Source organism: Schistocerca serialis, chromosome 1 (assembly GCF_023864345.2).
Source record: "Schistocerca serialis cubense isolate TAMUIC-IGC-003099 chromosome 1, iqSchSeri2.2, whole genome shotgun sequence".
Lineage (NCBI taxonomy): Eukaryota > Metazoa > Arthropoda > Insecta > Orthoptera > Acrididae > Schistocerca > Schistocerca serialis.
In genome coordinates, this window is record NC_064638.1 from 1,175,754,424 (window position 1) to 1,175,898,602 (window position 144,179).

At 41.6% G+C, this 144,179-nt stretch overlaps 2 protein-coding genes across 2 annotated transcripts in view; both read right to left on the reverse strand.

The window, feature by feature from the left end:
* Positions 1 to 1,285: 1,285 nt before the first annotated feature.
* On the reverse strand, positions 1,286 to 71,944 carry LOC126456386 (uncharacterized). Its single transcript, XM_050092143.1, has 3 exons — positions 71,870 to 71,944; positions 13,122 to 13,274; positions 1,286 to 1,584 (listed from the first exon to the last, which is right to left on the reverse strand). The coding sequence occupies exons 1-3, from the start codon at positions 71,928 to 71,930 to the stop codon at positions 1,286 to 1,288; spliced, it is 513 nt and encodes a 170-aa protein (XP_049948100.1). The 5' UTR covers positions 71,931 to 71,944.
* A 43,642-nt stretch (positions 71,945 to 115,586) lies between these two features.
* LOC126456397 (uncharacterized) overlaps positions 115,587 to 144,179 on the reverse strand; it is a 438,969-nt gene continuing 410,376 nt past the window's right edge. Inside the window, exons 19-20 of the mRNA XM_050092153.1 lie at positions 136,360 to 136,637; positions 115,587 to 116,072 (exon numbers count right to left, since the gene is read on the reverse strand). Coding sequence (XP_049948110.1) covers positions 115,950 to 116,072; positions 136,360 to 136,637 — 401 coding nt within the window. The 3' untranslated portion in view covers positions 115,587 to 115,949. The remainder of the gene's footprint in view (positions 116,073 to 136,359; positions 136,638 to 144,179) is intronic.

Here is a 144,179-nt window from a genome sequence, read left to right on the forward strand (position 1 = left end):
AGTAATGGTCAACAGCCACTGATGAATGCTTCACCCTTCTGTACCATCGCCATTTCTCCCGCTAGTGGTCAGTGCCCCATCACCGTGTGCACATCAGTCTGGGTTAGGTACGTTAGATGATCATCATTATTTACAAAATATCGATGACGGGTGTTTGCAAATTAGTTTCAGCATCGATAATGAAGTCTTTGAAAGAACATAACATTGACATCAAAGAGAAAAAAATCGACCTTCGATACTGCCACTAAGACTTAACTTTTTCAACATTTAAACGAATTTTTTTCTGAACATGTCCCTTAACAACTCCAGTGCAACGCCTTTTCGACCGTGGGGTGTGTCATTGGGGAGCTGTATTTCAACATTTTCGAAGGAAAAAAGGCAGGAATATGGACTACTGATGTAAATAAGTGTGGAATAATGTCTTTCATCCATTCAGTTCATGATTCCATGGTGGCAACTAGAGTGCCCACCATATTTTTCGATTTTTTAAATTGCTAAAAATAATACGTCTAATTATGCAACTGAATTTTCCGTTAATAATGTAGGATTACATTTGAGCTTCGCAAATGTAACTACTTATATTAAAGAAAACAACATATTCACAATTAAGGTTCTTCAGGTGTTTCTTTTTATTAGTTCTGGAATAATTTTACTTTTTCCGTTTGTTACTTTGAAACTCTTTTATTTTTACACAGGCTATGTCAACGTTAATGATGATTACAAAGTGATGACACTGGTGTACAAAAGTCGTATTTGCATCTGAGCAATGTCAGCGGTTGTTAATACTTTATTACCTTTCAATTTTATAACACTTTCTTTTTTGCGAAGTTCACTACAATAAAGGGGGAGAATTCTGTGGTACGTTAAATATAGAATCAGCAGTAAGAATCAGTTTGCACCACGATCGTCACTGGTATAACAAACAGGTAACAAAAAAGCATTACAGTCTGTAGACAATGACTTGTGGGATATGTAACGTTAATTTTTGCTGTATTTGTAGATTAATGAATATAATATTACACGTGTTGTCATGTTGCTCTTTACGCCATTCTGTATGTTCGTCATTTTACATTGATATTAAAAGCACAGAGTTTATTATTAGCTATCGATGTTTCGATATCGACGATGAAATCGAACTCAGCGTCCATGATCTGGCAACACCGCATGTCCCTACTCTCGCTAGTCGGCGAGGTGGTGTCCAGCCGCAGCCGCCGCCAGGGCTCGCTTCGTGGCGCTGCTACAGCTGCCCGCGCTGGGCGGCAAGACCGACTCCCGGCCCCTCTGGCTAGGCGGCGAGTGCCCGGCCGGCGACGGCCGCCATTACCGCCGCCAGCAACGCCACCCAGCGGCCGTAGGCCGGCGCGACTGCGCCTGCGCCGCTACCTATGCCGGGCACGATGAGCGTGCCCTGCGCACCCGGGTCGCGAATAGCGCCGCCGCCGCCGAGTGAGCTGAGGCCGTCCCCGGCGTTGCACAGGTTGGTCTGGCAGGAGCGGAAGTACGTCTTGAACGAGTCGTCCTCTATTACAGTGTCCTTCAAGCTGGGCTCCTCCGCGCAGCCGCGGAAGAACGAGTTCACTTCACCTGCAACACGTCGCCATCTATAAGGGCTCGTCCTCGACTTTGTTTTTATTACACATCGTCGAATTCCAAAGGACTGTTCTTTACTGGTGCAGTGCAGACGCAATTCACAGTTAAAGGAATACACAGAGGGATTCCGTGACGATGTTACAAACTTTCAGGGAAGATGGAGAAGAGTAAATGAGTCAGTCAGGTAAGGGACACTGGTTATAAGCGAAAATCTTTCTGATACCTCTGACAGTGGAATACATGTACCGGCACTATTATTGCTAAGATGGTACAGTTGCTGCTAAGATTGTAGGGTAGGCAACTTTCAGAAGTGATAGTATGGACCAAAACTAGAAAAAAAAGTCTAGTAAGCAAGGCATCTAAAGTGCATACCTACTGAGCTATGAACACATGTTCGGTACAAGAGATGTGTTTCACAGTGACAAAGATGAATAAGTGCTCATAGTTCTGAAGACGTACGTTTTAGAGTCCATATTTACTGGAGATTTAGTTCTTGTTTTCGTTCATACTATTCTATCACTTGAGCCTTGTCCCGCAGTTATTCAGGGTCAGCCATTGTTAATCGGATTTGGCATGTTAATGTTGAAGGGGTGGCCGGATGCCCTTCCTGCCGCCACCCCGTACCCCCCCCCCCCCCCGGATGGAATTAGTGTACCCCAACCGTCTGCATCGAGTGGAATCCATGGAGTAGCGGGATGTGCAAATCCGCCTAAAAACCACATCCAGACTGAACAGCACATCGGCCCTCATCGTTAATCTGCCGGGCGGATTCGATCCAGGGCTGGTGCGCCTACCCGAGTCCAGGAAGCAGCGCGTTACCGCTCTCGGCTACCCTGGCAGGTTGTTTTCATTTATAGTAACTCCTTCAAAAACATGAAAACGAAAGAGGTTGCAGGAGAAGGATGTGCTCCACAGTATCGAAGGTGAACAAGTGCTTATTCCCCTTCAGGTATGTATTTTGAAGCTCATGTTTACTACGCATCTTTTTCCCTGTTTTGGTCAATATTGCCATCGCTGAAAGACGTCCAACCTACCACCATAGCAAGAACAGTACAATCTCAGGAAGAGCAGTACCAGTACCAGAACGATTGTTACTTATCCTCAAATTGTCACATTTACCCTTTTCCATCATCCCTGAAAGTTTGTATCGTCATCACTAAATCACCCGGTATAGAAGGTCTATAAAATGGAAACAAACTTGAGGACAATTTTATGGATAAACAGGAAAAAGTTGGTGAAAATCCAGTGGGAGAGATGATGCTGTGAGAAAATTCGATACAGCACTGAAAGATCTTAGTGGAAACAAAGCCCCTAAACAGATTACATTCCTCTGAGATCCTTGAGAGTCGTGACAAAACTATTCCATCTGGTGTGCAAAATATGTGAGACAGGCAAAATACCCACACACTTAAAGAAGAATTTAACAAAATCAGTTCCAAAGAAGGCAGGTGCTGACACGTGTGAATGTTACTAAACCAACAGTTCAATAACTCGTGGTTGCAAAATACTGACTCGAAGAACAGGAAAACGTAGAAGCAGGCCTTGGAGAAGATCACTTCACATTGCAGAAATGTACAAACACTCAAGGCACATATGACTTATCCTAGAAGACAGGCTGAAGAAATGATTTGGAGAAAGCTTTTGACAATACTGATTAAACTACACACTTTGGATTTCTGGAGATAGCTTGGATAAAAATGGGGAGCGAAAGTTTATTTACAACTTGTACAGAAACGGATTGCCATTACCAGAGTGAAAGGACATTAAAGGGAAAGCGTAGTTGAGAAGGGAGTGAAGCAGGGTAAAGCAACCAAGGAGAAGTTAGGAAAGGGAGTTATCTGTCAGAGAGAAGTAAAAAGTTTCATGTTTGCCAGTGACTGCCACAGTAACTCTGTCATGGGAGGCAAGTGACTTGAAAGAATGGTTGAATGTAATGGATTGTGTCTTGAAAATAGATTGTAACATGGATACCAACAAAATCAAAACAAATGTAATGGGTTATAATCGAATTAGGTTAGGAACCGAGGAATTGAAGCAGTAGACGAGTTTTGCTATTTGGGTAGTAAAATAACTGATCGTGGCTGAAGTAGAGAGGCTATAATGTGCAGACTGGCTATGATGAGGAAAGCATTTCTGAAAAAGAGTCATTTGTTAAATTCTAATATAAATGTATGTCTTAGGACGTCTTTTGTGAAGGTATTTCTGTGGAGTGTAGACTTGTATGATAGTGAAACATGGACGATAAACAGTTCAGGCAACAAGGAAGTAAAAACTTTTGAAGTTTGGTGCTATAGAAGAATACTGAAGATTAGATAGATAGATCGAATAATTAATGAGGAGTTACTGAATCGAACTGAGGAAAGAAGAACTTCATGCCTCAACTTCACAAAAAGAAGGAACTCATTGATGGGACACATCCTCTGAAGGAATTGATAGTTTGGTAATGGCACCAAGTGTGTGTATGGGACGAGGGGGGGGGGGGGAGGAGGTGTGGACCACCGACCTTGAATACAGTAAGAAGTTCAAAGGGATGTAGTTTTCAGTAGTTATTCAGAGCAGAAGAGGGCTGCACATGATAGAGTAGCATGAAGTGCTGCTTCAAACCAGTCTTCACAGTGATGACTATCAACAGCTCATTATGTAATTTTTATTATCAGGAAGAGTTTAGAATATTTTCCAAATGGATTTAAATAATGGCATTCAATATTTCTAGAAATACTTACATTGATTGAGTTTTGAACATGGGTTGCTTAGTTCAGTGACCATCGTATACCTTTAAGTTAAACTAAATAAGCCCCGGGCACAATTTTTATGGCATAGAAAAAGGTCTAAAATTATCTGCATTATCCCTTTCTCCCTTTGGTCACCCAGATCACCCGACATGAGTCTCACATAACATTTACAGGACATAATCGAGAGATTAGTTCGTGGACAAAATCATGCACCGGCACCATTTTCCATTTTCGTAATTATGGACGGCTATAGAGGCAGCATGGTTCAATGTTTCTGCAAGGGACTTCCAACGACTTGTTGAGTCAATGTCACATCGAGTTGCTACACTACATTAGGCAAAAGGAGATCCGACACGGTATTGGGAGGTATCCTATGACTTTAGTCACCTCAATGTATGTACATGTACATAAGAACTCTGTTAGCCTTAACGTTATGTGAATATAAATATATATATATATATAGCAAACTAGGGCACGACGGTTCCACATGTCAGTGGCGGTTTCCCGACAGCGTCTGTTCCACATGTTGGTGGTGGCTGATTTGTGTTTCAAGGCTCCACAACCTTGATCCTACCAACTGGCACATGTCAGACCAAAATACAATTACAAGTAAAATCATGGTTCGTGTATGTAATAACAAAAGTACCCCAGGTGGTGAAATCCACCCACCTAGCAGAAAGGTGGCAACCGGTCTATCGGATTCTGGGGATACTGGACCTACACGACTTGAGAGTGGATCGGAGCACTCTGGAAAACTTCTCAAAAATGAAGATTACATTGGAACAGTAAACATACGGACACTAATACAAACCAGAAAATTATACACATTAACAGAAGAATTAAAGAAGCTGAAAATCCAAATCCTAGCAGTACAAGAGATCAGATTTCCTGATAATCAAATCACTGACTACAATGGCTTCAGAATTTTCAAAAGTGGAACGGACAGAAAAATTGGTAAAGGGGCAAACATGCTTGGTATGGCCTTTATGGTCGAAAAATCCTCAGTTAAATTTGTAAAATCTGTAAAAACTATTAGCAATAGACTAATGTTTCTTAGGTTGAAACACAAGAATAAATATTACACCCTAATTAATGTTCACGCACCCTGCAACATTGACAATAGAAAGGACCTAGACAATGTGGATAAATTTTGGGAACGATTAGAACTTGAAATGTCAAAGATACCGAGGAATGATGTCAAAATACTTCTTGGAGATTTCAATGCACAGATTGGCAGAGAAAAGAAATACAGGAAGACGGTTGGGCTATACCCAGCACACAAATTGACCAACAAAAATGGCATGCGACTAATCCAACTTTGTCAACAATTCAACATGAAAATCAGCTCAACGTCGTTCAATAAGAAACCAAGAAAACAGAAGACCTGCAGATCCCCTATAAGCCAATTGGGAGAATTTCAAATTGACCATGTGGCCATCTCATATAACTTCCAAAAAGAGATCAGAGATATCCAGGTTAGGAGAGGTGCAAATATTGACTCAGATCATTATCTCACAAGAGTTCGGGTCCAATTCACCCCAAGAAGGAAAACACCAAGAATTCCACCAGCAATCCCAAAATTTGACCTACAAAAACTAACAGAATCAGAAACAATTAAAAAATGGGAAAATTCTCCCGCAAACAACAGGGAAACATTCAAGGAAAAAATCACAAAAATAGCGAAGGAGCAAATACCATTGAAGAAGAAGCACAAACAATTATGGTGGAATATGGAATGCGAAAAGGCAATTCAAGTTCGTACAGAAGCCTTTGCGAAGTACAGTTCAAATAAAAATGAGAAAACTCTTCAAAACTTTTTAGAAACACGGAAACTTTCAAATAAACTTATTAGACAAGAGAAGAGAAAGTATGTAACTCAGCAACTGGAATCAATAGAAGCAGATTTTAAAAATTATAATATGCATGGATTCTACAAAACTTTTGCAAACCAAATTAAAGGGTATATCCCTCAAAATGTCTGTTTTCGGAAATCAGATGGGAATCTGGCACTAAGCGACGAAGAAAACTGTGAAGAATTAGCCAAATATTTTGAAACGCTACTAAACTGTCCAGAACCAACAGAAGCTCTTCCAATATCCAGCACTAAAGCCCCGCAACAGCAAGACTCTGTACCGCCAACTGAAGAAGAAATTATCAAACACATAAACAAACTCAAAAATAACAAAGCATCAGGAGAAGATGGAATTGTAGCCGAATTTCTCAAAAGTCTAGGGTCTAACTCAAGAAATGAGCTAGTTAAAATTATTCAAAACATATGGGTTACTGAAGAAATACCAGAAGATTGGAAATGTGCCCTAATACATCCATTACATAAAAAAGGGGATAAATTGGATGTGAACAACTATAGAGGAATCTCCTTACTTGCCGTCACATACAAGATATTATCAGCTTGTCTTCTTGAAAGAACACAAAAACTACTAGAACCCAAAATCTCAGATTTCCAAGCTGGTTTCAGACCAAACAGATCATGTCCAGAACAAATTTTAAACTTGAAATTGATTACAAGGATGAGACAAATGCGAAGGAAGCCTACAGTATATGTCTTTGTCGACTTTAAAAAGGCATATGATTCAATTCACAGACCCACACTATTTAAAATTCTTGAAGAACAAGGACTGGATAAGAAGACACGGAACATCATAGAGTAGACATTAACAAATACAAAATGCAAAGTGAAATTCATGGGAAAACTTTCAAAATCATTTGAGATAAAAACTGGGGTTAGACAAGGTGATGGATTATCACCTCTGTTATTTAACTTAGTTCTGGATAGAGTCATGGCAGAATGGGAAAAAGAACTCAAAAAAGAAAAGTACTGGAAACCAATATCACTGGGAACCAAAAAAGATGACCTACAAATCCCCTACTTAGCCTACGCAGACGATCTTGCAATAATGGCAGATTCTAGTGAAATGGCAGTCAAACAGATAGAAACCTTAAAAGAGTGTGCAGGAAAAGTTGGCCTACAAATATCTTTTGAGAAAACGATGTTTACAACAACAAATCTAGAAATTTCTAAGTTACAAACCAAATATGGAGAAATTAAGAGGGTACCATACTTTAAATATTTAGGAGAGATAATTTCTGAAAAATACTCACAACAAGAAAGAATATTAAAAGCTCGTAGGGGTCTAGGGCTGGTCCAAAACATTTACAATAAAAAATGTCTATCTATAAATACAAAAATTAAACATTATAAGTCGGTAATTAAACCAATAATGCTATATGCCAGCGAAACCTTGACACTTAAAAGGAAAACAGATATGGAAAACCTGAAGAAAGAGGAAAGGAAAATCATTAGGAAAATTCTGGGACCAAGATGGACCAAAGAGGGGTATAGATTACAGAAAAATTCTAAAATTGAAGAATATTCTAACATAGAGATAGACAAGAGGAAGAGGCATCTAAAATTCTATGGCCACATAATGAGACTTCCCGATCACAGACTTACAAAAAAAATAGTAAGATACCTAGCATCCCTTGTTAATGGAGGAGAATGGATCAAAAATGTAAAGAAAGATCTGGAATTAGCCAACATTACTACTGAAGACATGAACAAAAGAAACAATTTCAAACTTAAAGTTGACAAATGGGAGGTCAAACCAGAGACAAAAGCGCCGAGAACTGGAACAAAATGGAGCGAAGAAAGAAAAGCTGAATTCCCGCAAAGAATGAAGACCTGGTGGGCAAACAAGAAGAATAAGAAGCCCCAGAAGTGAACCATCTTTACTTAGCGTCTTCCATGTTGGGAGCTTTACGACTAATAATAATAATATATATATATATATATATATATATATATATATATATATTACGATGTGCACCAAACGATAAATAAATGAATGAAAAGTCGGCCAAGATGGCGGCTAGTGTCAAAGTAAATCGTGTATCTCCGCAAAAAAAAGTAAAATTCGATGGAAAAAAGAAATCGTGTATGAGTTGTAAGGACGAGATATCAAAGCTAAATGAACGTATAAAAAGTCTGCAATTCATAATCGGTACTCTAAAACAGGATATAAAAGAACTTCAATCGGGAAAATACGGGAAGCAAGAAGACACGGCCTCCACAGGAAAATGGGAATCAGTGACCGAAGAAAACTCTATCCAGGAAGATAAATCTCAAAGAAGCAGTGTAGCTTTAATACAAAAAAACAGTGTGCAAAAATCGAGTGTAGTAAATCATGGAATACAGCCATCTGAAGAAAAACTGTTGCAAGGAACTGAAAGTAAACAAAAACGTGTGCAAACAAACAACTATAGCATGGTAGCGGAAAAGCATGAAAACAGATCAAACTTTCCTCGAAATCGCGAACTTCCAAACATACCGGTAGTGAAAAGTAAACTGTCAAATTCTCAAAGAAAGTTATTGACTGATTCTAATATCGTGTGCAAAAACAGATTCAGTGTGCTATCAGAAAAAACGAACAGACAAAGTGAAGCAGATATACAAACGAAAGTTTCGGAACCGAAAACAACAAACGAAAACAGTCAACGTAAAAAACAAGATGCTGGCATTATTTATTTATTTTCTGATAGTCATGGAAAAGGACTGGCAAAGATCATGAACGAAAAACTAATAAATGAAAGTGTTATTGGATTTGTGAAGCCAGGTGCTCCTCTGCGAGAAGTTACTCAGCATATTGACACACACAGTAACCATGGAAGTTGTAACTCTTGCATTATTTTAGCTGGCGCAAACGATGTCTACAAGAACGAGGCAAAATTCGCTTTGCGATCTTTAAGGGAAACATTGGCAAAAGTTACGGACATGAAAGTTTTCGTAATAAGCATCCCTATGAGACATGATCTCATCAAAACATCGTGTGTGAATGCAGAAATCGAAGCAACCAACCGAAAGTTCGAGAAAATATGTAAGCTCTTCAGCAATGTGACATATATTAATGCAGACAGTCAAAAAAGAGAGAATTTCACTACCCATGGATTGCACAGAAACACGAAAGGAAAAGTAGCACTGTGCGATGCAATCATGGAACAATTAAACCGAAATCAGCCAGGCTTAGTGCAGCCTCCAATTGCAGCAGCAGCAGCAACGGAATCATCAATTTCAAATAAAGAGAATATCACTCTAATGACTTCAGGAAGTGTTGAAGCGGCAAGAAGAGGATCCCCATCTAGCCTGGTTGCGGTTCCTCAAATTACAACTCCAAAAATAACAGCAGAAACGCCATCACACTACAAGTCAACTCGCCCAACACGAAACAGGAAAGAACCACAACGTTTTTTATGGCAAGTGATTCCAGAGAAATGTTGATTTCATCTTCTAAAACATCGCTCTGGAAAGAAAACTTCAATTGTAAAAGTGTTAAAAAAGATATGTCATGTGCAGCTGTCGAACATAAGGTAGGCCAAAACAACCTAGTAAATAAGTCATCGTCGAAATTTATGCTCCTGCACCAAAATGTACAATCCTTATCAAATAAAGTTAGTGAGATAGAAATATTGTTAGCAGATGAACTAAAAGAAGTGTCTGTTATATGTGTTAGTGAGCACTGGTTATCCGAAAATATGTTACATCACACAAGGATAGAGGGCTTTACCCTTTCATCTTCTTTTTGTAGGAAAACCTCCATGCATGGAGGAACATGCATATATGTTAGAGAGGACGTCAAACACGAAAATTTAAAGTTCACTAACCAGCTAGGGGAAGAGCAAAACTTCGAAATTTCTGCTACAGAACTGATAAATTTAAATATAATTGTTATTTGCATATATAGAAGCCCAGATGGAAACGTAACTACTTTCATTGAAAATCTTGAGAAGGCACTTAACAGTATAAAAATAGTTAGTAAAACAACCATCATATGTGGTGATTTTAATATAGATTTCAACAAGAACTCAAAAGACATATTAAACCTTGAGGCCTTATTAAAAACCTACAACATACATACAACTATCAAATCCCCCACCAGAGTCACCAAATCGTCAAGCAGTGCTATAGATCAGATACTAATAAATACAGATAAATATTTATACAAATCTGGAAATATGAATACAGGTTTCAGTGATCATTATGCACAGTTTATTGAATTCCCAGTAGACACTGCAGGAAATACTGAACAACAAATGACAAGAAAAGGTAGAAATTTTAGCAAGCACAACCTAGAACACTTAAGGCACTTACTGAAAAAAGAAACATGGAATGATATAGACAACTATGAGGACACACGTAAAAAGTTTGACATGTTCATGGAAATATTCTCCCATTATTTCAATAGTTCTTTTCCAGTTAAAAACCAAACATTAAAAACTAAAAAAAGAAATGTTACATGGCTGACGAAAGGCATTAAAATATCATGTGCTGAAAAGAGGAGACTTTATGAAATCTCAAAAACACAAAATGTTACAGAAGAATTTCTGGTGCATTTCAAGAATTATAAGAGAGTACTTCACAAAGTCATAAAAGAATCTAAAAAAACTACAAATGATCACCATGTAAAAATGGCCAGGAACAAAATGAAAGCCATGTGGAAGATAGTCAGAGAACAAGTAGGAAATGAGACCTCCCAAAATGTAAATCTCCAGGTAATCCAAGATGGCAAAAAAATTACAAATCCAGAAGAAGTAGCCAATGCTTTTAATACATACTTTGCAAATATTAGTGAAAAATTACTATCTAACATAAAATCTTCAAATAAAAATCCTGCTACAACACCATCCAATCAAAATAGAAACTGCAACTCCCTATTTCTTACTCCAACCAACCCTAAGGAAATTATACTATCAATAAGAGAGTTAAAAACAAAATTTTCAACAAGTGTGGATGAGATTCCAGATTATGTCATTAAAAATGTGGGGGACCTCATTACAATACCATTAGCCCACATTTTCAACAGTTCATTAACAAATGGAGTCTTTCCTTCCTGCTTAAAGACAGTGAAACTAAAACCACTGTTCAAAAAGGGTAAGAAAGAAGACATAGCCAATTATAGACCTATTGCCTTGCTATCTACATTTTCTAAAATACTAGAAAAAATTTTTCATAAGAGGTTGCTAGATTTTCTAGAAAAGTGCAAAATATTATCCACAACCCAACATGGCTTCCGGAAAGGCCGATCAACAGAAACAGCAATATATGAATTTCTGGGTGAAGTACTCGAAAAAATTGATAGTGGACAAAAAGTAACTGGCATATGCCTTGATCTGTCTAAGGCTTTTGACATCATAGACCACACTCTATTGCTGCAGAAGCTTGAAAGAATTGGTATCAGAGGTATGCCTAACAGCTGGCTTAGATCATATCTTACTGACCGCAAGCAAGTAGTAGAAATACATTTTCACAAAGAAAATAAATCAACAAGACACTATTCTGATTATAAAGCAGTAAAATATGGAGTACCGCAGGGCTCGGTACTGGGCCCTATACTATTTTTGATATATATGAATGACCTAACATCAGCCAACCAGTACCATAGCACTATCCAGTTCGCAGATGACACAAGCATATTAGTCAGCGGGAAGACTGCAGAGATACTACAGACAAGACTGTCTGAAGCATTAACAAATGTTGTAAACTGGTTCAACCAAAACAAACTAATAATAAATAAAAGCAAAACAGTAGCATTAAATTTTCATAATATCAAGAGAAACATTGAAGAGGATATAAGAATTCAGATGTCAGACACGGATATTGCAAGTGTGCCTAATACAAAATTTCTGGGGGTCTGGCTACAGGATAATCTTAGATGGGAAACTCACATTGACAACATATTAAAGAAGCTAAGTACCATGTGTTATTTAATGAGAGTGCTAGAAAACTGCTGTCATAAGGACTGTCTAATGACAGTTTACTATTCTAATATACATTCTGTCCTAAAATATGTGATCACTTTTTGGGGTAATTCGCCATCCTGCCTAAAACTCTTCAGGATGCAAAAAAGAATAGTGAGAATCATGGCTGGAATAAAAAGGAACAAACCATGTAGACCATTATTTAAAAGGATGGGGATTCTTCCCCTTCCATGTATTTTCCTATTTGAAAGTGCAATGTTGATAAAGAAATATACAATAACAAATCCTAGTATCCTCCCCAAAAATGAAAATGTTCATCATCATAATACAAGACAGAAAACTGACTTTCATGTACTCCATACAAAAACCAGTTTGTGCCAAAAGAGAACATTACACCATGGAAAAATTATCTACAATAAATTGCCAAGAGAAATTAAAGTAATGAAAGATGTAAAAAATTTTAAAGCAGCATTAAAAGAATACCTGTTGACACATTGCTTTTATAGTGTGGAAGAGTTCCTCCAAAATCCTCGAGAGTCTAAGTGATGATTATGCAAATACTGTAACCATTAATATTGGCCTATAAATACATTCAGATGTAATTCTCAAGTTTATAATGGGGTTCAAGTATAAGTTGTATAGCGACTTGCCCAGTATATGAAGTAAAATTCTGTGAATGTAATTCTCTAGTGTACATGTCAGTTCATAGTGTAGAAGAGTTCCTCAAAAATCCTTAGAGCTTAAGTGAGGATCATGCAAATACTTTAATCGTTAATATTGGCTTATACATGTATTCAGTTGTAAACTTCAAGTTTCTAATGTGGTTTAATTATAACTTACACATTGACTTGCCAAGTATATGAAGTGCTGTAAAATTTTGTGAACATAATTTTCTAGTTTCTAAAGTGTTTTAATTATAAGATATACTTTGACCTGTCCAATATCTGATGTGCTGTACTGTACATGTAAGATTTACTGGACCAATAAATACAATACAATACAAAACAGCACAGTGAGAGCTGTACTCACCAGTGGAGCGGATCTCCTGCCGCTGGATGGTGCAGTACTTCTGCTCGGTCTTGCAGGTGACCTTGGGACTGCCCGACGTGACCATGTCTGGGCTGTCCACACAAGCCTTGCTTTTGTCTCCCGCGGAGTACACGCACGAGTAACAGATGAGTCCTGCAATGGAGATCTCTGGTCAGTCTCAAACGTCACGAAGAAGCTTTTAAGTTAAAAAAAAAAATCAACAACCGACCACAACCATGACACTTGACAAGCTTATATTGTCATCAAGGCCTAGGGCAAATACACTGAAGCGCCAAAGAAACTGGTATAGGCATGCGTATTCAAATTCAAAGGCAGAACACGGCGCTGCGGTCGGCAACGCCCATATAAGACAAGAAGCGTCTGGCGCATTTATTAGATTGGTTACTGCTGCTACAATGGCAGGTTATCATGATTTAAGCGAGTTTGAACGTGGTGTTACAGTTGGCGCACGAGCAACGGGACACAGCATCTCCGAGGTAGCGATGAAGTGGGATTTTAACGTACGACCATTTCACTAGTGTACCGTGAATATCGGGAATCCGGTAAAACATCAAATCCCGACATCGCTGCGGTCGGAATAAGATCCTGCAAGAACGGGACCAATGACGATTGAAGAGAATCGTTCAACGCGACAGAAGTGTAAACCTTTCGCAAGTTGCAGCAGATCTCAATGCTCGGCCGTCAACAAGTGTCAGCGTGTGAACCACTCAACGAAACATCATCGACATGGGCTTTCGGAGCCGAAGGCCCACTCGTGTACCCTTGATGACTGCACGGCACAAAGCTTTACGCCTCGCCTGGGCCCGTCAGTACCGACATTGGACTGTTGATGACTGGAAACATGTTGCTTGGTCGGACGAGTCTCGTTTCAAATTATATCGAGCGGATGGACGTGTACGGGTTTGGAGACAACCTCATGAATCCATGGTTCGTGCATGTTAGCAGGGTACGTTCAAGTTGGTGGTGGCTCTGTAATGGTGTGATCTGTGTGCATTGAGAGTGATATGGGAACTCTGATACGTCTAGCTAGGACTCTGACAGGTGACACGTACGTAAGCATCCTGTCTGATCACCTGCATCCATTCTTGTCCTTTGTGCATTTCGACAGACTTGGGCAATTTCGGGAGGACAATGCGACATCCTACATGTACAGAATTGCTACAGAGTGGCTCCAGGAACATTCTTCTGAGTTCAAACACTTCCGCTGGCCACCGAACTCCCCAGACGTGAACATTATTGAGCATATCTTGGATGCCTTGCCACGTACTATTCAGAAGAGATATCCATCCCCTCGTACTCTGACGGGTTTTGCACAGCCCTGCAGGATTCATGGTGTCAGTTCTCTCCAGCACTATTTCGGACATTAGGCGAGTCCACGTCACGTCTTGATGCGGCACTTCTGCGTGCTCGCGGAGCCCCTACACAATATTAGGTAGGTGTACCAGTTTCTTTGGCTCTTCAGTGATTTTCAAACTGACAAGGAACCCCTTGAGTGCGTGGTTGCAAGTTCTGCCTTTACTAAGGTTCATTTGAAAGTGTTGCGTTAACAGTTATCACAGGAGAAATATTAGCTTCTAATCACTCACAATGTGTATTAGGACGGTGACAGAAACTGAGTGTCCGAGAGGTGTAAAGATCAACCTTGTATGGGATGTATGTATTACACTTCACAAAATGGACATCGTCGATAATCAAGAAATGTTCAAAACAAAGCATTAACTTGCACAATGAACACCTCCCTCGGGCATTGGTGTGTGTGTTATCCTTAGCGTAAGTTAGTTTAAGTTAGATTAGATAGTGTGTATGCCTAGGCACCGATGACCTCAGCAGTCTGGCCCCATTGGACCTTAACACAAAAAAAAAGTTGTGAACCACAGTGATCACAAAGGTTCGCACCATCAAGATCGAAGACGAATTTCTAGGGAAATACGATCCGTGTAGGACGCTCAGCTAGGTATCTGGTCTTAAACAAGCACATAGAATCATATTGGTGTAACGGGGTGATGAGAACTAATGAAATGTGATGGCATGCAACCGAATGCGAAACAGCCTGTCGTGGGACTTCTCGTGAAACTGGTTGCCCTTAAGGCGTAGCTGTAGCTAGCGCGATAAACAAACATCCGGAGGCGGAATTTGTCAAGTGCTTCTAATTGGTATGAATTGAAATGTCACACACTTTTCAGCATGTATAGTTTGCTCCAAAGAGGTACGATTTTTATACGCAGACCAGGAAATCAAGCGAGCAGGGCTCAAATCATAGTTGTAGTTCTCTCACGCCCATTTTCCCACTTTAGTTTGCTGTGACGTAAACATTCCCTACTGCCCTTGCAAGATAACGCATACGAGAAAGAATCGTGTGCGTCAGACCACCTCCAACTTCTCGCAGCATAGTAAATAACTTTACAGCCAATTTACCCTCCAGATTAACAGTCGACACAACGTTAAACGAACGCGTTAAGAGACTCATGCTAGTCAATCTTGATACAACTCACTTGGTGCGTCTAATTTCTAGGTGTCCTTTCACATGCGTTTCCTCTTCATATCTCGATTGGGCGCAGTTGAAAGAAAACTTGGTACTGAACGACGGAATAAGTCTGTATATCTCAACTACAAATTTTCGGGCTGGTTCCGCAGTTTGCTGTGCATCGCCAAGTTGACGCTTTGTTTGAAATGTCGTTATCTTTCGCCTTCCAAGTGTGTTGCACTGTTTGAAGCTATGCAACCATCCTCTGTATGCCTTGGAATCACTATGTGGTGCACAATCTGATGTGCATAACGTTGGTAGGTCACTAACAGGCACATTCTGTAAATTGTATCGAGTATCCTTGAAACGCTCTTACACCAGTTTTCGTAACAAGTGCGCCTTGTCCTCCCTTGAATACCCGTAGTTTTCCTTATGCACTACACGGTCATATTGCTGCGGACATGTTCGAAATCTGATCGTAATTGTTTTTTCACTGTGCTGCGGTTGATCTTCCCTGCACGTAATTATGTGTAGAACCCGTACCTTGGACAACGATTGTTCTTTAATACGTTTCACAGGAGACGGGATTTGTGGCTCTCTGCCGCCAAGGATGACGAACTACGTGGCTCGTCACCCTTTTCAGTATCACTTTCACTTGGTAAGTACGTGTCATCATCATTGTATCGCTCATGTTCATTGTCCGCACAGTCGAGCGTATACAACACCACTGACTCATCTTGCAGAAACACTAATACACTCCTGGAAATTGAAATAAGAACACCGTGAATTCATTGTCCCAGGAAGGGGAAACTTTATTGACACATTCCTGGGGTCAGATACATCACATGATCACACTGACAGAACCACAGGCACATAGACACAGGCAACAGAGCATGCACAATGTCGACACTAGTACAGTGTATATCCACCTTTCGCAGCAATGCAGGCTGCTATTCTCCCATGGAGACGATCGTAGAGATGCTGGATGTAGTCCTGTGGAACGGCTTGCCATGCCATTTCCACCTGGCGCCTCAGTTGGACCAGCGTTCGTGCTGGACGTGCAGACCGCGTGAGACGACGCTTCATCCAGTCACAAACATGCTCAATGGGGGACAGATCCGGAGATCTTGCTGGCCAGGGTAGTTGACTTACACCTTCTAGAGCACGTTGGGTGGCACGGGATACATGCGGACGTGCATTGTCCTGTTGGAACAGCAAGTTCCCTTGCCGGTCTAGGAATGGTAGAGCGATGGGTTCGATGACGGTTTGGATGTACCGTGCACTATTCAGTGTCCCCTCGACGATCACCAGTGGTGTACGGCCAGTGTAGGAGATCGCTCCCCACACCATGATGCCGGGTGTTGGCCCTGTGTGCCTCGGTCGTATGCAGTCCTGATTGTGGCGCTCACCTGCACGGCGCCAAACACGCATACGACCGTCATTGGCACCAAGGCAGAAGCGACTCTCATCGCTGAAGACGACACGTCTCCATTCGTCCCTCCATTCACGCCTGTCGCGACACCACTGGAGGCGGGCTGCACGATGTTGGGGCGTGAGCGGAAGACAGCCTAAAGGTGTGCGGGACCGTAGCCCAGCTTCATGGAGACGGTTGCGAATGGTCCTCGCCGATACCCCAGGAGCAAGAGTGTCCCTAATTTGCTGGGAAGTGGCGGTGCGGTCCCCTACGGCACTGCGTAGGATCCTACGGTCTTGGCGTGCATCCGTGCGTCGCTGCGGTCCGGTCCCAGGTCGACCGGCACGTGCACCTTCCGCCGACCACTGACGACAACATCGATGTACTGTGGAGACCTCACGCCCCACGTGTTGAGCAATTCGGCGGTACGTCCACCCGGCCTCCCGCATGCCCACTATACGCCCTCGCTCAAAGTCCGTCAACTGCACATACGGTTCACGTCCACGCTGTCGCGGCATGCTACCAGTGTTAAAGACTGCGATGGAGCTCCGTATGCCACGGCAAACTGGCTGACACTGACGGCGGCGGTGCACAAATGCTGCGCAGCTAGCGCCATTCGACGGCCAACACCGCGGTTCCTGGTGTGTCCGCTGTGCCGTGCGTGTGATCATTGCTTGTACAGCCCTCTCGCAGTGTCCGGAGCAAGTATGGTGGGTCTGACACACCGGTGTCAATGTGTTCTTTTTTCCATTTCCAGGAGTGTATTTCAGCTGCCACTTCTTTCTCACTCTCGAAATTCCTTGGGTTTCTTTCTGACTAAATACCAACTTCAGCTACTGTTGTAGATATAATGAAATGTCTCCTTCGTTTATCGTTGCCATTGCTGTGCATTACACCAACACCACTAGCACTGCAGCACCGTTGTTAGTTACTCGCCGAGTAAGAAGTTCAACTACGCTACGTAACCTCATACTGTGTTCACCCTCGTTGCCAATAGCAGCCAATATTGTGGTTGCACGGTATACAATATGAGGGGCGTCGAATGCCGTAAACAACATTGGTCTTTTGCGACCTTGCACTCAAGGGGTTCCTAGTGCGATAAAAAACTCTAGTTAGGAAACGAAACGCCTAAGTCAAAAATTACGCAGCCAAATATATCGAAGGATAGCTCTGCTGGTGGGATGTGAAAAATCTACGAACTGTTAACAGTAAATATTTAGCGACTAATATTGTAGAGCTGGGAGGAGCCATTGTCAAAGAATTCTATGGAATCGAATTAGTCCAGTAATTTTTCAGAACCTTCCTCCTGAGCAAACTGGATTCCGTTCAGGACGGAGCTGCACTGATGAAGTCTTATCATTAACAACATCTATTGAAGCAGGACACTAAATGAAGCAAAAAAAAAAAAACATCAGTTGCTTTCGTTGAACTAAGTTTAGAAGCATGGACTGCTTTATAAATTATTGCAAATTGTCCCATGCCAACGGACAACAAAACTAATTGACAACATGTTAATTGGAAGGGCATTTACTGCGATTACGCAAAAAGACACCAACTGCCCAAAAGTATTGAATAAAGGTTTGCCACAGGGATCCGTCCTTGCTCCTCTCTTGTTTACTCTCTATATATCAGATATCCCTCCAACACAGTCCAGAAAGTTTGGTTATGCAGAGGACTGGGCAATAGCTGCCTAACACAAAACTTTTGAAAGAACTGATCAACATATCTTAAGCCACTATTTCCGCAAATGGAGATTACAACTAAACTTAAATAAAACAGTAGTTTCCAGTCTTCATCTGTCCAATAGATCGGCTCACAGGGCCCTCGATGTCTATTTCGAAGGAGACAAACTTCATCATAATATGCACCGAAAATACCTTGGGATCACGTTAGATAGGACGCTTTCTTTTAAGGAGCACTTGACACGAACTTCTGCTAAGCTCAAAACCAGAAACAACATTCTCCATAAACTCTGCGGCTCACGTTGGGGATCGTCAACGAAACTGTCCGGGTATCAGCACTCGGTTTGGTATACTCAGCAGCAGAGTACTGGGGGCCTATCTGTCTTAATAGTCCACACATAAAAAGATAGACGCACAACTTAACGAGGCCATGCACATTGTTAGTGGGTCAATACGATCTATTCCCATACATTGGCTACCTATTTTGAGCCACATTCCACCTCCCGATGTCAGATGGAAGAGCGCGCTACTGCGTGAATACCAGAAGATTGCTAATAACACTGATCTTTCAATGGTGGACGACGTATTCCCTGCGGAGCGAAAAAGACTAAGATCAAGAAATGCCACTCTCATCACGGCCAGGACTCTCATGGAAACTGAAATTCAATCTCATCGATGAATGGAAACGCTGCTGACAACAAAACTGTCCCCCACAAAGCCTGTAGCTGTCCTGCATCCAGAAGAAACCGCCTGGCTTCGACCAGTCTCGGGCAATTTGGACTATCTTGAACCGCATCCAAACGGGCTACGGACGATGCGCAGACACTCTCTGCGACTGGGGCAAATATTCATCATCATCCTGTGACTGTGGTACGGAGCGACAGACAGTTGCTCATATTGTATCGACATTCCTCGTACGTGACTACAACGGTCCTTTCGAAAATTTCCTCACAACGACGAGTGATGTTATAAAATACATAAAAGGCCTTGGTGTACATCCATAGCTGTTGTTATTTGTGTTATTTTATCCTGGAGAGCTGTGCTTAAAAGTTGGTGTGTAGTAATTTGTATTCTTTGTACATGTGTTCTCATACGATAAATAAATAAATGTAGAGAAGGGAAACCCAACTATGAGGGGGGCTGGGCCGATGGAGGACGGGGCAGGGAGTGGGGCTGGAGAAGAGAGCAGGAAACCCAACTATTGCAATGCAGATGGTGTGTGTTATGTTTACTGACTTGGCCAATCCTGATATGAAGGGCTGTAAGACTACAGTCTGTATCCAGAAGCTGAAGTGCACGGTAGTAGTAGCTAGTTTTGTTCATCTGCACATCTCTTTTACAAGTATGTTGGAAATGTCCTGGTATTACAATTTAAGAACAAAAATAATTAAGTAATTCACATATCAGATATTTAAGCATTTACAGATCTAGCGTGACAAGGATGCGACTCATAGTTGGCTGTGGGTTTATATAAGGAACCATCCTAGAATTCGCGTGAATTAACTTAGGGAAACCATGGAAAACCTAAATCAGGGTGGCTAGATGAGGATCGGAGCCTCTACTCTCCAGAACACAAGACCACTCTGTTTAAGACAGTGCTGTCTCTCGTTCGGTTTATCCCTAGTGTACAATATTGTTGTACAAATAAGTTATTTAGAAAAATAAAAGACTACTGTTACACTTTTCATTCATTCCTCCCACTCCCCAGTCACTGCACGCACTATACAGGGTGTTACAAAAAGGTACGGCCAAACTTTCAGGAAACATTCCTCACACACAAAGAAAGAAAAGACGTTATATGGACATGTGTCCGGAAACGCTTAATTTCCATGTTGGAGCTCATTTTAGTTTCGTTAGTATGTACTGTACTTCCTCGATTCACCGCCATGATTTCATACGGGATACTCTACCTGTGCTGCTAGAACATGTGCCTTTACAAGTGCGACACAACATGTGGTTCATGCAAGATGGAGCTCCTGCACATTTCAGTCGAAGTGTTCGTACGCGTATCAACAACAGATTCGGTGACCGATGGATTGGTAGAGGCGGACCAATTCCATGGCCTCCACGCTCTCCTGACCTCAACCCTCTTGACTTTCATTTACGGAGACATTTGAAAGTTCTTGTCTACGAAACCCCGGTACCAAATGTAGAGACTCTTCGTGCTCGTATTGTGGACGGCTGTGATACAATACGCCATTCTCCAGGGCTGCATCAGCGCATCAGGGATTCCATGCGACGGAGGGTGGACGCGTGTATCCTCGCTAACGGAGGACATTTTGAACATTTCCTGTAACATAGTGTTTGAAGTCACGCTGGTACGTTCTGTTGCTGTGTGTTTCCATTCCATGATTAATGTGATTTGAAGATTAGTAATAAAATGAGCTCTAACATGGAAAGTAAGCGTTTCCGGACACACGTCCACATAACATATTTTCTTTATTTGTGTGTGAGGAATGTTTCCCGAATGTTTGGCCGTACCTTTTTGTAACACCCTGTATACACAATGTTTCATAACACTACACACACTATCAGCAGACGTCAAGGCCGTTTTGTCTGCTGGAGCTTCCCATTTGGTAGCCTGGAAAACTGAGCACGCATCCCTCTACAACGAATGAGATATTGAGCTCAGAACGAGGATAAAATGTTAGTATTATACATGGTCCAGTCACCTTAATGTGGACCAGTGCCTAACTCGTGTCAGCATGCAATAACCACTCACCGAACGGCAGGTGGTAGCACTAGCAGTGCAGGGCATATAAAGCGGGGAGGCGGAAAACAGTGCAGTTGTCGTGAAACGTCCCCTTTTTGAAGAATTGTACAAGACTGTGCTTTACCTGACACACAATATTTTTTAGCGCAACGCAATCTGACTTTCAATAATCCCTACAAAAGAATGGCCCTGTCTAATATTAACCTATACGTTTCACAAATCACTTACCTCACAAAAATCTTCGTTACTCGAACTACTGCAATACAGCGAGCGCCACTATTGCCAGCTAAATAAAAGATTCAAACTAAGGAAGGCACTAACTACTGATAGGCATAGTTAGCAAATGAAAGATTTTGATAGAGAACAAACACTGTATTTACCTTAATAGTCATATTATATATAGCAGTTCATGACAGTCTTACAAATTTCAAAACTCCGCCATCTCTCTCCCCACATCCATCACTGCTGGCGGCTCACCTCCAACTGCGCAACGCTACGCGCTGTTCACATCCAGCTGCCGCTGCCCAACACTACAATGGCAGACAACAATGCAAACTAGCCACAGACTGCACACAGCACAGCCAGTGATTTTCATACAGAGCGCTACTTAACGTTGCCAATAAGAAAACATAAACAGCCTACTTACAGTCGTCGTGATGCGGAGACGGAGCGATTTATCTGACATCCAAAAGGACATGATGACTGGTTTTCGGACCAAGGGGGGAATCATTTCAGAAAAGCTACGTTCGTAAACTGTTCGCGTACCGCAGTGGTTAAAGTACACTGGACATGTCAAAATGGCTCTATCCAACAGCGGCAAGGCAACTGCAATGCAACACAGGCCATAGACGACAAGGGTGAAAGACGGCTGCGGAGATATGTACGGGAGAATAAACCTGCAACTGTCGAGCAACTGACAGCCCAGGTGAACCAAGGAGCTACCAGCAATGCTCCCTCGACGAACGTTCAGCGAATCTTGCTGCGTGCGGGCCTCCACAGCAGGGTCTGATTCATGTAACCTTGCTGACTGCTGGAATTTGCACACCAATACAGCAACTGGACGACGAGCGAGTGGCGATTGGTGGCCTATTCAGATTAATCACGTTTTATGCTCCATGGGACACATGCCCGTTGGCGTGTACGGCACGAAACGTCTTACACCAAACAACCTGCAGAAACCGTCGGAAGGGTCCAGGACGAAGGCGGGAGCGTTATGGTCTGGGGAATGTTTCCATTGTATTCCCTCGTTGATCTCGTCATTCTGGAAGGCACAACGGGTCGACAAAAGTATGCATCTGTCCTTGGGGACCATGCCCACCCTACATGTAGTTTGTTTCTCCTCGGCAGCAGGACAATGCAATGCGTCACACAGCTCTCAGAGTACGTGCGTAGCCGGCTAGAGTGGCCGAGCGGTTCTAGGCGCTACAGTCTGGAACCGCGCGATTGCTACGGTCGCAGGTTCGAATCATGGCTCGGGCATGGATGTGTGTGATGTCCTTAGGTTAGTTAGGTTTAAGTAGTTCTAAGTTCTAGGGGACTGATGACCTCAGAAGTTAAGTCCCATAGTGCTCAGAGCCATTTGAACCAGTACGTGCGTCGTTCGAAGAGCACAGGATCAATTTATTGTACAGTAGAGTGTCGATTATCTGATCTTCGTTTATCCGACCTTCTGTGTTATCCGACACTTTCACCACGCCGGCCGTGCGCCAGCCTACGAGAGGTCAGTGACTAACGTGTTGTTTGTTGATACTCAGTCCATTGTCGCCGTCTGCCACTCCTCACTCCTCAGAGCTAACTTAGATCTGTAGTGGAGTGGACGTGTTGCACTTTGTTTATTGTAAAAATTTGCGGTGATGGCTTCAAAACGGAAAAAAGTGGTCGTTTCAATGGAAGAAAAACTTAAAGCTTTAAAAAGAATAGACAATGGTGAAACTTTATTAAAAGTGGCGCAAGATTATAACGTCGGGAAAACAACAGTTGGGGACTGGAAAAGGAACCGCAATGAAATTGAGAAGTGATGTTCTCAGCGAGCAACCTCAGATGTCTTGGAAGATCGGAAAACCATGAAAAAATGTGATTATGAAAAAGTAAGTGAAGCTTTGTTCCTATGGTTTACTCAACGTAGAGATAAAGGTGTACCCATGTTGGGACCTATTTTGCAGGAAAAAGCCTTAAAGTTTCATAACGAACTAAACGAAGGTGAACCTGAATTCACAGCTAGTGTAGGCTGGCTCGATAGATGGAAGAAAAGAAACGGAATTCGGCAACTTAATGTCTGTGGTGAAAAGCTTTCAGCAAATTTTGAAGATGTTCAATTGTTTAGGAATAAACTTCACAAGGTATTGGACAAGGAAAACTTGACAGGCGATCAAATTTTTAGCTGCGACGAGACTGGTCTCAATTACAAAATCTTACCGGAAAAAACATTAGGGTCAAAGGCCGAAAAGGCAGCGCCAGGCTACAAACGTAGCAAAGAAAGAGTGACAATTCTTGTATGCAGTAACGCCACAGCAAATTTGAAAGTGAAACTGTCTGTGATAGGTAAACCAAAAAAACCGAGAGCATTTTAAAATGTATCTAAAAACGCTTTACTGGTGAAATATTACAACCAAAAAAATGCTTGGATGAGCTCAGACATTTTTGAAGAATGGTTTTTTAACGAGCTCGTGCCACAAACAGAAAAGTTTTTGAAAGCCAACAACTTGCCCCGCAAAGCACTGTTACTTCTAGACAATGCCACTTGTCATCCTAATGAAGGTGAACTTCAAGATCAAGATATAAACGCCATGTTATTGCCTCCAAATGTCACATCCTTATGTCAGCCTATGGACCAAGGGACCTTAGAGACACTGAAGAGAAACTACCGCAGAAACTTACTTTCCTCTTTAATTAATACTATGGACAAGGGAGAAGACATGCTAGAGCAGTTGCGCCGTATTAATTTGAAACTCGTAGCTTATGACACGGCCCAATCTTAGGAGAGTATTGGAACAAATATAACTGCAAAATCCTGGAAAATTTTGCTACAGGAAAATCAAGAAAATTCTCCAGATGATAAAAATCTACAGCAGCAGACCGAACCAGAAAATACTACCCTACTTTCATTGTTATGAAAAGTTCCAGGATGTGCTGACGTCACAGAAGATGACATAAATGAATGGATTGTCCAAGATGAAGAATTGGAAATGACAGATGAAGAAATAGTCAACATGGTAAACGAAAAAGAAGAAGACGAAGAAGCGGATGTAGTGGTGGAAAGTGCGCCCAAGATTTCTCACAACGAAGGACACAAGGCCTTAGAAACTGCTTTAAGATATGTAGAGCAACTGGAGGAAACATCGTCTACCGAGGTTTTACTTCTTAAGTGACTACGTGATTTAGCAGCAAAGAAAAGGCAAACAGCAGGAAAACAAAAGACAACTACTAACTTCTTCACACAGTAAATATCTACGAGGATTGTTTTTTAAGTAAGGGCCATTTTTATTTTTTTAAAAAGATGGAAATACTTTTTTAAAAAAACTTTTATTTTCTGGTTCTACACACTTCTACCTATTTTTCTACATAGTTGCCTTGTTTATTTAAGCACTTGTCATACCGTACAACTAAGTTTTTAGTTCCCTCTTCAAAGAATTCGGCCGCCTGCTCCGACACCCAAGAGTTCACGGCCGCTTTCACTTCATCGTCGTCATTGAAGCACTGCCTGCCAAGATGGTGTTTCAGGTACCGGAAAAGGTGAAAATCGCTAGGAGCAAGGTCGGGGCTGTATGGTGCATGGTTCAAAACTTCCCAACCAAAGAACCAATCAAATCCCGAGTCTTGAGAGGTGTGAGACCTAGCGTTACCGTGCAGGAGCAAAATTCCTTTTGGAAGCATGCCGCGCCTTTTGTTTTGAATTGCTCTGCGGAGCTTCTTTAGAGTTGCACAGTAGGCATCTGAGTTGATTGTCGTTCCTCGTGGCATAAAGTCCACTAGCAAAACACCGCGCCGGTCCCAGAACACAGTTGCCATAATGTTGCGCTTTGACAGCGTCTGTTTGGTTTTGACCTTGATGGGTGAGGTTGTGTTTCGCCATTCCATCGATTGTCGCTTGCTTTCGGGAGTGATATGGGATGCCCATGTTTCATCTCCAGTGACAATTTGACTCAACATGTCATCCCCTTCTTCCTCGTAACGAATCAAAAAGTCCAATGAAGGGGCAAATCTCTTCCCTTTGTGGTCCTCTGTGAGGAGTCTGGGTACCCACCGAGAACACAGTTTCTTAAAGTTTAGGTTGTCAGACACAATTTTGTACAAAACCGATCTTGAAACTTGTGGAAATTCCAAAGAAAGAGTGGAAATTGTGAATCTTCTGTCCCCACGAATCTTTGTTTCGACTACAGCCACCAAATCATCAGTGATCACAGAGGGCCGGCCTGAGCGTTCTTCGTCATGGACGTTTTGACGGCCATTTTTAAACTCTCTAACCCATTGACTCACTTTACCTTCACTCATTGCATTCAAGCCATAAACTTCTGTTAACTGACGATGAATTTCTGCAGCTGATAGGCTTCTCGCGGTCAAAAAACATATCACTGACCGTATCTCACACGCGGCGGGCGATTCAATAATCGTAAACATTATAAAGTAGCACAGCGATGCGTAGACGTCAGCTACAGAGCTGCAACTTGCATCAGTGCGAACGGGAATGATGCCGGCAAGTGGCGCGGTGGCTTGTTGCGGCGCCCGCGCGAACTACAGGACTATACGCGCGAACGGCCCTTACTTAAAAAACAACCCTCGCATTCAGTCTAATTTGATTTGTATTGTATTAAATGTTTTACTCATTTGGCCTACTTTAGTTTAATTTCTGTGTTTTTTTTTGTATTATTTTCCGTGTTATCCGACCCTCCTGCTTCTCCGACCTTGCCGCGGCCGGTTTAGGTCGGATAATCGAGACTCTATTGTACTTCCCTGGCCGCCAGACACCCCGGATTCAGTCCCAGTCGAAAACCCGTGCGAGCGCCTCGATCGAACTGTTCGTGCCCTGGATCCTCAACTGAGAAATCCAACGCAGCTGGCCACAGCACTGGAGTGAACATGGCTCCACATACCTGTCGATACTTCCCAGAACCACACTGACTCTCTTCCCGCACGTCTCGCAGCGATCCGCGTTCTAAAAGCTGGTTACTCAGAAAAAAGAAGGAAAAATATAGTGTGAAAGTGTTATGTAGGATGGTAGATGTTTTATTGTCATTATTATTGAAACTTCCTGGCAGATTAAAACTGTGTGCTGGACCGAGACTCGAGTTGGAATCTCGGCCGGGCACACAGTTTTAATATGCCAGGAAGTTTCATATCAGCGCACGCTCCACTGCAGAGTAAAAATCTCATTCTGGAAACATCACCGAGGCTGTGGCTAAGCCATGTCTCCGCAATATCCTTACGTTCAGGAGTGCTAGTTCTGCAATGTTTGCAGGAAAGCTACTGTAAAGTTTGGAAGGTAGGAGACGAGGTACTGGCAGAAGTAAAGCTTTGAGGAGGGGGGTTGGGTCATGCTTGGGTAGCTCAGCTGGTAGAGCACTTACCCGCGAAAGGCAAAGATCCTGAGTTCGAATCTCGGTCCGGCACACAGTTTTAATCTGCCAGGAAGTTTCATATCAGTGCACACTCGGCTCCAGAGTGAAAACCTCATTCATCATTATTATTGTTTGTTTGCTTTACATATTTTACCAAACCTCCACCCTGTGTCATCTAAGTAATCCTTCAAAAAAATGGTTCAAACAGCTCTGAGCACTATGGAACTTATCTTCTGAGGTCATCAGTACCCTAGAAGTTCGAACTACTTAAACCTAACTAACCTAAGGGCATCACACACATCCATGCCCGAGGCAGGATTCGAACCTGCGACCGTAGCGGTCGCGCGGTTCCAGGCTGTAGCGCCTAGAACCGCTCGACCACCCCGGCCGGCAGTAATCCTTCAATGGATTGCTCAACATGCACTGTTAATTGCCTTTTTAAGTAATATTCCTTGATGGAAAGTGCTGTTTAGAATTTTACGTTTCAAAGTATAAACTTTAACTCCTGAGGACTTCGGACCTCGTGCCGTATTGAGCCAACGGAAGATGCACCGCTGTTTAGTGTACTGAATAAATGAAAAGCCGTACCAAAAGAGCATGAGCTTAAATTTTGTCTCAAATATTAGGCAATGTGCAGTGATCATTGCTTGAAAGACTGGACACATGTATTTCAGCTAACGAACACCGTTTTAGTCACACTCTGATAAAAAAAAGACACATTCTAATTAAGGTTTCACAGGCTCGGGTAACGTTCTGATGATATTTCACACAAAATGACAACGGTAGTCAGTAGATGAATTATAATAAAATAAAATAAAATTATAAATGGAAAAAATTTAAAGTACAGTACAACTGCATTTTTAGTAAAAGTTCTGCAGGTACGAAATTGTGCTGTCCGGACTTCCTCTCTTGCATTTTAATTGTAGATGCAGGCAGCCGACTCCAAAGACACCAGTGCGTCTCAAAGAATAAAGAACATCCTCCCAACTTGGCTCCACTTCACTTCAATAAAAATACTTAATACTGTTGTTATGTCTTCTCTTATTCAGAATCACAAATAACACATAACACTCGTAGCACGCCATACTTCGAGCAATACATCTTAACCATCTCTCTACACACGAGAGAGTGAAACAAAACCACGTACAAAGAAAATTGAATGATGTTTTTCGTTCGTTTGTCTTCGCCTTACGCGCATTCATAATTAATGTCTTTGCTGACGCTTATGGTCGATCGCTGTTACATTTTCATTTTTAATAAAATCATATCCGGGGAGTCTTTCAACATGTACCTACACATTGACCATCTCGTTTTGCAAAAAATTAGTTGTGGTAGTTTTTGTAAAATCACGTTTACGTCTTGTGGTTATCATGATCACTTCGTACGTTGTCACTTTTCTTGGCATGCATTCAAACAAAACAATCACATTCAAATAAGTCAAGGGAACGCAGCTGGGTGATGTCGTCGAGAACCGCCGATATTTCGACAGATGGCTACCCAGCAATTTTCAAGGCACAACTGCAGCAAGTCATCGCTATGTAAGTCAACTGACTTGCAGTTTTGCCTTGAAAATGACAGGATGGCTATCTGTCGAAATATCGTGGTTTGCCGACCATGTCACCCAGCTGCATTCCCGTAAGTTATTTAAACATTGTATACGTCGCAAGATATTCAGATCTCACTAATCTACGACGTAGTCTCCACACAACGTGGGCACCTCACGCTCAGCTGAAGTGTAAGACGAGAAAGCAATAATTGAAGGACAGGATAGATGTACACTGAAGAACCAAAGAAACTGGTACACCTGCCTAATATCGCGTTGCCCTCCGAGCATTCAGTAGTGCCGCAACACGATGTGGCACGGACCTCGACTAATGTCTGAAATAGTGCCATGAATGCTGCAGTGCTGTCCATAAATAGGCTCAATAATGTTTATGTCTGAGGAGTTTGGTGGCCAGCGGAAGAGTTTAAACTCTGAAGACTGTTCCTGGAGACACTTTGTAGCAATTCTGGACGTGTGGGATGTCGCATTGTACTGCTGGAATTGCTCAGTCCGTAGGAATGCACAATGGAAGTGAATGGATGCAGACGATCAGACAGACAGATTGCTTCGTACGAGTCACCTGTCAGGGTCTCGCCCCACACCATCACAGAGCCTGCGCCAGGTTGAACTGTCTCCTGCTGATATGCAGGGTCCATGCATTCATGAGGTTGTCTCCATACCCACACACGTCCATTCGCTCGATACAATTTGAAACGAGACTCGTCCGACCACGTAACATGTTTCCAGTCATCAACAGCCCAATGTCGGTGCTGACGGACCCAGGCGAGGCGAAAAGCTTTGTGTCGTGCAGTCATCAAGGCTCCGAAAGCCCATAACGATGATTTCGTTGAATGGTTCGCGCGCTGACACTTGTTGGTGGCCCAGCACTGAAATCTGCTGCAATTTGCGGAAGGGTTGCTCTTCTGTCACGTCGAACGATTCTCTTCAGTCGTCATTGGTCCCGTTCTTGCAGGATCTTTTGCGGCAGCAGTGATGTCGGAGACTTGATGTTTTAGCGGATTCCCGATATTCACGGTACACTCGTGAAATGGTCGTACGGGAAAATCCCCTCTTCATCGCTACCCGGAGATGCTATGTACTATCGCTTGTGCGCCGACTATAACATCACGTTGAAACTCACTTAAATCTTGATAACCTGCCATTGTAGCAGCAGTAACCGAACTAACAAGTGCGCCAGACACTTGTCTTACATAGGCTTTACCGACCGCGGCGCCGTATTCTGTCTGTTTACATATGTCTATATTTGATTATGCATGCCTATACCAGTTTCTTTGGCGCTTTAGCGTATGTCTCAGATTTTCAGGGCCCTTGTCAGTGAAGGTAAAATCTTCTGGGTGCTTCTCCTTCAAACTTTTGCACAACGCAGCGTTTTGATCCTATTGCTGGAATCTTGGGAGTGGTCTGGTGACCCTGGTTGCACGAACCGGTGACGCGTCTGTTTACAAAATAATATTTTCCTGCGCTTTTCCCAAAGAAGTGGAGCTACTGCGTACAACTATTCTGGTTACCACCGCTATTCTCGAGAGTTTTCAGGGGTTCCAAATATCAACACATCTATGAACGCGAGATTACTCTCACTCTCTATTTCCAAGGCGACGTAGAAATGGCTCAGAGCATTATGGGACTTAACTTCTGAGGTCATCAGTCCCTAGAACTTAGAACTACTTAAACCTAACTAACCTAAGGACATCACACACATCCATGCTCGAGGCAGGACTCGAACCTGCGACCGTAGGAGTCGCTCGGTTCCAGACTGTAGTGCCTAGAACCGCACGGCCACTTCGGCCGGCAAGGCGACGTAGATTTTCGGACTAATGTCATTTCAGTAATCGTGTAATCCATGTATCATCCATATGGCGGAACCAGCAAGATGGCTTTAGTTGCGCGTTGCTTAATGGCTCTTTTTCCAAATGTTTCACGCACAGAGCGTATAGGAGGCCTACCAACAGAAACAGGTATTTAGGGGCTTCGCATCTCCTCCGAGCCCAGGAGCAAGCAGTACTAAATACCGTCTTTTGTGCCTTCCGCATCAATGATAGCAGCAGCTTAGAATGAGAGCTGGATTTCTTCCGGGAAACAATGATAGCCAACGGCTATTACGGCCGTCCCACAGATAGCGCCTTGAAAAGACGTTTTATGAATAATGCAAAAAGAGGAACGATGAACCTTCTTCTCATTCTGTACATCTGCATTTAGATCTATATGATTACTCTGCAGTTCACAACTAAGTGACTGGCAAGGGGCTCATCGAACCATCTTCAAGCTACTTCTCTACTGTTCCACTCTTGAACATCGCGCGGGAAAAACGAACACTTGAATATTTCCGTGCAAGCTCGGATTTCTCTTATTTTATTGCGATGATCATTTCTATCTGTGTTGGTAGGCTCCAATAAAATCTTTTCGCATTCGGTGGAGCAAGTTCGTGATTGAGATTTCATGAGAAGCTCCACAAAGAAAAATCCCTTTGTTTTAATGAGTGCCACTCCAATTCACGTATCACATCCGTGAATCTCTCTCCCCTGTTTCGCTATTACACAAAACGAGCTGCCGTTCTTTGAACTTTTTCGATGCCCTCCGTTAAACCCATCCGGCACGGATCCCACACTACGCAGCAATATTCCAGAATGAGACAGAGAAGCGCAGTGAAAGCAGTCTCTTTAGGAGACCTGTTGCATATTCAAGATGTTCTGCCAATAAATCACAATCTTTGGTTCGCATTTACCAAAACATTACCTATATGATCGTTCCAATTTAAGTTCTTCGTAATTGTTGTCCCTCAGTACTTAGCTGAATTGATAGCCTTTACAATTGTGTAACTTACCGTGTTATCGAAATTTACCACATTCCTCTTAGCACTCACGTGGATCACTTCACACTTTTCATTATTTAGGTTCAATTGCCACTTTTCGTATCATACATATATCTTGTCTAACTCATTTTGCAATGACATTTTATGTCCAGTACCGACTTTAAACATGAATTTTCGCCAACATATCTTTGAACAGTTCAGCAACTGTACCGTCTGGGTCGTGGGGGGGGGGGGGGGGTTTAGTAAAAGGAACCAGTTATTGATTTACTCCGGTTGTCAAGTATAACCTCTACCCATACTAACTCAAAGGAACTATCTACTCCAATTTCACTCCAAGGTAAACTACTTATGACAGCAATAAACACTCCACCACCAACTAGCTGCTTCCTGTGTGTATTGGACCCCTGACTTTTAAGCAGAACACGAAAATCCACCACCCTATGAGGCAAGTCGAGGAATCGGCAGCGTACACGGTCCCATAACCGTCGAGTCTCTCATTTAGACCCTCCACTCCGCTCTGTACCAAAGGCTCACAGTCGGTTACGTCGACGATGGTACAAATGGTGAGCTCCAGCTTCACCTCACAAGCAGGTTTAGAACTCTTTACCACTTCAGCTAGCCGCATGAAACCAGAGAAAGTCTCTTCCGATCCAAAGCGACACATATCGTTAATACTGACACGTGTTTGCGGTTGTTTGCACCCTGTGCCCTTCGTGGCATCCAGAAGCACCCGTTCCACATCTGGAATTACTCCTCCCGGTATGCACCCAGAGTGCACAATGGGTCCCTTCCCCTCCTTGGCAGCCATATCTTTATGGGACCCAATTACGCACCTAACGTTGGAGCTCCCAACTACCAGTAAGCCCATCCACTGTGACTGCGCATATATTACAGGCCGAGGCGCCTCTCCTGAAACACGACCATTGGTTGAATCTGGGCAAAGAAAAAGAATTTTCCCAGCCTTCAACCAATCCGCTTGATCTCCTTCACAGTGATGAAGCCTATGAAGTAACGTTTGGCTGTGGGGTAGCGTATATGGGCGAATGTGAAACGATAGTAAAAGAATGCATTTAAGAGCAAGTGCGCCACTCGTGTTTAAAACAAAGTGTAAAATCCGGGATAGCGAAATAATGTTGGTTGATTGTGGGACGGTAACGAACAGTGATGTCGTCGGTCCCATCGGATTGGGAACGGTGGGAAAGGAAGTCGGCCATGCCATTTGAAAGGAACCATCCCGGGATTTGCCTGAACCGATTTAGGGAAATCACGTAAAACTTAAATCAGAATGGTCGGACGCGGGTTTGAACCGTCATCCTCCCGAATGCGAGTCCAGTGTACTCGGTAGCGAAAGAACCGGAGGACTGTGACCAAGACGTTGATTTTAATAATTTACGAGTGGTAACTTCAGAATGTAACATACATCGTCTGACAAAAGAAGTCAAGCACCAGAATTGCAGGAGGAAACGAAATGAAACTTGACGGTTCGAGAGGATCTATGTTATAGCAGTGATTGCAAAATCGCGTCAAATTTACAAAGAACTTGGCAGTACGAGGCCACTTATCAGTATGATGCGGCGTCTCCTCTTGCATGGACAGAAACATTAATCCGGTTGGGAAGGGTGTCCTAACGCTGCTGATTCTTTCCTGATGCAAGGTGGCTCACATATGCTGTAACTGGTCCTTCATATCTTGGCACTGGGGTGGAGTTGACGACCTATCTGGCCCGACACGTTCTATCGGGGACAGATCTAGGCATCTTAATGGCCACAGGAGTACCTTAACATCACGCAGACAGTTCATAGACACACGTGCCATGTGATACCTAAACGAAACAAGGCTGTTATTAACTGTCAGTTAAGAACAAGAAATATGTTACAATAAGCGCAGCTCTATCCCGTAAACAAAGTAACTTATTTGTTTTGTCATAACGTTGTTTTTGTAACTTTTAGTAAATTTTATATTAATAATCCACTACAGATTGTCAGTCTCATTAACTACACAATAAAGCTTAAAACAAGTGTCAAGATTCGTTACTTGCAGAATCCTAGCGATACTTAACGACAATTTCCCCATAAATTAAGATCTTCTACAAAAGCAATTACAATAACATCCCATGGGGATTCAAGAGAACTCTTATTAAATAGGGTAATTTTCACAAGACTACTGGTCGTTGTAAGGGATCCATGATCCCACGATCATAGATATTAGAATCCAATACCCAGGTCGACAGCAGACAGGAGTCGATTGTCGAGCGCTGCAGGAGGCAGTGAGACTAGTGTCGAGTGAGCAGTAGTACTGGAGAGTGTCGAGTGAGAAGTGGCGATGGAGAGACGGACAAGAATGGCGATCGAGTGAGTAGTAAACGGCGGTAAATTCACCGGAGTATGACAAATGAGCGCGTCCCCCTGATCGTCGTGGGGTGGGCCCTCATCGATACCGATTTGCTAGTGATATAAAACAAAAAGTGACAAGTGCCGATCTTCGTGTTTCGCGTCGGCCATGGATTGCAGTGAGGATTGTTGTGAATGTTATCCATCATCATTGCGTGTGACGAAATACCTAAAATCAGCAACCAATTAAAGATATAACCGTAATTAAACGTTTAAGGCGAAGGTAGCAACTGCCTCAGAATTTGTGTGTTAGCAGAAAATATATATTAGTTTGTACATCGCAACCTTTGTGGTCCTTAATAATAGACTATCTTTCAATCATTAACTATTCCGTCTCAGAACAGCCGCACTCTGTTGAAATACCCTCGAAGCCACAGCAGAAAAACCGATAGCCTTTCATCCACTAAGCACACGGTCACATAATCATAATGATTAACTGTTTGGCGGCCTCGGTAAATCACACAAAACTCAGTACAGGAATTATAACGGGGGTGTTTCATCGTTTAACATGTATTTACTTTTTTTAATACGTTGTTTCCCTTGAGTGAAATTTGCACTGTAGACAACGGAATATTTGGCAGATCTATAAACAAGACACTAAAACGTACTCACATTGACTGCTACAGACTGAATGAAACTACTGCACATTTTTACACCGACAGGCAATCTCCGTCCCCATTTTGTGGATATAAAACGGTGTATCTTATGAACAAAAGCGCTTTCATCAGTTCCTGTTCTCGTCGCTGAACTTATCAGATAATCGACACAGATAACAAACAATTTGTAGATAAGTATCACAAGCAGATGAAAATGTGGATGCTGGTGCCGGAGCGAAGACAGGGTAAGAAGGTGCGGGGGAGGGGGGGGGGGGGGAGAGGGTGGAAGAGAGGTGGGGGGGGGGGTCGTTGTTACTGTGGGGAAATTGCTCCGTAACTACTGTCTCGCTTGCGAACGCTGTGTGAGTGAACCACAATTCGGCCAACATATCGTAATCTGTCGTCCAGTTACTTTCTTTGAATTAAGCTGCAGGAAAAAGCGAACGACTGCGCAGATAAAAACCGATATTATGGTCGGGTATAAAAATTTTTCTTATATCAGGTAAACAGTAATTCATGTATGGCAGATATTTCTTTAGCGAAGTTTTGTTCTATGCGCATTTTGACGGAAAATTATCTAAAGAAAAGCTGTTTGGTAATAACGCTACAATGATTTAGACCAGAAGGATATTTAGTCCTCCATGACTGTACAACAGTCGAATAGGTACGGTGATCCATTCATCCTAGTTCTCCCCTCCTAATTTTAAAGTTCGATAATGCCGTCACAATCAATTCCTCGTTTCCTTAATTACTTTATATAGCATGAAATTCAACATGTCTTACGAAATCGCGGAGACATATTTCTTGCAAAAATGTGTTGCACTTGTTGCTTTTCGTAGCCGAGTGGTCAGCGTACGTAGCTGCTCAGTGCGATTGCTGGTATACGATGGATTTCTCTTGGGTATGTATGTATGTATGATATTCTGCCTTACGGCAGGTCTTGTCATGGGTTAAGCCTCTTCCGCTTTTGTCTGTCCATAGCCAGTCTTTTCATTTCTGAATATTTGTCTCCTTTTATACTGTCCAGCATTTGATATCTTCTTTCTCCTCTTCCCCTTTTTTCCTCCACCATTCCTTCTATTCCTTCCTTCAATAAACTGTCCCTCCTCAAACAATGTCCAAACCAGTTCCGTTTCCTCTTTCTGATGACTTTCAGCATGTTTCTTTCTTCTCCAACTGTTCTTAATACTTCTTCATTCCTTACTCGGTCTTCCCGTTCCACTTTTCCATTCTTCTCCATATCCATATCTCTAGTGCCTCCAATCTTCTTTCATCTTCCTTCCTCAATGTCCAGGTCTCCGCACCATACATTGCAACGCTTCAGATGTAACATTTGGCAAGTCTTTTCCTCAGATCTTTGTTGTGGTCCACCAAGTAATTTCTGTTTCCTCTTGACTCCTTCTTTTGCCATTGCAATTCTTTTCCTAATTTCTGTTGAGCAATACGTATCATCCATTATTACACTTTTGAAGTTATTCACTTGCTCTATTTCCTCTCCCCCTATTTTCATATGGCATTTTCTCCCCTTTCCTCCAGTTACCATTCTTTTCGTTTTCTTCTTGTTAATCTTCATTCCATATTCTTCTAATTTTGTGTTTAGATCATCTAACATTTGTTCCATCTCTCTTGCGCTCTCTGCCATCACAACCATTTCGTCTGCAAATGTTATACACTCCACTCCCCCTATACAAAGTCCTCTCCTTCCATCAAAACTTTCACTAATAATTTCCTCCAAGGTGATTAGCAACAACCTTGTCTTACACCTCTTCCCAGTGCAATTTCTTCACTCATCACACCTCCTATTCTTACTCTTGCTCTCTGGTTCAAATAAAAATTTCTAATTAGCCGTCTATCCCTCCAGTCAACTCCATGTTTCCCTAGGTAGGAGATTGTAAAGAGAGCACCCAGGGTCATAAGAACAGCAGTTGAGGCTCTTGAAAAAGAAATACAATACTGCTGTTCATCATGTTCGTTATTCCAAATATAGATGTAAGAATAACATGAACTGGTATGTTGCAATTAAAAAATAAGAAATACTCATACAGCTTTAATTACCGGAAATGTAACATCATAAAACCCATAAACTCCGTGTTTCAATCTCTGGATTACTCAACGAACTGCCTTGGAACCACTTTCCATTCACTCGCCTAAAATCGCCCACAGTGGGAGTCAGTTGGCCAGCAAATGAAGTGCCTACTTTCGTGGATCACTTACCACACAGCTGTCATACAGTACAGCATGTTTACGTGTAGCTAATGGCGTACACAAATGGTTAATTGGCTTTGTCTTTGAAGTGTTTTTCATCTACTGTATGTGGAATATTCACTTTCATACGCCGATTCTTTGTTTCCACAATCCAGTAGGGATATACCAGGGGCTAGGCAAACTCCAGAGGGGACACTATGAGGTATGTTCTTTGAAGATCCATGACGAACTTGTACTATAGAATGCAAACACAAACTGTAGTGAGCAGTCACGTTTAGTGTATAACATATTCCACTACTCGTTTCGGAGCATTATTTCTCCCCCATTAGATGGGTTTTATACGAATTAGTAAAGCATAACTCATTAGTATGCACGAAGTTTTAGGTAACCTATTGGACCATCTAGCAGCAGAAGACAAAAAACTTTAGTACAAAGATCAAAGTTATTCGGACGTTCTGATTGTGTAGGTGAACAACAATACAAATTTCAATACCTCTCGGTGGTCACAGGTTCCTTTTACACAAACAATACATCCATCTCTTATTACATCACGTCAATCCCACCAGATTTTGGAGGAACGATCCTCTGGCAGACGTGATAGACAGAATTCCATAATAAATGTGACTGGTACAGCATTTCTTATTTTCAGTTGAAGTTGATAACGGTCCTGGTCGAGCCTAACCTGAAATGTTCATATTTAAAGACGAGTATCATATCAACGCAATTTTGTGTGAATGACGGATTTAATGAAAGCAGATGTAAGTATTAAACCTGTAAATATTAGAAGTTTAATTTTCATTTATGTACATAATTTTCTGTTTATTGACTGAGGATCATTAAAATTTATGAAACTCAAGTTTTTCTAATTACATTTTTGTAACGTGTTTATCTGACATGTTCCACACCCACGAGGATCCCTTCTTTTGTGGGTCTATGGAATGAATAATAATACAAATCTGATCTAATCTCTATAACTCGCAATAACCTGCTTTTGCATTATAAAGCTCTTCATCCGTTCTGTTTTTCATTGACATGGACCAGCTAAGGGAAGACAGACACTCTCAGACAGGAGATTTGAGTGTGCACTGTGCTGACCTTAAAGTAAAGAAAATTCAAATCGCTTTTCCCTTATATAGTATTAATTCGCTTCGTTACGTCATTGTATCCACTTTAACAGAAACAGAAGAAATGAATGGTCCTTCGCAACTTTAAAGCAGTGTACCAACCGTGAAACTGAAATAAGAGCATCGTACTGTGTCGTTTCCGCTGTATGAAGGTAAAGTTCTCTAAGTACAGGTTCAAGAAAAAATTTATCGAAGAGGAGATGAGATACTAAAATTGTCACTTGTTTTATAAATTATTCGGTGAATCTGAAGATGTATCATGCGTGAAGAACTAAATTTGGCGTGATGCACACAAAACTTACTGTACCAGAAGGTTTGATAGTTACCCACTCAACAAATTTTTGAAGGTACCTTACTTTGATATGTAAAAGGTAAGCACATTACATAAATGTAGTATCACTTTTTTCTGAACTAATGATCTGAAATAAAATCCCCATCCGATTCAAGCAGCCGTATCGAACGAGTTGGAAAGTAAAGTTAAAAAACATATTAGTAAAATTAAAAATCTGCAATAGAAGGAAAAAGAAGAATTAATGACAGTCTTTCTTTCGTTTGCACATACTGTTTGTCACTGAATACTGTTATACAATTCTTCGCGAGTGAAGAGTTAAGAAATGAAATTTTAAATAAATACTTACACAACTTGAATGTTATCTGTAACACTTCGCCCACATCTGATCACGTCAGTGCATGTCTTGGGTTATTCTCATGCGTTCCGTTTTCTTATATTGACTGTCATGATTAAAGTTCAACAAAATGTGTTTCCGAACCTGCATTTTTTGAGTTGTTTGGGTAAAGAGTAACCCGGGGTCAGTATTCGGCTATATGAATGTGGAAAACTTTGTCAGTTCTAAAACTTCGGTTTATTTGGTGCCTAGTAAGTTATTTCTAGAAATGCCAGAGAATTCTGCAATTTCAGGAGGTGACCGGGAGGGGGGGGGGAGAGGTTGGGGGGGGGGGTTAAAGCGCTAGCGCCCAGTCTTGCTATCCCCCCTTATGGAAGGCTGTGATTCAGGTGTAATTATTACTGCATCACGTAACCATAACCAGCTAGAACGGTAAAGAAATTTGTTTCCGTTTGAGAATGAAAGCGCAATAAACGTTTACCGAAATAATAAAGTCACTGTATACTGTTGAACAGTTCTTCACGAGAGGAAATTCTGTTGGTTATCAACAAAAGTGACCCCCAAAGAATGCCTTTGATTAACACTTTACAGAGTGAAGAATTAAGAAATGAAATTTTAAATAAATATTTACACACAGAGCGCAACGTTTCACTTCCAATCGTCAAGAGATTTTAATGCATTCTTAACCAGTTATTTGTGCACAGCAACACACATTCCAGTTTCCTTCAAATTTCGACCTTTTCAGTGCGGAGATATACAGGGTGCGTAAAGCCATGTGTCAGAAGCTTTAGGGATTTATTCTTGATATCAAAACGCTACAAAAAGTTAATATCGGCATGTGTTCGAAAATTCTTCGTTAGGAAGATATTGCACAAAAATTACACATTTACATATATGACGGGGTTTATTATTCACGGTTTGGTATCCCCTGAGCCTGCGTTCCAAACGTTGTGGAAAACTCCTGGTGTGTTTCGTGTACGGTCAAATCCATTTTGGATATGCTCACTGGATACGGGACTTGAATACACAAAGGATTTTAAATGCCCCAAAGGAAAAAAAAAATACACTGGTCAAACCGAGTGATCGAGCAGGAATGTAATGGATTCCACTCGGTCAAGTCAACTGTTCGCAAACTGGGTACGAAGATACTGAAGAACTATCTGTGCCGGCCGTTGTGACCAAGCGGTTCTAGGCGCTTCAGTCTGCCTCGGGCATGGATGTGTGTGATGTCCTTAGGTTAGTTAGGTTTAAGTAGTTCCAAGTTCTAGGGGACTGATGACGTCAGATGTTAAGTCCCATAGTGCTCAGAGCCATTTGAACCATTTGAACTATCTGTGGGAAGTGAGATGGAGCGTCATCGTGCTTAACCCACATTCGATGGATGACGCACAGAAATACATCATTAAATAAATGAAGCAACTCATGTCTGAGAAACTGTTCACACGTTTGTCCAGAATAAATTGAAATGATCGTATGGCATTGTTGGCCGGGAGGTCCCACTAGGTTTCGGCCGCCAAGTGTTGATGAGGACAACACAACACCCAGTCCACGAGCGGAGAAAATCTCCAATCTGGCCAGGAATCGAACCCGGGCCCAGTGCATGGGAGGCAAGCACGTTACCACCCAGCTAAGCAGGCGGACGTTTGTCCAGTAAGACTTTGCGGGAAGAAGAAGGGGCCAATGAGACGACCATGAATCATTCCACCGCACACGTTGAGGTTGAAACTCTGTTGATGTCTGTCTTGTCGTACTTTATGAGGGTTTCATAAGCCCAGACGTGATTGTTGTGATAACTGAAGAGCCCACCACGTGAAAAGCCAGCCTCATCAGTGAATGAGGTACATGCTGACAACTGCAGAAACCCAGCGCACTGCCACGGCATGTTTTTTACAAAAATTTATTCTAGTTTGAAAGTCAGCCACATAGTACACGTTGAAGGTAATACAGTTACAGAAGATTTTCATGCAGAAAGTTCCAGGTTGTCATATCGTAAACGCCTTATCGTCTCATAGTTCTCTGTGTACTAACTGATGTGGTTTCATCCTCAGTACGAAGAACCTGTTCAACTAATTCAGGTTTACGTAAATAGAGTGCTCTCCCATCCGTAACCCTCTTCTCAACTGAGCCTGTTGATGGAGTCCACCAAACGCTGTTGCGCAAGATAACTGCCTTCCAAGGTAACGTTCAGCGTAAATTTGACATGCTGTGTCCGCATTCCCATCTAGTAGGCCCTGCAAGTACTGTATATCCATTGTTTCAGGCACTGTGACAGAAGTTACTAAAAAAAAAAAAAACTACAATCAGACTTAACATAATAAAGGACATGACCAGTTATAAACCAGAAAGTGAGTAAACAAGCACAATTCAGATACTTCATACTTCCTTCTTTGAGCTCATCTTCATATGAATTTTTTGTACTGTTTTGATATCAGGAATAGATCCCTAAAGTTTCTGACATTTGTCTTACGGAATTATTTTCTGGAGTAAGTCGTCACGTAGATAGTACTGATTGCACAAAAGCGAACGATAAGAATCATATGTCGTCCTCACCCACGGACATCACTTAGGTACTTCTTCAAGGAGCTAGGCTTTTTAAATGGCGCCGTCACAAAACATACAGTCGCTAATGAAATTCGTTGTAAATAATCCATCACTAGTTGAGAAGAACAACAATGTCCATATCTACAACATTAAAGAGAAAAATGACCTATATTACCCATTGTTAAAGCAGTCAGTGACTCAAAGAGGAGTTCAATATGCAGCAACAGCAGTTTTGATCATTTGCGCAATAACATAAGATGTCTGACAGGTAGCAAAGCAAGTTTTTAATCCAATTTAAAATCATTTCTCCCGGACGACACCTTCTATTCCATTGCTGAATTTCCACTTAAAAACTGGAAGCCAGAAACAACTTGTTTTTCATCTACATGTACATGGATATTCTGCAAATCACGCTTAAGTGCCTGGCAGAGGGTTCATCGAACCACCTTCAAAATAATTCTCTATCATTTCAGTCTTGAACAACGAGTGGAAAAAATGAAAACCTATATCTTTCCTTGCAAGCTCAGATTTCCCTTATTTTATTATGATGCTCGTTTCTTCCTGTGTAGGTAGGCGTCAACAAAATACTTTCGCATTCGTAGAAGAAAGTTGGTGATTAAAATTTCGTGAGAAGATTAGGCCGCAACGAAAAACGCTTTTGTTTTAAAGGCGTCCATCCCAAATCCTATATCATGTCCGTGGCGCTCTCACCCCTATTTCACAATAATACAAAAAATGCTGGTCTTCTTTGAACTTTCTCGATGTACTCCATTAATCCTATCTGGTAAGGCTACCACACCGCGCAGCAGTATTCTGAAAGAGGAGGGACAAGTATAGTGTAGGCAGTCTCTTTGGTAGATCTATTTCATTCTCCAAGTGTTCTGTCAACAAAACGCAGTCTTTGGTTTGCCTTCCCCACAACATTTTCTATGTGTTGTTTCCAATTTAAGTTGTTCATAATTGTAATTCCTAGATATTTTGTTGAATTTGCAGCCTTTAGATTTGACTGATTTGTCGTGTAATCGAAGTTTAACGGATTTCTTTTAGCACTCATGTTGATGACCTCACACTTTTCTTATTTACGGTCAACTGCGAATTTTCGCACCATACAGGTATCTTTACTAGACGGTAAACGACAGCAACATCTGCAAACAACCGAAGACGGCTTCTCAGATTGTCTCCTAAATCGTTTATGTAGATAAAGGGACAGCAGAGGGCCTGTAACACTACTCTGGGGAACGCGAGAAATCACTTCTGTTTCACTCCTGGCCTTCCGTCAGTTATTAAGAACTGTGACTTCTATGACAGGAAATCACGAATCCAGTCACATAACTGAGACGATATTCCGTAAGCACGCAAATTGACTACAAGGCGCTTGTGTGGTACAGTGTCAAAAACCTTCTGGAAATCTAGAAATACAGAATCAATTTGAAATCCCTTGTCGATAGCACTCAACACTTCGTGTGAGTATAGAGCTAGTTGTGTTTCACAAGAACGGTGTTTTCTAAATCCGAGTTGACTGTGTGTCAATAGACCGTTCTCTTCGATGTAATTCTTAATGTTCGACCACAATGTATGTTCCAAAATCCTGCTGCAAATCGACGTTAATGATATGGGCCTGTAATTTAGTGAATTACTCCTACTGCCTTTCTTGAATATTAGTGTGACGTGTGCAACTTTCCAGTCTTTGGGTACGGATCTTTCGTTGAGCGAGCTGTTGTGTATGATCGTTAAGTACGGAGCTATTGCATCAGCATAATCTGAAGGGAACCTAATTGGTATACAGTCTGGACAGGAAGACTCGCTTTTATTAAGTGATTTAAGTTGCTTCATTACTTCGAAGATTTTAAGTTACTCATGTTGACAGCTGTTCTTGATTCGAATTCTGGAATATTTATTTCGCCATGTAATAACAGATAAAATAAAATGTTTATGAACCCAAAAAAGGACAACCCATAAGTTTATGTAAACGCGATCAACAAAATAACACAGGAATCAACTTAGTTTTTCAAGAAACTCCTCGACAGAATAGAAGGAAAGACTCATGAGGAACCTCTTCGGTTTCGATTTGAAAGCGCGTAGATCACTGCTAAGATCTTTGAACTCTTGTGGTAGCTCATTGAAAATGGATGCAGCAGTATACTGCAGACCTTTCTGCACAAGATTCAAGGAAGTGCGATGCAAATGCAGATTGCATCTCTGCCTAGTATTAACTGAGTGAAATCGGCTAATTCTTGAGAAGAGGTTGATATTGTTAATGGTTCTAATGGCTCTGAGCACTATGGGACTTAACTTCTGAGGTCATCAGTTCCCTATAACTTAGAACTACTTAAACCTAAATAACCTAAGAACATCACACACATCCATGCCCGAGGCAGGATTCGAACCTGCGACGGTAGTTGTCACGCGGTTCCAGACTGTAGCGCCTAGAAGCGCTCGGCCTATTGTTAACAAGAAACGACCGTAAAGAATGTATGTATAGAGAGGCCAATGTCAAAATACCCAGACTAGTGAACAGGGGTCGACAAGAGGTTCGTGAACTTACACCACTTACCCGTACCGCCCGTTTCTTAACCAAAAATATATTTTGGGAATGTGAAGAGTTACCCCAAAATATAATGCCATATGTCATAAACGAATGAAAACAATCAAAGTAGACAACTTCAAATCACTTAGTTCAAATACCGATCGAAAAGTAAAAATGGCAGCATTAAATCTTTGAATAAGCTCCTGAACGTGGGCTTTTCACGGCAGTTTACTATCTATCTGAACACCTGGAAATTTGAACTGTTCAGTTTCACTAATCATGTACCCATTCCGTGAAATTAAAACGTCAGATGTTTTTGAAATGTGTGTTAGAAACTGTAAAAACTCAGACTTACTATGATTTAGGGTTAGTTTATTTTCTACAACCTACGAACATATGAAGTTCACTATTTGAAACAGTGCCAATGTTGCACATAACAGCCTTTGCTAACAAGCTAGTGTCATTAGCAAAGAGAAATATTTTAGAATCACCTGTCATACTGTAGAGCATATCATTTATATAAATAAGGAACAGGAATGTCTCGGGCACTGGGCAAAAATATCGAACACAGCGCGAGAGATGAGTGCTTGAACACAAATGCAGATGCTAGCCAATCCTGCATGTTACGCTGTTGTATTTCACTACGTAATCAGGACAATTCGAGGGTGGGCAAATTTTTGGTGAGCGTATGGTGAGTGTTTCTGTAACCAAGGTAGCCGAAGTGTTTAGTGTTTCAAGAGAAAACTTGTCGAAGATATGTACTTGCATACAGGGAAAACGTAAGGACATGATCCGCAAAGTCACAACGTGGATGAACCTGTGTGTTGAGTGATAGTGGCAGACGGCCGTGACGAAAAATAAGAAGACGACAGCTGCAAAAGTCATTCCAGAACTGAATGTCGCGCTCGCGAAGCCTGTCAGTACCAAAACAACACGAAGGGAGTTGTATAAGCAGAGAATTTGCAAAGCGATCTGGAATTCCAAAACCACTGATCAATTATGCAAATGCCCGTAACAGGAAAACGTGGTGCCTATGCCATAAAACCTGGACCATGGAACAATGGAAGAGAGTTATATTGTCAGATAAGCCTTCTTGCACACCAGTTCCAACGTCTGACCGAGTTTGTGGCGTGTGTCGCCGTCCCAATCCTATGATGCAGACTCGTTGCTGCCGAGAGTGAAACATGGAGGGGGTTCGGTGATGCTTTGGGAAGCCTTAGCGTGGTATTCCATGGGCCCGATGGTTACTCTGTTCGATCTCATTACTGCTGAGAGCTATGGGACCATTTTGGCTGACGAAGTCCATCCCAAGATACAGTGTTTGTTCCCCAATGGTGATGCTGTGTTCCAAGAGGAGATGGCCCCTGTTCATACAGCTCTGTCGTCCAAAACTTACTTTGTGAGCATGAAGGTGAATTTCATCTCCCCTGGCCACCAGTCACCAGGTCTCGGTGTTAACAAGTCTTTGTGTCCTACTTTGGAGAGAAGGGTGCCACTATTTTGCAGGAAGAATGGTACAACATTCCCTTGAAAAACATACAGGACCCCTGTTTATCCATTCCAGGACGGCTGGAAGCTGTTTTGAATGCCAGCGGTTTTCCTACCCGTATTAGGGATGGCAATGGGTTCTGTTATTGGTGTTTCTAAGTTTTTTTCCATCCCCTGTATACGGAATACTGCCAACTCATACTCGACGTCTTCCCCATGGCCCAGCGCACTCGTACTGCGCCGTCGGCTTCGGTAAATACGCCTGCAATAAGATGGTACCTCAGCCACGATGGATGACCTTTCGCAGTTAACAACAACTTTAATGTCGTTTTCAAGTACTTACCAGTTTTTATTTATTCGAAATATAGAAATTACATCTCTTGGTTTGCCCTTTCTTTTAAATACCCAGTGGCTACAATTAAACTTTCCCTATTTAACACGTTGTAAAACGGAAACTAATTACCGTACGTGTACCAAACTTGGTAGCATTAATGTCAAGGATATGTGGAAGATAAATAATGCAGAATCAATTAGATTGAAATACTTTTAATGTGCTGCTACGGTACATCATACCATTACGTACTGGCACCATCACTGCTATAAAAAGGGGCTCGGTATGGCACCCATCAGTGTCCAGAAGACTCTGAAAGCACAGGATTGCATTCTGCACAGCAGGTATGCTGGCTACCTCTGTTAAAATGCTGCGCTTCAGATCAGCACATGTGTGAACGTTCTCCCGGTAAACCCTGTCCTTCAGGTATTCCCACAACCAGAAATCACAGGGAATGACATCTGGTGATCCTGCTGCCCAAGCATTTGCAAACGACCAGCTGATAATTCGACCGCAGTAACGCAGGCCAGTCACACTGCACGTCTTTGGTCCTTGAGTGCCGACCTGTTCAAAAAATAATGGGCCAATGATGAAGGTAGCCACGAATGCACACCATACGGTGACACATTCACCATACAGAGGGACTTCATGCACAGTGACTGGAGGTGAGAATCCCCACACTCGGCAATTCTATGTGTTCACCTCACCCGTCAGAGAAAAATGAGCTCCGTCTGTCCATAGGATGGTCCAGAGCCAGCCCTTGTCAACTTCAATCCGTGCGAGGAAGTGGAAAGCAAAGTCAACCCGTCATTGTGCGTCCTGTGGTGCAAGCTGCTGTACGACATGGATCTTTTACGGATACCATTCGAGAATGGTTCGAAGCACCTCCCATACAGTGGACCACGGGGTGTTCAACTGTCGTGACACAGCATTCGCACTGCCTGACGATCGAGAATTGTCTGCCATAGCAACAATGACTTCATCAACCACCTATGGTCCAACCGGTAGTCTGTCTCTTCCCGGAGCGAGGCTCAATTCTCCAGTTGATTCGAACTTCTTCATCATGCTCCGCACAGCAGCTGGAGAAAGAGGCCCCTTCTGTAATTCTTTCACACGACGATATTCTCGAAGCGCAGCTGCAGCGTTACTGTTGTTTTGATAACAGAGTTTCAGTGGTAATGCCCTGCTCCTTTTGTCCAAGCTCATGTTGACACGTCAACAAGTGCACTGCCACTGGTCAGGTGTGTGAGACTATGAATCACGTTGACTGATCACGGCATCTGGTGGCCATAGTTGGAACTGGACGGTGGCGCTGTGGCGCCTGAAAATGATGCACCCCGTAATGCTTCCAAGTTTGGTACCCGTACGGTAACTACTTTCCGTGTCACAACGTTTTAAATATGGAAAGTTTAGTTATAACCACCCGGTAGCTACCGTCCCACAATTATTTCTGTTCTTATCTAATCTTAACAGATATGTTGCATATTTCATATTGACATTGGGATTAACAATTTTATGCACGTCTGGAGTACCGTGTTGTCAGCATACAACGCCCGCTGAACGTGTGGTGTCTGCAGCTCTTGTTCAGGGAGTCGATGCTGAAAACCACGCCGATAAACTTCAGAGGATCAAAAACAGGGCCGTTCGATAGGCTATCTATTTCCTTTCGGTGCACCCAAGTCAACAGCAGCATGTCCTCGCTGGAATGCGGCCGTTACGAGAAATATTCAAGGGCACTAGACGCTCGTTCTTGGCCGAGAACGACGCTACCACCAATAACAACAAACGCACAAAGGATCGGCGACTGCAGTGGCGGCGCGGGATTCTATGGCCTGATCTACTCGTGGCAGTTACCTTTTACAGATCAAGGCTATTCCAGTGAGGCAGCGAGGGGATGTACCACACATATCTGGTACGAGACCCAACTACGTCACTGCCAAGTATGTAGAAGACTTTCCCAAAATAAAAAGGGCAACCAACAAAACTGTGACACGAACTCACGTCGGAAATTCGCTTGTTGTGTTCATAATGTACCAAAAGAAGCCAAAACCAATTCCCTTTAAGAAAAGGGAGCAGAGGAGATGTACGTTTTCGTACTTGTCTCCATAACTTAATAAATGTCATCATATTGTTGGTCCTTTCATCTATTTGTATCTTAAATTGTACCTGTGTGTCCTTATGTGCCACCTGTTAGTTATATTTGACAGACTACGATGGTTGCGGAAAAAAAACGCAGCAGTTAGTTTCCTGTTGGTTTTCGACACTAACAATCATGCTCCGACCAGCCTTTGGATATTGACAAGTTACGTTTCGCTTAGTAATTATGCTGTGGGTGTTAACACTGTTTTTACACTGAAGAGCCAACGAAACTGGTAGATCTGCCTAATACCGTGTAGCACCCCCTCCCCTCCCCCCTACCCGCTTCACCACCCTAGAGCACGCACGTAGCATGGACTCGACTGATGTCTGAAGTGGTACTGCAGGGAATTGACACCATGAATCCTGCAGGGCTGTCCATAAATCCCTAAGAGTACGAGGAGGTGGAAATCTCTTCTAAACAGCACGTTGCTATAATGTTCATGTCTGGGGAGTTTGGTGGCCACCAAAATTGTTTAATCTGAGAAGAGTGTGCCTGGAGCCACTCTGTAGCAATTCCGGACGTGTGAGGTGTCGCATAGTCCTGCTGGAATTGCCCAAATCCGTCGGAATGCACAATGGACATAAATGGACGCAGGTGATCAGACAGGATGCTTGCGTATGTGTCACCTATCAAAGTCGTATCTAGACGAGGGGTCCCATATTACTCCAACTGCACACGCCCCACTCCATTAGAGAGCTTCCACTAGCTTGGACAGTCCCCTGCTGACATGCAGGGTCCATCGATCATGAGGTTGTCTCCAAACCCGTACACGTCCATCCGCTCGATACAACATGAAACGAGACTCGTCCGACCAGGCAACATGTTTCCAATCATCAACAGTTCAATGTCTGTGTCGACAAGCCCAATCGAGGCGTAAAGATTCGTGTCATGCAATCAACAAGGGTACACGAGTGGGTCTTCGGCTCCAAAAGCGCATATCGATAATGTTTCGCTGAATGGTTCGCAGGCTGACACTTGTTGATGGCTCAGCATTCAAAAGCGCAGCAATTTGCGGAAGTGTTGTCCTGCTGTCACGTTGAACGATTCTCTTCAGTCGTCGTTGGTCTCGCTCTTGCAGGATCTTTCTCCAGCCGCAGCGATGCAGGAAATTTGATGTTTCAGCGGATTCCTGATATCCACAGTACGCTCGTGAAATCGTAGTGCGGGAAAATCCCCACGTCATCGCTACCTCGGAGATGCGCTCGTGCGCCGACTGTAACACCACGTTCAAACTCGCTTAAATCTTTATAACCTGCCATTGTAGCAGCAGCAACCGATCTAACAACTGCGCCAGAGTCTTATCTTATATAGGCGTTGCCGACCGCAGCGCGGTATTCTGCATACTTACGTATCTCTGTATTTGAATATGCATGCCTATACCAGTTTCTTTGGCGCTTCAGTGTAGATACCAATCAGTGTAAGCATGGCAGTGTTTTTTTGTTGCTATTTTTAATGATTTGATACGTTTTTAAAGAACGTATGTTTTTAAAAATTCTTAGGGGGCTTGATATTAACTGAAAGACAATTTTTCTGTTTCTTTTCCGTAAATCTGAGGATGGTTGCTGATCAAGCGAAACCATTTATCGTCTAGTTGTTACTAGCGACGTGGCCCGCCTTCGCACAGGTAGCCGTAAGCATTTATCAGTCTATTAATGAAAACAGGATCAAAATCTCTACAGTACTTGCTTAGATAAGCCTTCACATACAGATAAAAAAATGCGGCAAAGGAATTCAATTTAATAATGTGTACGGACTAGCTTAGCGCCTGTTGCTTCATTCGCGTAGGCTGTATGGCCTTCTTCTGTTTTCTTTAATCGAATTTTTACGTTGTTCACAAATTGCAATACAGTCTAAAAACTTTTCACGTTAATTAAGGCCACTGAGCACAGTCTTTTCTGAATGTACCTTTGATCAAAAAGCGATTTTGGTAGCTCCGAGTCCAAGGTTATTGTTAATTATGCCTTTTGCGTTATTTTGGAGATACTTCCTTAGCAGCTTTCATTTTCTAACACATATTTCTTTGTATCAAACCGAGAAGTAAAGCGCCAGTTTTCATAGATTTAGCTTTAAATCTTTTCTAATATAACAAAATATTTTCTTTTTTAAATTTTTATCCCCTATTTCACCCCCTTAAGGGTTGAATTTCCATAAACAGTGAAACACGTATATTTTATTTCTAACAGAGAAGCCAAATTAAAATTTGATAGATGTAGCTTTGCAAATGCTTTCATAATGAAATAATTTCATACAACTTTTCATCCCCTATTTCACTCCCTCAGTGGGGTGAGTTTCCAAAAACAGTGAAACATATATTTTTTTATTTCCAGCCGAGAAGCTAAATTCAAATTTTCATCGATTTAACTTTTAAAATGTTTTCATACTGAACTATTTCATAAAAAATTTTATCCTCTATTTCTCGTCCTTAGGGGCTAAAGTTCCAAAAAGAGTGAACACGTAATTTATTTATTTATTTATTTTGTAACTGAGTAATCAAGTACCAGTTGTAGCCTTAAAAATGTATAAGCAGTTCTTTAATAATTATTTACATTCAAAAAAATGGTCACTCACTATTATTTCACTCCCACAGGGGTTAGATTTCCAAAAATGCTGAACACGTATTTCCTTACTTCTGGTCGAGAAACCAAATACCAATTTTCGCAGGCTACCTTCAAAATTGCCCTAATAGCACCGTATTTTCAAGAAACTTCTCGTCCCCTATTTCACCCCCTTAGGCGTGGAATTTCGAAAAATCCCTTTTTGGACGACCGCTATAGTGTAAGATCAGTACACTCCAAATTTCAAGTTTTCATCCTTAGCGATTTGGGCTGCGAGATGATGAATCAGTGACTGAGTCAATCAGTCTGGAGATTGCTTTTTATATTGCATATAGAGATTACATTAAATTGAGAATAAAAATTTTATAATTTATGACAATTAACAATGTAGTCACAGAACTAGTGGATAGTGATTTGTTTTCAGGGAAACTGAAAACAACGAATAGATGGACACCAAAAATAATAAAGAGAGGAGTAAATCAAATATGAGTTTCAAAACTAAGCATATAATATTTACAAAAGAACGTTAACAAGTAGCGTGCATTATCAATTTCCACTCATGACAGTGATATATGAACTTTTAATGCGAAGATCATTTAGATCTTAGGGTTCCTTATAGAGGGATAGAGAAATGTGTATTGGGAATTACTGGGAGCAACAGGAAAGCAAAGAAATTGGTCAAATAGCAGTCTGGAGGTGATGACGCATTCACAATCCTAACTAACTGAAGACGGGTAGGACATGCAGCCAGCTGATTAGATCGTAGATGGACAAAGGAAGGAAGTTCTTGCTGGAGTCTAAGAGACAAGAAATGACCTAGACAAGGATCTAGTAGATGGTGAGGAGATGATATTAGAAAACATGCAAACTGAACATGGTTGCATTTATATTGCGTGCATAAATGTGTAACATGCCTCTACCCAGTAGTGAAGGACTATAGTCTGTACATCATAAGCATAAACCTGATGTAAACAAACACAAACGCGATGATTGGTCAGAAGCCGTAGCACACGTACACTGGTATCATTACGGTTTTGGAAGTCGGTCCTAATTACGTATTTAATATCTCATTAATAAGCTACGTTAAATGAAACTTTAAGATATTCTGATGTATTAACAGCATCAACGTTTTCAAAAATTTCAAAAATCGTGTACAGTCACAGCCTCTACAGTGTCAAGCCGTTGCTAAGCAGTCTGAAAATGGCTAAGGCTACTTCCTGCTCCGTAGTGAAACACGCGTGTGGAACACGGTGAAAAAGGGCCGAGAAATGGCTTCTTCTTAATGTTTTTCATAAATTTACACAAAAAAATCGGATTTGAAGTTTTACGAGGGACTATATTTGTTACAAATGAGATACACATACACGATGAATGTGTAATGGAACCGGCAACGATGCAGTTCAAGGATCGCTGGGTCAAGTCTCGCTTTGGCCATTCTTTTTTCGTTCAATTTGAAATACTTACATCTCGAAATTGTATTATTGCATTATTCATAAAAAATGATGATTTTTTATGAATAACGCAGGTCTTCTTGTTTCTAATTACATATTGCGACGGCCGGGGTGACCGATCGGTTCTAGGCGCTACAGTCTGGAACCGCGAGACCGCTACGGTCGAAGGTTCGAATCGTAGCTCGGGCAGGGATGTGAGTGATGTCCTTAGGTTAGTTAGGTTTAAGTAGTTCTAAAGTTCTAGGGGACTGATGACCTCAGAAGTTAAGTCCCGTAGTGTCCAGAGCCATTTGAACCATTTGAACATATTGCACGCGAAATTCTTGTTTTCATTTGAAATTCCTAATTATCGACATTTAATGAAAGATTGTTAATAAGGCTTGCTTAATTAAGAAAACATAACAGTTTAATTTTTAGGACAAAGATGAAAAACCAAATCCTCTTTAATTGGACTATGTCCATTGTTTTATACCCACAGTTGTAGTCTCTCACGAATCAGAGTGATAAATGTTGCAGAAACATGAAAAACTATCATTTTTAGAGCATCGAGCACACCACAAAAATGCTGCATTTTTACATTTGTCACTATACCATTACAATATGAAGCCAACAGGACTTGGAGCCAAGTTAAGGGATTTGTCGCGAGAAATAACACTGTTGTTAAGCTGCCAGACGTACTGGAACTAACGCACGCAGCTTTTTCACATGACATTGCTGAACGCTGGCGGAAAATACAACAGCGCGTATTAAAAGAAGAGAAAAAAATGCGGCGTCTGGGTCGCTTCGTGGATTCTGTTGTTGATCGACTCATTATCAACGTAGCAGATGACAGTTCCGGAACTGAAACGCATTTCTCGGATTCGGATAAGGAAGGAGCTAGGAGATTACCAGACGAGTGACTGTAATTAATACCTTCAGTGGCTTCAGTAGTCAACATTATGGTACAATCCCTGTAGTATACTTCTGAATCACATATAGCTCGCTCAGAAAAATTACCCTGTGTTTAGGGTAGGAATTTTCATCACTCTTGTTTGTAACTAGAATACCATGTGAAGTGAGAACGAAAGCATTTTATGCTTTCCGTTTGGTCACCTAAGAAGCGTGTGGCAGTGCTGGAGTTCTGACGAATTCTATTGCATTCTCTTTAAAAATTAAGTGACATTCGAAGTTATATTTTTTCTTTGCTCGTCTCCTTTTTATGTCTGAACTGCAGCTCTTCCATCATTGCAAGCTAGTTGGACCAGCTGGCTGGACAGTGCTGTCCGAGTTGCATACGCCGGTAAAGCTGTTATCCCGCATTATCGCTCGCTCATGTGCATGTACCACAGCATAAAACGTATCCTTATGATCGACCTTGACTGTACTGGACACAGCTTGGCTTCCGCTCCAGGTGAAACGAAATCCAATTAGATTCCAGCAAACGCGGAAGAACACATGGAGTAATGTTTACATAAGAATGTGATGAACACAATATAAGATCAGATGATATTAACAATGTACGATACATTGGTGGAAATATTTATTGTAAAACCGTGAATTACTTTGTCTTTTTGTCTTTTGCAGCAGTTTGCTTCAGGTTATACCAGTCCCATTGATGTTAAACTATGTTGACATATTCTTGCCTTAATAATCTGACTTCTTCACGCATGTTTTCCAACAATACACAACTCTTTGTTGTTGTCGTTTGGTTTTACAATGAAACCAGTGCTTATACAGCCATTTTGAGTTGAGACATTGTAGTGAGAAGATGGGCAGGTCAGTTGAATTAACGCCAGAAAAGAAAGCTGCTAGACTTCCTTATCCGTCTGTTGGTTTCAGCAAAAGAGAGATAGCCTGTAAGACAGGATTTAATCAGTCTACGATTCGAAGTTACTGAAAAAATACAGGGAAAAAGGAAATGCTGATCGTGAGGAAGGAAGAGGTCAGAAAAGGGCGTCTACTGCCAAACAGGACAGGGTATTGAATAAGCTTTGGTTTAACGATCGTCGCCTGTCATCAACTGAACTAAAGCGAGACTGTGACATCTCAGTAACCAGTAGAACAGTATGAAATAGACTACTGGAGGCTGGACTCTCAGCCCATCGTCCTAGAAGGAAGCCTTTATTGACCAAGATAACGCGACAACAGCGACTACAATGGGCAAAGGCACATGCGACATGGACACCAGAGATGTGGAACAAAGTTATCTTTTCAGACGAGTCCAAATTTAATCTGCTTGGCTCAGATGGAAAGGTGTTCGTGCGTCGAAGAAAAGGTGAAGAATTTTTCTCATCATGCTTAACACTTACAGTCAAACACTCAAAAGGACAGATGGCCTGGGGGTGCATTTCCAGTCACGGAGTAGGTCGTTTGGACTTCATCAATGGCACTCTCAACGCAGATGCCTACATAGGCATCCTTGAAAGGAAGCATATGACAACCATTAGAGACCAGTTTGGAGATGTTTCCAATTGCATTTTTCGGGATGACTCCGCTCCTTGCCATAGAACTTTGAAGGTGAGTCCTGTGACTAATATTTGTACGAAACACGAAGCAGATTACTTTCTTGGTTAATTATCACGTACTTCTACATTTCAGGTAAAATCTTTCCTTCGCCAAAATGGGGTTCGAATATTAGAGTGGCCTGGAAACAACCCTGATCTCAATCCTATTGAGAACTGTTGAAAGGTTATGGGAAATGCTATCACCAAAAAGAAGCCACAAAGTAAACGGGAGCTGTTGGAGACCCTTCTGCTTGTGTGGTTTCATGAACTGAGTTAATTCTTTCAATGCGTTCACGATGCCATGCGATGATTAAGGCGCGTGGTGGAGCAACAAAGTATTAAATGCAACAGTGTGTTCATATGAGGCAATACAAACACTAAAATCCATCAGTGTTATGTTACAACATTAATATGCAGTGTTTCTTTCAACATCAGCATTCATATTTCAGAATAGCAAACAGATTTACACTCATTTTTCAAGAAAGTGTTACATTATAAAAAACAAACATTTTTATAGAAACAGAAATTAAGAATAAAAAGAAATTGAAAAAAAAGATTGTGTATATTGATTTCTGATAGAAATCAAGTGAAATCAGGCAAATTTAGCTCAGTTATTCAATGATTGTAACAAAAATTGTCAATTGTAAGAGGTGATGCAATAAATATTTCCACCACTGTATGTGTAGGGTGTTTATGTCACACTTTCTGGAATCGGACAAAGTTCCTTGAAACTCAAAGCAAAGTGGCTCTACGTGTCAATCGTTGTTCTATTTGTATACTCTTGCGTTTATATCACATTACTGCACGACGTAATAACAAGAGTCCTTGGTGTTACAGAGCTCGCACTCGTAGGCAACTCTGTTTCTGCAAGGTCACACTGCGTGCCTCCCTAGCGAATGTGCGCACGCTTCTGTGACAGCTCACGTCAACTTGTTCCGCATGACTGGCAACTGGCTACCTGACGTCAGCTGCTGTTGTTCAGCTATGGTTACAACACTCACGAAGCTAAATGTTGACAAAATGGCGCTAAGGACATGGAATTTGTGGGTTCACCAATGGTGCATGTCGATCGATACGAGAACAGATACCACCCGTGTGAGGTACCGCAACTTGTGGTTACGCATCTCTGGTCTCAACAATAAGTTAAGCGGTTGCTTGTTTTCAGCGCTTTAGCTCGAAAGTCGTTAGAGCAGAGTCATCAGACGTGGCGGGTAGCAAACTGTCGCTCAGAGGAGCAGTTGACTGGTATCAGAGAAGTGCACTGATTTTTACAGTCGCATCCCGTGTGAAATAAAATAATGATACAGAACAGTAATTCGCAAGTAGCAAATGTCGTCGAAGATTGAAGCATTCATGGAACTTAAAGTTTTATGTTTATCTAATGGCATAATTTTGTTACTACAGTTCAATAATCGGTTCCATAAAGGATGTAACAAACTAATAGTTACATTCCAGTCAGTTGCGCTTAATCAAATCCATCCAATCGATTATCATAGAATAGTAGTCAAGAAACAATCAGTTATTGACAAGGAGATGAGTAATTATGTGTAAACGAAGTGCGCAAGGGAAGACCTCACTAATTGACGTCGAGTACCTACACTACTGCATATGTTATGCCGTCTTCACAAGGCAATGTCAAAGTGCTAAATGACTAGTTTAGGAGTAACAGTTTGGGAAAATTCACGTCGCGGAGTCTCTACGAACGTGCAGGGCAATACCTAGCATGTCACACATTCTGAACGAGTATGCGAATGTGAACCATTGAAATGGAAGAGTGCGAAATGCTTCTCGTTTCGGGACATAGAGAGCATCATGGCTGCTTGCACAAGGGAAGAATTGTGTGTATCGATTGATGCGTTTCAAGAAGAACGGTTCCCGTACAACGTCAAAAGTACAAATTACCACTGTCGCGCAGAGGCTCAATGCTGTATCTTTGACAAAGCGGAAAGCTAGCTTACACTTCCATTTCGCGTAAATCGCACGCGTCGGCTGGAATTGCTGCGATAGCATATGATCACATCGCGTTGTGCGTGCCGTATGGTGCAGACCATATCAACGTTAGCACGTTTAATGCCGCGTCCCGTCAAAGGTGGCTTTAGATCTGGCTTCTTGAGACGAGAGAATGAAACAACGTTAAGACCTATCGCAATGTGTTTATAAAGCATTTAAGAAAACAAATACGTTTGTTAAAAAACCAAGTCACAAAACTGATACAGTGTTACGCAATTTCGTGATAATTACCTTGTTTTCCATACAGCCAACAACATTAATCATCCATTAAGTGGAGAATCTAGCCAACGATAAAGTGCGCCTTTCACAATAAAGTTTATATCCCTTTGTAACTACTTAATTCAAACGGTTCTCAGGTCGGGACATATTGATTATAGTTGGACATCACCTACTGAAACATAATGGTTTCAAATACAGCCGCAGGTTAATGACTGCTCTCCTTTTACTTGGAGGAAATATCGCATCATTCTCAATGACGTGCGTCAAATGTATCTGTTTTCTTGTACGAGCAGCCGTTAAAAGAAGAACTACGAACAGTTTTATTTTCTCCCAGTTTGCTGGCTTGCAGCATCAAGATACGGCTGTTGATAGCTGAAGTCTATCGAGATAAGATTTGACAACGTGAGTGACAAGAAATTACGTCGGTCGTGCATTAACGCAGAACGCTTAATGCCTTGTACGCTTACAAAGAAAATATCTTGCTGGCTAATGGGCGTTCCTTTTCATTTTGACATATCGGCTGCTTTGAAATGAGCAGTAAGACTAAAGCTTCGGACAATGCCTTCCCCCTATTTCTGGCATCAGTACGCCCAGAAAGGTGTAAGATGGGGAGAGGAGAAACAGACAATAAGAGGCGAGGTGGGTGTACAGCAGGTAGAAAGAACCGACCCTGATCTCTACCTTTTGCCCACAGAGTTATAAGTGACAGAATGAATGAATCTCACAAAATGATGCTTAAGCTTATGTCCACCACACTCTTTCTTCATTTTCAAAAATGTGAAAATTAATGTCTCTTCCGACGATAGTGACAACTGGGGACAGTGTGCGAAAAGCCTTCAAATGGCTCAAATGGCTCTGAGCGCTATGGAACTTAACTTCTGAGGTCATCAGTCCCCTAGAACTTAGAACTACTTAAACCTAACTAACCTAAGGACATCACACACATCCATGCCCGAGGCACTATTCGAACCTGCGACGTAGCGGTCGCGCAGTTCCAGACTGTATCGCCTAGAACCGCTCGGTCACCCACCCGGCAAACAATGTGAAACAAGACTCATTGGACAATGACATGCTTCCATTGCTGCATACTCCAGGTTTTATGGCATCCACACGCGAGTGCCAACAATTTGCCCACGTTCGAATTTACGAAGCTCCGACGTAATGCACAAGCAACTACACAGAATGCTTTTCTGACCAAGACGGACAGCTGCAACGTACTGACGACACTGCACAGGCGAATCTGGACGTCAAATACAGCAGCGCAACCTGCAGGCTTGGTTAGCACCTGCATTTATTTTCAGACACGCATTTCCCTCGGTGTTTCCATATTTTTGTCCAACCCCTATAGTTACTATTTTAGGTCATCCACTTTTACTATTAACTCCTTTTACTAAACGCAGTTCTTACTGACTCTGGATCAGTCTCGCTGTTCGTTGATTATAGCTTGGTCCGCAAACCGTACAGGGAAGTTATTCGAAACTTAACCGATTTCTTCATTTTCACCTTCTCGAAAATGGCAGAAACTGCGACATCCCTCTTAAATGATTTGCACAAGCGTTGAACAACTTAGAATAAATGGTTGTTCAATAATTTTAAAAGCTATTTTTTACACCATGGTACCTTGCTCGGTCTTTTTGAAAAGAGCAGTTGTCTGAAAGCTAAAGGAAAGTTTTCTGAAAAACATGAGGTCTTTGACGCCATTTTACCTAACCTAAGGCAGAAATTTTGCCTTATGATTTTCTGCTAGAACTTGAATATTTCCAGTGTCCTAAGTCAGCAGCAATTCCTCAGTCTCAGAAAAATTAAATCACAAGATTCTTCATAATAAAAGTAGTTTCATCATAACTGCCAACCTTTAAAAGCAAAAAATCAGGAGATCCAGTTTCAAAAATCAGAAGGTTCGAATGGTCAAGAATAGCGGCTCATTTTAAGTACTGTCCGAGACAACTGATGTCTTTCCCTACGACGTCACAAAACTATATAAAGGATATGAAAACATAAATGAAACGGCTAGAACTACCCAGAACTTTAATTCCGTACCCACTATCAGTAGCGTAGCCCAGGTAATCGCTACTATGCTGGGATGTTTTTCGGTTTTAATTGTAAAACTGTATTGCTGCAAAACTATATCCGCCATGTAGTTCGTGACAAACACAGGAAAATTGTAAACATACGCTCGCGACCGTAGCACCTACTTTCGCCTCATAAGATTTCACACATTATATCTCCGTATGTTCCGTATTAACTGGCATTGCACTTTTTTTGGGGAAGCTATGTCATTAAAGGAATCTGTAAAATTCACCTAATCTGAACAGGTGATTCGCATGGTCAGCGCAACTTTTTGGCAAATTGTGTTGTAAAGTAAACGATGTAAAACGGAAATCAGAATTTATCACCTCATGAGTTTCATTTCATTTTTTATTGTTATTCACGCACTTAACTTTTTCTTGCTGTTTTTTTTTTTTTTGTATCCACATGTTTTGAAACATAGCTTTATCCAGTACGTCGTTTGCAAATGTCATGGCGGCAAACAGCACAAAATGTAAACAACGGCTCATCCCTAGACGCCATAAATCACGGGGACTGTTGCAGATATTACTTCAAGAAAAGAGAGTTGCATTTTTTTGCCGTAATGAAAAACAAAACACCGAATGAAAACACTATGAGTATGACGAATTACATACACGAGAAATAACCGCTTATACAAAAACAAAAAAATGACACTCGTAATCATCCACTCTAAAAATTTATACTGATTAAAAAAACATTGAATAGTAACCAACTTCACTTGCGCACAGTGACAACACAAGCCGTAACAGTGCAATACTGAATACTAATAGTTTACATTAACATATTTACGTTTCTTTAAGACTGGCGTGAAATAGGAAAAATAGTAGTTACGAGAACTGCTTAAAGAAAGACCGAATATTGCTATTAAAATTTTATTGTTTATATATAGTAACGTATTGTCCTTGCTACTACAAAGTATTTGATCGGGCGAACATCTGCAACGGAGGAAAGTATTTATAAAATAAAAATACGCTTTAGTTGCCAGTAATTTTCTTAATTTATTGCACAATCATTTTCGAAGCTTCAAGCTTCATCTACAGGTGCCACCAAATAATTATGAGAACATAAATATGTGAAACTCTGGCCAATCAGTCACGTTGGATCACACTCATCTCAAGCTTTAAGCTTCTAAACTCGTCATGGAATACATTAAGAAAATTGCTGGCAACTGAAGCGGATTTTTATTCTATAAATCCTTGCTACTAATCGTTATAAGCAGTCTTGAGCGTTGAGACGTCTATATCCCATATTTTTTTAGTGTTTTTTTTATTTTTGTTTTTTTATTTGGCCTTTGAGTGTGTACTCAATTTAGCCATCGGCAACATATAGTGACAATGTACACATAATTGAATAAACAAATACAGAAATGCATATTTACAAGAATAAAAAGCTTAACTGTTACAGGTTTGTACATAATGTTTTAAAAATTGAATTGAATTGAATTGGAAAATAATTAAAAGTGCCTTGGCTTACAATTCACACCAATTCTGAAATATCTTCATCAGCAAGACATATTTATAATTTACGTACACCATTAAAACCTACAGATTGTGTCCAGTACTCTTGATGAAGTTAACTATCACTTTATATAGACGAACGTCTTTAGCACACAAAAGAGAAGAAGCTGATTGAGGAAGATGGTAGCCCATACTCAGCAATGTCTTCAGAAAGACCAACCGTCCACGGTCAAATTTGGGGCACATAAATAAGATGTGGTTAACATCAGCTTCCGACTCAGGATCACACTCACATGCTGGCGAACTGTAAACGTTGATCCGATGTAGATGTTGTGGGAAAGAGGCATGTTTGAGGCAGAGTCTTATGATGGTAGAAATCGTGGATCGGTCCAGATGTGTCCTCATGAACCACGGCTGTGAAGGAATCCGAGGTTGTAGCACTGCGTAATAACCGCCTTTTGTCTGTTGAGAAGCATTCCACATTTCCTGCCATTGTTTTCTTGCGTGATCCTTGACTTCACGTAAGTAGTTTGTATAAGGAAGGTGCAGATCCAGGACGGTGCCTAAGGTTGCCGCTTGTTTGGCTAATGCATCAACTTCATCATTATAGAGGATATCAGAATGGGAAGGTACCCACAACAAATGGATCGTCCGGCCCGTGCGTGTGCTGCGAATATATTCAGATATCACATCCAAGATATAACTGTTGGTTGTTTTGATCCATCGACTGTACTGAATGTTTTTAAGAACGCTTTGCGAGCAGATACTATCAATATCTTGGGGAAGTAAGTGCTAGAGACAAACTTAAGTGCTTCCAAAACTGCCACTGTCTCCACCGTAAAAATAGAAGTGCTCGTAGGCAGTTTGAAGGTTTTGCGGATCTGGATCTGAGGGCAGAAAAAAGCGCATCCTCTACACTCTTCTTGCGGAATTTTGGAGCCATCGGTATACACACAGAGAAAACCCGGCCATTGTGCTTGAGCGAGACGATTGAAGCCAACGTTGACATTAGTACTGTCCAGCCAGGTCGTACTTAAATTATGGACTGGGATCTGGGAGCAGAGCGTTTGAAGATCATATGCAAGAACAGGTAGATACGCTGAACGTCGTATAGAATGTATGACAGGTGACCAAGTGTCAAAGCTGGCACAAACGGCTGGCACTTTATTCCTTCTGTGGGATGCAATCCACAGTCGATAAATGCAGTCTCTACTTTGATAGACGGAACTGTCCATAATGGCCATGCCTTGAATGTAGAATTTGTCCGATAACATTTGGCGCCTAATGCTCAAGGGCATCTCCCCTGCTTCTATTAAAAGGACGTTGGTGGGCGTCGATCGCATGGCTCCAAGACAGGTACGAATGGCTCTATATTGAAGAGTATCTAATTTGGAGAGATGAATCTTTGACGCAGTGTGGTAGAATTGACAGCCATAGTCTAATCGAGATCGAATTATCCCTCGGTACATGGTGAGTAAAACACACTGGTGCGCTCCCCACCAGATACGAGTGAGTGAGATGATTACATTTAAACCTTCTTCACACTTCGTAACGCTGGATCGGATGTGGGGCGCCCAGCTTAACCGAGAGTCATAAATCATCCCCAGAAATCGAACGTGAGATTTTATTTGGAAGGTGCACTCGCCACAGGTAATGTGATCTTCAGCGCGAGCTGTCGTCGACTTGGAGAAGGGAACGACTGCTGATTTCTCAGCCGAGATCTCCAGCCCATTGATAGAGAGCCACTCATCGATGTGTGCGATGGTTGTGGTTAATGCCGTTTTGGCCTGAAGGTATGAAGCAGCAGTAGAATAAACACATATATCATCAGCATACTGTAGGATTTTTGTGGGGGGAGTAATTTTGCGTTCTAGGTCGTGCGTATATAGAGTATACAGGAGAGGACTTAAAATTGCACCTTGCGGCAAGCCCTGGGAGACATCAAAAGGTCCGATCATGGTACCTTTGAAACGGACGTAGATCGTTCTTTGAGTAATCAGGGTACTGATACCGTAGATCATCCGTGAAGGAATTTCGAATCCTGCCAGCTTGCCCAAGAGTATCGGTATTTGTACGTGATCATATGCACCCTTGACGTCAAGAAAAGCTGCCACTACTGTCTCTTTCGTTTGAAAGGCTGACGTGATATCCATATTAAGCAAAAACAGGTTATCCATGGTCCCTTTGCCTTTTCTGAAGCTGTATTGACTTCGAGGCAACAAATTAGTTTTTTCAGGCCACCATTCTAGTCTCCTTTTTAGTGTTACCGAATAGCGAGAAGCTTCCGGAACTCGGAGAAAAATGCTACCGACCAAATCACCTTCTTCTCCGTTCCAAGAGCAGCAGAAGTAACTAATTGTGTTTCCTTATGCATCACATAAATTATTTTGAAACATTACTACAACCCTCAATAATTCTGTAGTGGAACGTTTATGCCGTAGCAAAGTTCACATTATTTAGAAAACATTGGAATATGAATATCAAAACTATCTTGAAATTTTATGTTGAAAATTTGTGTGCAATATTTCGTGTTTTTCTTTGTCATGAGAATAAATGTTTCTAATACCAATTTGTTACGTTTTTCTCCATATTTGCCATCCTGATAAAATAACTCTTCGAACAGAAATTTAGCTTTGAATATGTCAGGTTCACGCGAAAACAAGGAGGATCTTTTTAGGTTCATGGAACCATGTGTCACTCTTCAATGAGTTTCAAAATAGGTAAATTTAAAATGTGTGTGGTAGTGAAAGAGCATTACTTAACATAATGGAAGTCATTTCTTGATCTTTTATTTTTCAGTTATATGCTGCCGGAAAGATAAACTACAACAGCCTCATGGACTATGTTCTGTGGCACCAGGATATAACATGTGCATATTATGGAGTTGTAGTGTTAGTGATTTGTTTCAGTCATCGGCTATCGGATGGCGCTCAGTAGACCTCTCGGTGAGCCCTCTGTTTGACTCTGCAGGCTGTAACTGTACTGAGTTTAGAGGTTAACAGTGTTACAGCATTCATTCTAGGGTACTACCATCCCCCAGCGACGAGTACGTACTCCTGCTGAACAACTTCAGCTATTTGAATGGAGTCACATTGTGGACATACAATAAGCTGGATTGACGTATCGAGGGACTGCTGTACATGTTGGGCTCGCACCCATTGTCTAGGTTCTGGACGTCCGTGTACAGTCAGCTCAGAATGGCGTGCTCGGCAAATGCACGGACTGCAGGGCATGTGGGGGGAGAGCCGTACTGGTGGGGGCTTTAAGAAAAATGCAAAGAGCTCAAGAGCCGGAGCGGAAGTGCCATTCTAAACTGAAGCCTACGCTCACATTTTTTCGTAAATAATAAGTGGCCCCCTCCGTGCACGTGTTAGTATCTAAAAAGAATTTCGCCAAAAATGCAGCGACTTATTTCACCTGGCTTGTTAGCCATTTGTAACTTTCAGGAAGTGTCATGAATGGCGAATTTTCAGTAAAACATACGCATTTCTGTTGCTGCCATGCTAAAATTTGCGTCTTTTGCCAAAACATAGCGAAATTTACACTGTCTCACCTCGTTAGTATGTCGTGCTGACACAATTGCAAGAGAATTCCGAAACGGTAGTTTATGAGTGTATTAAGTGAGGAGCTGAGGAAAAGTAAGGTCAGTATTTTATGAACAAACACGTCCTCACTAAAAAATACATATGTAATGTCTTCACTTACGTTGTTCCAAGACCCGTAGCATTTCTCGTTTCACCAGCTATCGATGGCCCTACAAAATTACATTCTTTCGTCAAAAAAGTCTGTAGTTAGTGGAATAATACTGTAGATAATGAAGTTTTGAATAATACCCATATGGCAAAATACTCTCCTCATTGTGTGCTATCATTTGCCAAACTGTCATTTCGCTATCTTATACCATTTAAGAACTATGAGGAATGATGTGGATATTTCACTCTGGCTTTATCGCAGCCGCAGCGCGATCGCACGTGAGTGTGCTAGCCACGTCGGATCAGTTTTCTTGAGACTGGTGACAGATAGAGACCTCCACCCAAGACCTAAGAAAAATTCAACATTTTAGCTAAATTCATATGCAGCAACATATTATGTAATATGCACCAAACGCAAAATCACAGCGACCCCCATTTTTCACTGAAACTTTTTGGAATTTCGCGCAATGTCTTACTTCCACGTAAATATCACAATAACTGTGACCATTAACGAAATGATGGGCACGTCATAATGAACCTGACATATAAAGCTACAAGTAAAGCAGAAATGATTTTTTTTACCTAATTGTTGCAGTAAAATCGTTTGAGAAAAAGTGCGGCACGTGCGCCTAGATTCTATCATCGCCGACTGGCCTCCCCTTCCAAACAAACGAATGAACTCTCCCAGCGCTTTGGACGAAAACTAGTCACTGCGCATCGTTTACTGTACCTCGCGCAGACTTTTACTACAGACGCATGTCCAGATCGACGAATTGTGCGAGCAGCATGCCCAAATGAACATCATCCAGGGACGAAATCCAGGCACGTGTTGCACCTGCTTTGTCGCCAACGACGATTGGGAACAGTTTGCTTGTAGCAGGACTAAGATCAGGGAAGCTTCTGGCCAGGCTACCACTGACACCGAGATACCACCAAGCTCAGCTACTGTGGAATCTCGCTCTGTTGTCTTCAATGATGAGAGTAAGTTCAGTGTGTATATGACTGATCGGCGTACATGTGTACAGCGTAGCCCTGGTGAACGGGCTCTTTTCGAGTGCATTTGGCCACGACACACAACTCCCGTCTCAGGCTTCACGGTATGGCAGGCCATCAGCTACAATTCGGGCTCACAATTTATGTTTCTGCAAGACAAGGTAACCAGTGCCGACTACATTGCACAGGTTGTTATCCCTGAAATACTGGCATATCTTCAACAAGAAGATGATGTGGGAAAATCGAACACTTAAATCTTCCCTTGCAAGCTCTGATTTCTCTTATTTTATTATAATGAACATCTCTCCCTACGTAGGTGGGTGCCTGCAAATTATTTTCACACTCTCAGGAGAAAATTGAAATTTCGTGAGAAGATTCCACCTCAACGAAAAACGCCGTTGTTTTGATGATGTCCACCCCAAATCCTGCATCATTTCAGTGACACTCTCTCCCCTATTTCGCAATAATACAAAACGTGCTGCCCTTCTTTGAACTTTTTCAATGTACCCCGTCAATCACATCTGGTAAGGATCCCACACCACGCAGCAGTATTCTAAAAGAGGACGACAAGTGCAGTGTAAGCAGTCTCCTTAGTAGAGATGTTACATTTTCTAAGTGTTCTGCCAGTAAATCGCAGTCTTTGGTTTGCTTTCTCAACAACATTATCTATGTGATCGTTCCAATTTAAATTATTCGTAATTGTAGTCCTAAAGAATTTAGGTGAATTTACAGCTTTTAGATTTGTGTGACTTATCGTGTAAAAGAAATTTAGCGAAGTCTTTTTGGTGTTCATGTGGATGGCTTTCCACTTCTCATGATTTAGAGTCAACTGCCACTTTTTGCACCACACAGATATCATGTCTAAATCATTTTGCAATTTGTTTTGATCACCTGACGACTTTACATGGCCGTAAATGACAGCATCATCTGCTAACTGTATAAAAGGACTGCCCAGATTGTCTCCTAAATGGTTTACGTAGATGGAACAACAGAACACTTCCTTGGGGAACGCTTCTGTTTTACTCGATGATATTCCGTCAATTGTTACGGACTGTGAGCTTTCTGACAGGAAACTACGGACCCAGTCACGCAACTGAGACGATACTCCACAGGTACTTAATTTAATTAGAAGCCGCTTGTGAGGAACGATGTCAAAAGCCCTCCGGAAATCTAAAAATATAGAATCAATTCGACGTCCCCTGTCGATAGTACTCACTATTAAAAACAGCTAGTTATGTTGCATAAAAACGATTTTTTCTGAATCCTATTTCCTTTCTTAAGTGTAGGTGTGACTTGTGCCACTTTCCAGTCTTTGGGTTTAAATGGTTTAAATAGCTCTGAGCACTATGGGACTTAACATCTGTGGTCGTCAGTCCCCTAGAACTTAGAACTACTTAAACCTAAATAACCTAAGGACATCACACACATCCATGCCCGAGGCAGGATTCGAACCTGCGACCGTAGCGGTCACACAGAGTTTGAGTATGCGTCTTTCTACGAGCGAGCGGTTGTACGAGGGTTGGAACTTTAATAGTGGCAACTATTTATCTACAGCTCGTACAAAAGAGATACGTGTTTCAAAGTTTTCCTGACCTTCAAAGTAGTCTCCAGCACTGTGTACAACCCGTTGCCAGCGATGTGGAAGTCGTAGGAATCCTGCCTCGGGCATGGATGTGTGTGTTGTCCTTAGGTTAGTTAGGTTTAAGTAGTTCTAAGTTCTAGGGGACTGATGACCACAGATGTTAAGTCCCATAGCGCTCAGAGCCATTTGAACCATTTGGAAGTCGTAGGATACTCTTAGCAGTGCCAGTTGTGTTGACAGTTCGAGTAGCGCGGTCTATTGCCCGACGAATTTGTAGCAGTTCTGAAGCGCATGCCGTGAAGTGTTTCCTTCAGTTTAGAAATCGAGTTGAACTTACGAGGGCTTAAGTCAGGAGAGTGCAGCAGGTGGTATAGCACTTAGCAGCCCCATCAGCCAAACAAATCAGTAACAGTTTGCACCGTACGTGCTTGAGCATTGTCGTGCAAAATGATGGCAAGGTCCTGAAGGAAGTGTCATCACTTCTGTCTATAAGCTGGTCGAGGGTTGTATCCCAAAAATGAACAGCATGTATGTGTTTCCTAACTGAAACGCAATTTATGAAATGAATTTTAACATGCTTTGTAATGGGTCACTCTCAGCAGGGAAATATTATGGGAAGTTAGTTGTTTTTTATGTTTGTCGGAAAGTAAACTTGTTACGTCAGAGTCCACGTCATGGGCACTCCTTACAGTGTGGATCTTGTGCAAGATGAGAATTATGTTCATGTAAGGCCAAGTCACATTTTTGGTGGTACAGTAGAAGCTAGGTATGTGGGGAGAAAAATTACACTCCAAATTGCACCAACTTTCTCAACCTAAATCATCTGAAATTAAATACAGTGTTCTCGTAATAAACGAAGCTAATGGAGCGTTCTCGCAGACGTCGACACTATTGTTTCACCGACATCGACAGTCTATAAGACTGTCCACATCAAATTAGGTTGAACTTTTGTAACCCATGTTGTTGTTGTGGTCTTCAGTACTGAGACTGGTTTGATGCAGCTCTCCATGCTACTATATCCTGTGCAACCCTCTTCATCTCCGAGTAACTAGTGCAACCTACATCCTTTTAAATCTGCTTACTTTATTCATCTCTTGGTCTCCCTCTACGAGTTTTACCCTCCACACTTCCCTCCAATACTAAATCGGCGATCCCTTGATGCCTCAGAACGTGTCCTACCAACCGATCCCATCTTCTAGTCAAGTTGTGCTAGAAATTCTTCTTCTCACCAATTCTAGTCAGTACCTCCTCATTCTTCTGTAGCACCACATTTCGAAAGCTTCTAATCTCTTCTTGTCTAAACCATTTGTCGCCCATGTTTCACTTCCATGCATGGTTACATTCCATACAAATAATTTCGGAAAAGGCTTCCTGACACTTAAATCTATACTCGATGTAAATAAATTTCTCTTCTTTAGAACGCTTTCCTTTTCATTGCCGGTCTACATTTTATATCCTCTCTACTTCGACCATCATCAGTTATTTTGCTCTCCAAATAGCAAAACTCATTTACTACTTTAAGCGTCTCATTTCCTAATCTAATTCCCTCGGCATCACCGGATTTAATTCGACTACATTGCATTATCATCGTTTTGCTTTTGTTGATGTTCATCTTACATCCTCCTATCGAGACACTGTCCATTCCGTTCAACTGATCTTCCAGGTCTCTTGCTGTCTCTGACAGAATTACAATGTCGTCATCAAACCTCAAAGTTTTTATTTCTTCTGCATAGATTTTAATACCTACTCCGAACTTTTCTTTTGTTTCCTTTACTGCTTCCTCAATATACAGATTGATGAAGATCGGGGATAGGCTAAAGCCCTTTCTCACTCCCTTCTCAACCACTTCTTGCCTTTCGTGCCCCTCGACTCTTATAACTGCCTCCTGGTTTCTGTACAAATTCTAGAATTTGAGAGTATTCTAGTCAACATTGTCTACAGCTTTTTCTAAGTCTACAAATGCTAGAAACGTAGGTTTGCCTTTTCTTAATCTGTCTTCTAAGATAAGTCGTAGGGTCAGTGTTGCCTCGCGTGGTCCAACATTTCTACGGAATCCAAACTGATCTTCCCCGAGGTCGGCTTCTACCAGTTTTTCCATTCGTCTGTAAAGAATTCGTGTAAGTATTTTGCAGCTGTGACTTATTAAACTGATAGTTCGGTAATTTTCGCACCTGTCAACACCTGCTATCTTTGGAATTAGAATTATTATATTCTTCTTGAAGTCTGAGGATATTTCACCTCTCTCCTACATCTTGCTCACCAGACGGTAGTGTTTTGTCAGGGCTGGCTCTCCCAAGGGTATCAGTAGCTCTAACGGAATGTTGTCCACTCCCGGGGCCTTGTTTCGACTTAGATCTTTCAGTGCACTGTCAAATTCGTCACGCAGTATCATATCTCCCATTTCATCTTCATCTACGTCCTCTTCTATTTCCACAATATTGCCCTCAAGTACAGCGCACTTGAATAGACCCTTTGTAAGCCATTATCTACTGAATTTCATTGAAAACTAAGTAATAATTATGTAAAATTCTAGCTCATAATCTTGTCATTAACATCAGTCATTGTTACCTAGACTAGGATCCTGCACCTTCCCAAATATTAAAAAAAAACGAATTTTATTAATCTGTCAAAAAATATGTTTCAGAATTCACGCCTGTTTTGTTTTCTTGAAAAGTTGTCTAAATTGTTCAGTAATGATGCCTCAGTAAGTTAGCCCATTTTGATCTTAACAGCAATCAGAAGCAGAAACAATAATTATGGTTATTTCAGTATAAATTTCAGTCACCAGTTGCAAATAAATTTTATTTGACTGAAATATATCCTGAAATAATAACACTACAGCCTCTGAAAATTTTAGCTATTAATAAAATAATGAATAAATAGAGTTTTAATTAAAGTACTAGTAAAACAATTTTAATATATGATATTGGCAAAATAAAACTATACTTCTTGTACCTTTTATATCATGATTTACGTTGCGGCAGCGTTTTCCTTAGCTTGCTTGATAGCTCATATTTCAGCGTTACAGCCGCGCTTACTTTTGATTGCTTTTAATTCAAGCAAACAATTCCATATTGAATAAAATATCCTCAGTTTTCAAGCCGCGTCAATTCGAATAAAATTCTCGAGGCTTTAGAACACATAGTTCACAATCAACTTATCAGTTACATAACTTCAAATAACATTCAGGATGAATACCAATCTGGCTTCCGGGAAAATTGCAGCATGATGACTGCTTTTATAAAAGTGACTGACGAACTGAAACCAGCTATCGACAAACAATAGGCGAATATTACGTACTTCTTGGCTTTCAGCAAAGCTTTCGACACTGTCGATTTCTGTATTCTACTTGCTAAGCTGAAAAGTAAAAATTTTTCTTCAGGTGATATACAACGGTTACACTCTCACCTTACATACCATAAGTAATGTGCAGTGATCCGAAAAAAGAGGTCACAATGGAATAATGTAGTATCAGGGGGTCCCACAAGTATCACTAATGGGTCCATTAGTTTAGTCACTACATGTTAATGATGTGTCGACTGCTATCTCCCATTGCAAATATCATCTATACGCTGATGCGCAATCACCAGATTGCTTGCGTTTCACATGGGTTACGTTTCAAACATATGTCGTTCTGCGCCCATTCTAATAAAACAAGTATGTCAGAATTTACGTTCTGGATGGCTATGCACAGATTTGTTGGGCTTGTACTTAGGTAAGTGAAAGCGAAACAAATCTGCGCATAGCCACCCGGAACGTAAATGCTGACTTATTTGCTTTATTAGAATTGGTGCAGAACATAGGTTTGAAATTTAACCCATCTAAAACGCAAGCAATCTTAGACGCTCACAGAAGACTTATTACTCTTCAGTTTAGAGAATGTTTCCCACCCCTAAACCTAAGCAGCACAGAAATCACATTTTCTTCTTCTACAAACAATTTGGGGATAATTGTGGACCGTCACCCAGACTGGACCGATCACACAACTGCAGTCTGCAAGAGGGTGTCAGCATTACTTCATTCATTACAGAAATATAAAAAAGTATTTCCTCTCCAGCTTAAAAAGAAACTCACAGAACCACTAATACTCCCCATCCTTGATTATGATGATCCTAACGCGCCAATAAGCGTAGAGATTATCATACCCTGTATTTACTCTACTGTCTTCTCAATCATTGAACTCCTTCCTAATTATCTTAAACCCTTACTATCTGAACAACACAGCAGAACTACTCGTTCACAACAAAGTAAAATACTCTCTGTATCACCACACAACACTTACATGTTTTCTAAATCATTTTCGTTATCAGGAATCCGACTTTGTATCTATCTTCCTCAAAATATTAGAGAAATTAAAACCCTTTGAAACTTCAGAAGACTGCTAATGGCCCCTCTTCCATCACAGTGCAGCTCACTCTACCAAACCTCCCTCCCCCAACACTTTTCCTTCCAATTGCCTGCAGAGTTCTCTATTGAAATTCTCTTCAATCCTCTTCTCTTTCATTATCCACCTCACTTCTTCTAATACTAAACAAGGCTTCAAAAGCGCTAAATTAATTAATATCATTCTTAATGCATCCTTTATTTTATTATTATTATACTTACTATTATTGCTATTATTACAAATTATTACTTTTGTTAATAATGGAAATTATTATTATTATTGAGCTTTTTATGTAATAACTAATTAATATAATTCTTAATTCCTCCATTATTTTGTCATCGCTGTTTATTAGTAGTAGTAGTAGTAGTAGCAGCAATAGTAGTATTGCTAATTATTATTTTTATTAATAATGCAAATTATTATTATTGTGACTTATGTAATCTTTTTTATATGTGTTTCTGCACGTTAAATGTAAGAGAGGACCTTAAGGTCCTAATATGATCAGTCTAAATAAGCTGTAAATAAATAAAATAAATAAATAAAAGTGCTGTGGGAGTTTGATATTCCTACTACCTCAAGGGATGAGGATGGGGATAAGAAATGTCCTAAAACAACCTGTTGGTTGTTTCGTCTCTGTATTTATTTGACTTGGAATACTTTAAAGGCATGAAGCGCAGTTTGTCTCTTATTTTAGGCTGATCAATTTGTTAACTAGATCGCGAGAATGAACACTACAGCGAGCCAATAATTTTGTTTCGGGAACTAGGATCGTGCTACACGGCTGAATATCACAGATATATTTTAACATCCTCTCTGGATGCCGTATGGTGTAAAACAGCAGAGAATGAGACATATTTGTTAGCTATAAATATGACAGACGCTTACGCGGTGAAAGCCGCGGATAAAAGGCTAGTTAGTAACAAACATCAAACAATGGAAACTCCAGGATGAAATGTAACTATATTGTGAAAAGGAAAGTTGCTACTTACCATATAGCGGAGATGATGAGTCGCAGATAGGCACAACAAAAACTATCACAAATTATCTTTCGGCCAGTAAGGCCTTCGTCAGAATTAGACGGCAAACACACACACAGCCAAACGCAACTCACACACAAAGTAACAAACGGTGTCACGTGCAGGTGCGAAGTTTTCATGCGTTTCTCACAACTCAGTAAGTGCTCGGAACGCAAGTCATCATTTTAATTAAAAACTGTTTTATCCATTTTGGCAGTCGCGTGACGCCCATTGGTTAAGACAGTTAACAGTGACCAAGTACGTGTTGCATCTACGGGGAGCTTCCAGGTGTTTAACCGAGTAGATGTTTCCACATTATCCACAATATTTCCACGACTGACCCTGTCGTGTTGCTCATGTGCTGTTGTTGTTTGCTCGTTGCCTGGGCTCCAGCTTGGCTGAACATCCGGAAGTATAACCAATCACGCCGAGAAAACTTGGGAGATAACATCATATTCCATTTGTTTGAGTAAAGCCGCCGCAAGAATCATGGTGATCAGCAATCGAGACAAACAAAACCGAAATAATCGGACTACGGGCGACGTAAATACGCTGCTGGGCCGAAACTGAAATAAGTACTACTCGCACATAGGATTCGAGAAGCTGCAGCACTGCAATACACGGAGCAGAGCACAGAGCAACGAACCTTGTGAGGAGGGCAGCGAAACCGCAACCAGCAGCAGACACAGCAGAGCCGCACGCGCCATCAGCAGTACGTAACGCTGCCACAGCCACAGCCGACGGTCAGCGCCCACTCTTTGCTGCACGCACGACTGCGCCAGGGACCTTCTCAGCCTTATCGCGACCCATGTTGGAGGCAGCTGATGGCGCGATACGGCACGACAGCGCCAGCGATAGACGTACGGTGGGCGGCGCCTCTGATGGGCAGGTACGGCAGGCAGCGTCGCATTTCTACATCCACGTGACTACCGTGCGATTTGAGCTAAGTGCCTGGCCAAGAGTTCATCAAACCACCTTCAAGCTACACTGAAGCGTCAAAGAAACTGGCAATGGAATGCGTATTCAAATACAGAGATATGTAAACAGGCGGAATACAGCGCTGCGGTCGGCAACGCCTATATAAGACAACAAGTCTCTGGCGCAGTTGTTAGATCAGTTACTGCTGCTACAGTGGCAGATTTGAACGTGGTGTTATAGTCGGCGCTCGAGAGATGGGACCCAGCATCTCCGAGGTAGCGATGAAGTGGGGATATTCCCGTACGACGAGTGTACCGTAAATATCAGGAATCCAGTATAACATCAAATCTCCGACATTGCTGCGGCCGGAAAAAGATCCTGCAAGAACGAGAAGACTGTTCAACGTGACAAAAGTGCAACCCTTCTGCAAAATGCTGCAGGATTCAATGTTGGGCCATCAACAAGTGTCAGCGGGCGAACCATTCAACGAAACATCATCGATGTGGGCTTTCGGAGCCGAAGGCCCACTCGTTTACCCTTTATGACTGCACGACAGAAGAATTACGCATAGCCTGGGGCCATCAACACCGACACTGGACTGTTCATAACTGGAAACATGTTGCCTGGTCGGGGACGAGTCTCTTTTCAAATTGTATCGAGCGGATGGACGCGTTCGGGTATGGAGACAACCTCATGTATCCAAGGACCCTGCATGTTAGCAGCGGACAGTTCAAGCTGGTGGGGGCTCTGGAATGGCGTGGGGCGTGTGCTGTTGGAGTTATATGGGTCCTCTGATACATCTAGATACGGCTCTGACAGGTGGTACGTACGTAAGTATCCTGTCTGATTACCTGCATCCATTCATGTCCAACGTGTATTCCGACGGATTGGGCAATTCCAGCAGGACAATGCCACATACCACATATCCAGAATTGCTACAGAGTGGCTCCAGGAACACTCTTCTGAGTTTCAACACTACCACTGGCCACCAAACTCCCCAGACATGAACATTTTTGAGCATATCTGAGATGCCTTGCAACGTGCTGTTCAGAAGAGATCTCCAGTCCCTGGTACTCTTACTCCATAGACAGCTTTGCAGGATTCATGGTGTCAGTTCCCTCCAGCAATACTTCAGACATAAGTCGAGTCCGTGCTACGTCGTGTAGTGGCACTTCGGCGTGCTCGCACTATGTTGGGCAGGTGTACCAGTTTCTTTGGCTCTTCAGTGTATTTCTCTACCGTTTCGCTCTCGAACAGCGCGCGAGAAAAACTGACACTTAAATCTTTCCGCGCAAGCTCAGATTTCTCTCGTTTTATTATGCCGATCATTTCTCACTATGTAGGTGGGCGCCAACAAAATATTTTCACACTATGAAGAGAAAGTGATGATTGAAATTTCATGAGAAGGTTCTGCCGCGGCGAAAAACGCTTTTGTTTTAATGACTATCTCCCAATTCACGTTTCATACCCGTGGCGGTCTCCTCCCTATTTCCTTTTACCACGCATGTGGATGGCTTCACACTTCCCATTATTTAGAGGCAACTGCAGTTGCCACTTTTCGCACCATACAGATATCTCGTCTAGATCGTCATGCAAAGTGTTTTGATCGCCTGATGACTTTATAAGACAGGATATGACAGCATCATCTGCAAACAATCTAAGAGGTTATTTTATTCATTTTTATTGGAGAACACCGCAACTGTTTTCGAGAATCACACTGTATGAAATACGGCAATCATCCACAAGTGGCGACTGTGGCTGCTCACTGTATTTCCTACAGTGTAACCTAAGAGAAGTCGCAGATTGCCTCCTAAGTGGTTTTTGTAGATGAGGAACAGCAGACGGACTGTAACACTACCTTGGGGAACACCAGATATTAGTTCTATTTTCCTATGTTAAAAATATGGTTCGGATTATTGTTATTTGGAGTGATTAAAACATTCAGATCACATTTACGGTCAATTTTCTCACAAAATACCTCTTATTTTTGTTTGGTTAAAACTTAAAAATCATTAAATATCAAGATTTGGTCAGGTGAGCGAAAACGCTCTGTTAATGGCTGAAGCTCTGATGACGTCACAGACTAGAAGTTAAGACGAAGCTATACTTGTGTTACAGGACTGTTAGCCGAAGTTACTAGGTTTACGTACTTTTCCTGCAAATAGTTTACCTATTTAGTGACGTAAAGCGCATTTACAGCTTTGAAGCAAGAATAGAAAGAAATTTTGTGAACACTGACAGTGGAAACCTTACGCAAATTCATGGGTTTATGCTCCAGTCATTTAAAGCGGTCACGTGCAAGGGCGGACATTCTTTTCCATGCTCCTTGCAACATCATTTAAACTTGTTCAAAACTAAGGAATTGAGGAACTTTTGCACAGGAGTCCGTATCTCATATCTAGATTGTTGACTATCAGTCATGAAATACGACCCAAAGCACAACAAATTATTCTTGGGAAATTTTAGTGCTGATTTCCGCTATATAAGAATCAGCTAAGTGAAGAATCCGTGCAATACGCACGTTTATTTATTTATAACAGCCGACTTAGGAATTTACCCCTGTGTGAGACCGCGTGTACAAGATCGTGTGCCGATTTAAAGTTCTAGATTCGCATATTTTACTGTTCACGTCGCTTCTGCGGCTCTTTCATTGGTTGTATCAATACCCGTCTGTATTGTGATATATTGTGAAATTTCGAACATTTGCGAGTGCCGCGATAAACTAGTATTGTTAGCGTCAATTGTAGACCTAAACTAAAATGTGCTCTTTCAAAATTTTCCAGAACAGTATGCCTATCTTCGTTCAAGACAATCGTTCTCTTATTTGATTGTACATTTCCCTGAGAAATAGGTTAGTTTGAGGATTTGCGGACGCTTAGAAAGCTGTATGTCCCGCCCCGGTAGCTGAGTGGTCAGCGCGACAGAATGTAAATCCTTAGGGCCCGGGTTCGATTCTCGGCTGGGTCGGACATTTTCTCCGCTCAGGGACCGGGTGTGGTGTTGTCCTAATCATCATTTCATCCCCACCGACGCGCAAGTCGCGGAAGTGGCGTCAAATCGAAAGACTTGCACCCGACGAACGCTCTATCCGACGGGAGGCCGTAGTCACACGACAGAAAACCTATATTTTCGTAAGTTACCTGTAGGAATGTTTTGAATACGTAATTTATTTCGTAGCAGATCAGCGTCTGTGGTTTAAATTTGGAGGAAGAATACATCATCCGTGAATTTCATTGTATGTCAACGCAAATAAACGATTGTTTTTTAGAATTTTCGGAAGCTATCATTGTCTAAGGCGCTGCAGTCGTGGACTGTGCGGCTGGTCCCGGCGGAGGTTCGAGTACTCCCTCGGGCATGGGTGTGTGTGTTTGTCCGTAGGATAATTTAGGTTAAGTAGCGTGTAAGCTTAGGGACTGATGACCTTAGCATTTTTTTTTTTTTTTTTTTTTGGAAGCTACCATTGTCTTTTGCATAAACTAAGAGCAATTTATAGGAAATCGGCGTTTGTCATTTAGTTACTGTAGCAGATTGCTTAACATATTGTGTGACAGCTAGTTTTTCCCTTAAAGAGGAGTAGCCCTATATCTTATCTGCATGTATCGTAAATTAACTCTGTTTTCGATTTTGCTAACGACTATAATTAATACCAAAACGTTTTAGAAAACTAGTAATTTTTACCACACGTTTTTGTGTTGCCTTAATAGAAACGTCGTTTTCGTGTATCTAATGTTCACTGCTTTGTAATACTCGTACATTGCACCAGCCAAAATGCAGCCTCAGTGTGAATGCTGTTCTCAAACACAGGATGAATTGGTTGACGTTCGTAAGCAGCTGGAAATCGTCCTGACTATCGTTAAATGACTGACAGCTGCTTCGAATCAGTATGTTGGAAGAGCTCCCGAGAGTCGTGTACCTGCGACACCTATACCAGAGGTACCTCAAGTACTACCCTCTCCTGTGGCTCCCGTCTCCTCCGCAGAAAGTACGGCATCTGCCATTACTCGCCAATTTGACTGCGAGTGGTGTGTCAATGGTACATCTAGACTTCCTGTACAGGCTTGACGGTGACCGGGGAGGACTCAGGGTGTTGTACTCGTATCAGTCCCCCTAACCAACAAGTCTGAGGTGCTGTCTTTCACTGAAACTAAAACTGAGCCAGTGGGACTCACTCCATCTGTTTTGGGGAAACCTTTTTTGTCCGGTGTCAGGCGGAAGCAAACACAAAAGAGTAGGGCTCTATTAATCGTTGGCAGTTCAAAACGCACGGCGAATAATGGTACCCCCTTAGGGAAATGGCAGCAAGTGACAGGAAAGGACACCAGGTGCACTCAGTGTGTATGCCTGGGGGCCTCATTCAACATCTTCAAGAGGCTATTGTGTGGTAGCCACTGAGGGAACAGGGTGCAGCTAACTGCAGATTGAGGCGCACGTTGGAACAAATGGTGGCTGTCGTCTGGGCTCCGACGTCAGTCTTGGGTCAGTCCAGCGACTGGCAGAGAAGGTTGGGAAGACCAGCCTTGGGTGTGGAGTTTCAACGAAGCTCAAAATTTGCACAATTGTCCCCCAGAACTAATCGTGCCCATTTGGTTCTGAGTCGAGTGCAAGGAATGAACCAGAGACTTCGAAGGTTCTGTGACAAGCTAGGCTGCGACTTCCTGGACTTGCGCCTTACGGTTGAGATCAGTAGGTTTTCCCTAAATAGGTCAGGTGTGCACTACACATCAGAGACTGCTACCCAGGTAGCTGACTGTGTGTTGGGTGCACACAAGGGTTTTTTAGATTAGGCGACTCTCCATCCAATCCAGATAACGATAGCTGTAGGAAACACAGAAGTATCAATGTAAGATCGAAAGAAATGCCCCTCACGATTGATAGTATTAAAATTCTAATGGTAAACTTCCGAACCATTCGCAACGAAGTGCCAGAGTTTGAAGTACTCATGAAGAGCAGTGAAGCTCACATAATACTAGGTACAAAAGCTCGTTGAAACCCGAAATTGATGACTGAGATTTTCGGGGAAAATTTAAGTGTATATCGAAAGAATAGGCAAATGGGAATTGGAGGTGGTGGATTTGTCGCAGTAGACAAGAAACTAAAATCGACTGAGGTTGAAATTGAAGCTGCATGTGAGATTGTTTGGGCAATACTGAGTGTCAGGTGTGGACATAAAATGATTATTGAATCCTTCTATCGCCCACCAGGCTCATCTCCTGATGTGACCGAAAACTTGAGAGAAAATCTCAGTTCGCTTGTACGTAAGTTCCTCAGTCATAGAGTAATCTCGGTGGACACTTAAATCATCCAACAATTAATAGCAAAAATTACTGTTTTGATAGTGGTGAGCGTGGTAAGATGTCCTGTGAAACTGCCGCACGGACTAGCCAGCGGTCTGAGGCGCCTTGCAACGGTTCGCGCGGCTTCCCCCGTCGGAGATTCGAGTCCTCCCTTGGGTATGGGTGTGTGTGTGTGTTGTCCTTAGCGTCATTTAGTTTAAGATAGATTAAGTAGTGTGCAAGCTCTGGGGACCGATGACCTCAGTAGTCTGGTCCCATAGCAACTTACCACAAATTTCCAAATTTCTTTGAACTGTTGAGCAACTATCACCCGAGTCAGGGGATCGGTAAAAGGAACCAATTATTAATTTATTCCAGCTATATTGCGGCCCTGGGGGTCCAGATACTTTATCGCCCGATGTTTCTACAACTGTTCAAATATTCAACAAACTATAGTCTGACTTACAGTAGCTGCCATTTCGCAGCTATCAGTCTGTACTGCTGCCGCCATCACTGCACACTGGTGTACCGTGAAATTGCCTGCTCCCACAGTGTTGGCGCTTCTGCTGCGCAAAACTTTCAAAGTCAGCCTCACCGAAGAATTACAACTATGAATAGTGTTCCGAACGAATGGGTACTCAGACCATCAAATTGAACGGACTATGCAGTCAAAATCAAGAACGCCTGAGGAGGGGGTTGAGACTGAAGCCAAACATCGCTTATCTATCTTATGCTGGCTCAATATTCGAAAAAATCGGTAGACTCCCACATATTTCGATAAGCAGCTGCAGCAGCAAGTCGTATACTCCTAGCTCACTCATTTGTTACATAGTTTAATTCTTAATTTCTTTGCGTGTTTTTGGTACTTGCATTGTTTAATTCATAAATTTCGAGCGTATTATAGTATTTGAGAGTTGTAGCATCGCGTTTTAGTACCTGAATAGTGTAAATTCGCGTAGTCGTTTGTCTACTGTTTTGTTTTGAACGGCCAGTGTCGGTTGGTCGCAGTCAGTGTGCTCCCTGCCGCCGTTGGATAAGCAGCTGCAGCAGCAAGTCGTATACTCCTAGCTCACTCATTTGTTACATAGTTTAATTCTTAATTTCTTTGCGTGTTTTTGGTACTTGCATTGTTTAATTCATAAATTTCGAGCGTATTATAGTATTTGAGAGTTGTAGCATCGCGTTTTTAGTACCTGAATAGTGTAAATTCGCGTAGTCGTTTGTCTACTGTTTTGTTTTGAACGGCCAGTGTCGGTTGGTCGCAGTCAGTGTGCTCCCTGCCGCCGTTGGATAAGCAGCTGAGCAGCAAGTCGTTTACTCCTAGCTCACTCATTTGTTACATAGTTTAATTCTTAATTTCTTTGCGTGTTTTTGGCTCTTGCATTGTTTAATTCATAAATTTCGGGCGTATTATAGTATTTGAGAGTGTAGCATCGTGTTTTAGTACCTGAATAGTGTAATTTCGCTTAGTCTCCTTCCGCCGCCGAGCAGTGTCAGCAGTGCGCAAGTAGCAGCATTACTGCATTTACTAGGCAATCTTGTATTTTAATAACCGTTTAAATTTTGTCGATTTGTTTGCGCTCTCTGTAGATTAGTTCAGACGTTCTTAGCAAAACAGTTCTTAGCATGGATAGGGACTGCAACTGCTGTGTTCGGATGCAGGCTGAGTTGGCATCCCTTCGCTCCCAGCTTCAGGCAGTGTTGGCTTCGGTCACACAGCTTGAGGCTGTTGCCAATGGGCATCACTGTGGGGGTCGGGATGGGGGTTTGTCGGGGACGGCCAGCTCGTCCCACGCATCCCCTGATCGGACTACGACTGTGGTTGCCCGGGATACTGCCCGCATTGAGGCTGATCCCTCACCTGTGGTAGAGTGGGAGGTCGTTTCAAGGTGTGGCAGGGGGCGAAAGACATTCCGGAGGGCTGAACGGAAAGCCTCTCCAGTTTGTCTGACGAACCGGTTTCAGGCTCTGTCTCAGGCTGATACTGATCTTCGGCCTGACATGGCTGCTTGTCCTGTTCCAGAGGTTGCCCCTCAGTCTGCAAGATCCGGGCAGTCGCAGAGGGTGGGCTTACTGGTAGTTGGGAGCTCCAACGTCAGGCGCGTAATGGGGCCCCTTAGGGAAATGGCAGCAAGAGAGGGGAAGAAAACCAATGTGCACTCCGTGTGCATACCGGGGGGAGTCATTCCAGATGTGGAAAGGGTCCTTCCGGATGCCATGAAGGGTACAGGGTGCACCCATCTGCAGGTGGTCGCTCATGTCGGCACCAATGATGTGTGTCGCTATGGATCCGAGGAAATCCTCTCTGGCTTCCGGCGGCTATCTGATTTGGTGAAGACTGCCAGTCTCGCTAGCGGGATGAAAGCAGAGCTCACCATCTGCAGCATCGTCGACAGGACTGACTGCGGACCTTTGGTACAGAGCCGAGTGGAGGGTCTGAATCAGAGGCTGAGACGGTTCTGCGACCGTGTGGGCTGCAGATTCCTCGACTTGCGCCATAGGGTGGTGGGGTTTCGGGTTCCGCTGGATAGGTCAGGAGTCCACTACACGCAACAAGCGGCTACACGGGTAGCAGGGGTTGTGTGGCGTGGGCTGGGCGGTTTTTTAGGTTAGATGGCCTTGGGCAAGTACAGAAAGGGCAACAGCCTCAACGGGTGCGGGGCAAAGTCAGGACATGCGGGGAACAAGCAGCAATCGGTATTCTAATTGTCAACTGTCGAAGCTGCGTTGGTAAAGTACCGGAACTTCAAGCGCTGATAGAAAGCACCGAAGCTGAAATCGTTATAGGTACAGAAAGCTGGCTTAAGCCAGAGATAAATTCTGCCGAAATTTTTACAAAGGTACAGACGGTGTTTAGAAAGGATAGATTGCATGCAACCGGTGGTGGAGTGTTCATCGCTGTTAGTAGTAGTTTATCCTGTAGTGAAGTAGAAGTGGATAGTTCCTGTGAATTATTATGGGTGGAGGTTACAATAAACAACCGAACTAGGTTAATAATTGGCTCCTTTTACCGACCTCCCGACTCAGCAGCATTAGTGGCAGAACAACTGAGAGAAAATTTGGAATACATTTCACATAAATTTTCTCAGCATGTTATAGTCTTAGGTGGAGATTTCAATTTACCAGATATAGACTGGGACACTCAGATGTTTAGGACGGGTGGTAGGGACAGAGCATCGAGTGACATTATACTGAGTGCACTATCCGAAAATTACCTCGAGCAATTAAACAGAGAACCGACTCGTGGAGATAACATATTGGACCTACTGATAACAAACAGACCCGAACTTTTCGAATCTGTATGTACAGAGCAGGGAATCAGTGATCATAAGGCCGTTGCAGCATCCCTGAATATGGAAGTTAATAGGAATATAAAAAAAAAGGGAGGAAGGTTTATCTGTTTAGCAAGAGTAATAGAAGGCAGATTTCAGACTACCTAACAGATCAAAACGAAAATTTCTGTTCCGACACTGACAATGTTGAGTGTTTATGGAAAAAGTTCAAGGCAATCGTAAAATGCGTTTTAGACAGGTACGTGCCGAGTAAAACTGTGAGGGACGGGAAAAACCCACCGTGGTACAACAACAAAGTTAGGAAACTACTGCGAAAGCAAAGAGAGCTCCACTCCAAGTTTAAACGCAGCCAAAACCTCTCAGACAAACAGAAGCTAAACGATGTCAAAGTTAGCGTAAGGAGGGCTATGCGTGAAGCGTTCATTGAATTCGAAAGTAAAATTCTATGTACCGACTTGACAGAAAATCCTAGGAAGTTCTGGTCTTACGTTAAATCAGTAAGTGGCTCGAAACAGCATATCCAGACACTACGGGATGATGATGGCATTGAAACAGAGGATGACACGCGTAAAGCTGAAATACTAAACACCTTTTTCCAAAGCTGCTTCACAGAGGAAGACCGCACTGCAGTTCCTTCTCTAAATCCTCGCACAAACGAAAAAATGGCTGACATCGAAATAAGTGTCCAAGGAATAGAAAAGCAACTGGAATCACTCAATAGAGGAAAGTCCACTGGTCCTGACGGGATACCAATTCGATTCTACACAGAGTACGCGAAAGAACTTGCCCCCCTTCTAACAGCCGTGTACCGCAAGTCTCTAGAGGAACGGAGGGTTCCAAATGATTGGAAAAGAGCACAGATAGTCCCAGTCTTCAAGAAGGGTCGTCGAGCAGATGCGCAAAACTATAGACCTATATCTCTTACGTCGATCTCTTGTAGAATTTTAGAACATGTTTTTTGCTCGCGTATCATGTCATTTCTGGAAACCCAGAATCTACTATGTAGGAATCAACATGGATTCCGGAAACAGCGATCGTGTGAGACCCAACTCGCCTTATTTGTTCATGAGACCCAGAAAATATTAGATACAGGCTCCCAGGTAGATGCTATTTTTCTTGACTTCCGGAAGGCGTTCGATACAGTTCCGCACTGTCGCCTGATAAACAAAGTAAGAGCCTACGGAATATCAGACCAGCTGTGTGGCTGGATTGAAGAGTTTTTAGCAAACAGAACACAGCATGTTGTTATCAATGGAGAGACGTCTACAGACGTTAGAGTAACCTCTGGCGTGCCACAGGGGAGTGTTATGGGACCATTGCTTTTCACAATATATATAAATGACTTAGTAGATAGTGTCGGAAGTTCCATGCGGCTTTTCGCGGATGATGCTGTAGTATACAGAGAAGTTGCTGCATTAGAAAATTGTAGCGAAATACAGGAAGATCTGCAGCGGATAGGCACTTGGTGCAGGGAGTGGCAACTGACCCTTAACATAGACAAATGTAATGTATTGCGAATACATAGAAAGAAGGATCCTTTATTGTATGATTATATGATAGCGGAACAAACACTGGTAGCAGTTACTTCTGTAAAATATCTGGGAGTATGCGTACGGAACGATTTGAAGTGGAATGATCATATAAAACTAATTGTTGGTAAGGCGGGTACCAGGTTGAGATTCATTGGGAGAGTGCTTAGAAAATGTAGTCCATCAACAAAGGAGGTGGCTTACAAAACACTCGTTCGACCTATACTTGAGTATTGCTCATCAGTGTGGGATCCGTACCAGGTCGGGTTGACGGAGGAGATAGAGAAGATCCAAAGAAGAGCGGCGCGTTTCGTCACTGGGTTATTTGGTAACCGTGATAGCGTTACGGAGATGTTTAATAAACTCAAGTGGCAGACTCTGCAAGAGAGGCGCTCTGCATCGCGGTGTAGCTTGCTCGCCAGGTTTCGAGAGGGTGCGTTTCTGGATGAGGTATCGAATATATTGCTTCCCCCTACTTATACTTCCCGAGGAGATCACGAATGTAAAATTAGAGAGATTAGAGCGCGCACGGAGGCTTTCAGACAGTCGTTCTTCCCGCGAACCATACGCGACTGGAACAGGAAAGGGAGGTAATGACAGTGGCACGTAAAGTGCCCTCCGCCACACACCGTTGGGTGGCTTGCGGAGTATCAATGTAGATGTAGATGTAGAAAAATAAAAATTATTCTTTGCAATGCTGTAGTCGAATTTGGTCTCCGACAGCCGGGTGTGTACCGCATTCCTTGCGAATGTGCCGTGTCTTACGTGGGCCAGACTGTCGGAACAGTCGAGAAGAAATGCAAGAAATATGAGTGACACACCTGACTAAATCAACAAAGCAAATCAGCTGTCGCCGAGCACTGCCTCGAATATGGTCTTTGAATGGAATGCGGTCTATATCAACATCTACATACAGGATGACTATTGAACTATATGAGAAAAACATAAATCAGTTACAAACTACGGCGTGCACACACTTTCTTCAACATGTAAACGTCATTAGAGATATTCGGATTTAGGTTAAAACACGTTCGATAAGCCTGTCATCATTGACGATGATGTGGGGCAGACGAATAGCGAAATTTTGCATGACGCGCTGCAGTGTCAGAACATCGATGCTGTCGAAGACCTCCTGAATGGCTGTTTTCAGCTCAGAAATAGTTTTGTGGTTATAGCCCCACAATTTTGCTCATTGACGAACCCGTCCAAATGAAAGTGGGCTTCGTCGCTAAATCAAAACGTACACGCGCGTACTAATTCTCGTCACGCCCCGCGGCGAACCCTGCAGTTTCAATGTCCTAACGCAAACTGGTCTGAAGTTATGAAGATTTTATTCAATATGGTTCTATAATTGTCACTATGTAGATACTCCGCAAGCCACCATACGGTGGTGGCGGAGGGTATCGTGTATCACTACTAGTAATTTCTTTTCCTGTTCCTTCGTAACACCGAGTACGGCTTAAGCACTCATCACCGTAGGCTTCCTGCATCATTTGGTGTGCCTCTGTTCAGGTTTTCTCGAGTTTCATGCAAAACTGAATGCAGACGCGTTGCTCCTCTAATTCGGCCATCTCGAAATTCGCAAACTGTGCTACACAACGGTTTACTCAGTACAGCGCTGAACAATTACTGACGTACAACAATGAAACTTCCATTAGTTACACGTTAAACACAGGCGTGTGCAGGAATGCCAAACTCTTTTCACTCCAGCACATTGAACAAAACTTGTATATGCCTCATAATTTCTTTTATCTTTGTGGTCCTTCCGCGAAATGTACGTTAGCGGCAGTTGAATCATTCTGCAGTCACCTTCAAAAGCTGATTCTCAACAGTATTCCTAAAAAAAAGAGACCGGTAACAAATCCAGCAGCCCGCCTCTGAACTGCTTCGATGTCTTCCTTTAATCTGACCTGGTGCGGATCCCAAACACTCGAGCACTAAAGTGCGCTTCATTTATGACGACGGCCGAGTTTAGGTTCGTTCTGCGCCTCTGACGTCACAATACACAGTCAATCAATGAACAGAGAACGACGTTGCCAGAGCTTGACTGCAGTGCAGAGCACAGACGAGTGTCTTCAGTTATAAAAACGCTCAGTGATAAATAAAGTAATTGAACAAAAGCAATGTCTTGATAGCAGACTTTCTTTTATAGAAAGTTTGGAAAAAACATTCTTTATACCAATTGCTTCATATTCTATTAATTAATTAAACCAAAGAAGCAATAAGCTTCCTAATTCAGGCGACAGCAAGGAAAGGTGTTTGTATCATTCTCGCTAACCGCTTTTTCGCAATAAAGAACAACGGTAATTGTTATTTCCTATTGTACTTCGACGAAACGTGAGTAATTCATAGTCATACCAACAGTGTTTGTCGGTATTTTGCGTTATATTTTTAAGTCCTCCGGGAGATACATTGAATGGCGAGCTACGTTAGTGTAACGGTTAGTCTATGGCTATTAAGCAAATGGTTCTGAGTTCAAACCTTGTTCGGTGCTTAATATTTTCTGTATTTAAAAACGATATCGAAGTGTCTTACTTCATGAATTTTATTCGTTTGAACGTAATTCTTTGAAATTTCTAGTGGCTACTAAAATCGACCATATGGAAAGTATACGCTATGGACTTTTACCTCTGCAAACTCTTCAAAATTTTGTGCAATGGTTTACTACATTTAATGCTGCACAATAACTGCGTTGAGCCGGCTGGAGTGGCCGAGCGGTTAAAGGCGCTACAGTCTGGAACCGCACGACCACTACGGTCGCAGGTTCGAATCCTGCCTCGGGCATGGATATGTGTGATGTCCTTAGGTTAGTTAGGTTTAAGTAGTTCTAAGTTCTAGGGGACTTATGACCACAGCAGTCGAGTCCCATAGTGCTCAGAGCCATTTGAACCATTTTTTGAACTGCGTTGAATATCGAAACAAAATTAAGTCATTTATGGGGGGAAGGTATCAGTCAAGAAGATGTGTAAAAATCAAATTTTTGGGCCAAATAGCTTTTATGAAATCGAATGATAAAGTGTGTCAAAGCAGTCGAAACACCATGTGTCTGCACAGGCGAGCAATGCAATGCTGACAAAATCGCGCACACCGCGAAATGCGGGGACCACGTCTCTGTAGCAGCGAAAGGGTTAATGCGGCCGTGGTGGCTTTACTTCTTAAAACTGCGCGCTCCCCCCTAAACGTACGTTTTCGAACTATACTATGGCGCTGCTTCTCTTGGCGCGTACAACTGGCAACGCAGCAATCTCCCGCGTCTGGGCGGGCATGCGCGAACCGCCAAGATAAAAGAATTGAACTATAGTGTCCCACATGCGGTCTCCTTTACAGATGAAGTACACTTTCCTAAAATTGTCCCAATAAACTGAAGTCGACCATTCGCCTTCCCTACAACAATTCCCTCGTTCCCTTGAATATCGCTTTATAACGTCACGCTTAGATATTTAATTGACGTGACTGTGTCAAGCAGCTCACTACTAATGCGGCAATCGAACATTACGGATTTTTTTCCCACTCATCTGCATTAACTTACATTTTTCTACGTTTAGAGCTGAGACCAGTATAGTGGTGCAAACGCCTAGTTTCTAGGGCTGCATGATTAAGGTGTCTATCGAAATACAACTGTCAGAAAACATAAATAGGCTGGAGCTTTCAATTTAAATAATGCCTCAGATCCAGTAGTCAATTTATTAAAATCCACATCCATCAAAGTAGGAAAACACTGAAAGAATTTTCTTTTCACGCAATACCAGTGCGAGCTCTGAGAAACAAGAGACCATCAAAGGCCGTAGTGGGCGTCGGGAATAACACGGCTGTAAATAACGGCACGAGACCACCAGTAGTTCACAGTCTGGTTGGTGTCCAGGCAACGAGCGCGCATATCAGCAAAACTCGCAGCACCTGAAGTCGTCGTATTCTGCAGAAAACTGAAACAAGAGCTCGGCGGAACACGCGAGGCACGCTATTAATTGGCTCTGAGCCTATGGGACTCAACATCTGAGGTCATAAGTCCCCTAGAACTTAGAACTACTTAAACCTAACTAACCTAAGGACATCACACACACCCATGCCCGAGGCAGGATTCGAACCTGCGACCGTAGCAGTCCCGCGGTTTCGGACGGCAGCGCCAGAACCGCTAGACCACCGCGGCCGGCACGCTATTAATTGAGCACGTTGTGAGAAACAGCACTGCACAAGTAGAAGGCAGGATGGCAAAAACAACCGAATCAGAAACACAATCAACAGCTATAGGCACTGTGGTAGAAGCTGGTTCTTCAGGACAAGTTGTGGTGTAACAGACGACAAGTGGTCTGTTGCATACGCCATCTATCACCCCTGGCCTAGCACAAATTCTAATTAAATAATAAAATTGAATTGCGGGCTAGGATTTGTTAGTTATGTGCATAAATACTGCGGAAGTATTTGGTTTTTATATGTGTAATTAATTCAAACACCGAGTCAGCAAACGGCGCGGACTTTCGTTGACGCGGCAAGTAGCGGGTCGCCATGGAGCAAACACAGTGCGGCTGATGACGTCGCTCCATGGAGGTCCAGAGTGGCGGCGGCGGGATACTCCGAGGCGGTTGTTGGACTTCGGAGAAAAGAAAAAAAACGAAGAATGTATAATGAGGAACTTTGTGAATAACGGCGAAATAAGGAAGAAGCAATTTGACGGCCGGTAACGCAGTAGGCGGTACCTCAAGAGCCGACTGTACATAGGTGTTGTTGTGGTCTTCAGTCCTGAGAATGGTTGGATGCAGCTCTCCATGCTACTCTATCCTGTGCAAGCTTCTTCATCTCCCAGTACCTACTGCAACCTACATCCTTCTGAATCTGCTTAGTGTATTCATCTCTTGGTCTCCCTCTACAATTTTTACCCTCCATGCTGCCCTCCAATACTAAATTTGTGATCCCTTGATGCCTCAAAACATGCCCTACCAACCGATCCCTTCTTCTAGTCAAGTTGTGCCACAAACTTCTCCCCAATCCTATTCAATACCTCCTCATTAGTTACGTGATCTACCCACCTTATCTTCAGCATTCTTCTGTAGCACCACACTTCGAAAGCTTCTATTCTCTTCTTGTCCAAACTAGTTATCGTCCATGTTTCACTTCCATACATGGCTACACTCCATACAAATACTTTCAGAAACGACTTCCTGACACTTAAATCTATACTCGATGTTAACAAATTTCTCTTCTTCAGAAACGATTTCCTTGCCATAGCCAGTCTACATTTTATATCCTCTCTACTTCGACCATCATCAGTTATTTTACTCCCTAAATAGCAAAACTCCTTTACTACTTTAAGTGTCTCATTTCCTAATCTAATTCCCTCAGCATCACCCGATTTAATTTGACTACATTCCATTATCCTCGTTTTGCTTTTGTTGATGTTCATCTTATATCCTCCTTTCAAGACACTGTCCATTCCGTTCAACTGCTCTTCCAAGTCCTTTGCTGTCTCTGACAGAATTACAATATCATCGGCGAACCTCAAAGTCTTTACTTCTTCTCCATGAATTTTAATACCTACTCCGAATTTTTCTTTTGTTTCCTTTACTGCTTGCTCAATATACAGATTGAATAACATCGGGGAGAGGCTACAACCCTGTCTCACTCCTTTCGCGACCACTGCTTCCCTTTCATGCCCCTCGACTCTTATAACTGCCATCTGATTTCTGTACAAATTGTAAATAGCCTTTCGCTCCCTGTATTTTATACCTGCCACCTTCAGAATTTGAAAGAGAGTATTCCAGTTAACATTGTCAAAAGCTTTCTCTAAGTCTACAAATGCTAGAAACGTAGGTTTGCCTTTTCTTAATCTTTCTTCTAAGATAAGTCGTAAGGTTAGTATTGCCTCACGTGTTCCAACATTTCTACGGAATCGAAACTGATCTTCCCCGAGGTCCGCGTCTACCAGTTTTTCCATTCGTCTGTAAAGAATTCGCGTTAGTATTTTGCAGCTGTGACTTATTAAACTGATAGTTCGGTAATTTTCACATCTGTCAACACCTGCTTTCTTCGGGATTGGAATTATTATATTCTTTTTGAAGTCTGTGGGTATTTCGCCTGTCTCATACATCTTGCTCACCAGATGGTAAAGTTTTGTCATGACTGGCTCTCCCAAGGCCATCAGTAGTTCTAATGGAATGTTGTCTACTCCCGGGGCCTTGTTTCGACTCAGGTCTTTCAGTGCTCTGTCAAACTCTTCACGCAGTATCTTATCTCCCATTTCGTCTTCATCTACATTCTCATCCATTTCCATAATATTGTCCTCAAGTACATCGCCCTTGTATAAAACCTCTATATACTCCTTCCACCTTTCTGCCTTCCCTTCTTTGCTTAGAACTGGGTTGCCATCTGAGCTCTTGATATTCATACAAGTGGTTCTCTTCTCTCCAAAGGTCTCTTTAATTTTCCTGTGAGCAGTATCTATCTTACCCCTAGTGAGACAAGCCTCTACATCCTTACATTTGTCCTCCAGCCATCCCTGCTTAGCCATTTTGCACTTCCTGTCAATCTCATTTTTGAGACGTTTGTATTCCTTTTTGCCTGCTTCATTTACCGCATTTTTATATTTTCTCCTTTCATCAATTAAATTCAATATTTCTTCTGTTACCCAAGGATTTCTACTAGCCCTCGTCTTTTTACCTATTTGATACTCTGCTGCTTTTACTACTTCATCCCTCAAAGCTACCCATTCTTCTTCTACTGTATTTCTTTCCCCCATTCCTGTCAATTGTTCCCTTATGCTCTCCCTGAAACTCTGTACAACCTCTGGTTCTTTCAGTTTATCCAGGTCCCATCTCCTTAGATTCCCACCTTTTTACAGTTTCTTCAGTTTAAATCTGCAGTTCATAACCAATAGACTGTGGTCAGAATCCACATCTGCCCCTGGAAATGTCTTACAGTTTAAAACCTGGTTCCTAAATCTCTGTCTTACCATTATATAATCTATCTGATACCTTTTAGTATCTCCAGGATTCTTCCAGGTATACAACCTTCTTTTATGATTCTTGAACCAAGTGTTAGCTATGATTAAGTTATGCTCTGTGCAAAATTCTACAAGGTGGCTTCCTCTTTCATTTCTTCCCCCCAATCCATATTCACCTACTATGTTTCCTTGTCTCCCTTTTCCTACTGACGAATTCCAGTCACCCATGACTATTAAATTTTCGTCTCCCTTCACTACCTGAATAATTTCTTTTATCTCGTCATACATTTCACCAATTTCTTCATCATCTGCAGAGCTAGTTGGCATATAAACTTGTACTACTGTAGTAGGCATGGGCTTTGTGTCTATCTTGGCCACAATAATGCGTTCACTATGCTGTTTGTAGTAGCTAACCCGCACTCCTATTTTTTTATTCATTATTAAACCTACTCCTGCATTACTAATATTTGATTTTGTATTTATAACCCTGTAATCACCTGACTAAAAGTCTTGTTCCTCCTGCCACCGAACTTCACTAATTCCCACTATATCTAACTTTAACTTATCCATTTCCCTTTTTAAATTTTCTAACCTACCTGCCCGATTAAGGGATCTGACATTCCATAATCAGAAATAAATCGCTGTAACTATTGTAAGAAAGGAGTTCTGAATAAGAGTTATTACGAGAAGCAGGCAGACAGCGTCAGTTACTGGTAAATGATCGCCATAGGCGGCATTTTCTTCATCAGCTGCGCCGTCCCCTCTTTCACTCGACGAATTTAGTCAACATGAAGACAGAGCCGAACTACGCAAATAATAAAACTCATCAGTGGGGCGGGGCAGCGCAAAGTGAGCTCTAATGAAATACAATTCAGTTATTCAATATGAAGAAAGCAAATCGAAGGATGTTTGACACTCTGAAAGCCGAAGAGAAAATAAAAATACGTGGAGTGCAAGTGGGTCAAAGTAAATTAGACAAGCTTGATACAATAGTAAACAAAAATAAGAACTGTTCAAAGCTAACTTGAACACAAGATCCCACCAGGCCAGACTAAAGTAGATGTTCTTATAGCCGTGGTTGAGGTGGGACTAAAGAACGAACTTAAAAATTTTAAGACACGAGTTTGATGAGAAATCGAAGTAAAGTAACAAAACGGAAAATGTTGCAGGAAAAGTGCAAACGAAGGTCACTGAACAACTCATTGGAAGGTAGTGTGAGAAAGCATAAAAACATGAAGCAGCCAGGACTAAGGCAGGCAAGCTACAGTAACGGGTTACTGCTCTCGAACAGTATACAAGCAAAACAGGTGAGGAAATATAAGAAGGTCCCTGAAATGTGATGTACGGGGCTCTGCACCACCAGGATTTCGAGTGGAATTACGAGAAAGTGAAGCTCAGCAATTTCGAAAAGGAGGGTCTATGCATCTCAGAGACTTTGTGGACAGACTACTGAGGAACATACCTGCATATTGGGACGAACCGAAGAAAACAGATGAGGCTTGTAGTTTCATTCGGACGATTGTCGACAGTGGGTGTACGAAGTAAGAAACTATTGTCAAACGAAAGAAGAAACTATTGTCAAACGTTCGAAGAGTTTATTCAGCAATTTTGTGAGAAATTCAAGCTAATGTATTGATGGACCTCACATTGGGTCGAGGTTACAGTAGGGGAAGTGTGTGCATATTGTGAATACATGCTTAGAGCATTACGTTACACTGACACGTACGGTAGTGATGAACTACAGATTTCAGCTTTATGGAAGAAACTGCCAATGTCAGTGCAAAATATACTTGAAGGTGGGTCGTGGAAGGACAAAGTTTTCTGAGGAAAATACAGTGGGCGGAGTGACACCTCAACAGCCAGGCAGTTTCAAAACCACACATGAACTATATGAATGACACGACGAGAAAAAGCAGTAACATTGAATGGGGTGATCAAGGCTGAAGTGTCTGAGAGAGATCAGGCCACGGAGGCAACAACGGAAGAAAAGGACGAGAGGGCAAGAGGTCTGAACACAAGTGAATAGGAAAACTGGATAACGTGTGCGTAGCAGCAGTAGTAGTAGTAGTACGGCAGGTCTTGTCATGGGTTAAGCCTCTTCCACTGTTGTCTGTCCATAGCCAGTCTTTTCATTTCTGAATATTTGTCTCCTTTTATACTGTCCAGCATTTGATATCTTCTTTTTCCTCTTCCCCTTTTTCCCTCCACCATTCCTTCTATTCCTTCCTTCAATAAACAGTCCCTCCTCAAACATGGTCCAATCCAGTTCCTTTTTCTCTTTCTGATAACTTTCAGCATGTTTCTTTCGTCTCCGACTCTTCTTAATACTTCTTCATTCCTTACTCGGTCTTTACATTTCACTTTTTCCATTCTTCACCTTATCCACATCTCTAGTGCCTACAATCTTCTTTCATCTTCCTTCCTCAATGTCCAGGTCTCTGTACCATATAGTGCCACACTCCAGATGTAACATTTTGTAAGTCTTTTCCTCATATCTTTGTTTAGTGGTCCACAAGGCAATTTCTATTTCCTCTTGAATCCTTCTTTTGCCATTGCAATTCTTTTCCTAATTTCTGTTGAGCAATACATATCATCCATTATTACACTTCCCAAGTAACTGAAGTTATTCAAATAGTTCAAATGGCTTTAAGCATTATGGGACTTAACATCTCAGGTAATCAGTGCCCTAGACTTAGAACTACGTAAACCTAACTAACCTAAGGACATCACACACGTCCATGTCCGAGGCAGGATTCGAACCTGCGACCGTAGCAGCCGCGTGGTTCCGGTCTGAAGCGCTTAGAACCACTCGATCACAGCGGCCGGCGAAGTTATTCACCTGCTCTATTTCCTCTCCCCCTATTTTCATACATCATTGCCGCCCGGAGTGGCCGAGCGGTTTTAGGCGCTACAGTCTGGAACCGCGCGACCGCTACGGTCGCAGGTTCGAATCCTGACTCGGGCATGGATGTGTGTGATGTCCTTAGGTTAGTTAGGTTTAAGTAGTTCTAAGTTCTAATGAACTGATGACCTCAGAAGTTAAGTCCCATATTGCTCAGAGCCATACGTCATTTTCTCCCCTTTCCTCCAATTACCATGCTTCTCGTTTTCTTCTAGTTAATCTTCATTCCATATTCTTCTAATTCTGTGTTTAGATCATTTAACACTTGTTCCAGCTCTCTTGCACTCTCTGCCATCACAATCATGTCGTATGTAAATCTTAAATACTCCACTCTCCGACCCCCTATAAAAGCTCCTCTCCTTCCATCAAAACTTTCACCAATAATTTCCTCCAGATATATATTGAACAGTGTTGGTGATAAACAACAACCTTGTCTTACACCTCTTCCCAGTTCTATTTCTTCGCTCATCACACCTCCTGTTCTTACTCTTGCTCTCTGGTTCAAATATAAATTTCTAATTAGCCGTCTATTCCTACAATCAACTCCATGTTTCCTTAGGATTTCCATCAGTTTGTCCCATGTCAGGAGGTCAGCAAACACGTGAAATGCCAGTCAGGACCAACTAGATGTAAGCAGCAAGGGCAACGACATGAATATCACAACTCCAGTGACAGACGCAGAGTAAAGCTCAGCAGAGCAGTAGTCGTCGCGATGTCGAGACAAAAGGATGTGCTGTTTATGTGCGCGGCCGAGGCAGCTGCCTCAACCGCGCAGGAGTCGGCTGACCGCCGAATGGCGTGGTTTACTATATCGGCAGCCCCATCGGACACTCCAGCTACGAAGAAACGGAATACGGAACTAGACTGTGGGAGGTTTTCTGAAACTGACTCTGTCGCCGAAGGCAGCATGCAGGAGGAACAACTCACTTCCGACTCCGAGAGGAAACATTCCAAAGTAGCCGCCACGGGTGTCGCACCGGTAGCATCAGGCGTCAGCGATGAACGCTACATGAAGCCACCTAGGAAGAAGCAAATGAGACTGACGAAAGCGATGGCATCACCTGCGCTAGAAGCAAATAATTCATTCAGCGCCCTACTAGACGAAGAACCACCTCAACAAGAATCCAGCTTTGGATATACCAGCAACAGCAGCAGCAAACAACATCAGCAACGCCAGCGGCAGAAGATACTGGCTATAGTGCAGCAATACTCGGACAACTACAGGAAGCTGAATACTCGGCTAGAGAAGAACGGCATAGCACATTTCACCGCCAAGCAGACTGGCGGGAATGAATTGAAGCTTCCCCTTTCTAGCACTGCTGATTGCGCCAAAATAATAGATACTCTCGGAGCTGAAGGGATTCCGTGTTGAAAGTTCCCGACAGCGAAGCCAAAATGAAATAACACTGTCCTCAGAGGCGTCCGCACGTCTGTCTCTCACGACAACTTAAAAGCAGACCTGGAGCAAGTGGGACACGCCGCTACAGTCGTCAATTGGCTCAAAATTCCAGGCTCACGGAAGACTTCGCTGATGAGAGTTGTTGTCCTCCCGGATAAATAGAAGCAAAGACAATTTTTCCAGAAAGATTTTACAACGTTAAAAACTGTGAAAAATTACGTTCTAGCATAGGCCCACTACAACTCCCAAGAGCTTCATCATGTGACACGTCATTCTGTAATACCGACAAGATGTGTGAAATGTGACCAAGGACACAACAGAGAACAACGTTCACTAAAACGGGAATCTCCAGCGGTCTGATGCAACTGGAATAGCAACCACCCAGCCAGTTACAGGGGTTGCATAAAATACAAAACGCCAGACGAGACAGATGGGTCTTGAGCCACTCAAACCCAAAGACATTGCCCAGAAGACAACATTCAACCATAACAATCAGTAGCTTTAAATCATCATCGCGCCACCGAGACAGTAAAGTAGCATCCAGCAGCCACAGCCTCTACTTATGGGGTGACACTCTGCACAGATCAGACTGGATCAGCTAAAATGAGTCTGATGTTACCCGAGCTGCAATCATTGCGACTAAACAGAACTGAGAATCAGCCTCGAGCAACCGTCAAGACATTTACCTCATGTCGTGCCACGGACCACGGCAGAGTATTGCAAAGTTTCTTAACTAGTACATGCAGCTCGTCAGACTGTTACTGAAATTAAGGAAACCCTTGCCACCCTACCACCAATCACCGTTGTGGCCGTAGAAGAAGAGGTCAGAAGCATGTAGCTTATCATCAGTGGAACGACCGAGATCAGGCCTGCTCGGACACAGAAACATTGAGAATGTCACTTTTGCAACTTGGAACGCCAACGCCTGCTGGAACTCGCGCAATTCCTGCAGGACTAGAATGCGGACATCTGTTCAGTGTCGGAGACTCGCTTAAAACCGGTACTACGAGCCAATGTTGCGAATTATGTGTGCTACCGCACCGACCACCCTACAGCTGGAGGCGGAACTGCTGTCTGCATCTGGAACTCGCTCCGCCACTATACTTCACCAAAGCCAATGCTACGGGGCAAAATGTGCCTTGTCCACCCAAAGAATATTTTCCAGCCACATGTCCGCCATTTCCGTGTGCGGCAAATAGGAAAGGCAAAGTCATGATGTTATAGCCTTTCTTGGGGGCTCATTTGGTGCACATCTGAATCTTGTAGGGATACCAGTGTAAAATGCGTCGCAAAATCTTTTGAACTGTTGACCAGAGGAGAGATAATTCTCATGACACAGTTCGAGCACTGGATGCAGAATTTGAGGCATGTGCTGTGCGGTCTTCATCAACAACCGCCCTGGGGATGAGACGCCCCTCCTCTCTCTGCAGGACCAATTGATTCACTTGTTTCTTGCTGTTTCTGTCGGCGATATTCCCGCAATGCATCGATGCCATTGCTGCCGTTCCGATAAAACAGCTTTACCAGTGGTGCACGGTCTTTCGTTCTCAATAGCCATTTCATTTCGTACAGGAAAATTCAACCTTCTGAACCCTTTACGCCCAACAGTCAAGTCACAAAAGAAATCAACATTCGTCACAAAGCGATGAACAGCATACTGACGTCAAAACAGGAAACATTTCACATTACAAGTGCTTACAGTGCCATATTTTCATCAGTTGGCAAAAAGTGGAACTATCTTTTTTTTCAGCATACTCCATAAACACAACTACGATGTTTCAGCACTCGGAACACTCAGTTTAATAGACTAGACACGGTGTCTAGAAGGCCGCTCCTTCGTCGTTAAGGCGAGAGACACAATTTAATTGCGCAGAAATGTACCTGCTGGAGTGCCACAAGGCTCGGTGCTGGGCACTGTCTCATACAGCGACAAGACAGCAGACTTCCATCGCCACCACGTTAGTAAATACATCCACACTGACGACCAGATGTTATACACAACTGGCTACAGGACGCCTGCAGAGACATCGAAGCATGGGCATAAAACTGGCGCATCAAGTTTAATGCTGCTAAGAACCAAGCAACATTCCTCACAAAGCGGAGGCTCAGACCTATAGGAGACATTACTCTCTTCGACCTGCTTATACCGCGGACATCGACAGTAAAATAGTTTGGGTCACGCATTATCTCCAACTCACGTGGGACCACCACATCGACGATACCAGAAGAAAACTTATGGCATCTTAGCAGCCCTCTACCCATGGCTTAATGAGAGATCTATCCTCTCTGAAGACAGCAGGCTAAGGATCTTCTGAGGGATGATATGATCAACCATAGACTATGCCTGTCCTGTAGGAGCAACTGCAACTGAAACTCGTACCGATAAAGTCCAACACATCCAGAATATAAAGCACTCTAGCACACATACCATGTCCCAGTAATTTCCCGGCATGGTATCTTTCCGAAGCTGCAGGGGAGAAACAAGTGATTCAGAGATTCAAGGAGCACACAGAACAGTTCTACAGTAAGATGCGACATTCACTGAATGCTCTCATACAGAGTTTAGGACAGCACAGTGAAGACACAGACTGAAAACAGTGATGACAGATGTATTACTCCTTTTACTATGAGATCCCAAAATCTCCTTCACAGGAGCCATTGTGGAATAGGTTGCATTACAGTACTACCATGACTCCATATGTACTAACTAGGGATCAGCAATGATATTGGGCAAACAGTAGTGCACAAGTGTGGCAGCTGAATCCAACATCAAGAAGTTCTACCCATGAAATCCACTCACTCTACTCTCATCAGCCTTAGGACTGAGTGTGTCTGACATCACACATCCTTTCATGGGCTAGCAGCACAAACTTGTAAAAGGGCATTGATGACCACACTGTTTTGTACCCAACAATTTTAAACCCATCCATCCATACTTTAATAGATGCCACTGATTAACAGTATTTGATGCTTTGTGGAACTGTTCCTCTGTTATTAGTATGACTTCTCAAACAGCCCAAGCCACAGTTAACATTCTTGGCAAGATACTAGTCATTGAAGGATCCCCCATATATTGTTAAAGACAATTTTTCTCAAATTTTATCCATGTTTCCCAAAATTTTGAAGCAAAAATGAGCTACAGTGCCTTCTCAACCCATCACAACAACCATTACCAAGTGGCAAGCCCAAATTAAGGGTTTCCACCTCAAGTAACTCAATAAAAATGGAGCTATTAAATGCAGTGCCACAGGTTTCTACCTGCAGATAATCTGGCTGTTGTTGTTGTTGTTGTTGTTGTGGTCTTCAGTCCTGAGACTGGTTTGATGCAGCTCTCCATGCTACTCTGTCCTGTGCAAGCTTCTTCATCTCCCAGTGCCTACAGCAACCTACATCCTTCTGAATCTGCTTGGTGTATTCATCTCTTGGTCTCCCTCTACGATTTTTACCCTCCACGCTGCCCTCCAATGATAAATTTGTGATCCCTTGATGCCTCAGAACATGTCCTACCAACCGGTCCCTTCTTCTAGTCAAGTTGTGCCACAAACTTCTCTTCTCCCCAATCCTCTTCAACACCTCCTCATTAGTTACGTGATCTACCCACCTTATCTTCAGCATTCTTCTGTAGCACCACATTTCGAAAGCTTCTATTCTCTTCTTGTCCAAACTATTTATCGTCCATGTTTCACTTCCATACATGGCTACACTTCATACAAATACCTTCAGAAACGACTTACTGACACTTAAATCTATACTCGATGTTCCTCAGAAACGATTTCCTTGCCATTGCCAGTCTACATTTTATATCCTCTCTACTTCGACCATCATCAGTTATTTTGCTCCCCAAATAGCAAAACTCCTTTACTACTTTAAGTGCCTCATTTCCTAATCTAATACCCTCAGCATCACGCAACTTAATTTGACTACATTCCATTATCTTTGTTTTACTTTTGTTGATGTATATCTTATATCCTCCTTTCAAGACACTATCCATTCCATTCAACTGATTTTCCAAGTACTTTGCTGTCTCTGACAGAATTACAATGTCATCGGCGAACCTCAAAGTTTTTATTTCTTCTCCATGGATTTTAATACCTACTCCGAATTTTTCTTTTGTTTCCTTTACTGCTTGCTCAATATACAGATTGAATAACATTGGGGAGAGGCTACAACCCTGTCTCACTCCCTTTCCAACCACTGCTTCCCTTTCGTGCCCCTCGACTCTTATAACTGCCATCTGGTTTCTGTACAAATTGTAAATAGCCTTTCGCTCACTGTATTTTACCCCTACCACCTTCAGAATTTGAAAGAGAGTATTCCAGTTAACATTGTCAAAAGCTATCTCTAAGTCTACAAATGCTAGAAACGTAGGTTTGCCTTTTCTTAATCTAGCTTCTAAGATAAGTCATAGGGTCAGTATTGCCTCACGTGTTCCAATATTTCTACAGAAGCCAAACTGATCTTCCCTGAGGTCGGCTTCTACTAGTTTTTCCATTCGTCTGTAAAGAATTCGTGTTAGTATTTTGCAGCCGTGACTTATTAAACTGACAATTTGGTAATTTTCACATCTGTCAACACCTGCTTTCTTTGTGATTGGAATTATTATATTCTTCTTGAAGTCTGAGGGTATTTCACCTGTCTCATACATCTTGCTCACCAGATGGTAGAGTTTTGTCAGGACTGGCTCTGCCAAGGCCGGAATGCTGTCTTCTCCCGGGGCCTTGTTTCGACTCAGGTCTTTCAGTGCTCTGTCAAACACTTTGCGCAGTATCGTATCTCCCATTTCATCTTCATCTACATCCTCTTCCATTTCCAGAATATTGTCCTCAAGTACATCGCCCTTGTATAGACCCTCTATATACTCCTTCCACCTTTCTGCTTTCCCTTCTTTGCTTAGATCTGGGTTTCCATCTAAGCTCTTAATATTCATACAAGTGGATCTCTTTTCTCCAAAGGTCTCTTTAATTTTCCTGTAGGCAGTATCTATCTTACCCCTAGTGAGACAAGCCTCTACATCCTTACATTTATCCTCTAGCCATCCCTGCTTAGCCATTTTGCACTACCTGTCGATCTCATTTTTTAGACGTTTGTATTCCTTTTTGGCTGCTTCATTTACTGCATTTTTATATTTTCTCCTTTCATCAATTAAATTCAATATTTCTTCTGTTACCCAAGGATTTCTACTAGTCCTTGTCTTTTTACCTACTTGATCCTCTGCTGTCTTCACTACTTCATCCCTCAAAGCTACCCATTCTTCTTCTACTGTATTTCTTTCCCCCATTCCTGTCAAATGTTCCCTTATGCTCTCCCTGAAACTCTCTACAACCTCTGGTTTAGTCAGTTTATCCAGGTCTCATCTCCTTAGATTCCCACCTTTTTGCAGTTTCTTCAGTTTCAATTTGCAGTTCATAACCAATAGATTGTGGTCAGAATCCACATCTGCCCCTGGAAATGTCTTACAGTTTAAAACCTGGTTTCTAAATCTCTGTCTTACCATTACACACTCCTGGAAATTGAAATAAGAACACCGTGAATTCATTGTCCCAGGAAGGGGAAACTTTATTGACACATTCCTGGGGTCAGATACATCACATGATCACACTGACAGAACCACAGGCACATAGACACAGGCAACAGAGCACGCACAATGTCGGCACTAGTACAGCGTATATCCACCTTTCGCAGCAATGCAGGCTGCTATTCTCCCATGGAGACGATCGTAGAGATGCTGGATATAGTCCTGTGGAACGGCTTGCCATGCCATTTCCACCTGGCGCCTCAGTTGGACCAGCGTTCGTGCTGGACGTGCAGACCGCGTGAGACGACGCTTCATCCAGTCCCAAACATGCTCAATGGGGGACAGATCCGGAGATCTTGCTGGCCAGGGTAGTTGACTTACACCTTCTAGAGCATGTTGGGTGGCACGGGATACATGCGGACATGCATTGTCCTGTTGGAACAGCAAGTTCCCTTGCCGGTCTAGGAATGGTAGAATGATGGGTTCGATGACGGTTTGGATGTACCGGGCACTATTCAGTGTCCCCTCGACGATCACCAGTGGTGATCGGCCAGTGTAGGAGATCGCTCTCCACACCATGATGCCGGGTGTTGGCCCTGTGTGCCTCGGTCGTATGCAGTCCTGATTGTGGCGCTCACCTGCACGGCGCCAAACACGCATACGACCATCATTGGCACCAAGGCAGAAGCGACTCTCATCGCTGAAGACGACACGTCTCCATTCGTCCCTCCATTCACGCCTGTCGCGACACCACTGGAGGCGGGCTGCACAATGTTGGGGCGTGAGCGGAAGACGGCCTAACGGTGTGCGGGACCGTAGCCCAGCTTCATGGAGACGGTTGCGAATGGTCCTCGCCGATACCCCAGGAGCAACAGTGTCCCTAATTTGCTGGGAAGTGGCGGTGCGGTCCCCTACGGCACTGCGTAGGATCCTACGGTCTTGGCGTGCATCTGTGCGTCGCTGCGGTCTGGTCCCAGGTCGACGGGCACGTGCACATTCCGCCGACCACTGGCGACAACATCGATGTACTGTGGAGACCTCACGCCCCACGTGTTGAGCAATTCAGCGGTACGTCCACCCGGCCTCCCGCATGCCCACTATACGCCCTCGCTCAAAGTCCGTCAACTGCACATACGGTTCACGTCCACGCTGTCGCGGCATGCTACCAGTGTTAAAGACTGCGATGGAGCTCCGTATGCCACGGCAAACTGGCTGACACTGACGGCGGCGGTGCACAAATGCTGCGCAGCTAGCGCCATTCGACGGCCAACACCGCGGTTCCTGGTGTGTCCGCTGTGCCGTGCGTGTGATCATTGCTTGTACAGCCCTCTCGCAGTGTCTGGAACAAGTATGGTGGGTCTGACACACCAGTGTCAATGTGTTCTTTTTTCCATTTCCAGGAGTGTATAATCTATCTGAAACCTGTCAGTATCCCCAGGCTTCTTCCATGTACACAATCTTCTTTTATGATTCTTGAACCAAGTGTTAGCTATGATTAAGTTATGCTCTATGCAAAATTCTACCAGGTGGCTTCCTCTTTCACTTCTTACCCCCAATCCATATTCACCTACTACGTTTCCTTCTCTCCCTTTTCCTACTACCGAATTCCAGTCACCCATGACTATTAAATTTTCGTCTCCCTTCACTATCTGAATAATTTCTTTTATTTCGTCATACATTTCCTCAATTTCTTCATCATCTGCAGAGCTAGTTGGCATATAAACTTGTACTACTGTAGTAGGCGTGGGCTTCGTGTCTATCTTGGCCACAATAATGCATTCACTATGCTGTTTGTAGTAGCTTACCCGCTTTCCTATTTTTTTATTCATTATTAAACCTACTCCTGCATTACCCCTATTTGACTTTGTATTTATAACCCTGTATTCGCCTGACCAAAAGTCTTGTTCCTCCTGCCACCGAACTTCACTAGTTCCCACTATATCTAACTTTAACCTATCCATTTCCCTTTTTAAATTTTCTAACCTACCTGCCCGATTAAAGGATCTGACATTCCATGCTCCGATCCGTAGAACGCCAGTTTTCTTTCTCCTGGTAACCACATCCTCTTGAGTAGTCCCCGCCCAGAGATCGGAATGGGGGACTATTTTACCTCCGGAATGTTTTACCCAAGAGGACGCCATTATCATTTAACCATACAGTAAAGCTGCATGTCCTCGGGAAAAATTACAGCTGTAGTTTCCCCTTGCTTTCAGCCGTTCGCAGTACCAGTACAGCAAGGCTGTTTTGGTTAGTGTTACTAGGCCAGATCAGTCAATCATCCAGACTGTTGCCCCTGCATCTACTGAAAAGGCTGCTGCCCCTCTTCAGGAACCACACGTTTGTCTGGCCTCTCAACAGATACCCCTCCGTTGTGGTTGCACCTACGGTACGGCTATCTGTATCGCTGAGGCACGCAAGCCTCCCCACCAACGGCAAGGTCCATGGTTCATGGGGATTCAGTTATAAAATAATAATACAAACTACTAGAAATTCATTTGTCCAGAAAGATTGTAAACTTTTGAGAGTATTGTTATTGCTGCAGGGTGAGGTAGTTGTGGGCATGGCTCTGATGTGATTGGATGTGTTTTTGTATTTTGGAAGAACAATGTAATTTTGGCTTTTTTAATGTGAAATTTCAAAATAGTGTGTGACATAGTAAAATATGAAACAAATAAACATAAAAAAAATCTGCACAGGCATTCATCAAAATTATTTACATCAATTGGAACATGGGAATCTAAAATGTGGAAATTTCAGCTTCAAGAATTAGACCCCTAGACATGAAGAACTGCAGCCAACTATGAGAAAAGAAGATAAGTAAAAAGTTTATTGTAAATCCTACTCCTCTCAAAACTTATTAAAAGAGTTAACCACAAAGACAGCTGCGACAACAAAGGAGGGAGGGGTAGATACAAGTGGTGCCGTCATCCAGGATCAATTCAATAATGAAATTTGTCTGTTCCAGAAAAGAAAATGCTTTATTGCATTTACAGTTTATGTTCTGAATGAATTTCCAATGACACGAAGAAAGAAGACCAGGGGCTGCCCAACAAAGCAAATCACAGAAACATTGATGATGTGATGTACTATCAACAATAATGAACTGGATCGAATGAAAGAGGACTTTACAACTACAACCAGGGACATCAAAAAGGAAAGATAAGCACAAACTATTTGCGTAGTTAGTTTGTTTGTGGACTTGTGTGCTCATCAACAAAATGAATAGGAACAAGGGTAGGAGTGAGGAAGAAGTGAAAGCCATAGGATCCAGCCAGGACATGTTTGAGTCGAGTGAAACTGTATTCAGTAAATAAACAGTAAAAACCGATATTTTGTAGTTAATTTTGGCAAAAATAGAGGAAAGGAAGGCAGATAACAACAGCAAATTTAGTGCAGTTAATGGTCAGTTAACTGAAATAAGAACTGAAAATGGTAGTAAAACTGACAAAGTTTAAGATCAGAGAGGTCAACTTAGTAATCAACTTTCAGAGTTAAAAAATTGGGTGTCAGGAGGGTTAAAAAGTGTGGATGAAAAAGTTGATGTTTTACAAAATAAATTTACTGTTTTGTAAAATGAGCTAGTAGTTGAGTCACTGAGACAATCGAAGAATGTTGATGACATCAGAGTTGAACAGAAGGTTGTAGTGGAAAAAAGGAGCAAAATATCGCCAGCTTAAACGAAAAAATTTTGGATGTCGAAAATAATATACAAACTGATGTAACTGTTTTACATCAAAAAATGTCAGCATTTCAGGAAAATTGCATTGACAATAATTTGTGTGCAAGCAATGGTAATGCATGGTCCAGTACTCCTATCAAAAGTTTTCCATCTGGCAATTTACATCCAGTGGATTTTCTGCACCACTGTAGAGATAGTGTTGTGTGAGGCAGGAAGGACAATCAAAAATTTAAATTTGTTAAAAGGTGTCTTGAAGGCGAAGCTCTATCAGGGTAAATCTAAATTTAAGTGAGTGGGAAACATATCAAGGTTTTGAGAAAAGTTTTTAAATAAATTTTGGTGGGAAGCTGAACAGGGAGAATCAAAAGTTAATTTTTGAATGGTCCTAATTATAGGAATAGAGACGGTACTTTGAAAGAGTTTTGTAAGGACCAACTTAAAAAATTAGCACAGCCACGACAAACCATTTGACGAAAGACACTGATTATGCACTTAAAAGTTTACTAAAAGGTTGCAGTGGGATTTAGTATATGGACCTGGCAATTGTCTTAGACATATTTTACAATATTTTGAAAGGCTGTATAGGGCAGTAGAAAGAAGTATGTACCATAGTAACTGGAATGATAGAAATCACAATAGGAGGAATTACAGAAACAGAGATAATGGTAACTTCTATCAGGATCAAAGTGTCAACAGAGAGAGAAATTTTGAACATCTGCAGAATAGGAATAATGGTGACAACCATGGGCATTTTAATAGAAGAAACAATCATAGAAGTAACTACTCAGGGAATGGCAGTTCACCTCAAGGAAGGTCCACAGTTTTGGGGTTAGGAAACACAACAAGCATAGCACCCCTGAGTTAACTTGCAGTTAGACAATAATAAAAGTATTAATGATATGGCACATGTATCTGAAATTGAACAGAAGGGCTATAAGATTTCTCATTCATGTTTTTATCGAAAGTTTTGGGATACTATGTTTAATTATGGTGATGTAGCTGCTAATCACAAACCATAATGTGAGAGTAGTGAGAATTTTGATACAGTATGTTCTAATGATTTCTTCTCTTGGTCAGAGAACAATGTTGGTAATGACTGTATTGGATCTAAACTAGGTGATATTTTTGATGTAGATGTGAATGAGAGCTGTGAAGTAACTGAGGGTGGTAAGCCTGAGACTGGTGACTTACTGCAAATGAATGTAGGTAAGGTAAGTGACTTTGATGGAGATGGGACTTGTATTGTTAGTGATGTTGATGAAGTAATTTTGGAGGGATATGATGATAATGAGTATCAGGTATTTGTGGAATTTAAAAATGGTGAAGTTTCATCATTTTTAAACTCCACAAATATTATTATTTGTGAATGATGCTGACAATACAGGTAAGTGATGGATGTGATGTTATAAGTGAGAGTCATGGAATACCAGTCCAGTCAAAACAGTTTTACATTAATGGCATGCAGAGTAATGATCCAAACAGTTAAGGTTAGTTATCTGTGAGCCTAGAGAATGAAGGTGATAATTTTTTGAAGTTTTTTTGGGATCAGATTGATGATAACATATATAAATGTGCATCCTGGAATACGTTAGCTATGGTTAGTCAGGATTTATATCCAGATTGGTGGAATGAAGTGAAAGATGATCTAAGCAGAAAGTGTAATTTTGACAGTAATGTATTTTGTTTTCCTTCTTTAACAAGTGATGTTAGTTGTGCCATGGAATCCATTCATTGTGTTCAATCCTTACCTTATACAACATGAGTACCCAAAGTAATGCTGTGATACCAATGAAGTTGATAAAACCCTGTAAAGACAGTGTGGATGTGGCGTTTGATGAAAATGAAAGTGATCTTTTACATGGCATGTCTGACAACAGAGAGGATGGTTCAGATTTTGGGTGTCCTTACATTAAAATTAAGACTGATCGGTGGGAAGGTAACTGTTTGATTCATTTAGCCCAACTTGTGGTACATCTGGACAATTTAGAGACAGGATCAAATAGTAAGTATTTTGTAGAAACGCCCATTGTAGGTGTAAAGATAAGAGGAGCTACAGGTAAGCAAAGCAAACTGGTAAAACCTCAGGTACTTTTAACTTTTAATATAGAAGACAAAACCTTTGAACATTTATGTTTCATGATCCACAGTCTGGAAGAAAATATAATTCTCAGTATGGATTGGATAGTGAAAGTTGAGGCTTGCTTTGGATGGCATGCTAAATAATTATTTAGTTTGGAACCTAAAAGTAATACTTATGTGAAAACTAACTTCTATGTTTTAAACTGTGGGAGAAGTTGTAACTATTTGCAGAACATTGTGAACCAAGGTGAGTACCAGGTGTTTGATGACAATACATTATTGTGTCTTGCCTGCGAAGTAATAACATACTATTTTCTTTTTCTATCGAAGTATTAAGATTTAACGATATTACTTAAGCACTAAGTCAGTGAACTGCGCTGGAAGTCAGCGAATATGTACACCCAGAATAATGTGAGCGGCGTATCATTATTATCTGTGTTCTGTTCTGTATAAGAACGCGCGACCCTCATTTCCTTGCTCTTCTTCTTCTTCTTTAACCGCACGTCTAACCTTGCGCGCGCCTTTCCGACAATATCTTACACTAACAGGGTCCTATTTGCTTCGAGTTTGTTCAAATGAACTAAACTTGTATTCCTGTTAGGAATTTATTTAATGACTCCATTGTTGTCGTCAATTGCGATTATTGTCGTCAATTGCGACTACTGATAGGATCTTATTATGAATACTTTATTCTTTTGCTCCAGAGCTGAGTTAAGATTACTGTAATATCCAAATATTTCGCCGAAATACGGCACAATTCTTTGTTATGTTCAAAACTGTGAGAATTATTCACAAAATGTTAGATTTCAGTACAAAAAACTGATTTTGGTAAATAATAATTGTTTAACATTTCTACTTTCATTTCGTAGTAGGAATCACAAATTCCTCATTTATAAATGTTATAGATGTTCTGTTTACTACATTTTTTCTTACGATTCCAATGCATAAGTCACGAGAATAAATTAAATCATTCTGAACCTCTCACGAGGCGAGAAGTTAGTTAGAAATTCCCTTGACATTACAAAAACACAAATTAAACGCTTTTTAGCACGCTACAAGACTACTGACCTTCACTTCAAGCAATAAACTAAGAAGTGAAGTGATCATCTTATGCATTCGATAGTACTGTGTGAATTTTCTGATAAAAATAATTTTTGTTCTAGTAACTAAAAAGTAGCCTGTATAAAATTCTTAATTCATTTACTTTTACTTAATGATAAGAAGTGATACCTCTAATTAACCCACAAACTAATAGTTGTGTGTGATATTTAAGTAATAAAAATAACTGGTCTCATGCTCATATGTAAAAATAGAAAATCAAGAATAATTGGGATACATTAAGTTGAAGAAATTCTGCTTAGTAAACACAAAATGCTAATTTGTATGAATTACAATAAGAACTTGAGATTTCGTCAATCTGCTGTTTCGAGACATAATTAGTTTGAAATATTTATTCAATTGCTGAATTATTACAAACATATGAATATACTTAAGCTTACTGTACATCCATTACAATTTAGGCTAGCTACTACAAATAGGAAAAGTTAATGGTTTAAATTAATGCACATGGAGTAGCTAGAAGGCAAGCTAAAGTTTCGCATACAATACTTTTCTTTTTTGCTGGAGTTTTACACTAAGATATATATCACACAAATGTGCCATTAAAATTTTAAGTAATGACGTAAATGTCTGGTCTTTTGGGCTCGAAATTCTTCTAAGTGGCTGGCTCTGGAAGTTTAAGCTTTAAATGAAAATCAAACTCTCTGTTATTTAAGAAATTCAAAGCGTGTTCGCACACGAACGTAAGTCATATTGTGTAAAATTAAATGTACTTTGCAAGTAACGCTTTTCAAATGACCAATTGCAATATTTTCCCACGACCTGTTAGAATTCGTTTCAGCAGTTGTCACAGAGCACCAGAAAACGGCGTAACTGTGCCTGCGAAGCCACGATGACGTATAATAAGCCTGTATGTTAGTACGTAATGGCATTAAGAGATCTCACATTACGTCATAAACGAAACAGGAGATCAGAGGATACTCCAAGAGCATCAGAATTTCGTAAACTATACTAAAATCCGTAATTCGGCTTAAAGAGCACATTCGTATGTCCAGATTCACAAAAAAAGTAGGCCCCAAGCTGATATTAAACTTTTCAGTGTGGTTTGCAGAATGCAAATTTTCTTGAAGTACCAATACTGTATTATCTCATGTTTAGTCGACATAAAAGTTTTCCGGGTGTGGTACCGCGTCTTAATGTACAAAATTACTGCTGCTGGAGGAAAACCAACGATTACTGGTAGACCCAGAAGAAAGCCGCTGCAACTGTGGCCGAAACGTTGGCTTTCCTCCAGCAGCAGTAGTTTTATACATTACGACACAGCTCCACACCCAGAAAACCTTTATGTCGACTGATTCTGACAGCGGAAGCCTAAGCAATTATATCTCATGTTTAGTTCTATGGCATAATGCCATACGTCGCAAAACATAACACGTGCACTTGAAATTTCGCAAACAGTTGACACTAGCCAATAGTGGTTCAAATAAACTGACAGCCTCTGCAGAAAAGATTAATTAAAGACAATTTCTTTAGCAAATCGACAAAAATAACTTCATTGTTCTGCAAGGCAATTAATACCAGAGTGCGAAAAACCTGGAAATAAAATAAAATCAGAAAACTGAGACTAGTAACATATTTTAGTCTTCCATAATTATGTTAATATTTTAATTCACAAAGAGATCCGTTTTGTTTTAGAGAGCTGTAAACCAAGAGGAAACAGCAAACTGAACGTAAACAAGGTTCACGTGGAGACTATCCCTCATCCCACCACAACTCAAATTGCTCTGCGCATGCGCGAAGCTGGCAGCTTGGGCTCGCCAAAAAAATGTTTCCGGGTAGCATCTGGCTGCTTGGTTCTACTGCTGATACAGCTCGCGTTACCTTGGATACAGGTAACAGCCGCACTTCATGTAGCCAGAAGCGTGAGAAGGTACTGCTCATACTCAACTGCGCCCAAGCCCGCTGGCAACGTCTCAAACGCACCTAATGTTAACCGTTGCGACGTCATGCCCTTCGGAAGTAGTTTGTTGTTGCGAATTGTTACAGTCTTCGTCCCAAAGCATTCGACACATTTGCTGTTAGCAGGCGCTTGTGTGCGCGCTGTGTTTTGTTGCTGAAAATGGCGCATTTCCTTTGCAACTTAAGTTTTATTTATTTATTTTTTCCTCGTTTACTTTTTATTGTTGCAGCATTATTTTGGTGACGGGATAAAGTAAAATTCCGCTTTAGAGTATCAATTCTTACCAGTCAAAACCACAAAAATTTAACTGAGAACTAAAACAACGAAAAATTCCCGGGTTTTTCACGGTTGTCCCAGAGCGTATACACCCCGTAATAGTGTTGAAGACACTTATGAGTATGGACAGTATAACAAGTTCTATATATTTCTGATTTCACACACTGATTTTGGTCCTCGAGCTACTCGATTACATCATTCAAAGCTATTATGACTCTGATTACCTGTGTCTGTCCTGGGTACTGCAATATTGTATCTCACTGGAACTTGAGTTGTGGTCAAACTCATGCTTAACTCTGTTTTGGGTAGCCCTCGTCATTGCGAATGTGTGTATGTACTCAAGAAGAGTGCGCAACTATTGGTTGAGGCTATATGCCTCCTACAATTACTCTACACATACAATTGAACTTATTGATATGACTATGAACTTTGTTCATTTTGTTGTGTCGAAACATTTTTTGATGGTGTGTACCTAGTGTGGTTTGGATTCATGGGTCGGTTCCCACATCGTAAGCTTAGGCCCTAATATTTTTTCATTACTTTGACCTTTCATGAGTCAACATATCCTTGCATACTCTGGTTTAGGTGGCTGATTGATTCTGTGTTATATTCCTACTCATGACTGAGCATATTCTTCTCGTCTGTACCCATCATTGTGAGTTTTTCAAGTCGGTTCACTCGGCGTACACTTAGGCTCTGATTTTTTTTTTTCTTCTTCTCTTTTGAAGACTTTGAAGGTGTGACTTTTTAGATGTAAACTTTCAATTCTAATTCTAGTAATTTACATTACCTCTGCACTTATTTCTACAGCTTAGTGTTGCAATGTTGTAGTTTTGACGTTGTATCATTTGTCTTGTGACAGAATGTTTCACAGATCTTAAAATCTGAATTCCATGTTCTGATGTAGGCCCATGTATAAATTATGGCTTGTATAGTAGATATTTTTCTTATGTTTTCTGCAATATGTTATGTTTCAGATACTTCTATACATCTGAATTCTATCTTTGGCATCATTTTGTACACCATTTGGCAAGCCGTATAGTGGGTCATAAAACATTCTAAACACATTGTTTCCAAATTTTGTGAGAGGGATACTGTAAACGGACAGCCTCCTCTGCTATTACTTTTCCTCAATGTAAGTAGTTGATACCAGAGCTAATTTTCAAATTTTGGCAGGTCAGTATTATCTCAACTGTTTATCTGAAAAATTTCATTTAATTTTATACAATTTCAAGCTAAAAACCTAGCTCTGTATGTGCAGTTAAAATTATTATGATTTTTTTTTAAAGAAACGTTTGAAATTATGAAATATTTGACACACTTAAAATTTCTATCATTAATTTCAAAATTTGGTACTGTTTATGTTTATTTCTGGATTAATTTATAAAATAATATAAACTACTAGAAATTCATTTGTCCAGAAAGATTGTAAACTCTTGGCAGTATTGTTATTGCCGCACAGTGAGGTAGTTGTGGGCCTGCCTCTGATGTGATTGGATGTGTTTCTGTATTTTGGAAGAACAATGTAATTTTGGCTTTTTTAATGTGAAAATTCAAAATACAGTGTGATATAGTAAAATGCCAAACAAATAAACATAAAAAGTCTGCACAGGCATTCATCAAAATTATTTACATCAATTGGAACATGGGAACCTAAAATGTGAAATTTTCAGATCCAAGAATTAGACCCCTAGACATGAAGACCTAGAGCCAACTACGAGAAAATAAGATTAGTAAAAAGTTTATTGTAAGTCCTACTCCTCTCGAAACTTATTAAAAGAGTTAACCACAAAGACATTTGTGACAACAAAGGAGGAAGGGGTGGATTACAACATGAAGATCATTGCTGTGTCCTTCGGTTATCATTCTCAGTTACATGCATATATGCTTTACTTATTTACTGTGTATCATTTTGATAGCTACAAAAATATTTACACTGAGTCATGCATTGTTTCCATCTTAACACTCAAACATAGCATGGTTAAGGTTGGTTGGTTAATTTGGGGGAGGGGACCAAACAGCGAGGTCATTGGTCTCTTTGTATTAGGGAAGAACCATCCCGGCATTCACCTGAAACGATTTACGGAAATCACAGAAAACTTAAATCAGGATGGCCAGAAGCAGGTTTGAACCATCGTCCTCCCGAATGCAAGTCCAGTGTGCTAACCATTACACCACCTAGCTTGGTCATGATTAAGGCTAGTCACTGCTGGTCAAGCAATGTCAACAAGCACACATGCCACTGCTTAGCAGTTCCTGCCCTCTAAGTTGAATAGATAAGTGCACACACAGCCAACAGGTAGGCTGCAATACTATCTACTAAGAAATTAAACCTGTGTCGTGCTGGTGTTTGGACCTGGATCCTTTCCTTTCATTACACCTAAGACTACAAATCTGAAAAACTGCATTTGTGGTAAATGTGAGTTCTTCCTCAAAATGTGAATTTATGTAATAAATGTTATTTCTAGCAAACTATATCCTGATGAACGATTTTGTTTCAGATATCTTTAATTTTCTGCATATAAATATTGAAAACGTAGCTAATTTTTGGTTACTGGTATAGCCCAACATCTGGTGATGCCCAATTTGGAAAAATAATTTGTGAGAGAACAGATTTGCAGAATACAGAGCACACCTACAAGTTGCACAATTTAACTTGGTCCTCTGTAATTGGTGAAAGTCTTGACTTTGTAATGCTCCGGAATGTTTATGCTCATCGCTAACCTTATCTGTGTTAACAGTGTTGTGCACCATAGCAATAAGTAGTCATTGTGAATATAGCTGATTTGCGCACATGTAGTTGGTCCTTCTAATGACTCAATTACTCAAACATGTAAGTAAACCTAAGTTTCATGTCTCTTTTGACACATTAACCCACTACACTTTCATTACAAGCTGTAAGCTGGTTTCCCTGGGACAAGAGAACAGGGCTTTTCCCAATACACTACAAACTGATTGCGAGCTTCAGCTGTCAGGATCCTCTACTCAGGGGCCAAGTTAAAGTGCTCGATGTGTACACACAAGGGCAACGACCTATCAGTGTGCTCATAAAATGCACTTTGGTCTTACGTTAACAATGGGCAGTTGAATGATCTTTATATAGATACTCACCAAAAATGGCAATGTAGAACTCGGCAGTGGAACTTAACGTCTCAGAACAAAGAAATGTGCATGTCTGCCTGTTGTTTACATTGTCAGCGTAAGAAAGCAATCACAGAATAGTCATTACCAAATTCTTGGTGCACTCCACTTTCCTCTGTGTTGTGCATAGCTTGTTATTTTCTTTTCTTATTTTGAAGTCAGTGAGGAAACTAATCCTGGTCCTTCTTGAGGTGTGTGTATGACTCTCATGACACCAGAAGGGACTGTGATCCATGTGTCGATTCTGCTTTTGCAGGAACACATAACACGGACGAAGGTTGGCTGACATGTGAAAGAGAGGCCAGGGCTTCCTTCCCGCCCCCCCCCCCCCCCCCCCCCCCCCCTCCCCAAATTCTCCTCAACTACCAAAAGTTCGAAGTTCTTGTTTCTTTACACTTACAGCCACCTGTTACATTGTATTGTCCAAACTACAGTGACCACATCAACAATATTCCATGTTTGGTTTCACTTCCCCTCTTAATACCCTGTCAGTTCTATCTCTAGCATTCTCAATTATGAGTCACACAGCCCACAAAAGGGCTCATCAGTATTCTAGTCAGGGCTTACATGCTACAGATTCTAAATTAGTCTTGTACAAATTTTGTACTAGTTGATATGGGTGGAAACAGAAAAAGAATTTTGAGAAATACCTTAAATCAGAGAAGCACTCTGTTCACCAATGATAAAATGGCATTGCTGCTCAACAGACACAATCATTTGCTGGAAGCTTAGATAGATCCAAAGCAAGCAGACCATTCGGAAGAAGCTGCTGAAGTTTTTGCAGAAGCAAGTTTGCCACCAAAAAAGCGCTAATTGTAGAGAATTACTATTTACTCACTTTTATTATTATTTTATGCCTACTAGCTGTTACCTGCAACTATACTTGCATATCAGTACTTGTGTTATGATGAGTGATGGTAAGTAAGTAAGTTATTGACATCTCATTGAATCGGGTGTACTGCCGGTGGTGTGCGTTTTTCTAACACAATATTTCAACAAAGTACCATGGTGTCTTCATCAGGTGCTCCCTGTGACTGAACAACAGGCTGACTGTGTCCCGTATTTATGTCTGGATGGTCTCTGGCGTTCCCTATGCCATCTGCTCCCGCTGCAACCGTGTCGGTTGGTCGTCAGATGTTCCGTCTAACGTCTGACCACCTCCGCTGTTTTCCAGAGTGGCGGCCATTTCATGGTGTACCCTACTAGGTCTGCACCCGCCAGGTGCGCTACTAGCATTGTTGACAGGCTGTGTTTGCTGTTGGTAACCATTCCGAATTTCTCCAGCGCGACCATGTCAGTTGGTCGCCACGTATTCCGTCTTCCGTCCGTGCCTGCTTCCACTGTTTTCCCCAGTGGCGGCTGTTTCATGGCATTCCCTACTATGATAAGCCACTAAATCGGCAATAGCATAACATTGCTTGGAACTTGAGCACACCATGAATTCTGATAAAACCAGGATCTTATCTCAGACCCCCTAATTTTGGGACAGCGTCATCACTGAATTGATCGAAATCAAGATGACAGAGAACTTGATAAACCGGGAAGCTGGATATCAACTCAGCACGGCATGGAACCCGGCTCTGGAGCTATTACAAAAACAAAGGAAGAAAACACAAGACCAGGAGAATGACAGGGGCGCTGGAGAAAGTACGAACTGTCACCAACAGCAGATGCAGCCTGTTGACAGTATGAGGAATGCGCCTGGCGGGTGCGGACCTAGTAGGGAATGCCACGAAATGGCCGCCACCAGGGAAAACAGCAGAAGTGGGCACAGACCGAAGACGGAACACCTGGCGATCAACAGACACGGTCGCAGTGGAGAAAGTCAGAACGGTCACCAACAGCAAACGCAACCTGTCAACAATGCTAGGAACACGCCTGGCGGGTGCGGACCTAGTAGGGTACGCCATGAAATGGCCGCCACTGGGGAAAACAGTGGAAGCGGGTGCGGACGGAAGACGGAACATCTAGTGACCAACCGACACGGTCACAGTGGGAACAGATGGCGTAGGGAACGCCAGACACTGTCCTTTCACAGGAAACACCTGATGAAGACGCCGAGATAAAACATTGAAATATTGTGTTAGAAAAATGCAGACCACTAGCAGTACACCCAATTCAACGAGATGTCACAAAATTGCTGGGAAAGTCTAAGAAACTAAGTTCTTGTAGATGCAATAAAGTCAGCTGCTCTCCCGTGTCTGCATGTTTGGTGTTCAAGTAAGCATAGCATGACCACAGACATACCTGTGCCCCCTCCCAACTACTCCAACAAATGCCAGTATGGGATGCATACAGCGTTGTTGTCAAGTTGTGCATGCGAGCTCACATTTATGCACCGTGCTATTGAAGTAGTTATACAGTATACAGTGTATACATTATGCAACAAATTTAATAATTTTGTAACATGGTTTGTGTTCACTGATGTAAAAAATGCCTGTTCCAGCCCCTACTTCACACATTCAAGCATAAACTGGTCTACTTTTACTTTCCAAAGCAGCCTATGTTCATCCTCAGTGATTTTTACTTTCCAAAGCAGCCTATGTTCATCCTCAGTTTTTAAGCTATGTCCATACCAAATTTCATTAAAATTGGTTTCGTGGTTTAGCTGTGAAAAGGAAAAAAACACACTTTGGCATTCATAAAACTTAAAACTATGATATCTTTTTTCCATGACCCAATATTGATGAAATAAAGCCTATATGTTGCCTCAAGCTATGCTGAAGTTACCTGTGAAAACCCCATAAACGTTTGTCAAATGGAGATTAGCATCTTCAGATAGACAAAGACCTAGAAATGACAGTTTTAGATACAATTTTAAATCATTATACTTTTTTTGTGTTCAAATTTTGATTAAATGAGCCCTACACACTGCTCCAAGCTACTCTCAAGTTGCCTGTAAAAACCCTATTAAAATTTGTCAAGTAATTCTGGAGATTACCCTGTTCAAAGACAGACAGACACAATGGTTCTAAAGTTTTGTTACTAGTATAAATGTAAAAGATAACTATATTTTTTTTCTTTTTCTGTGATCAATTTCATATTCAGGCACATATCATGGCAAACTTCTAAATTTATATGTCTATACATTTACAAAAAATGTATTTGCATAGATAAAAAACCTACTCAGCAAGTGGCGGCTAGAAAACACACTTATAAAGAAAAATGCTTTCAGAGCTAGAGGCTCATTCTTCCAGCAGAAGGGTTGAAGGGGAAGGAAGAGCAGTGAAGGAATAGGACTGTAGAAGTTTAGGAAAACTGGTGGAGTTCGGAAAAGTCACATTTCCTTCTCATCCTGTCCGGTATGTCTCACCCGACCCAGGGTTCTGGGTGACTTTTCCGAACTCTACCCCTTTTCCTCTACCTCTCCAGTCCTTTTTCTTTACCCCTCTTCCTTCCCCTTTGACCCTTCTGCCGGAAGGAGGAATCACTGGCTTGCATATGTAATACCTTTTTTAATCTGTGCTTTCTCCTGCTACTGGTTGGTGAGTAGATGTTTTGTCCATGCAATTACATTAAATTGTCAGAAACTGATTATTTTCATTGTTACATTTACAAAAAAAGATGCTTGTTTAATCAAAAATGCTTATTAGGCCAGAAGTAGATGCTAATTTTTCCACAAAATAATGCTAATTTCATCAAAAATAGATGCTTCATTTTCAGGTACCTATAATGACTTACTATCTGGACACATGCTGTAGTCCGAATCAAATTTTCAGTTTGCTGGAACATTATCTCCTTTGTTTAAATTGCATTGTTGCTCAATTAATGTGCTGCTCCAGTGTTATGTGTTTTGATATTGAGCAAATTTCCAATATGTAATGATGAATCTATCGCACAGTTTAAGATGGTTCCTTTGTTTTACTCAAATGTGAACTAAAGTTATTTAGATCTGGCAACAAAAAGGCACAGGAAAATTAGGACAAATGAACACTTTGTTTATATTCCTTACTTTTCTGTTTTAATACACTTTATAATTTACAAAGCACTAGTTACAATCAGCCAGGGAACAGATGTGCTCTGAATTCATTACTGATCCACTGGCAAAAAATCACTGTCAAATTTATTAGGAGACACTGCCACAATTGAGGGCTACAATTTTGTGTATCATTAGTCTCAATTCGTAATGTAATATAATTTTAAAAGTATTTCAAACTTAGATATACACATAAGCAGACTATTCTTAATGACAGAGTGTCAACATTTAAAACCATTTTGCAACAGCTGCATGTGGTCAGAATATATCTTTGACTCTTTTCACATACTTGAAGATTTTTGTCAGGACTGGAATCAAAGTGTCTCTGTGCAAACACAAAATGACCACAGTGTATACCACTGAATATGCACAAGTGAGCCCCCCCCCCCCTCTCTCTCTCTCTCTCTCTCTCTCTCACACACACACACACACACACACACAAAACAAATAATAATAACCAAAAAAATCTCTCTTTTTCATCATTATAATTACACAGTAGCATGCTATTTATGTGGGACAAAAAGATATTTCCAGAATCTTCCAGTTTACACTGGCCGTAATTGCTATACATACACAATACTATTATTTGCAGTCACATAGGCAAGTTATAAAATACATTGCTTTTCTTTATCATTTCTTTTTTTCTTTTTCTCCAACTGGGCCGAAGCAACAATAAGAATTACAGTCTCCTAATAATAACCCTATCATTATTTCTTTAATATTGTTCACACTGCCTGTTATGATATGACACACCATACTTTGATAATGTACCTTATTCCACTTGACATTGTGGTCAGCGTATTAAATAATATTTGGTGTTTGGTGTGATGATGACTTTCTCTGTTCCAGACCTGTGTACTTGTCGACATGCTCCTTGTAGAGTTGCACCTGCCAGAAGGGCAACCACACGCAATCGCTGGGGGAACAACAAAAATAACATAGCATTAATACTGAAAAAAATCTGTAAGTATTTAGTAGGCTGACAATAAACAAATAGTCAACAGTTTCTAAGAAACATTTCGCCAAACAATAAAGCATAAATAAGAATTGTACATTTAATTTAAATGTCATTCCTTGGTCAAAGAATGTACTGTAAAAGCTGGTAACAGAACTTTAAATTGGACAGTTGAGGGCAATAAGTCCTGGACCTTTTAGTAATCAGACCACTATCTCTCTGATTACTTGTATCATCTTGTTTCTTAATTCATCTCCTTCTTACAGTACTAGTGAGTTCTTTGCATAATAAATTTGAACTTGCAGTGTACTTAATTTTCCGCATCCTTACTGATCTAATGCCACAGACAAGTAATTGTTAAGCAGAAATTAACAACTGAATCACCACCCTATTCATTTGTGAAGTCAATCACATTCTACAAAACAATGAACATAATATGGATGACCCTGATTAAGGCGTTTTATGTTTAGTTTTCCTTAATTTCAGTATAAAGCTTTCAATAGTCTTTTGCTGCAATCTTCGACTTTTTGATGGAATGAGGTTCAAAAGGGTGAGATATACTGAGACTTCAGATTCGGTAGAGGAAACCAGTGAAATTTTTCAATGATGTAACAGGATCTTCATCCATTCTATGCAGAGAACATTCAGTACTAATTGATCTCTTGAAATTTTATTTGGATGATGTTCACATTTCTCAGGTCTTCCTTACATGCCCAATGGCAGGTTTTACACAGTTGGGTTTGTTTTCTATTTTCTTGAGGTGATACCAAACACACCATGCCTAATACAATGCAAGAAACCTGTTGGCATTCAAAACAGCTTCCAGTTGTCTTGGAATGGATAAATACAGGTCTTGTACAGTTTTCAAGGGGCTCTTACACCAGTGTTCCTCTAAAATAGTGGCAAGCTCAGGTAATGATGATGGAGATGAAGCAGCAATCTTCAAAATAGACTACCCAGGATAAATAATATTGAGATCTGGTGACTGTAGTGGTCAAGCAAGATGCAACAATTTATCCTTGTGATCACAAACCAGCCATGGAGAATGCTAGAGCTGTGTGAACAAGGGCCCAGTCAGCCTGAAACATAGCATCACCACTGGGAAAAAACACTGTAGCATTGGATCATCAAAATGGTCACATGATCCTTGGTGACACTGTAGCCATGCAGAGTAGCCAAGGGACCCACAGAATAACACAATATGGCTACCAAAATCATCACTGGACTTCCCCATGTTTCATTCTTGGTATGTAAACTCTGCCAGATGTTGGAAACTGTGAAACAAGATTCATCAGGCAAAATGACATCCTTCCATTGAACCTTACTCCTGGTTTTATGGCTTTGGCACCACGTTTTCCAGTTATGGACGTTTTCATCACTGATGAGTTGTTTTGGAATTTCAGTTTGCCCTACAATTCCTTGCTTATAGAGCCCGCTTCATGTTGTTTTGGTTCTGACACGGCTTGTGAGTGCTACATTCAGTTCTGCAGTGACTTTTTCAGCTGTCGTCCTCTTATTTTTTGTAACAATCTCCTTTAATGACCTCCTGTTACAATCACTCAGCACACACTTTTGCCCGCATTGTGACATAGCAAACAATGTCTTCCTGCATTCCCTGCATAAGGTATAAATCTTCAATATGGTGCCTTCTGAGTAACTAAATATTTTGTCCGTCTCGGTTATGGAAGCACCCACCATACGAGCACCAACAATCTGTCCACATTCGAATTCACATAGCTCCACAACAATGCACTTGTAACTACCCAGGACAGTTCTGACCATGACTGACACTTGCAACATATTGAGGACATTGCACTGGTGTCATTCATGGTCAAATACGACAGGGGAACCTGCAACTTGACTAGCATGTGCATTTATGTTCAAGCATGCAATTCACAAAGTGTTTCCAGATTTTTGTTCAATCCCTGTAGGATGTGCCCTCTAAGCAGCATCCTACATTACACTGCTATTTAATAGTGACACCTTTGAAGACATTTTGCAGCTAGTGGTCTAGTGATTAGCGTCACTGCCCATAGATCATGATGTCCTGGATGTAATTACCTGTCATGTCGGAGGTTTTCTTCATTCAAGTACTCGGTGTCTGTGTCATCCTAATCATATTATCTTCATTGATGCACAAGTCGCCAAAGCAGTGTCAAAGGCCAGACAACCCTGGCCAATAGTACCATACAATCATTTCATTTCAACGACACTGTGATATGAATGGGGCAGGAGAGCACAGGTTCTCCTAAGGATGTCTGGGAGCTTCGCAGTTTATAATGTTGTTGGGATGATGCTGTTACTGAAGAGCTGACCTTGGACATCTACATAAACAACTATGTCCATACTCTGCAACCCACAGTGAAGGGCATGGCGGAGTGTACTTCCCATTGTACCATTTATTACGGTTTTTCCAATTCATCTTGAATATGGAATGCAGGAAGAATGACCACTTAAATGCCTCTCTGTATGCTACAATAAGTTTAATCTTACCTTCACAGTCCCTATGGGAGCGATACATAGGAGATGCAGTAAGTTACAAGATTATTAAGTTGGTACTGGATCTTGAAATTTCCTAAGTCGGCCTTCATGAGATTGACATTTATCTTCAGGTGTCTATCAGTTAAGATTATTCAGCATTTCTGTGACACTTTCTCATGAGGTCAAACAAATTTGTGACCATATGTGCTCCCATTCTTTGTATATCTTCAATATATAGCATGCAAATAAACTAACCCAGAAAATTGCAAACATTGGTATGGAGTACCTCCAAACACTAATTTACAGTGGTTTGTGAAGCATATATGTAATGTACATGTAGAATCCAGAGGGCATACATCTGGAGAGATGATGTTGGCATTGCATCTTATTGGCAGACCCTATCACTGAATGGTTCCTATAAAGTGTATCTCAGTGGGTAAGTCACACTGTTACAATACTCAGTTGGTATTAGGATTTTTTTCTGTAACTTATCATGTTTTAAACCTCTGGTAATGATTTGCTGGCATGACAATGCCAAATTACACTATGGTTGATGATGTTGCTGTTGTTGTGGTCTTCAGTCCTGAGACTGGTTTGATGCAGCTCTCCATGCAACTCTATCCTGTGCAAGCTTCTTCATCTCCCAGTACCTACTGCAACCTACATCCTTCTGAATCTGCTTAGTGTATTCATCTCTTGGTCTCCCCCTACGATTTTTACCCTCCACACTGCCCTCCAATACTAAATTGGTGATCCCTTGATGCCTCAGAACATGTCCTACCAACCGATCCCTACTTCTGGTCAAGTTGTGCCACAAACTTCTCTTCTCCCCAATCCTATTCAATACTTCCTCATTAGTTATGTGATCTAACCATCTAATCTTCAACATTCTTCTGTAGCACCACATTTCAAAAGCTTCTATTCTCTTCTTGTCCAAACTAGTTATCGTCCATGTTTCACTTCCATACATGGCTACACTCCATACAAATACTTTCAGAAACGACTTCCTGACACTTAAATCTATACTCGATGTTAACAAATTTCTCTTCTTCAGAAACGATTTCCTTGCCATAGCCAGTCTACATTTTATATCCTCTCTACTTCGACCATCATCAGTTATTTTACTCCCTAAATAGCAAAACTCCTTTACTACTTTAAGTGTCTCATTTCCTAATTTAATTCCCTCAGCATCACCCAATTTAATTTGACTACATTCCATTATCCTTGTTTTGCTTTTGTTGATGTTCATCTTATATCCTCCCTTCAAGACACCATCCATTCCGTTCAACTGCTCTTCCAAGTCCTTTGCTGTCTCTGACAGAATTACAATGTCATCGGCGAACCTCAGAGTTTTTATTTCTTCTCCATGGATTTTAATACCTACTCTGAATTTTTCTTTTGTTTCCTTTACTGCTTGCTCAATATACAGATTGAATAACATCGGGGAGAGGCTACAACCCTGTCTTACTCCCTTCCCAACCACTGCTTCTCTTTCATGTCCCTCGACTCTTATAACTGCCATCTGGTTTCTGTACAAATTGTAAATAGCCTTTCGCTCCCTGTATTTTACCCCTGCCATCTTTAGAATTTGGAAGATAGTATTCCAGTCAACATTGTTGAAAGCTTTCTCTAAGTCTACAAATGCTAGAAATGTAGGTTTGCCTTTCCTTAATCTTTCTTCTAAGATAAGTCGTAAGGTCAGTATTGCCTCACGTGTTCCAGTATTTCTATGGAATCCAAACTGATCTTCCCCAAGGTCGGCTTCTATTAGTTTTTCCATTCGTCTGCAAAGAATTCGTGTTAGTACTTTGCAGCTGTGGCTTATTAAACTGATTGTTCGGTAATTTTCACATCTGTCAACACCTGCTTTCTTTGGGACTGGAATTATTATGTTCTTCTTGAAGTCTGAGGGTATTTCGCCTGTTTCATACATGTTGCTCACCAGATGGTAGAGTTTTGTCAGGACTGGCTCTCCCAAGGCCGTCAGTAGTTCCAATGGAATGTTGTCTACTCCCGGGGCCTTGTTTCGACTCAGGTCTTTCAGTGCTCTGTCAAACTCTTCGAGCAGTATCGTATCTCCCATTTCATCTTCATCTACATCCTCTTCCATTTCCATAATATTATCCTCAAGTGCATCGCCCTTGTATAGACCCTCTATATACTCCTTCCACCTTTCTGCTTTCCCTTCTTTGCTTAGAACTGGGTTTCCATCTGAGCCCTTGATGTACATACAAGTGGTTCTCTTTTCTCCAAAGGTCTCTTTAATGTTCCTGTAGGCAGTATCTATCTTACCCCTAGTGAGATAAGCCTCTACATCCTTATATTTGTCCTCTAGTCATCCCTGCTTAGCCTTTTGCACTTCCTGTCGATCTCATTTTTTAGACATTTGTATTCCTTTTTGCCTGCTTCATTTACTGCATTTTTATATTTTCTCCTTTCATCAATTAAATTCAATATTTCTTCTGTTACCCAAGGATTTCTACTAGCCCTCGTCTTTTTACCTGATTGATCCTCTGCTGCCTTCACTACTTCATCCCTCAAAGCTACCCATTCTTCTTCTACTGTGTTTCTTTCCCCCATTCCTGTCAATTGTTCCCTTATGCTCTCCCTAAAACTCTGTACAACCTCTGGTTCTTTCAGTTTATCCAGGTCCCATCTCCTTAAATTCCCACCTTTTTGCAGTTTCTTCAGTTTTAATCTACAGCTCATAACCAATAGATTGTGGTCAGAGTCCACATCTGCCCCTGGAAATGTCTTACAATTTAAAACCTGGTTCCTAAATCTCTGTCTTACCACTATATAATCTATCTGATACCTTTTAGTATCTCCAGGGTTCTTCCATGTATACAACCTTCTATCATGATTCTTAAACCAAGTGTTAGCTATGATTAAGTTGTGCTCTGTGCAAAATTCTACCAGGCGGCTTCCTCTTTCATTCCTTAGCCCCAATCCATATTCACCTACTAAGTTTCCTTCTCTCCCTTTTCCTACACTCGAATTCCAGTCACCCATGACTATTAAATTTTCGTCTCCCTTCACTATCTGAATAATTTCTTTTATTTCATCATACATTTCTTCAATTTCTTCGTCATCTGCAGAGCTAGTGGGCATATAAACTTGTACTACTGTAGTAGGTGTGGGCTTCGTATCTATCTTGGCCACAATAATGCGTTCACTATGCTGTTTGTAGTAGCTTACCCGCATTCCTATTTTCCTATTCATTATTAAACCTACTCCTGCATTACCCCTATTTGACTTTGTGTTTATAACCCTGTAGTCACCTGACCAGAAGTCTTGTTCCTCCTGCCACCGAACTTCACTAATTCCCACTATATCTAACTTTAACCTATCCATTTCCGTTTTTAAAATTTCTAACCTACCTGCCCGATTAAGGGATCTGACATTCCACGCTCCGATCCGTAGAACGCCAGTTTTCTTTCTCCTGATAACGACATCCTCTTGAGCAGTCCCCGCCCGGAGATCCGAATGGGGGACTATTTTACCTCCAGAATATTTTACCCAAGAGGACGCCATCATCATTTAATCATACAGTAAAGCTGCATGCCCTCGGGAAAAATTACGGCCGTAGTTTCCCCTTGCTTTCAGCCATTCACAGTACCAGCACAGCAAGGCCGTTTTGGTTATTGTTACAAGGCCAGACCAGTCAATCATCCAGACTGTTGCCCTTGCAACTACCGAAAAGGCTGCTGCCCCTCTTCAGGAACCACACGTTTGTCTGGCCTCTCAACGGATACCCCTCCGTTGTGGTTGTACCTACGGTACGGCTATCTGTATCGCTGAGGCACGCAAGCCTCCCCACCAACGGCAAGGTCCATGGTTCATGGGGGGCTATGGTTGATAGTCCATGTTAAAGTGTACACCCCTCATTACTGTCTTAAGTAAGTCAGTTCAATGTCAGAGGGAACCACGAGTATATCTCCTCCTACACAGTCATGTACAGTAAAACACTGTGGCGTTCTTACCAATCTTATGACTGATTGCAGTTTTACTTTTCACCAGAAGATCAAGCACCACCAGGCAGCACTGTTCATTCTCAATGTGCTCATTACACTCTTTCTATAAACTGATACCATGACAACTCAGTTTCTGCATGCAGACAGTCCCTCTAATTTGTTTCGGCTTTCATTACAATTTGTGCATGTGCTGTCAACTACACTCAGATCTGACAGGCTCTGTACTAATTTTTCATTTAGTCTGTTGACTTTTGCTGATCTACTGAACACTGTTCAAGAATAAGAGCACCTATACTCTTCTCCAATCATACAGGAGTGTCCAACACGTGAGAGATTCACAACAAAGGCAAGTTTGGAAAAATGGTAATGCCATAGTACAGTTTTTGTAAAACAAAACTTACCTTAAACTTGGCTTTGCATTTGGAGTTAATGTAGCACATCACTGAGCCACAAAATAGTATGTCTTAAGAATGAGGAGTTGGGGAAATAATAATCACATTGTGTTCTTTCAGTATATTATGTTGACATGCTTGAATCAAAATCCTCTCAGCTTCCAGCCACATCAAATATTTGAGTTTTATACATCTTCATTCTTATCCTTATTAGGAGCAAAATGTCTGACAGTTGTGACTGGTAACATGTCCTTCACAGTAGCACTGAAGATTGGTCTGAACACACACACACACACACACACACACACACACACACACACACACACACTTCAAGGAAAAATCTAGTTCCATTAGAGGATAGTGCTGTTTGGTGCCTGTCATGTCTTCCCACACTAGTGTTCTTATATGCTTAGGACATTCCATTCACAATAGAGAGTTTGGTAAAGTGAATATTATTGATCAGGAAGATACACAGAGTTAAACTGTTGATTTATTACCAGGGCACCCATAAAAGTAACTACAGTACATAAATAATGTGAAGGTTCTGTAGGACTGCAACAGTACAACAAATACATAGGCACTGGCGAGGAAAAAAAAAAAAAAAAAAAAAATGCACAAGATTTTTGAAAGCCTTTTGTAAACAGAGAGAAATATTCAAATGAAAATTTACAGAAGCTACCAAAATTAAACAGGTCTAATTCTAGGAAGTTATTTATGACTTCTCATGTAATGACTCCCAACAATAACTGTCAATAGCTCATTTCTGCACAAATTATTAGGATACCTGACATATATAGAAATTAATGTGCTCCCTATTAACTGAAGAAAGTATTAAACAGTGATCACCATGGATTAATATGGTGAAACCAAAGTCATCAAAAATATATTTTTACCTTTTTATTTAGGAACAAAGAGATGACTCACTGAAAGGCGGAAATGCTGTGTCATCGACAGATACACAAACTAGAGGTACAGAGCTTTACTTTGCTAGCTTTCAGAATGAAGTTCTGTTCTCAAGCTGTATGAGAAAACACACACACACACACACACACACACACACACACACACACACACACACACACACACTTCGATGGGGAGAGGGGGAACATCGAGTTACCTTACGTTTAGGCCAGGGAAGTTACAGGAACAAAGGATGTGCTATAAGGATAGCTCCCATTTGCGCAGCAACTCAGAAAAGCTGGTGGTTATGGGGAGGATCCAGATGGCATGGCTTGTGAAACAGCCATTGAAATCTCTTATGTTGTGCTCTGCTGCCTGTTGTGCCACTGGGTTGTCCACCTTGCTTTTGCTAACAGTTTGACAGTGGCCATTCATTCTGGTTAACAGCTGGTTGGTTGTCATACCAATGTAAAATGCTGTGCAGTGGTTGCAGCAGAGCTGGTATATATCATGGCTGCTTTCTCAGGTGGCCCAGCCTCGGATGGGATAGGGTAAGCCTGTGACGGGACTGGAGTAGGAGCTGCTGTGTGGGTGGAGAGGGCAGGTCTTGCATCTGAGTTGACAAAGAGGGTATGATCCCTGTGACAGGGGATTGGGGGTAGGAGGGGCACAGGGATGGACTAGGATGTTGTGGAGGTTGGGTAGGCAGCAGGACACCACTTTGAGAGGGGATGGAAGTACCTTGGGTTGGATATCCCTCATTTCAGAGCATGATGCTAGATAATCAAAGAACTGACAAAGGACGTGGTTCAGTTGTTCCCGTTCTGGATGGTATTGGGTCACAAGGGGGGGGGGGGGGGGTGCACTTCTTTGGGATTGGTTTTTGGGATGCATGTGAGGATAAGGTGTGTGTGTGTGTGTGTGTGTGTGCATACATCAACCCTTTCCCAATACCATTGCCCAATACTTGTCAGCTAGTTGTGTGCTGCCATCTCACACCCTAGTCTGTGAAATCACGTGCTCAGCCGTCTGCCACCTGCCCACTGTACCTGCACCCCTGGCTAGCTCAAGGTGGCTCCCAAGTCTCACAAAAGCTGCTAGACACTTTCCCCAATCCCCTCCCTGCCTGCTGCCTCTCTCCAACCCTCACTCCACCATACCCCGCACCCCCACCTCACCCCATTACAATCACCGTGACACTACAGTCTGGAACTGCACGACCGCTACGGTCGCAGGTTCAAATTCTGCCTCGGGCATGGATGCGTGTGATGTCCTTACGTTAGTTAAGTTTAAGTAGCTCTAAGTTCTAGGGGACTGATGATCTCAGAAGTTAAGTCCCATAGTGCTCAGAGCCATTTGAATTTGAACTCACCGTGGATCAAGAAAGAGCTGGCAGTCGAATTAGAACAATGTAGGACGACAGGAGTGTGTGTGCTTTTTTTTTGTGTGTGTGTGTGTGTGTGTGTGTGTGTGTGTGTGTGTTTCTCCATCTCTGTCGACGATGCAGCACTGCTGCCTTTTGGTGAATTGTCTCTCTATTCCTAAAAATTTGTTATTCTCAACCAGATCTTTCCGTACATTATTTTTACCTTAACCACAATTCAGGGATTTTTACCTTAACCACAACTCAGGCCTTAACTTCTAGACTCTTTCCTTCATCTTACAACTATAAAGTGATAAGGCTTTGTTAGCATAATGACATATCTAAAACTACAGAAAAATATTATTTTGAAGGGTGTTTCAAAAAGTCAGTACCTTCAGCAATAAAAAATCCTGATGTAATTTTTAACACTGATGTAAATACATGGTTTATTTAACTTCAGTTGTAAGATCCATTTAGAAATTCGAAAAGTTGTATCCAGATATTTCTACACTATTGTGCAAAACTTAATGGTGAAAGTAACTTTCACATGATGTGCTACTGCCAAGTAACATAGCTTGATGAAGCCTGGACCATACATAGAAAGAACTGTTATGGTATGGTACAAAAGGCAACTGAAAGAAGCACACAATTAGTGAGACCTATTATGTATGCAGTTGATGATTTGATCCTGGCAAGCCACATACCAAGTTGTCAGGGAAAAAAAAGAGAGAAATCTGAAAATTTCATCATTATTACATCAGTCCATTTCAGATGAGAGAAACAGTGCAACTGAAATCTGTGAGTGTAGAATGTGTTTGAAACTGTTTCATATAGAGAATATTAAACCTTATCATTATGACAGTGTGACAATAAGTAATAGTTCTGTTTCATACATTCAAGAACTTCTTATATGACTGTGGTGCATTATATTTTTATATCCATATAAACAGACTGGTTCAGGCAATTCCAGTGAGAGCACAGACTGAGTTGGGTAACTCCACTGAGTTCCTACACAAAGTGTTGTGCCATATAAATACTGTTTTAACATGAGAAATATCCAACTGGACTTTCCTTCATTTAACAAGTGTTAAGAATAATAACTTTGCACACACACAGCTTGTGAGTGTTTTTGTTGTCATGCAACTAATGTTGCCAAAATGTGTCTGTCTGAGTTGGTACGCTGGTGTGTTGCTTCCCATTCATCCTCTGCCAGTACAAATGCCTGTAAGACAGCACCTCATCTGAACAACATGCTATGTCCAACCCTTCGATGGAGTCTGAGTCCCCTCCATAACACATTGTGCTGTTCACGACACATCCCCTGACCCCTAATACACCACATCCACTTTACTATAATGTTATCAAGCTATGAGTATCTATAGTGAAGGGTTTAAAAGTTGAGCAAAGTGAATTACATAGTGCATCATGGAAGTGCATTGATATACAAAGGGAATTTATGATTGTTGAAGGTATTTCTAAATCACACTCTAATATATTGTGAACTTAATGCTACCAATTTTATAGTTCTTTTTCCTGGTTGGCAATTTTATATAACTACTATATAATCTGATGATTTCATAATTTTGTTTGATGACATCTCAATTTATCTTGTTCTGCTAAAATTTGTATATTGCTTATAGTGTTTCATTGGTTTCTTGATCTCTTTATTTCACATAATTAATCTTATATAAAAACATTTTTGGTAAATAATCACAGCTCAATTTTTATGTCACATGACTGCTCTGATTCTGACAAAACCTTGCATATGATCAATAAGCCACTCAACCTATAGGAACTTTTAAATCCTTAGAGCTTAGACAGTGCTTTCATGCTAGTTAATTGTGTTTATATGGGAGTTGCCTTTGTTCACTAATTACTGTCTTTACAAGTGCTTACTGTCTTGATTATTTAATTGTGGCCCTCTATGTTAGCGTTCCTCTGACGAGTTTTATATTTATATGTGTTATCTACTTACATGTTATTTTCATAATTGTAAGTATTTGCTAACATTATATGCCTCTCCACTGATTAAATTTAGTTATGGGTGGGACTCCATCTTAATCACTGACTAATCTTTCTTCACCAACTCGGTTTTTCATATGATGAGGAATCCAACATTCAAAATTTAAGAGTTCAGGGGTTGTGAGGTCACTGTTGCTGCCTCTCTATCGATAGTAGAACAAATGTAGCATCTATGAGCTGCAGTATGCATGGATAAACCTCTCTGGTTACAACAACTGGATAAGGAATTATTTGTTTTGTATGCAGCACTTCAGCAGTTGGAGCTTAAAGCTTGTCTTATTCATAAAATGACATAAATATTCTTATTACAGGTTTGAATTGCAGTCTCTGAAATAGAAGGAAACATCAAACTTCGATATCGATATTTAAAAGATGCAGGTTGCTGGTCTGAAAGGACACACGATATGAGACTGCTAATAAAATGGTAGTTAACAGCCATTATGATTCATCAATTATCTTCATGCTGATTGCTGCGAAATATCACTATGCAAATACAAATTGTTTATAACAGAGTAAATTAGATTTTGTATACTGTCATTTTAAATAAAACACCAACACTTTTAATGATATACTTTATCAACTAAATAATTGTGTAGTGTCTGGTAGATTAAGCTGAGACGTTCCTCTCAAAACTCTAACAGACAGAACAGAAGAATAATGATTGTTAAGTTTTTGTTCATTGTTTTAGAAATAAAATTATCTGAGATATTATCTCTTACACCTATCACATGTATATAAACTAATTCTTTGCCATTACTCAGCATTTTTATTCCTTACAGAATTTTTCTTTTCCCTTAAATGGTCTATTATACTGTCCCCTACATAGTGAGGCTGAGTGTCAAACTACAGTCAAACTATTTAATTCTAAGGTTTGTTTACAACATTCTTCGAAGGCACACATATACCAGTTCTCTTTTGCATTTATATACAATAATCAAATTTAAATTCTCACACCGCGATTCTTGGCATATTACTGTCATCTCAGTGCGAGCAGACTATGTCACAGCCAACATCGCGCAACATTCATATTTGAACAGTCTCTGACATGCACAGTAACTCGCTGTATGCTAGTCTATTCGCGGTATACCATGCAACTGTTTGATACTTTGTCACAAATAAATATTTGGCCTCTTTCTTAAATATTTGGCCTCTTACATCAAGAACATCAATAGAAGAGGAAAAAACTAGGTAAATATATAACAGATAGTACAATAAATACAATTCATTTTTTACACTAAAAATGTATGTTGTTTGTATTTACAATATATATACTGATGTCATCAAATTAATAATCTTAATGCCTTTGCATGTCTTGTGACAAATTCATTTTAGCCAGGAGATCTTTGAGATTATGTGGCTGCCTCTGCTTCTTGGCTTTAGTTATTTGCCTGGAAGTGACTGTTCTTTTAGCACCACCCAGAGTACATGTGGCTTATGGTATGTCAAGGATGTGAAAAGATCTGCTCCCACATACTGGCTACCTGTCTTGAGCCACATTCCAGCTACTGATATCAGATGCAAGAGCACACTACTGCGTGAATACCAGAAGTTGGTAATAACACCAACATTCCAATAATGGACGACGTATTCCCTGCGGAGTGAAAAAGACTAAGATCAAGACATACTCCTCTCATCGCAGCCAGGACTCTCATGGAAACTGAATTCAGTCCCATCTATGAATGAAAACACTGCTGGCATCAAAACTGTTCCTCATAATGCCTGAAGCTGCCTTGCATCCAGAAAAAAAACCCTTGGATTTGTCCAGTCTCGAGCACGTTGAACTATCTTGAACCGCCTCCAGATGGACCATGAACGATATGCAGACACTATCTACAAGTGGAGCAAATCTTCATCACAATCCTGTGACTGTAGTACGGAATGACGGACAGTTGCTCATGTTGTATTGACATGTCGCACATATGCCTACAAGGGTCCTTTCGAAGATTTCCTCACAGTGACAAGTGACGTTATACAATACATAACTGACCTAGATATCCATCTACAACTGTTGTTAGCTGTGTTATTTTATGCTGGAGAGCTATGCTTAAATGTTGACCTGTAGTAGTTTTGTAATCTATGTATACGTATTGCCATACAATAAATAAATAAGTAATGTCTTTGCAGATTGTCCCTCATATGCAGTGTTTGCTAAGTGCCCATACAAACTTTCTGAAGTTAACTGTTTACTCGACTTCATTGTTAACAGTCTTTTCTCATAAACCTGGGCCAATCCATGCTACACACAGCAGGCGGCTACACGGGTAGCAGGGGTTGTGTGGCGTGGACTGGGCGGTTTTTTAGGTTAGATGGCCTCGAGCAAGTACAGAAAGGGCAACAGCCTCAAAGGGTGCGGGGCAAAGTCAGGACATGCGGGGACCAAGCAGCAATCAGTATTATAACTGTAAACTGTCGAAGCTGCATCGGTAAAGTACCGGAACTTCAAGTGCTGATAGAAAGCACCGAAGCTGAAACCGTTATAGGTACGGAAAGCTGGCTTAAGCCAGAGATAAATTCTGCCGAAATTTTTACAAAGGCACAGACGGTGTTTAGAAAGGATAGATTGCATGCAACCGGTGGTGGCATGTTTGTCGTTGTTAGTGGTAGTTTATCCTGTAGTGAAATAGAAGTGAATAGTTCCTGTGAATTATTATGGGTGGAGGTTACACTCAACAACCGATCTAGGTTAATAATTGGCTCCTTTTACCGACCTCCCGACTCAGCAGCATTAGTGCCAGAACAACTGAAAGAAAATCTGGAATACATTTCACATAAATTTTCTCAGCATGTTATAGTCTTAGGTGGAGATTTCAATTTACCAGATATAGACTGGGACACTCAGATGTTTAGGACGGGTGGTAGGGACATGGCATCAAGTGACATTATACTGAGTGCACTATCCAAAAATTACCTCGAGCAATTAAACAGAGAACTGGCTCATGGAGATAACATCTTGGACCTACTGATAACAAACAGATCCGAACTTTTCGACTCTGTAAGTGCAGAACAGGGAATCAGTGATCATAAGGCCGTTGCAGCATCCCTGGATATGTAAGTAAATAGGAATATAAAAAATGGGAGGAAGATTTATATGTTTAGCAAGAGTAATAGAAGGCAGATTTCAGACTACCTAACAGATCAAAACGAAAATTTCTGTTCCGACATTGACAATGTTGAGTGTTTATGGAAAACGTTCAAGGCAATCGTAAAATGCGTTTTAGACAGATATGTACCGAGTAAAACTGTGAGGGACGGGAAAAACCCACCGTGGTTCAACAACAAAGTTAGGAAACTGCTGCGAAAGCAAAGAGAGCTTCACTGCAAGTTTCAAAGCAGCCAAAACCTCTCAGACAAACAGAAGCTAAACAATGTCAAAGTTTGCGTAAGGAAGGCTATGCGTGAAGCATTCAGTGAATTCGAAAGTAAAATTCTATGTACTGACTTGACAGAAAATCCTAGGAAGTTCTGGTCTTATGTTAAATCAGTAAGTGGCTCGAAACAGCATATCCAGACACTCCGGGATGGTGATGGCATTGAAACAGAGGATGACACGCGTAAAGCTGAAATACTAAGAAATACTAAACACCTTTTTCCAAAGCTGTTTCACAGAGGAAGACCGCACTGCAGTTCCTTCTCTAAATCCTCGCACAAATGAAAAAATGGCTGACATCAAAATAAGTGTCCAAGGAATAGAAAAGCAACTGGAATCACTCAACAGAGGAAAGTCCACTGGACCTGACGGGATACCCATTCGATTCTACACAGAGTATGCGAAAGAGCTTGCCTCCCTTCTAACAGCCATGTACCGCAAGTCTCTATAGGAACGGAAGGTTCCAAATGATTGGAAAAGAGCACAGGTGGTCCCGGTCTTCAAGAAGGGTTGTCGAGCAGAAGCGCAAAACTATAGGCCTATATCTCTGACATCGATCTGTTGTAGAATTTTAGAACATGTTTTTTGTTCGCGTATCATATAGTTTCTGGAAACCCAGACTCTACTCTGTAGGAATCAACATGGATTGCGGAAACAGCGATAGTGTGAGACCCAACTCGCTTTATTTGTTCATGAGACCCAGAAAATATTAGATACAGGCTCCCAGGTAGACGCTATTTTCCTTGACTTCCGGAAGGCGTTCGATACAGTTCCGCACTGTCGCCTGATAAACAAAGTAAGAGCCTATGGAATATCAGACCAACCGTATGGTCAGACCAGCTGTGTGGCTGGATTGAAGAGTTTTTAGCAAACAGAACACAGCATGTTGTTCTCAATGGAGAGACGTCTATAGACGTTAAGGTAACCTCTGGCGTGCCACAGGGGAGTGTTATGGGACCATTGCTTTTCACAATATATACACTCCTGGAAATGGAAAAAAGAACACATTGACACCGGTGTGTCAGACCCACCATACTTGCTCCGGACACTGTGAGAGGGCTGTACAAGCAATGATCACACGCACGGCACAGCGGACACACCAGGAACCGCGGTGTTGGCCGTCGAATGGCGCTAGCTGCGCAGCATTTGTGCACCGCCGCCGTCAGTGTCAGCCAGTTTGCCGTGGCATACGGAGCTCCATCGCAGTCTTTAACACTGGTAGCATGCCGCGACAGCGTGGACGTGAACCGTATGTGCAGTTGACGGACTTTGAGCGAGGGCGTATAGTGGGCATGCGGGAGGCCGGGTGGACGTACCGCCGAATTGCTCAACACGTGGGGCGTGAGGTCTCCACAGTACATCGATGTTGTCGCCAGTGGTTGGCGGAAGGTGCATGTGCCCGTCGACCTGGGACCGGACCGCAGCGACGCACGGATGCACGCCAAGACCGTAGGATCCTACGCAGTGCCGTAGGGGACCGCACTTCCCAGCAAATTAGGGACACTGTTGCTCCTGGGGAATCGGCGAGGACCATTCGCAACCGTCTCCATGAAGCTGGGCTACGGTCCCGCACACCGTTAGGCCGTCTTCCGCTCACGCCCCAACATTGTGCAGCCCGCCTCCAGTGGTGTCGCGACAGGTGTGAATGGAGGGACGAATGGAGACGTGTTGTCTTCAGCGATGAGAGTCGCTTCTGCCTTGGTGCCAATGATGGTCGTATGCGTGTTTGGCACCGTGCAGGTGAGCGCCACAATCAGGACTGCATACGACCGAGGCACACAGGGCCAACACCCGGCATCATGGTGTGGGGAGCGATCTCCTACACTGGCCGTACACCACTGGTGATCGTCGAGGGGACACTGAATAGTGCACGGTACATCCAAACCGTCATCGAACCCATCGTTCTACCATTCCTAGACCAGCAAGGGAACTTGCTGTTCCAACAGGACAATGCACGTCCGCATGTATCCCGTGCCACCCAACGTGCTCTAAAAGGTGTAAGTCAACTACCCTGGCCAGCAAGATCTCCGGATCTGTCCCCCATTGAGCATGTTTGGGACTGGATGAAGCGTCGTCTCACGTGGTCTGCACGTCCAGCACGAACGCTGGTCCAACTGAGGCGCCAGGTGGAAATGGCATGGCAAGCCGTTCCACAGGACTACATCCAGCATCTCTACGATCGTCTCCATGGGAGAATAGCAGCCTGCATTGCTGCGAAAGGTGGATATACACTGTACTAGTGCCGACATTGTGCATGCTCTGTTGCCTGTGTCTATGTGCCTGTGGTTCTGTCAGGAGTGTATAAATGACCTAGTAGATAGTGTCGGAAGTTCCATGTGGCTTTTCACGGATGATGCTGTAGTATACAGAGAAGTTGCAGCATTAGAAAATTGCAGCGAAATGCAGGAAGATCTGCAGCATATAGGCACTTGGTGCAGGGAGTGGCAACTGACCCTTAACATAGACAAATGTAATGTACTGCAAATACATAGAAAGAAGGATCCTTTATTGTATGATTATATGATAGCGGAAGAAACACTGGTAGCAGTTACTTCTGTAAAATATCTGGGAGTAATCGTGCGGAACAATTTGAAGTGGAATGATCATATAAAATTAATTGTTGGTAAGGCGAGTACCAGGTTGAGATTCATTGGGAGAGTCCTTAGAAAATGTAGTCCATCAACATAGGAGGTGCCTTACAAAACACTTGTTCGACCTATACTTGAGTATTGCTCATCAGTGTGGGATCCGTACCAGGTCGGGTTGACGGAGGAGATAGGGAGGATCCAAAGAAGAGCGGCGCGTTTCATCACAGGGTTATTTGGTAAGCGTGATAGCGTTACGGAGATGTTTAGCAAACTCAAGTGGCAGACTCTGCAAGAAAGGCGCTCCGCATCGCGGTGTAGCTTGCTGTCCAGGTTTAGAGAGGCTGCATTTCTAGATGAGGTATCGAATATATTGCTTCCCCCTACTTATACTACCCGAGGAGATCATGATTGTAAAATTAGAGAGATTCGAGCGCCAACGGAGGCTTTACGGCAGTCGTTCTTCCCGCGAACCATACGCGACTGGAACAGGAAAGGGAGGTAATGACAGTGGCACGTAAAGTGCCCTCCGCCACACACCGTTGGGTGGCTTGCGGAGTATAAATGTAGATGTAGATGTATTTCTTATTTTACAATGCTCCTTTTTTGCAGAATGACACACACACACACACACACACACACACACACACACACACACACACACACACACACACACACATAAATAAATGATATCCTTCTGGTGGTCTTTGTGGTGGTGATCCATTTGGGAACAAATGCCATAACATAATCGTTCTTTGCAGAACCATGCGAAAGAGTGATAGAATTTCTGTGTCAGCCCGTTTTGAATGCTGTACTTGGCAGGTGGGTTGTCTCTGCGATTCCGAAAACATTTTGCTCACCAAATTTCTCACTACTTCTCACACCCATAGCATTCACTTGTTTATATTTGTTTTTGCTACTTGTTTTAGTCTTACACAAATTTCACTGTACACTACACTTAACTTTAATGTTCAAGTTTACCACAATTTATGGTGCCTTAGAACATTCCTCTCATCAGTCACACAATTTCGTTACTTCTTTTAAAAGTTTCCTGTCTAACTACTTCTGTCATTCTAAACATTCTACTATGCATTTATTTATGCAGCAATTCTATGTTTCTTTAATGTCACCATAGGATTTCTTTAATTACTCTTGAAACCTGAAAGAAATGATTAGGCCCAGCACAAGCCACCCAACAACACATGAGCTCAAGTGCATATCTTTGAATTAAATACTACAGTTACAGTAAGAATTAAAATTACTCTAAATAAAGCTACACGGTACAGCCCTTATGTGTTTGTGGACCATAGCCTGTTTTCCAATGCTGTATAATTATTTCATCCATCTGCATCATTTGCCTGCTTCCTTTGACACTTTCCATTATATTCTGAAAGAATGTGGTTTCATTGTTTGTTCTGAAACATAGTTCGCTATGAGAGCCTTGTGCCTCACGTGATCAATGTGTTGTGTGTGCATACGAAGGGCTTATATCAATAGTGGTACAAGTCCATTTTTGTTCATTTTGAGATACAGAGTCGTAAAGTTAAATGAGCAACTTGTCACGGAAATCGCTGTTGGACTTGATAGCGTGTCACAGAGATGAGCGTAGTACAAACTTTAGCCAACAGATGGCACTGTTAACTGTGCCTTTTAGTTGCTACTTGCAACTTCTAGCTGCGACTTGTCACTGAAATCGCAGAAAGCAGTACAGAATTCGGCCAACAGATGGCTCACGGCATTGAATGTGAAATGCTACTTGCAACTGCTAACTGTGACTGAAATCGCAGTTAGATTTTGTAAAGTTGTTATTGTGATATCTGTGACTTCATACGCGATTTCCTGCCCACCACTATACAGCAGTGAAAGGAACCTGTGACCACTGGAGTGTTTTGTTTCTCCCACTAGACAGTGCCAGAAGCTCCTCCAAAAAATCGTAACACGGCGCGCACACACACACACACGTATATTTCACTTACAATTACGAATAACTTAAATTGGATAACAATTACATGGATAAAGTTGTGGGAAAAGTGAACCAAAGAATGTGTTTCATTGGCAAAATATGGTCGAGGTATATGGAAAGAGACTGCCTACACTACACTGAACCGCCTTCTGGAGTACTGCTGCACAGTATTGGATCCACACCAGATGGGACTGATGGAGGGGACTGAAAAAGTTCAAAGAAGGCAGCTCATTTTGTATTATCATGAAATAATATAGATTTTGTCATGGCAATCATCGAAACACAGTCACTTTTCATTGTGGCAGGATCTTTTCACAAAATTTCAACTGCCAACTTTATCCTCTAAATGTGAAAAGTATTTTGTTGGTGCCCATCTACATAAAGAGAAATGAGCATTATAATAAAATAAGAGAAATCAGAGGTTGCACAGAAAGATTTACGTGCTGGTTTTTCCTGCGCACTTTTCAAGAGTGGATCACTACAGACAGTCATGTAGATGTAGTGGAATAGTTATAACACACAATGTATTTGAAAGCAGAGTAAAGGGTATGGCATTTGATTTTTATATCTGATGGTTTACGCGCGACTGCTACGGTCGCAGGTTCGAATCCTGCCTCGGGCATGGATGTGTGTGATGTCCTTAGGTTAGTTAGGTTTAAGTAGTTCTAAGTTCTAGGGGACTGATGACCTGAGATGTTAAGTCCCATAGTGCTCAGAGCCATTTGAATCTGATGGTTTAAGGTGTGAAAGCAAATTGTTTGAACAAGTCACAAATATGCAGGTTCAAATTTTCGCCATACGAAAAATGCGTACATAATGTCTCACTTACTAGCCACGCTAGATAATATAAGATAACACACATTAAGAACCACGTCCCATCTTTTGTAATGCCCAGGGGTTCATCATGAATTGTGGTGACTTCAGTATAATTATTGTCTTTGAATAATATGTTGTTTCTGTTCATCTCGTTGCGTATTTCTTTCAGTAACTGTACTGTACTGAAACAGTTCTTTCATTGTACAGTCCAAGTATCACCGAGCTATGTTACTTGGCAGCGATACATCATGCAAAAGTAACTTTCATTCTAAAGTTTTGCACACTAGTGTAATAAGTTGATACTTATCTATGCATATGGAGTTGTAACAGGGAGTTGTGGCAGGGGAAATTTGTTTGTAAGCAATACTGATTATGTTTCCCTTACCTCAGTTGCTTGTTCATCATCAGGGTCAATAGAGCTAACACTCCTCTTGATTTTGTCCAGAAACTCCTTGTAAGAGCTCACTGATGGATGTACAGTGCTGAATTTATGAAGAAGCATCAGACCCCAGAAGAATTTAAGACAAGCACAAATCTCTTTCTTTATTACCATCTCATTTACATCCTTTAACTCCGGATAATAAGCCAGTAAGGCAATCACAGCATTAATGCTGGTTTCTGGTATAATATTGTTGACAGCGCCTGGACAGTTCTCCATGTTCCCTGTAAGTACATAATTCTTCTTCTTAATTCACAATAATGGTTATCAAATCACATTTTAAGTTAGATCTGGTAAAAAAATAATACAAATGTCTTTGGGAGCACACACAAAAGATACTCTATATTCTAACCATATTGGTTTAAATATTAAGCTCAATATTTTGATGATAATCTTCAACACCTTCAACAACAGAGAATTTATATTTTAGCATGGCCATTTGGAAAATTCATGGAACTGCACAACTGAAGTTTTTCAATGTTTAAAAAGGAATTGAAATAATTAATAGAACTAAATGTGGTATTATGCTGTGGTGGAGACACTACAATGATATGTATATTCAAAATGTCTGAATAAAATACTCTAGTTCACAAATTTTTTTTATATTTCTGATAGCTGGTTTCAGTCATTACAAGGGTCTTCATACCTACAAATTAACCAACTATGAAAACTATTACAGCGACAATTTTGTCATTATTTTCTGCTGCAATATTTTATTTATTTACTTTTTGCACTTTTTCCCCTTTTATTATATGACCTTGGAATCTTTCCTGCAATTAAGCTTTTAATAATTTTATGATCATAGTTAATACTGTAACTAACTTATCGTGGAATTGCACCTTGGAAGTCTCGTAACCTACCTTCTTGAATTTCATCCTGCTATTAATGGGATCAATGAACATTTCTTAAACAAAATACACAATACTGCAGTCAATGATTTTTATCTCATATTTACTGACACATGACATTCCCTTTCTGATGACCAGCTTTAAAACATGCAGACATTTCAATAGTCTTTTGTTGTGTCTGTCTGCCATGTTAAAAAAGGTTCAGCAGTTTCCATAGGAACATCTAGTTCACACAACAGCATTATGCAGACAACAAAATAATTTCCTATGCATGACCATATATTCACATTTACACCTACATCTACTTCATAAACTACCTTATGCATGGTGTATATGTGCACAAGGAAAAAAAATTCCCGGATTTCCTGGTTAAAAATACACTTTCTCCCGGGTGGAAACATAGTTTTTCCCTGTAAACTGACAGTATATTTTCTCTCCGAACTGTTTAACTTATCAATCCTTTGAATGGTTATGGCTTTATACACGGGCGTAGAATTTCCTGGTGCTTTATAAAACAAAACTCAGGGGAAAAAAACACCTTTTGGAAAGTTTGATGTGCAGCAACATGTACGCTGCATAGTTTCGTATTACGAAAGTATAAATTTGAATTCCACCACACACCACATGTTACTTTCCAAAGCATTGAAATTGAGATTGCGATGCGTACTTGTAAGCCAGTCATAGCTCATGTCACGTGATCTCGCCAGCCGATGACAGCGGATATTCAGAGCTTCCGACACATGGTATAGTCAGCCAATAGCAACATCACTGTTAAGTAGCGCGAACAGGAAAAGTTAATGGTTTAAATTAATATACGTAAGGCTGCTACAAGAAAAGCAAAGCTTTCACTTATAATATTGGTCTCTAAGGCCAATACGCTGCAAGAGAGGCTAAGCTTTCACATATAATGTTGGCCTTTTACGCGTGTATTCCATTTTAAGATATATCACACAAATGTGCCAGTACATTTTTTTAATAACAACATAAATATGTGATCTAAATTCTTCTAAATGGCTTGTCATCAAAGAGCTGATTTTTAAACGAGTCCCAGATTCCCAGTGAAATAGGCCTCGACCTGATATTAAGCTTTTCAATGTGGTTTTTGGAATGTAAATTTCCTGAAGTGTCAGTACTTTGCTATCTCACGTTTGGTTCTTTGTTATGGCATAATGCCATACGTGCTAGAAGATGAAAACATACACTTGAAATGCACCGAACAGTTGAAACTAGCCAATAGTGTGGAATTAAACACTTCGTTTCAAATATATTGACTGCCTCAGCGGAAAAGATTAATAAAAGAAAATTTCTTCAGCAAACTGATAAAAATAACTTCATTGTTCTGGCAATTAATGCTTGACTGTCAGAAAGGTGGCAATAAAGTAAAATCTGAAATAATAAAGTATTTTAGTCTTCCATAATTACGTAAATGTATTTTAATCCACATGACACCTCCCGGCCACAGAAATCAATTTTGTTTTCATTTGACGTGAGTGCAGCAGACATAGAGGAAACAGCAAAATCACTAAATGTAAACACGGGTCACATGGAGACTACCCGCTTCCCTATTATAACTCAGACTGCTCTACGAATCAGCCCCGTATCTACAATATTTCCGAACCGGGGCAATAGCAGATAGTGGTGCCACTTGAACGTTTAAGATTGGATGTCAAAAAGTTAAAAAAAAAATCGAATTTTCAAAAATATGTTCATTTTGTAGCGCACATCTTTCTGAAGAGTCTGATACATAAAACATAAGTGTCTGAGGAACTGTAAGACATGTTATTTGATCTTAAGTGTGCCAAAGTGCAGTGCCACACCTCTTCACACAGCATTCCTCTATCGCACGTCACTGTATTTCAGTCTGTGGAATTGAAACGTGTATATTTTGTAATGGATGCCATCAAACTATATTCAGGACAGTGGAAATTAAAATGTCCTATAGTGCCTCTCCTGCTTCCAGTCAGCCGATTTGACATCCTGTCCCCTCTTTATTTTTTTATTTTTCATTTTTTTTTAAACTCTTCAGAAAATTTGCACTCTTTATTCCTTATTAGCTAACAACTTGCTGCTTTGTGTGACATAAAATTAAGTATAGGATACATAAAACCAGTAAAGAAAAGAGACAAGCAAGAAAGTACACATTTCTTCAATCCTTAGCTCCTAGAATTTTTCCTCTCTAATCTTGCTACAGCTTTACATGGCGTGCTTCCCTTCCTGCGAAAGATTCTGTTACCTCATCAAAGTTCGCCAAATGTTTTGCTACATGAAAAATCGAAACGTCGTTGTCTAATACTGAAAAATCTGTTAATACAAATAGGACCCAAGACTGGTGTGGTTTCTCGACCTGATTACGTGTGTTTTGTCACTGTCTGCTAGATAAAATAGGCCTTTCTAATACTGCAGCAATTGTAACAAAAGCCAAATAAATGAGACTGTTTTGGCACAAATGGTCATTTTTATAGCATAGCAGAATATAATTCACAAAGTACCAATATCAAATGCCTATTAGGCCTACTACACGCAAAAAGCTTTATGTTAGGAAATAGTTTTACACTTCATTCATACACTCCAGTTTCTCAAGCATGAGACCGAAAAGTAATAGAGCGAAATTTTTATATAAATTTGGAATTGTCATATTCTTCCATAATTTAAATGATGTCCCCGTTTCTTCTCCTTCCTCATTCTAACAAACAGTCTTGTCATGACTAATTCTGTATCTATTCCTGCCAATGTCAAAGCTTATTCACACGTTAACTTCACTAACTCTGCCAGGATCACCAGTTTAGTTATCCCGCGATTATTCTCCAGTTAGGCATTGTTACGTGTTCGTACAACGCGTTTTCTGCACTACTTCCAGAATAGACCTTAAATCAGCTGCTAGCCAGAGACTGTACAACTGGTCCTTACTAGTATAGCGATCTGGCCAAAAAATTTCTGTCAAAATTTCATTTTCTTGGATACACTGAGAAGATAATACGTAATCTTTCGTACCTGTTATTCCTGTTAGTCGTTTATTCACACTCTGGTAGTCTGAATCTATGGATTTCGTTGGTAATCATAACAACGCTCATCATTCACAAAACCAATCAACCACATAATCAGACAGTGGTTGGCTTTTTTTCATTCGGCTATACTCTGCTCAGCTCGTATAGCCCCTTTTGTCTGCAGGAAAGTTTATTTCTAGATGTGATGAGGATTCCACTGATAGAGACATCACATACACTATGCACACATTCCCAAATCAACTTATGATTCATTCAGAAATCAACTTAGAATGTGTTCAACAATGTTAAAAAACCGACAGGGACACGTTTCAAAGTCATACAAATAATCGATAGACCAAAGGGCACAGGATGCTAAGGGCATTGTGAAACAAGGTTTTTTCCTCAACAAAATGAATCCCCCCCCCCCACCTAGAGCTAGGGCTGCTGTGCATGCATCATGAATCTGGCAGTTTGGGTGTGCCAGTAAAATTTTTCCCGGTAGCACCCAGCTGCCCCCCCCCCCCCCCCCACCCCCCTTTTGGTGCTGTGACAGCTTACACAGCCAACAGCCACGTTTCTGTAGCCAGAAGCGGAAGAAATACTACTCAACTGCACATGCACATGATCCCACTCGTAACTGCTAAAACAAATATAATTTTAACAGTTCTGACATCATGCAATTTGTTGTTACGAAGCATTGCATAGTCTTCCTAAAGCCTTTGACACATTTTGCTGTTGGCAGACACTTGTATGAGTACTGTGTTTTGTTGTTGTATATGGCGCATTTCCATTGCAACTTAAATTTATTTTCGTTTTTTCTCTCGTTTATGTTTTATTGCTGCAGTATTATTCTGCAGTAACAGGATACAGTAATATCCTTTGTTAGAGTATTGGTTCTTACCAGTCAAAATTACAAAAAATTAACTGAGAAGAAAACAATGAAAAATTTCCGGAATTAAAAAAATAAAAATCCCGGGTTTCTCCCGGTTTTCTCCTGGATGAAAAAATTCCTGGGTTTTTCCTGGATCTCCCAGTTGTCCCGGGTCGTAGACACCCTGTTATGGTGCATGGTAGAGGGTACTTTTGGTGCCACCAGTTAACAGTTAACACAGTTAAGAAATAGACCATCAATATGTACAGAAAACTGTGAGCACAGACCAACTCAAGTATAAATCTTAAATAAATCTAATCTGTCAAGTAGGCTGCGTTCAGAAGAATCTTTAGCAGAACATAAATTTCCACTGGAAGAGCACTCAAAGGCAAGATCAATGGTGACCCAATCTAGCACAGTGCACAAAACGAGAGTTATCATTTTGAAGAACACACACACACAAAAGCACATGCATGCGCGTGTGCACGTGCGCGCCACGCACACACACACACACACACACACACACACACACACACACACACACACACAGATGCATGTCACAAACCTATTCTTTAACAAGTTTAGTAAACCAAGTACATATAAAGTTACATGCAGCCATCACAATATATTCTGTACATACCAAACAGCCAAAACTTTCAAAACCTGTTACTACAAGCATACTCACATTTTTAAACTGATAAATCCAAAAAATCTGCCATTACACATCAGATGTTACAGAAGAGCTACAATATGGATATTTGACAAGAAAACCACACCACCTCATCATCATTGATTTCATTCAAATTTATGCTATATGCAGAGCTTGACCGGAAATGAAAATGATGGATGTGTGGACTGCAGTTGGCCAAGCATTTAGAAAAAATAGCAATTTTGATACTGGTCAGGAGAGGCATGAGCCACTTATGTTTGCATAGTTGCCAGACAGCAATTGGTGCAGCAGAAAGAGTGCAGCAGAACGATAATCCAAGAGTCATGGGGTTGTGTCCCTAAGCAGAAACAGTTTTCATTTTCAATTTTTACCTTGTGTAAACTGTAAATAACCAAAATAATCATCAATTACTGCATTTATCAATACTGTCATAAAAGGATGGAAAGGTGAGGCAAAGCGAAATATGGTATCGCAACCATGAGGACTCTGCAAATATGTCCAAGAAAAGATTGTAATTAAAGTGTAGGGCCTCCATATTCCATTAGTTTCATTTTGATCCTCCAACAGCCCTCAGTAGCTACTGCAACCCTGTAAAGAATTTTAGAAAAAGCTTAAAAACTGATCACATCTTATCTAGAAAGCAAAAGAAATCACACCCTGACAATATTGTATAAAAACACTTTCCATTATACATCACCAGCTATGCTCAATGGTGAAATGACATATTATGCATGGTTTGCTGCCAAAGTGTGCAATATGTGTGATGAGAGAGAGCTTTTTATGATTTACTATAGAAACTTTAAAACACCTACATAATTGTAAAAATGCGACATTTATAACATGTAAAAGATGCCAAAGAAATGATTGCTTCCTCTGTTTTATTACAAATATCACTCCACTACATGTAAATCATCTACATACATACATTAATCCTTGTACTATAGATCATGAATATGACATTTTGTAATGATGTGGAATGTGTCACTTTAACACAAGTTTTCTTTACACAAAATAATTTTTTTTCAGTTACTACTTCATCTCTAAAAATTCATCTACTGAGTAGGAGGATTTGTCATTCAGAAATTCTTTTAACTTGCTTTTAAATGTTGGCTGGCTATCTGTCAGACTTTCAATGTTATTTGGCGAATGACCAAACATTTTTGTCGTAGCATAATTCACCCCTTGCTGTATCAAAGTGAGATTTAAACCAGAACAGTGAAGATCATCTTTTCTTCCTTTTTTCAAGTGTTGCAGATATGCACCTTGCTGTAATTTTTATTTGGGATGGGTTATTAATGACAAATTTCATAAGTGAATATAACAAAGATGAGGTGACTTACCGAACGAAAGCGCTGGCAGGTCGATAGACACACAAACACAAACATACACACAAAATTCAAGCTTTCGCAACAAACTGTTGCCTCATCAGGAAAGAGGAAAGGAGAGGGAAAGACGAAAGGATGTGGGTTTTAAGGGAGAGGGTAACGAGTCTTTCCAATCCCGGGAGCGGAAAGACTTACCTTAGGGGGAAAAAAGGACGGGTATACACTCGCACACACACACATATCCATCCACACATATACAGACACAAGCAGACATATTTAAATATAAAGAGTTTGGGCAGAGATGTCAGTCGAGGCAGAAGTGCAGAGGCAAAGATGTTGTTGAATGACAGGTGAGGTATGAGTGGCGGCAACTTGAAATTAGCGGAGATTGAGGCCTGGCGGATAACGGGAAGAGAGGATATATTGAAGAGGAAGTTCCCATCTCCGGAGTTCGGATAGGTTGGTGTTAGTGGGAAGTACCCAGATAACCCGGACGGTGTTACACTGTGCCAAGATGTGCTGGCCGTGCACCAAGGCATGTTTAGCCACAGGGTGATCCTCATTACCAACAAACACTGTCTGCCTGTGTCCATTCATGCGAATGGACAGTTTGTTGCTGGTCATTCCCACATACAATGCGTCACAGTGTAGGCAGGTCAGTTGGTAGTTCACGTGGGTGCTTTCACACGTGGCTCTGCCTTTGATCGTGTACACCTTCCGGGTTACAGGACTGGAGTAGGTGGTGGTGGGAGGGTGCATGGGACAGGTTTTACACCGGGGGCGGTTACAAGGGTAGGAACCAGAGGGTAGGGAAGGTGGTTTGGGGATTTCATAGGGATGAACTAAGAGGTTACGAAGGTTAGGTGGACGGCGGAAAGACACTCTTGGTGGAGTGGGGAAGATTTCATGAAGGATGGATCTCATTTCTGGGCAGGATTTTAGGAAGTCGTATCTCTGCTGGAGAGCCACATTCAGAGTCTGATCCAGTCCCGGAAAGTATCCTGCCACAAGTGGGGCACTTTTGTGGTTCTTCTGTGGGAGGTTCTGGGTTTGAGAGGATGAGGAAGT

What these genes read in the sequence shown, in the direction of transcription:
- LOC126456386 (XM_050092143.1), bottom strand. Translation starts at nt 71,930, where the DNA reads ATGGCGCGTGCGGCTCTGCTGTGTCTGCTGCTGGTTGCGGTTTCGCTG. An exon ending in TTCGCTGCCCTCCTCACAAG is followed by an intron (nt 13,275 to 71,869) that starts GTTCGTTGCTCT and finishes TCTCCATTGCAG; the next exon opens with GACTCATCTGTTACTCGTGC. An exon ending in GCAGGAGATCCGCTCCACTG is followed by an intron (nt 1,585 to 13,121) that starts GTGAGTACAGCT and finishes GACGTGTTGCAG; the next exon opens with GTGAAGTGAACTCGTTCTTC.